The 143,727-nt window shown below is 46.0% G+C and overlaps 2 protein-coding genes across 2 annotated transcripts; one reads left to right on the forward strand and one right to left on the reverse strand.

The window, feature by feature from the left end:
* Positions 1-1,621: 1,621 nt before the first annotated feature.
* Positions 1,622-17,542, reverse strand: AP2S1 (adaptor related protein complex 2 subunit sigma 1). Its single transcript, XM_079985828.1, has 5 exons — positions 17,387-17,542; positions 8,686-8,835; positions 6,439-6,552; positions 4,418-4,477; positions 1,622-2,270 (listed from the first exon to the last, which is right to left on the reverse strand). Exons 1-5 carry the CDS (start codon positions 17,387-17,389, stop codon positions 2,169-2,171), a joined length of 429 nt encoding a protein of 142 aa, XP_079841954.1. The 5' UTR covers positions 17,390-17,542; the 3' UTR covers positions 1,622-2,168.
* Positions 17,543-28,880: 11,338 nt separating this feature from the next.
* Positions 28,881-115,107, forward strand: ARHGAP35 (Rho GTPase activating protein 35). Its single transcript, XM_079985280.1, has 7 exons — positions 28,881-29,261; positions 58,599-62,493; positions 77,671-77,815; positions 104,030-104,107; positions 104,555-104,686; positions 109,328-109,433; positions 110,586-115,107. Exons 2-7 carry the CDS (start codon positions 58,657-58,659, stop codon positions 110,947-110,949), a joined length of 4,662 nt encoding a protein of 1,553 aa, XP_079841406.1. The 5' UTR covers positions 28,881-29,261; positions 58,599-58,656; the 3' UTR covers positions 110,950-115,107.
* Positions 115,108-143,727: the final 28,620 nt, after the last annotated feature.

Consider the following 143,727-nt stretch of genomic DNA (forward strand, 5'->3'; position numbering starts at 1 on the left):
TCGATTCCTCATGCTCCTGTGACAGTCATATAAAGGCAAATAAGGATGCAATACACGAAATCACCCGCCTTTTGGAGAGGCAATCAAGGTCTATCTGCAGCCTCATGACCCTGCTGTTTAAATACTGCTTTCAAATAAAGATGTGCTGCCGCCGGGTTGCCCTGACCTTTAGAAGGCTCTAGGGTTGCATGCAAAACCACCAAAGGTGTAACCAAACCCTTCACATGAAGGGCGCATGTTGGGGAGGTGCTCTCTCAAGCATGCGGGAGTGTTCAGCCACTAGGATAAATGCTAAACCCGGATAACTCATCTGCCCACGTCTGAAAAAGTCTGCAGTTCCCCTCTGCTTCTGCCAAGGTGTAGACACCAGCAGAACCTCTACTGCTGTCCGTGCTGGGAAGGGGAGGCAGGGAAAGGGGGGAGGGAGTTAAGACTTTGCTTACAGGTAACAATCGTCAGTGTGGTATAGTGGTTGGAGGGTCAGAGGGACCTGCGAGACCCAAGTTCATCCCTCTCCCTCTCTCTTCGGTGATCCCTCGTAGCCAAGTAAGATTGTCTTCCATAAACAGTGTTTTAAAAGTGAGTCCATAGACGACTGTGGAGGCCAATTCTGGACCCACACGTCCTTCCACAGTGGGGACATTGGTTTCCGGGTGGGAGTTGATCACGGTGTGGATTTGCCAAGCGTGCCTCCTCCTAGCACATTTCTCCCTTGTGTCCTGGGTTCGAGCGTCTTCAAAGCCCATGACACCTTTGGTAAAGCCTGTTCTCCAACTGGAACGCTCGCAGGCCAGTGTTTCCCAGTTGTCGGTGTTTATACAGTGGTACCTCGGGTTAAGTACTTAATTTATTCTGGAGATCCGTTCTTAACCTGAAACCATTCTTAACTTGAAGCACTTTAGCTAATGGAGCCTCCTGCTGCTGCCACGCCGCTGGAGTACGATTTCTGTTCTCATCCTGAAGCAAAGCTCTTAACCTGAGGTAATATTTCTGGGTTAGCGGAGTCTGTAACCTGAAGCGTCTGTAACCTGAAGTGCCTGTAACCCGAGGTACCATTGTACCACATTTCTTTAGATTTGCCTTGACTCTCTTTGAACCTCTTTTGTTGACCACCAACATTACGCTTCCCATTTTAAAGTTTGGAATAGAATAGTTCATATCCCCACTTGGCCCGGAAGCTCACTGGGTGATCTTGGGCCAGAGGCACTACCTCTCAGCCTAGCCTACCTCACAGGGCTGTTGTAGAAATTAAATTAGAGGAGCCACACACACACCCTTGATCACCTGGAAGTCAAAGGTGGGAGGTGAACACAACAAATAAATAAGTATTCTGGATGCCCAAGTAGTTTGTAAGGCTGAGGTACCCCCCACCTCGCAACGCCTGTTCTCAGTGGCTGGCTGGATGCCCATGGAAAACCCCCCAAGCAGGATTTGAGCACAAGAGCGCACAAGAGCACTCTGTCCTCCTGTGGTTCCCAGCAACTGGAAACCTGCCATTACTGTACGCGGCTTCTTATTAACCTACGACGTGTATTTGGTGCCAAGGCTTCTAAGCGCCAGGTGATACCATCCTAAGGCTCCAGGAACTCCCTCCTATCAAACATACACGAGACTCTCTTGGTGGGGGTTTAAGTGTCCCGTAGATGCTTTATTTAATCAGTACATCACTTTACTGGCAGTACACACACTCATCACGCGCACTCACACACACTTATGGTCCCTCTTCTACGGCAGATGCGGCACAACACGTTTTTTTCTTATGGGAATGGACGGGGAGCGGGGGGGGGGCAGCAGGCTGGTGACATGGAAGGGAAAGACAGAAGGTTGTGTTGGGATGGTAGCACAGGGAGGGTGGGGTGACGGCAGCTATCTCCACTTCTCCCCTTTTAAGAAAAGCAACCCAGCCCCAACCAGCGGCCTCTCCGCCCCCTTCGCATATTCGGCCCGTGCAGGAGGAAGTGTGGCTAGGAATCCGAACTAGGAATGCCAATTCAAGGTGCCCCCCTTGCTTCCCGCAAACCTCCAGCTACAGGTTAAGTGGCAAAAATTTGCTCCGAGCAAGTCACTGATTCAGGGGACCGGGGTGAAGAGAGATGAGCCCTGGAGGGGGGGGGTAGCGGCAGGATCTTGCCGGGGGGGAGATCCGAGGCGATCTACTCCTCTGCTCCTCATTCCAAGGATTGCAACATGAGGAGCTGCTTCAGGACCTTCGTCTGGCTGGTCTCTCGGATCTCGCCGGCTAGGAACATCTCGTCTACCACGGTGTAAACCTGCAGAGAAAATGCAGACGTTCCTCCTCTGAGAAAGGGGGCGCTGTGGGGGAATCCTCTAGAAAGAATCTAAAGCAGCATGTGTCTGGACTTCTCTGCCACCTTTCCAAAAGGGAGCAAAGGAAGTTTTTAATGTTTGATACAGTGGTACCTCGGGTTAAGAACTTAATTCGTTCTGGAGGTCCGTTCTTAACCTGAAACTGTTCTTAACCTGAGGTACCACTTTAGCTAATGGGGCCTCCTGCTGCTGCTGCAATGCCGAAGCACAATTTCTGTTCTCATCCTGAAGCAAAGTTCTTAACCCAAGGTACTACTTCTGGGTTAGCGGAGTTTGTAACCTGAAGCGTCTGTAACCCGAGGTGCCACTGTATTTTTCTCTTTTTTACATACAGTGGTACCTTGGTACTCGAATAGCTTGGCTCCTGAACAAATCAGCTCCCAAGCACCGCAAACCCAGAAGTGAGTGTTCCAGTTTGCGAACGTTTTTCAGAAGCCGAACGTCCGGCGCAGCTTCCAGTTGAGTGCAGGAAGCTCCTGCAGCCAATCCTTGCTTTTCAAACCCTTTCAGGAGTCGAACAGACTCCCAGAACAGATTACATTTGAGATCCAAGGTACCACTGTATGTTGTAAGCTGCCCAGGGTGGCTGGGGAAACCCAGACAGATGTGTGGGGTATCAACAATAACATTATTATTATTATTATTATTATTAAGGGGTGTAAGGCAGAGCCACCCTCTGGTAGCAGATGGCCCAAGTGCAGGACCCAACACTGCTTCGACCCCACCCACCGGTGAGGTACCAGCAAGGTCCAGGTTTTGCTCAGCTGGCTGCAGCTTCCTCAAGGTCCAGACTGGGTCCTACTTCATGCCTCCTACTCCATAGCAAGGTCTTTCCTCCCCTTGGAGGAGGTTCTTCCTTGCTCCACACTCCTTGCGGTGCATGAATTCTGGGCCTCCAGCTGGCAGGGAAATTTGGCCTTTTGCACGCTGGGTGCCTCTCAAGTCCCACCACTGTTTGATGTCTCACTCCTAGGCCTCACCCTTCCTTGACCCCCTCTCTGCTCCTCCTCTCAAAGTGCCAGAAGGGAGGCCAGGAACACAGAAGCTTCTTTCAGCGGCCACTGAATCAGATGTAGCTTTAGGGAGTGCAGCCTTAGGCAGCTGTCTAACACCACCTTGTGGGCAGGGCTGGCACCAGCACGTCACCCTGCCCCGTTCTTTGCTGGCGCTGTGCCCTGACCGTGTCTCAGAAACAGCATTTCCCTCAATTATTTATTTTACTTTTATTATAATATAATAACATTTTATTTATATCCCGCCCTCCCCAGCCGAAGCCGGGCTCAGAGGGGCTAACAACAACAAAAGTAACACAACATTCTAAAATCAATTCAATTTAAAATCAGTTCAAAATCAAATTCATGGCAACCATTGGGCTAGAGTTCTATGAGGATTACTGAAGGACTGTGCCTTAGCCAAAGGCCTGGTGGAACAGCTGTCTTGCAGGCCCTGCGGAAAGATGTCAAGTCCCGCAGTGCCCTAGTCTCTTGTGACAGAGCGTTCCACCAGATCGGGGCCACAACCGAAAAAGCCCTGGCTCTGGTTGAGGCCAGCCTATCCTCCCTGTGGCCCGGGACCTCCGAGATGTTTTTGTTTGAAGACCGTAAAGTCCTCCGTGGGACGTACCAGGAGAGGCGGTCCCGTAGGTACGAGGGTCCTAGGCCATATAGGGCTTTAAAGGTTAAAACCAGCACCTTAAACCTGATCCTGTACTCCACCGGGAGCCAGTGCAGCTGGTATATCAGCTTTAATTTAATTTAATTTAATAGAATACGAACACATGACCCATGTAGGTGCACAGACTTAGCAAAGCACAACACCCCATTTCTTTAAGGATGGCAAGAGTGTGTACCAAACCGGCATTCTTCCCTTTTTATTTCAGTGGCCCTTTTCAGTCAATTCCAATTTCATGGTTAGTTTTTCATTGAATTTACCTCTTAAGCTCGTTGCGCAGCGCCTGTAATCATGCGGCATATGAATTGTCAGGCTAAATAAAATAAACGAACGCCCCAATGTTTTTTTAGCCACAAGTGCGGTTTTTTTCCTTCCTCGTTCTGCCTTATTGGAAAAGGGTCAGGGAACAAAAACCCACCTTGTAGAAGTTGAAGACGAGGTCGAGCTCGCAGACGTTGTGGAAATATTCATTCAGCACCTGGGAAGAGAGGAGGAGGAAGGTGGTCATGAATTTGAGGGGGCAAAGCCGTGCGCAAAGAGAGTGCCTAACATTTGCAAGGCCAGTCATAGCTCAGCGGTGGAGTGCTAATTTTGCACAGTTCCGGCATGTCCAGTGAAAAGGATCAGGAAAAGACCCTTATCTCTGACACTTTGAAATAGACAAGACAGTGGTACCTCGGGCTAAGAACTTAATTCGTTCCGGAGGTCCATTCTTAACCTGAAACTGTTCTTAACCTGAAGCACCACTTTAGCTAATGGGGCCTCCTGCTGCCGCCATGCCACCAGAGCACGATTTCTGTTCTCATCCTGAAGCAAAGTTCTTAACCCGAGGTACTATTTCTGGGTTAGCGGAGTCTGTAACCTGAAGCGTATGTAACCTGAAGTACCACTGTAAAGGTAAAGGGACCCCTGACAGTTAAGTCCAGTCCAGGTCTTGATGGCCTGGTACTATTTCTGGGTTAGCAGAGTCTGTAATGTGAAGCGTATGTAACCCGAGGTACCATGTATTCGGTTGGAAGCCACCCAGAGTGGCTGGGGAAACCAGTTCTGTCTGAATAAAATCTTCCATGATTGTAACTGGATCCCTCCCTTTATTGTTTCATGTTTCTCTTTTAAAATTTAAGGTAGCTCTTGTATTTTCAACTACAGTGGTACCTTGGTTCTCAAACGCCTTGGTACTCAAAGAATTTGGAACCCAAACACTGCAAACCTGGAAGTAAGTGTTCCGGTTCGCAAACATTTTTCGGAAGCCGAACGTGCTCCGTTTTGAGTGTTACGCTTCCGATTTGAGTGCCACACTTCCGTTTTGAGGGTTACGCTGAGGTCTGTCTGGTTTTGCTATTTATTTTGCATTTTTGTGGCTCTTCTTTTTGTTTTTGTGACTGTGTGGAACCTAGTTCAGCTACTGATTGATTGTGTGACTGCAGCACATTGTTTATTGCTTTCATTTTATGGATGAGTGGTCTCGTTAGATTGTAAAATCCATGTTAAATTGCTGTTTTTGGGGTTGTTTTTAAAAGTCTGGAACAGATTAATCCATTTTGCATTACTTTCTATGGGAAAACACACCGTGGTTTTGGAACGCTTTGGTTTTGGAACTGACTTCTGGAATGGATTAAGTTTGAGAACCAAGGTACCGCTGTACAGGTCCCATAATTCTTGGGGGGGGGGGAAGCTGTGGCTGTTTAGAGTGGATACATAGTGCTTTAACATTTGTGGTGCAAATGTAGCCAGAGAGACTGTCCTGAGCAGCAGCCACTGACAGATGACACCCAAGGGAATGTAGCCCCTGATGGAAGCAAAAATTCCCGTCTCCCATCGGTGTACAGAATGGGTGTCTCCTGCACAGAATCAAAAAAGTTTGAGAACCAAGGTATAGTGGTACCTCTGGTTGCGAACGAGATCCATTCCAGAGGCCCGTTCGCAACATGAAAGGAACACAACCCGCAGCGGCGTGTCTGCGCATTTGCGGGTTGCGATTCACCGCTTCTGCGCATGATGTCATTTTGCGCGTCTGCGCATGTGTGTGATGTCATTTTGCCCGTCTGTGCATGCATGAGCGGCAAAACCTGGAAGTAATCCTTTCTGGTACTTCTGGGTCGCTGCGGGACACAACCTGAAAAAACGTAACATGAAGCAAACGTAACATGCGGCATGACTGTATCACTGTAATCTGTTTCCGTATTCCTAATTGTGTGGGGTTTAAAAAGTAAAATAAAAAAGTTTCTTACACAAGAAGGTATGGAGGAAAAGGCACAGGAGCCCTTGATCCTCCACCCAGAGTCTGAAGTGGTACCATTCAGAAATAATTTACCACCTCATCTGCACAGGGGCGTCACTTATCAAACACATACGTATTCATACACATGCCTGAGTGTGGAAGCACACATGCGTGGGCATTCTTGGGGCGCAGAACTTAAACCTGCAGGCACTACTCACCTCCACAAAGTTGTGAATGGCTTCTAGGTAGGCGAGGTTGTTGTCATTCACGTCCACACAAATGCAGAAATAAAGCCCTGCGTAGCGCCTGTAGATAATTTTGAAGTTGCGGAACTGGAGGGGCAGGGAGAGAGAGAGAAAAGGTGGTGAAAATAGCAATCACTGGATAGAAGCTCAAGATGGTGTCTATTGCAGGTTAGGGTAAGACTGTGAAAGCTGGAAAGGGGAAAGGCTCCTATTGCTATCCACCTAGCATTGAAGGACTATACAAAAATAACCTCAGTATGCAGAGGTTGGAGGGACATCTGTCATGGATGCTTTAGTCGAGATTCCTGCATTTCAGGTGGCTGGACTAAAGCCTTTGGGGTTCCTTTCAACTCTTTGTTGTTGTTTAGTCGTTTAGTCGTGTCCGACTCTTCGTGACCCCATGGACCAGAGAACGCCAGGCACTCCTGTCCTCCACTGCCCCCCGCAGCTTGGTCAGACTCATGCTGGTAACCTCGAAAACACTATCCAACCATCTCGTCCTCTGTCGCCCCCTTCTCCTTGTGCCCTCCATCTTTCCCAACATCAGGGTCTTCTCCAGGGAGTCTTCTCTTCTCATGAGGTGGCCAAAGTACTGGAGCCTCAGCTTTACAATCTGTCCTTCCAGTGAGCACTCAGGGCTGATTTCCTTCAGAATGGAGAGGTTTGATCTTCTTGCAGTCCATGGGACTCTCAAGAGTCTCCTCCAGCACCAGAATTCAAAAGCATTCTTTCAACTCTACAGTTCTATGATTCTATGGTTCCATGAGCCATTAAAAAGGTCTTTATTCTCGCTCGCAGGGCAACTGCAGGTGCCAATACGAGTACAGTGGAACCTTGGTTTTCGAGCACTTTGGAAGCTGAGCAATTCGGAACCCGAACGCCAAAAACCCAGAAGTAATTGCTTCCGTTTTCGAACGTGCCTCGGAAGTCGAACGGCTTCCGAGGCACATTTCTAAATTTTTTCAATGGGTTTTGCCAACTGCCCATTGATCCTCGGTTTTTGGACGTTTCGGAAGTCGAACAGTTTTCCGGAATGGATTACGTTCAGAAACCGAGGTTCCACTGTAACAGAGTTTGGCATTCAGAGAATATGCACTTTTAAAATTACTTTAGTTTGTAATCCTGATCGTTTTTTAACTGCTCTGAGAGTCTTTTCAGCCAAAGGGCAGGATAAAAAATACTTTCAATAAGTAAATAGCAGTGTGTTCTTGTCCTTCAAATTCCTAACTGGCATAAATACAGAAAGATACAGTGGCACCTCTGGTTAAGAACTTAATTCGTTCTGGAGGTCTGTTCTTAACTTGAAGCACCACTTTAGCTAATGGGGCCTCCTGCTGCCGCTCTGCCACCGCTGAAGCACGATTTCTGTTCTCATCCTGAAGCAAAGTTCTTAACCCGAGGTACTATTTCTGGGTTAGGGGAGTCTGTAACCTGAAGCGTATGTAACCCGAGGTACCACTGTAGAGGCTTTTGTTTTATGCTGTAGTGGAAGCTGCCTCCAGGACTTTGTGACACCTGGAGAAACACACGGTACACTGGTACCTCTGGTTGCGAACGGGATCCGTTCCAGAGGCCTGTTTGCAGCCTGAAAAGAACGCAACCCGCGTCTGCGCACGCGCAGGTCGCAATTCGCCACTTCTGCGCATGCGCGTGATGTCATTTTGTGCGCCTGCGCATGCCGAGTGGCAAAACCCAGAAGTAACCCGTTCCGTTACTTCCGAGTCGCCACCTGAAAACGCGCAACCTGGAGCAAATGTAACATAAGGTATGACTGTACTTCGGGTTACATACGCTTCCGGTTACATACGCTTCAGGTTACAGACTCCGCTCACCCAGAAATAGTACCTCAGGTTAAGTACTTTGCTTCAGGATGAGAACAGAAATCGTACTCTGGCGGCGCGGCAGCAGCAGGAGGCCCCATTAGCTAAAGTGGTGCTTCTGGTTAAGAACCGTTTCAGGTTAAGAACGGGCCTCTGGATCCAATTAAGTACTTAATGTGAGGTACCACTGAACTCAGAAACACAGAGATCAGGCAAGAGGGTGCTCACACAGCAAATGATAGCAGGTAACCCAAGCCATCCAGCCAAGCCATGTTATAGCTAAAGGTCCTAAGAGACTCTGCCCTTCAATCCCCTCTGCCAAAGCCAGTTCAGCCTGCGGAAGGCAAAAGCACGACAGCTTCATACGCGAAGGAAAGCCGCGAGCGGACAGAGACGTTACCTCGACAAAGTTGGTGTGCTTTGCGTCCCGCACAGTCACAACGGCATGGACCTCCTCAATGAGCTTCTGCTTCTCGTCATCGTCAAACTGCATGTACCACTTGGCCAGGCGCGTTTTGCCAGCACGGTTCTGGATCAGAATAAAGCGAATCTGTAGAAGGGGGAAGAAAGCAGCGTCAAAGATACCTGGGGTTTAATAAGCACTCTCCAGACTACTGGGATGCGGGTGGCGCTGTGGGTTAAACCACAGAGCCCAGGGCTTGCCGAGCAGAAGGTCGGCGGTTCGAATCCCCGCGATGGGGTGAGCTCCCGTTGCTCAGTCCCTGCTCCTGCCAACCTAGCAGTTCGAAAGCACGTCAAAGTGCAAGTAGATAAATAGGTACCACTCCGGCGGGAAGGTAAACAGCGTTTCCGTGCGCTGCTCTGGTTTGCCAAAAGCGGCTTAGTCATGCTGGCCACATGACCCGGAAGCTGTACGCCGGCTCCCTCGGCCAATAAAGCGAGATGAGCACCGCAACCCCAGAGTCGGCCACGACTGGACCTAATGGTCAGGGGTCCCTTTACCTTTACCTCCAGAGTACTGATACCCAGGACATGCTTATTAAAAAACAAATTACAGCTTATAATACCCTTTGCTCTTGGGTATTTATTTGTAAAGTGTGCAGGGTAGAGAATTGCCTATGGTCACTGTTGGAGTATCCTTTCTTATCAGGACACAAGCAATGTTCGAAATTCCCCAGGCGCCAGGTACGTTTTGCAACTGGCATGGGTCCAATCGCGACCACGTGGAGATCTCTGAATGTTGGGTTGGCAAATAATCTCCGATCTCTCAGGCCCTACTCTGACATTCTAACCACTGCACCTGACTGTCTTCCTAGAGTACTTCTGCTACGGGGCAGCTATATAAATTAAATAGGTAAATAAATATGGGGAAAGCAAAATGTCACATATAGAAGGCTCTGAAATATTTTCCTGGAAGCTTGAATTTGTTTTATTCTGGATTCTTTTAATGTGTTGCAAACCGCTTTGAGGTTTTTTCTTTAAAATGTAAAGCGGTATAGAAATGAAATGAGTAATAACAACACAAAAATCACATAGAAGTGGAAAGAAATTGCAATTGAGTACATTGGAACTCTAACACCAAGGTGGGGTGAGGGCTGGTGGATGGTGATGGGAAAAGGAATTATCTGTGGGAGTGAGTGTAGGTATGTTTGAACATTAAAAAAAAAAAAAATACAGTGGTGCCTCGCAAGACGAAATTAATCCGTTCCGCGGGTCTCTTCGTCTTGCGGTTTTTTCGTCTTGCGAAGCAAGCCCATTGACAGCTTAGCGGATTAGCGCTATTAGCGGTTTAGCGGATCAGCTGATAAGCGGCTTAGGGCTTAGGAAAAGGGGGGGGGAGGAAAAAACCCCGCAGGAACTCGCAAGACATTTTCGTCTTGCGAAGCAAGCCCATAGGGAAATTCGTTTTGCGAAGCGCCTCCAAAACGGAAAACCCTTTCGTCTAGCGGGTTTTCCGTCTTGCGAGGTGTTCGTCTTGCGGGGCACCACTGTAATATTTATTAAGATTTCTTTTTTTATTATTAAAATAATTCAGCATTAATACACACATATTGCTAATATACAAGCATACAAGCATACATTTCATACAATCCTTAAAAATGTTCATTGTATGAAATGTATGCTTGTATATTAGCAATATGTGTGTATTAATGCTGAATTATTTTAATAAAAAATTTTAAAAAAAAAGAAATGAAATGAGTAACAACAACACAAAAATCACATTGCAAAAGAAAGGCGCCTAGACATTTCGTGGCGACCATAACCTAGCTTTAAGGTGCTATTTGGCAATTAGCTTATTTATCTGAGTTTCTAACACTGGACGGGACGCAGGTGGCGCTGTGGGTTAAAGCCTCAGCGCCTAGGACTTGCCGATCGAAAGGTCGGCGGTTCGAATCCCCGCGGCGGGGTGCGCTCCCGCTGCTCGGTCCCAGCGCCTGCCAACCTAGCAGTTCGAAAGCACCTCCGGGTGCAAGTAGATAAATAGGGACCGCTTACCAGCGGGAAGGTAAACGGCATTTCCGTGTGCGGCTCTGGCTCGAAGTGTCTCCGGACAGCGCTGGCCCCTGGCCTCTTAAGTGAGATGGGCGCACAACCCCAGAGTCTGTCAAGACTGGCCCATACGGGCAGGGGTACCTTTACCTTTACCTAACACTGGACATAAGCCAAGAGCTGCCGCTCACTCAAAAGGCCTGCCTACCTTGGGAACAAGCCTCTGCACCGTGAATGGCTGGGCCAAGCGTAACTAATGCACTTACACATCGTGGCTTCACCCCCCCCCCCAAAAAAAGGCTGAGTGGAAAGCAGCAAGGACAGAGCAGGCACTCGGACAGAGAAGCAACAGGCCTCCTCCTCAAGGCATGGATGGGGCCATTGTTATTCATTTCCCACAATGTATTACAGAGAATTACAGCTTATTGTTTAACGCTCACTTTAAGCTCAATGGGCTTTACACCCAAGCAAGCCTGTACAGCAGTGGTGTCCAAACTTTTTTCAAAGAGGGCCAGATTTGATGAAATGAAGGGCTGTGAGGGCCGACCAAAGTTTTTTTTTAGGATTGAGGTTGTTGAGCTTTATGATTTTACCCCAAAGTTGTTGAACTTTTTTAAGGTTGAAGTTGTTGGGGTTTTTTTAGGATTTCCTCGCAGGAAATAAACTGCCACAGGGGGTCCGGATTAAACCGACCCACGGGCCATATTAGGCCCCCAAAACACCTTCACATTCCCATTGAACACCTTCACATTCCCCTTCCTTATTGGGGAGTGGGCAAGTTACACTGAAGTTTTCTGGATAGGCATTGTGTTGTCCTATGACTCGGAGGCCTGCAAAGATGCAAGTCAGAGACTGTCTCCTGAGATCACCCATTTTCCAAATTCGCTTGAGGGCCAGTCTAAGGCAGAAGAATCCCACAGCCATGCAGATTTTAACTTTTTGTAAAATGCAAACGTTCACAGGGGTTCCGAGTCTTCCTCCCAACATGGGGGCGGTTTAATGCTGAAACTCAGCCTTTGCCAACTCGGTGCCCTACAGATGCACTAAAACACCCCTCACATTTTGGCTAGGGCTGGTGGGAGGGAAACTGGGCTGTTGAGGGCTCTCCTGGCCAGAACAGCTCCTGCCTCTCTCGCCAGATCTCCCAGCTGCTTCCTTCCCCTTTCCTCCCTCTGACTTCCTTTCGCTGTGGTGTGCATGGATTGTGCTTCAGGGGAAAGCTCAAGGGTGTCCCTAAAGAACAGAGCAGCTATTTCTGGTCAGCCTCCATCCATGCCTCTTCATGCTTAGTGTGCTCAAGAGATAGGAAAGGGACCCACCCTCTATCGAGAAAGCCAGCCCAGCAGAATGAGCAAAGACAAACAAGGGATGGCTGGCTATCTGTTCCAACATCACATGATGTTGCTTTTTCAAAAAAATAAAATAAAAAGAGGCTGAACAAGCATCCACACCAGGGGTAGGCAACCTAAGGCTCGGGGGCTGGATCCAGCCCAATCGCCTTCTCAATCTGGCCCACGGACGGTCCAGGAATCAGCGTGTTTTTACATGAGTAGAATGTGTCCTTTTATTTAAAATGCATCTATGGGTTATTTGCTCCTGCCAACCTAGCAGTTCGGAAGCACGTCAAAGTGTAAGTAGATAAATAGGTACCGCTCCGGCGGGAAGGTAAACAGTGTTTCTGTGCGCTGCTCTGGTTCGCCAGAAGCGGCTTAGTCACGCTGGCCACATGACCCGGAAGCTGTACGCCGGCTCCCTCAGCCAATAAAGTCAGTCACGACCGGACCTAATTGTCAGGGGTCCCTTTATTTCACCTATGGGTTATTTGTGCGGCCTGCCTGGTGTTTTTACATGAGTAGAATGTGCCCTTTTATTTAAAATGCACCTCTGGGTTATTTGTGGGGCCTGCCTGGTGTTTTTACATGAGTAGAATGTGCCCTTTTATTTAAAATGCACCTCTGGGTTATTTGTGGGGCCTGCCTGGTGTTTTTACATGAGTAGAATGTGCCCTTTTATTTAAAATGCATCTCTGGGTTATTCGTGGGGCATAGGAATTCCTTCATTATTATTTTTCAAAATACAGTCCAGCCCCCCACATGGTCGGAGGGACGGTGGACTGGCCCACGGCTGAAAAAGGCTGCTGACCCCTGATCCACAGCATCCGCTTTCCTCATCAGAGAGGCGGCACGACAGTGGTGGCACACCTCCCGAGAGATCTGGTCCTAAGTATGACAGCACTGTCCTAATACTGGAGATACGCAGCCCCTTCACCTCCCATAAGATACTGCCTGGGCATAAAAGCTTTCAGGGAATGAGCAAGCTACAGGGTAACACAGGGCACTGCAAGTCTGGCGCTACAATAATCTTTGCGCTCCAGCCCAAAGTGCAGGCACGCATGGTCACTCTCTCCTGAGGTTCTGTCTCCCCCTGCATGGGTCACTTCTGATACCAGGTGGCATCCTGCGTTCTCCACCAGGGGCCAAATGTGGTCCTTCAAGGTTTTTTCCCTGGCTGTAAAAGGTAAAGGACCCCTGGACGGCTAAGTCCAGTCAAAAGCGACTCTGGGGTTACGGTACTCATCTCGCATTCAAGACGAGGGAGCCGGCGTTTGTCCACAGACAGCTTTCTGGGTCATGTGGCCAGAATGACTAAACCGCTTCTGGCCCAACAGGACACCATGACGGAAACCAGAGCGCACGGAGACGCCGTTTACCTTCCCACCACAGTGGTACCTATTTATCTACTTGCACTGGTGTGCTTTCGAACTGCTAGATCGAAACTGCTAGCAGAAGCTGGGAGAGAGCAACAGGAGCTCACTCCGTCGTGGAGATTCGAACCACCGACCTTCTGACCGGCAAGCCCAAGAGGCTCAGTGGTTTAGATCACAGTGCCACCCTCGTCCTGGCTGTAACATCCCCTTGCACTGTGAAACACCATGCCTGAATCGAAGCTTCTGCTCCTATGACATGCAGACGTCAGCGAATATTCTGTAAGCAGAAACACCCATGGAAAAGACTCTGCTTGGCTGCTTGCATTTCTTTGCATTAAAAAAAAATGCAGACACCAAAATTAACAGATAGTGCCCCTTGTTATCCAACGAGCTTGTGTAACGGATACAGAAAGTCACAAGGGAAATGAGAGTTGCACAACTAACAGACAGATCCTTCCCTTTAGAATTTCTCCTCCCGCAAGAATTGACTAGAGAGGAAATGTCACAGATCTGCAAGCATATGAACATGTTATCTCTCTCCAGAATTCTCAAGGACAGATGCTTCCAAAGAATACTGTGTTCAGGCCCGAACATAGGTTTTTAAAAAATAAATTATAACATCAGATCTTAATGCACATTTTTAGGAGTGATATTTAAGATCTGAACCAGAAAAAAGCATGTTATGATTTGCATATTATCCTAGTATCAAGAGACCAAAAAGAAATCTACTTCGAAGCTACACCACAAGCTAGGAGCACAGCTCCATCCACACCACAGCTGAAGCGAAGCAAAGACCTCACATTAAGAAATGTAAAGGTTCCAGGTAACTCAAGCAAGCAAGTCAAGCCACAGAAAGAAGCCAGCCTGCTCCCCACTCTAATGAAGTGGACCACTTCCAAAAAGGATTTGCACAAAATCCAGCTAGAAGAGTTTGACAAGGAACTCTTTATGAGAATACAAGTTGTAACAAACTCTAATGAATTCAAGAATCGGTGTGTGTCTGTCTGCAATATTTAGTTAATAAACCACAACCACTCTTTTCACAAATCAAAAGGTTTGGGTGGCTTATATCAGGCAGCACAACTTACTTTTCTAAAAAGTTTGTTTTTAATTTAAGTGCAGATGGGAAGCAAAATAACAGAACACCTTTTCTAAAATGGTTTTCGCCAAGATAAAGCAAGTATATTTTTACCTGCAGAAATATTATCTTATTCACAGGCAAATGTAGAACAGTTTAATCCTCTTACAACTGACTAAGATTCCTTGATTTATGTGACCGACCAATGACAAAAGAACAGACTCCCTCTGGAGATTGTGAAGTCTCCTTCCGTGGAGGTTTTTAAGCAGAGGTTAGATGGCCATCTGTCATGGATACTTTAGCTGAGGTTCCTCAAAATGCAGGGGGTTGGACCCTTCCACATCTAAAACTCTATGATTCTAATATTGAACCCACTGTCTCTGCAATGTACCAAATGGGGTCAGCAAACTTTTTCAGCAGGGGGCCGGTCCACCGTCCCTCAGACCTTGTGAGGGGCCGGACTATATTTTGAAAAATCAATAAATGAACGAATTCCTATGCCCCACAAATAACCCAGAGGTGCATTTTAAATAAAAGGACACATTCTACTCATGTAAAAACACGCTGATTCCCGGACCGTCCGCGGGCCAGATTGAGAAGGCGATTGGGCCGGATCCAGCCCCCGGTCCTTAGTTTGCCTACCCATGCACTACACCCAAGTCATTGGATTACAAACCATGATATGTTGCAGTGGAAATACTGGCATTTCTGGATAATTCCACTTGCTGGGTTTCCTAGAGAGCACTTGGCGATCAGGGGAAAAGGGAATAGGAAGGAGAAAAGATGCAACTTCCATGAGCAAGGACTGCTCTCTGCCCTGAACAACAACAACCTCCTCTGCATGTGCCAGTCAAATGGGGCACTACCACCATCTCCTGTAGGCATCCTCTAGCTACTTTCCAACTATGGGTAGCACTTGCACATCCTTCCTCCCAATAGGAAAATCCCACTACAGTGGTGCCCCACAAGACGAACGCCTCGCAAGACGGAAAACCCGCTAGACGAAAGGGTTTTCCGTTTTGGAGGTGCTTTGCAAAACGAATTTCCTATGGGCTTGCTTCACAAGACGAAAATGTCTTGTGAGTTCCTGCGGGTTTTTTTTTCCTTTCCCCCCCCTTTTTCTAAGCCGCTAAGCCGCTTATCCGCTAAAAGCCGCTAAACCGCTAATAGCGCTAAGCCGTCAATGGGCTTGCTTCGCAAGACGAAGAAACCGCTAGACGAAGAGACTCGCGGAATGGATTCTTTTCGTCTTGCGAGGCGCCACTGTAAGTCCATGCTCACTCTCCAAGTTGCGCATCAAGAGGAGGATTTCAGTTTATTGTTATTTATTTTGCAAATTTATAAACTGCTTTGCAGCCCCAAAGGCAAAAGTAAAGCATTTTGAAACAATGAAAACAATATAAATGAGAGAGAATGATAAAGCCATAGATGTACAGTTAATATTTCATAAATGCCTGGATCAAGTGCAGGGGAAGACTACTTAAAGCTTTACTGTTATCCCACCAAATCCTTACTTCTGACAGTGGATGGCTAGCAACCATTCAAAGCCTTCTCCTCCACAAATACTCTCTCTCCCCAACCCACATACCCCTTGCACATTTTGGGCAAAAGATCATAGAAAGCTGCCTTATACCAAGTCAGAAGAACCTGTGCCCTGTCTTGCTCATGTACTGCCCACTCCAGCCTTTGTTCAACCTTTGGTTCCCAGATGTTGTTGGACCACAACTCCCATCATCCTTAACCATGGCACCCTGCTATCTGTGGACAATGGGAGTTGTAGTCCAGCAACGAGAACAATGGCCTGGCAAAATAAATAAAAAAATCCTTCCAGTAGCACCTTAGAGACCAACTAAGTTTGTTATTGGTATGAGCTTTCGTGTGCATCTGAAGAAGTGTGCATGCACACGAAAGCTCATACCAATAACAAACTTAGTTGGTCTCTAAAGTGCTACTGGAAGGAATTTTTTTTTAAATTTTGTTTCGACTACGGCAGACCAACACGGCTACCTACCTGTAACGGCCTGGCAGTAGTCCTCTGGGATTTCAGGCAAGGAGCCTCTCCCAGCCCTACCTGGTATTGAACCGGCGACCCTTTCTGCTTGCAAGGCAGGTGCTCTAAACCACTGAGCTACGGCAAGGTTGGCACAGCACGCCAGGTGATTTAAAGCTCTGGACGCGGGTGGCGCTGTGGGTTAAACCACAGAGCCCAGGGCTTGCCGATCAGAAGGTCGGCGGTTCGAATCCCCGCGACAGGGTGAGCTCCCGTTGCTCGGTCCCTGCTCCTGCCAACCTCGCAGTTCGAAAGCACTTCAAAGTTCAAGTAGATAAATAGGTACCGCTCTGGCGGGAAGGTAAACGGCGTTTCTGTGCGCTGCTCTGGTTTGCCAGAAGCGGCTTAGTCCTGCTGGCCACATGACCCGGAAGCTGTATGACGGCTCCCTCGGCCAGTAAAGCGAGATGAGCACCGCAACCCTAGAGTCGGCAACGACTGGACCTAATGATCAGGGGTCCCTTTACCTTTATGCCAATGGCCTTAGCAAGGTCGGCTTCAGGATGCTGCTCATTCTGCCTGCTGTGGGCCGTGGACTTCTGACCCTGAGAGAAGCATGGGCACAACACCAGAGGCCTACCTTGCAGGGAAGTCGTTAGGGATTTAACAGCGCTGACTTGAAGCATTGCAGCAAATGCTAACATTGAAAACTGGCATAATTGGAATTATCATTATTTCTCCCACCAGCAACCCCTTTCCCTCCCCACACCCGACACCCTGGACCCCTGGATTTGGGGGCCCCCATTGCTGACCCTGCCTTCCCTCCCCCTCCGGCTGAGCCCCATATTTCAAGTCCCTCCCCACCCCATTCTTACCATGGCGACCCCCTGCCCGAAATCCTCTTTCCACGCAGAGCTCGGGGCAGCTGCTCCGACACCCCTCCCCGGACCCTCCCTTCCCACCGGATATCCGGTGAGGCGCGCGCCCCGGCACAGCGGGCAGTCGGGAGTTGTAGTCTTCAGAATGGCTGCAGGAGGAGGAGGAGGAACGCCGTCGAGAGGGCTAAAACCCGCCCCCGCCAGGGCTATACGCCGACTCGGCGTTGCATGCCGGGAGTTGTAGTTCCTCCGACCTGAGCGGTTAATGGGAGTACGGAATGGTCCCCTGAATCAATCAGGGCAAGGCTGCCTCCAGCAGGGGGAGCCCGAGCTACGCGGCGCTCGCGCCAAGCCGGGGACTTGTCGGGAGGCGCGAAGCCCAGCGCTTCGTAGGGCAGGCCCCGCCAGGCCGTGACTTGAGCCCCCGGCTTTGGCAAGGCCTGGTAGGCCCTGAGCGGGGCTGAGGCAAAGGGGGTGCCGCAGAAGGGGGCGCCCTCGCCTCAGGGCAGGTTATTGGAAATGGAGGTTGTTGGAAATGGGTGCCCTTCAAGAGGCGCATAAAATAAATTGTTGTTTAGTCGTTTAGTCATGTCCGACTCTTTGTGACCCCCTGGACCAGAGAACGCCAGGCACTCCTGTCTTCCACTGCCTCCCGCAGTTTGGTCAGACTCATGCTGGTAGCTTTGAGAACACTGTCCAACCATCTCGTCCTCTGTCGTCCCCTTCTCCTTGTGCCCTCCATCTTTCCCAGCATCAGGGTCTTTTCCAGGGAGTCTTCTCTTCTCATGAGGTGGCCAAAGTCTTGGAGCCTCAGCTTCAGGATCTGTCCTTCCAGTGAGCACTCAGGGCTGATTTCCTTCAGAATGGAGAGGTTTGATCTTCTTGCAGTCCATGGGACTCTCAAGAGTCTCCTCCAGCACCAGAATTCAAAAGCATCAATTCTTTGGCGATCAGCCTTCTTTATGGTCCAGCTCTCACTTCCATACATCACTACTGGGAAAACCATAGCTTCAACTATACGGACCTTTGTTGGCAAGGTGATGTCTCTACTTCTCAAGATGCTGTCTAGGCCTGTCATTGCCCTTCTCCCAAGAAGCAGGCGTCTTTTAATTTCGTGGCTGCTGTCACCATCTGCAGTGATCATGGAGCCCAAGAAAGTAAAATCTCTCACTGCCTCCATTTCTTCCCCTTCTATTTGCCAGGAGGTGATGGAACCAGTGGCCATGATCTTTGTTTTTTTGAAGCTGAGCTTCAGACCATATTTTGCGCTCTCCTCTTTCACCCTCATTAAAAGGTTCTTTAATTCCTCCTCACTTTCTGCCATCAAGGTTGTGTCATCTGCATATCTGAGGTTGTTGATATTTATTCCGGCAGTCTTAATTCCAGCTTGGGATTCATCCAGCCCAGCCTTTTGCATGATGAATTATGCATATAAGTTAAATAAGCAGATAAAATAAATAAAACGCCCCAATTTACATGTGAAATGTACCTTCTCTCCTCCACCTCATTGTGAAGCAGGGGCAGGCATAAGGTGGACCAGAATCCCAGGTAGAGCTCTTGGTCGTTTGTAGGGGTTTCCGATTCCTAAATGTTGAACAATGGAGACAACAACCGGGTCTTCTCTCCATTCCTTCTGAGTTAGGCCGCAGAAACAAAGGAATTTTATTCATTTATTTTATTTATTTCAAGCATTTTTATCCAGGTCTTCAGCTACAAAGGATCCCAGATGTCAGGCTTGCAAAGGAATTGGGAGGACGGAGGGAAAAGATCATGCAGGAACTATTATTTCTCAGCTACATAGTTTTCAAAACAACCAGTTGGAATGGAAAGATTTCTCTTTTTAAAAACAGAATGGGGAAAGACTATTTGAAGACTATAAAAATATCAGGGGGACTGATATAAACACGTGCAGCAGAAGACAATTAAGGGGAAGATAAAGACGCAGGTGGCGCTGTGGGTTAAAGCCTCAGCGCCTAGGGCTTGCCGATCGAAAGGTCGGCGGTTCGAATCCCTGCGGCGGGGTGCGCTCCCGCTGCTCGGTCCCAGCGCCTGCCAACCTAGCAGTTCGAAAGCACCTCCAGGTGCAAGTAGATAAATAGGGACCGCTTACCAGCGGGAAGGTAAACGGCGTTTCCGTGTGCGGCTCTGGCTCTGGCTTTGGCTCTGGCCAGAGCAGCGATGTCACGCTGGCCACGTGACCCGGAAGTGTCTCCGGACAGCGCTGGCCCCTGGCCTCTTAAGTGAGATGGGCGCACAACCCCAGAGTCTGTCAAGACTGGCCCATACGGGCAAGGGTACCTTTACCTTAAGGATAAATTTGTGAATATATTTTAATTGGATACACAGCAATAAAAAGATATGAAATAAATAACCACAGAAAAGAGGGGAAGAAAGTCGAGAGGAAGGAAAATTAAGATGTGTAAAGATTTTGTTTTTCTTGTTTAAGGTAAAGGTAAAGGGACCCTTGACCATTAGGTTCAGTCATGGCCGACTCTGGGGTTGCTCGTACAGCTTCCGGGTCATGTGGCCAGCATGACTAAGATGCTTCTGACGAACCAGAGCAGCGCATTTACCTTCCCGCCGGAGCGGTACCTATTTATCTACTTGCACTTTTATGTGCTTTCGAACTGCTAGATTGGCAGGAGCAGGGACCGAGCAACGGGTGCTCCCCGTTGCGGGGATTTGAACCGCCGACCTTCTGATCAGCAAGTCCTAGGCTCTGTGGTTTAACCCACAGCGCCACCCGCGTCCCTGATAAATGAGAGAGAAGACTGCTAAAGCTGACCTTTGAGCAGGAAAGATGGAGGGGCCCTGCAGATCCATCTGTCTTTGCAGCCTGATGGAATGCTTAGGTGGAAAACCAGGAGTGGGTTTTTTGTGTCGCAGGACCGTGAGTGTAATTGTGATCCTGCAAGACAAATTCCTCACCTTAACAGGTGCACAGACAGAGGCACCCTGTTGCCCACATACTTTTAAGTATGTTTGGGCATCGGTTGGTGCATCTCAGAAGTTATATTAAAAGGGGGGGACACCCCAAGGTAGATCTCTTAAGCCTGATGCCTGAGCTCCCCTACCACAAAGTTTGAAACGAGCAAGAGAGGAGAAGGAAGTCCCCGGGGACTGTGTGATGCGAAGGCAGTGACTTTGATTCCCAGCCTGTCACCCTGAAGCTAGGAAGTCTGGGTGTTGGCTCCTGCAATGAGTCAAACGCTGCTAATTGCTAGCTCTATTTATGTATCGTGTCCTGGCATGGGGCTGGCATTCAGAGCAGAGGTGTCTAGGATAAACGTCTGCTCCCCAGCGTGGGCTGACAGCTGCCTCCCACCCTTGCTCTGGCGGAGGATTTCCAGAGGAGCAGAAAGCCAGAAGCGATTTGTAGGTCTGCCTCGCTTAGCAAGAAAATAAAATATATGTATGGCTTTTCAGAGTGCTATAACGCAGACATTATTTTTTCCTTTTCTTTCGTGGTGGTGGGGAGCAGCATCAAAATATTGCACCATTTCAAAACAACAGGTCCTGGGACTTTCCCACCGCTAGTTCTTGTCAGCTACGTTTTTCGGAGAGGCTGTCACTTTCTGGGCAAACACATCCTTTGCATGCACAATGTCCCAACCGCAGCCTCTAGCATCTCCAGTTGAAAGAATCTCAGGCAGCAGATGATGTAAGAGATCTGAGTACTGTACAGTGGTTCCTTGGGTTACACACACTTGGGTTACAGATGCTTCGGGTTACAAACTCCGCTAACCAGGAAGTGGTTGCTCCAGGTTAAGAACTTTGCCCCAGGATAAGAACCGAAATCGCGCGCCAGCAGCAGCAGGAGGGCCCATTAGCGAAAGCGCGCCCCACCTTAAGAACCGTTTCAGGTTTAGAACGGACCTCTGGAACGAATTAAGTTCTTAACCTGAGGTACCACTGTATACAGTAGTTTGAAACTGCCAATCAGCCTTCCTGGGTTAGATGGGGGGAGGAGCCTTTGACCTATGTTTAAAGCAAATCTAACACAAATTTAAAACACCGGGCTTTCCCCAGAGAATCCTGGGAATTGTAGTTTGTTGGGGTGCTGGGGACTGTAGCTTATGTGAAGAGTAAAGTACAGTTCCCAGGATTCTTTAGCGTAAGTCCTGTGCTTTCATTGCTCAGTATTCCCAAATGCTTTACAATCCCATCTCATGTTGGAAAAGTGACCCATTACTTTGGTGGTCCTGGAGAAGCAAAGGACTCCTCGCTCTACTCCCAAGGACCTCCATTGGAGCAAAACCTCCAAGGCCAGCAGAAAAAGTTGGGAAGGAGTCTGTTAAGTTGTGGGTGAACATATCAGACGACAGAGCGATTCTTCAGACAGCTCTTGTTTATTCACAGGCCAGAACAGAACCGAACTGAAGAGTTCAGCCAGCCTGCTTATATAGAACTCCACTACAACGCAACAGTAACAACTTTCTGTAACTATCCAATCACTGAACGTCACTTTCAATTCCTTATTTGCATATGTGGACCTGAGTGAAAACTATCTACAGTATCCCCCTGCTGGCCCAGGGCGAGAACTTCAGTACATAACAGAGTCCTAGATGCGCCTTAACTTGATGTTGTATGGAGTTTGCATGGAGCGTTTGGGGGCACCCCCTAGAACTAACCCAGACCTCCACCCCTTGTGCTATGCCTCTCTCTTGCTGTTCTGAGCCTGTGCAGACTTCCCTAGATCAATGGAGAAGCAGGATTTGTGCCCCCTCCCCTTTCCCAGTGGCAGCCTCTTCTCATTTTGGTAAGATGGCAGGGCTCCATCAGGCAAAATTCTTGGGGAGTCTGGTATAGGAAGGAGCAGAGTTCAAATCTCAGTGTCCACGATGAGCCTGGCTGAGAAATATTGACACAAGCCTTTGCAGCAGTAAAGGTCACCGCAAAATAAACTGCTTTAGTTGAAAAGTAACAAATATTATAAAGGCCGTTTACTTCCCCTGTGAGTCTCACGGGCTCCTCCCCTTCACCTTTGCAAAGATCTGATCTGAGATGCTCAGAAAGCTGGACCCACCTTTCTTTCTAATCTAATGCCAGATGTGGACTTATAGGGCATTTAAAGGTCATTTGACACACATTTGAAGCACCTGGCTCCCTGCCCGAAATTCCTGTGAACTACAGTTTAAGGGTGCTGGGACTTGTAGCTCTGTGCAAGGGAAACTGCAGTTCTCAGGACTCTTTGGGTGAAGTAAGTAAAGGTAAAGGGACCCCTGACCATTAGGTCCAGTAGTGGCTGACTCTGGAGTTGCGGCACTCATCTCGCTTTATTGGCCGAGGGAGCCGGCATACAGCTTCTGGGTCATGTGGCCAGCATGACTAAGCCGCTTCTGGCAAACTAGAGCAGCGCACGGAAACGCCGTTTACCTCCCTGCCGGAGTGGTACCCATTTATCTACTTGCACTTTGAGGTGCTTTCGAACTGCTAGGTTGGCAGGAGCAGGGACTGAGCAATGGGAGCTCACCCCGTCGCGGGGATTTGAACCGCCGACCTTCTGATCGGCAAGTCCCAGGCTCTGTGGTTTAACCTACAGTGCCACCCGCATCCCTTTTGGGTGAAGTAATGTGTTTTAAGAGGGACGCGGGTGGCGCTTTGGGTAAAAAGCCTCGGTGCCTAGGACTTGCCGATCGAAAGGTCGGCTGTTCGAATCCCCGCGGCGGGGTGTGCTCCCGTTGCTCAGTCCCAGCGCCTACAAACCTCGAAAGCACCCCCGGGTGCAAGTAGATAAATAGGGACCGCTTACTGGCGGGAAGGTAAACGGCGTTTCCGTGTGCTGCGCTGTCTCGCTAGATGCAGCTTGTCACGCTGGCCACATGACCTGGAAGTGTATTCGGACAGCCCTGGCCCCCGGCCTCTTAAGTGAGATGGGCGCACAACCCTAGAGTTGGACACGACTGGCCTGTACGGGCAGGGGTACCTTTACCTAATGTGTTTTAAATGCAGTGTGAATCTGAATTTAGGCACCCAGCGCCTTTTCTCCAAGGGATGAAGGAAGAAAATTCGCCTCCTTCCTGCCTCCCACCAGGTAAGAACATGGGCAAATATTTAGCCACCCAGGGCCAAAAACTCCTGTGAGATGCTGCTGCCATCTGGTGCCCCCTTCTCAAGGCCTTTCCTCATGCAGGAGGGGCTTCAATGTATGGGAGGGACTTGAGGCAGCATAAACAACAGCTGAGGAATTATAAGCAAAAGGTTTGTTTGCCCTTCTTGTTAATTATTATTACGGTTACATTCCATGCTGCTGCCATCTGTTTATAGAGCACTGGTGCTTGGCACTGTACAAAACGAGGCAGTTGATCTTTGTATGACAGAATAAGGAGGCCTGCCAAAGGTCCCATCTAGTTTATTACATTGCTCTCACCACAGCGGCCAGCGATGGATGTCTGCAGGAAGGATGGAGATCAAGGTGTGACACAAGCAACACCGCCCCCCCTGGCCTGGTTACCTGTCCCAAGGATCTGAATATAGGAATTGACCTTCTTTCAAGTCAAAGCATTGGTCCATGATTGGCAGCAGCTCTCCAGGAATATTGACCGCTCCTACTTGGACATACTGATTTTATTTTATACTGATTTTGTTACATTGCTCAGGACCGCAATACCTCAAGGACCGCCTCTTTCCATATGAACCCACCCAGACCCTGAGATCATCTTCTGAGGCCCTTCTTGGTGGCAACACAAGAACGGGGCCTTCTCTGCAGTGGCTCCCTGTTTGTTGAATGTTCTCCCCGGGAAAGTTCACCTGGTGCCTTCATTATACACCTTTAGGCACCAGGCAAAAACGTTCCTTTTTAACCAATGCCTTTGGTTGATTTGATTGACATCCTATGCCCTTTTAAAATGTGGGGGGGGGGGGGTTGCGGAGGGGGGTTGTTATTGGGTTGTTGCTTTTATGTTGATTATATATTTTGTGATCAACAAGTCTTCAACATCAACTTTGTTGGACTGGTCATGTTGTGTGGATGCCTGATTATCGTCTTCCAAAGCAACTACTCTATTCCGGATTTAAAAATGGAAAGCATAATGCTGGTGGTCAAAAAAAGAGGTTTAAAGACTGTCTCAAGGCAAATCTTAAAAAATGTAGTATAAACACCGACAACTGGGAAACACTGGCCTGTGAGTGCTCCAGTTGGAGAACAGCCTTTACCAAAGGTGTCATGGACTTTGAAGACACTCAAACTCAGAAGGCAAGGGAGAAACGTGCTAAGAGGAAGGCACGCTTGGCAAATCCACACCGTGATCAACTCCCGCCCGGAAACCCATGTCCCCACTGTGGAAGGATGTGTGGATCCAGAACTGGCCTCCACAGTCACTTAGGGACTCATTGTTAAAACCGTGTTTATGGAAGACAGTCTTACTTGGCTATGAGAGATCGCCAAAGAGGATATATTTTGTGGTTTTATATTTCGATTTTGTTCTGTGAACTGCCTTGAGACCTCTAGGTATAGGGCGGTATATAAATTCAATAAATAAATAATAATAAATAAATTTCCATACCACCATTATCTACCAACGAGCTCATGGTGTGGTGTACATGGTGCTCCTCCTCCCCATTTCATCATCGCGACAACCTGGTGAGGTAGGCTAAGAGATGGTGACTGGCCCAAGGTCAGTGAGCCTCATGGCGGAGCAGGGATTCTCCCAGGTCCTGGTCTAGCACTCTAACCATTGCACCACACTGTCTCTCCAGGGTTTGAACCTGGGACCACGTAGAGTATGCACTCTGCTACCGTGGGAGGGCTCCACATAGCCTCTGCTCCTCCGTTAATTTCTCCACTTATTTAATTTATCATATAATCTGCCTTGCTGGATCAGATCAGGGGTCCATCCAGTTCAGCAGCCGTCTTCTCACAGTAGCCAGACAGATGCCACCAGCAAGTAGGGTAGACTGCCTCTGAACTTGGAGGCTTGATCTATCCATCATGACAAACAGCCATTAATAGACCTCCGCATTAATTTGTTGTAAAGCCATTTACGCCAGTGGTCACCAGAAGGTCACGTTATACTCTGATCTGGAATTCCCTTATTTTTAAGGCGGCCATTGGAAAACCTTTGCTACCCATTAAGCCCCAGAAGGTCTTTAAGTGAGCTGACATTAGCTTCTGGTCTGTGTGATGTGATCATTTTCCAGGGGCAGACTCTGTACAGGGCAAAGCGACTCTGCATTATGCAATTAGCATGCGGGTTATCTATATTAAGAAGCCACATCAATAGTTATGATACATTTACTGCGCTCGTTGTGGCAGAAAGGATTTTAGCCCCAGCTGTCTCGCCAGAACACTAAAAGCTGTGGAAGCTGTGTCATGGATGGGTGAGGTTCTGCCAGATTTCTAACCAATGCCAGTTTTTAAGTGCAGACAAAGGGATTTTGGTACACTGCACAGCTGAGAGTATGTTTTTAAATAAGAGTTCTTTCGGAAATTTTGATACCTTGATCTTTTCATCAAGTCACAAAAATTGTGAATGATTAAAGGGGCAGATCAGTTTCTAGAAGCACATAATTTAAACCTCCAGGTAATTCAGTTTTGGAGCATGAGGCTTTTAATCTCAGGGTTGTGACTTTGAGCTTCACGCTGGGCAAAAGATTCCCGCAGATTCCTGCATGCCAAGGGGGCTGGATGAGATGACTCTTGTGGTCCCTTCCGAGTCTACAGTTCTGTGAAAATAAATACAGTGGTACCTCAGGTTACAGACACTTCAGGTTACAGACTCTGTTAACCCAGAAATCGTGCTTCAGGTTAAGAACTTTGCTTCAGGAGGAGAACAGAAATCGTGCTCCGGCGGCAGCAGGAGGCCCCATTAGCTAAAGTGGTACCTCAGGTTAAGAACAGTTTCAGGTTAAGTACAGACCTCCGGAACGAATTAAGTACTTAACCCGAGGTACCACTGTATTTAACACCCTGATCATATGCACGTTGGTTTGTCAGTCGCACAGTTCAGTGAAGGTTACTCTCAAGTAAATGTGCATAGGACTGTGCTAACAGTGCTTATGTGTGTCTTCTTAGACGTAAATCCAAACGAATTCTGTTGGGCTTACTTCTTAGTAGGAGGGCATAGGGATTGCAGCCTAAGTCTAAATGCACTTACTGGGGTGGGTGTGTCAAGCCCCAGTGAACACAGTGGGATTTGCTTCTGAGTAAACAGATGACGCGGGTGGTGCTGTGGTCTAAACCACAGAGCCTAGTGCTTGCCGATCAGAAGGTCGGCGGTTTGAATCCCCGCGACGGGGTGAGCTCTTGTTGGTCGGTCCCTGCTCCTGCCAACCTGAAAGCACGTCAAAGTGCAAGTAGATAAATAGGTACTGCTCTGGCGGGAAGGTAAACGGTGCTTCTGTGCGCTGCTGTGGTTCGCCAGAAGTGGCTTAGTCATGCTGGCCACATGACCCAGAAGCTGTACGCCGGCTCCCTCGGCCAGTAAAGCGAGATGAGCGCTGCAACCCAAGAGTTGTCCACAACTGGTCAGGGGTCCCTTTACCTTTTAAATAGGCATGGGATTGCATCATAAGACTCCAGTTGGGGAGGGGGAAACTGTTCTTCAAAACTGGAAAAGGAAGTAATAATGGCAATTCGCTCCCCAACTGATTATTACATTTATACCCCACTTTTTCCTCCTGAGATGCAGAACATATGCCTTGCATGCTGAAGGTGCCATCAGTGGGAGGGTGGGAATGTTGCCTGGGACCCTGGAGAGCTTTTGCCCATCACAATATTGGGTATGATGGCTTGATAGGAAGCTCACAGGCTTCCCCTACAGGCATCCAGTTGGCCTCTGCGAGAACAGGATGCTGGACCAGACGAGCTGCTGGTTAGATCCAGCAGTCAGGCTCTTCATGCGTATACCGGTATTTTAGGAAGTTAGGCCAAAAGATACCCGGGATACTATTCCAACCCTGCATAAATCATGTATGTAATCAATGTAATAAGCCAGGCTTGTCCAACAGGTAGGTCAGGGTGCTCCTGGTAGATCTCTGGCCCCTCAGCGATCTCCTTACAAAAAAAACCAAGAAGCCAACTTTGGCTTCCTACAAAAAACCTCCACAACTTTGGGTAGATCACTACCAATTTTTTTATACACAGGTAGTAGCCGTTCATAGTTCTAGTTACAGGTAAGAAGTGTGCATGCACACAAAAGCTCATTCCAATAACTAACTTAGTCGGTCTCTAAGGTGCTACTGGAAGGAATTTTTTTATTTAGTTTTTTTATATACTGTGAGTAGATCGCAGTCTATTGGGAGTTGGACGTCCCTTCAATGTAAATGTAATAAATGCAACAAAAAGTTTGCTCCCCACCCCTCCAAAAGAAGTTTTCTGGGATGCTTCTGTGTCACAGATAACTTCTGCCACTATAATTTTGCCCAGACTTGGTGCCCTCCAGCTCTTTTGGACTCCAACTCCCATCAGCCCAAGCCAGAACTGACCAGGGGAAGTTGCTTTGGCCTAGAGCAGGACCGGCTAACTGCCTCCCCTCGCTATGTCATCCGGCCCCCCCCCCAAAGCTTGTCCTCCAGCTGCTGACCCCCTAATCTAGAATACAGTGGATGCTTCTGTTTTATTGCTGGTGGTTGTTGTTGCTCATGTATCACATCCTTAAGGAAGGGGGGGGGGGAGACTTCCGTATCCTTTGCAAACCGTCCGCAGCAGCTGCAGCACTTTCGGTGGCCCTTGGCTATCCGAGGCGCACCCTGCGCCAGGATGCGCGCTGCTGCGAGGGATCGCCCGCATCTGCCTGGGCGACAACGTTTGGCAGGGAGGGCGCGGGTGCGCGCGCGCGCGCCGGCGGGGTTCAAAGGCGCGCAAAGGCAGAGACACCGCTATCCTAGGGACGCCTCCCCAAGAAGCATCGCCGCGCCTGGCAGTGCAGGGCAAACGCTGCAAGCGTCGCGCTGCTTCCCTTCGCCCCGTGCCAGAGGGATGCGCTGCATTTTCCGCCAGGGGCGTGCGCGGGTGGGGTGGGTTCCTTTGCAACCCCGCTTTCCCCCTCCCTCCCTCCCCCCCACGATCTTGGCTACAAGCTCGCGTGCCAGCCTCTTGCAGCAAGCGCTTCTCCCCGTTAGCCGCCCCGCCTCTCCTCCTTCTCCTCCCTTGCGCGAGCATGCATGCATGCATGCAAAAAAAAAAAAAAGGAAAAAGCCTTAGCCGGTGGAACGCCCCTGCGCGCGCAAAAGCGGGGAGGAGGAGGAGGAGGAGGTGACCCGCGCGCGCGCGCGCCTCTGCAAAATCCTGTGTATCGCTTCTGTGCATGCAAACCTGCCTCGCATGCCTACATATGCGCGCGCGCACTCTCCCTCTCTCTGAATAGAGGTTCCGGAGCCCCGCCCACTACTCCCCGCCCTCGCGCCGCAGCCCGCCCCGCCCACTTCTCTCCCCTCCGCCGGCGCGCGCACGCCGCCAGCCGCAACAGCCGCTTCTCCTCCTCCTCCTCCTCCTCCTGTTCCCCCCCCCGCGCCGTTTGCTCGCAGGGCTCGGCGCGCGCACGCGCAACACACACACACACAGGCGGTCTCGCGCCCTGTCTCTCTCTCTCTCTCTCTCGGTCGATGGTGCCACTGCCGCCGCCGCCTCAGCCGCCGCCGCTACTGCTCCTTGTGAGGGGGAAAAGAAGCCGCCTCAGCCGCCGCCATTACAAGGCCGCTTTTCTTCCCTCGCTTTACCCCACCCACCGATACCCTCCTCCTCCTCCTCCTCTCACCGCGCCGGGGGAAGGAAAGGAAGGGAGGAAGGAAGGAAAGGAGAGGGAGAGAGGAAGGAAGGAGGGGAACATGGCGCCGCCTCCTTCTCCTCCCGCTGCCGCCTCGGGTCCTTCTCCGCCCCGCCCCGAGAGCCCGGCCAGGACCCGCTGCTGCTGCTGCCGCCGCCGCCGAGCTGGTAGGTGCCTCCTCCGCCGGGAGCCCCCCCGCCCAGACCCCGCTCGCCTGCCTCGCCTTCCCCGCCGCACCCCGCCCCGGTCCCCGCGGAGGGGAACGAACAATGAGGCGGCGGCGGCGGCAGAGGCGCCCCTCCCCCGATCCTGCCTCCTCCCGAGGGGGGTAGGGGCGAAACCGTCCCCCCCCACGCCCCCCACCACCGCAGTTTACCTCAGGCGTGGAATGGGGGGAAAGGGGGAGGGGAGAAAGAGCCTCCCCTCCTTTCTCTCTCTCTTCCCCCCCCTTTCTTTCGGAAATGGAGGAATCCCCTCCCTCCCCACTGCACAAGCACACATTGCGCGGGGAGGGGTGCGGTGCGAAGAAAAGACCCTTGCCTGCGAGGATCGGGGGGGGGGGGGAGAGAGAGAATGAGAGACGCCCCTTCCCTCCTCCTGCTCCGTCCCCCACCAAGACATGTCTCCCACCCTCGTTGAGGTAGCGGAATTTGGGGGAGGGTCGGGGTGTGTGTGTGTGTGTGTGTGAGTGGGAAGCCAAAAGGCAAAAAAAAAAAAGATCTTTTTTTCCCTTAGGTATGTGGCGGAGGAATAATACAAGAGTCATCATCTATCTCCCCCCCCCCCCCTTTCTCAGCCATTTAGTTTGGGGTTGGCAAACTTGACATGGATAAAGAGGCTCTGCCCCTACCTGCGTATTTGCAGGGGGAAAGATGCTTCCCTGCATCCCTGGGCGGGGATGATGATGATGATGATGATGATGAGGGTCCCTTCCACAAACTGCTCCAGTGTTCAGAGGGGCGGGGATGGGAGTTAGAAGCACACATGCGGAGGGCCCTGGCGATGGAGGCGCAGGCTGGGCTGGAAAGGGGGGTATTGTGGCAAGGGGAGGGGGAAGGAGCTTGAGTTTGGGGAAGGGCACAAGGGGTGCCCCTAGAATAAAACCTGAGGTGGAGTCAAGCACACCAGCAAACAAGTATTATTCTGTCTTTGACCACCCCCAGTGGCTGATAGACATTTCTGCTGTTTTGCCTGGAGGGAAGCCCTAGTGTTGCCTTGTGGGGTGGGGTGGGGAAAACTAGGAGGCTCAGGGAAGAGAGACGCAAAGAGAAATTCTTGCCAGCATCTTCATCCCTGAGTTAATGTTGGACAGGGACCAGTGGTGGTCTTCCTGCTGATTTCGGTTGGGTGGTTGTGCCTCCTCGAAGCATGATCTGAGGTGGGTGGCTGGGGTGGCGAATGGCTGTTTCTGCACTGTACACTCTGATAAACTCCAGATTGAATTATTGCGATGCACACTGTGGGGCTGCCCTTGAAGACAGCCTGGAAACTTCAGTTGGTCCAAAGCACAGCAGCCAGGATACTTGCCGGTGTTCCATTTAGAACTCAAATCACCCCTGATTTGAAACCACTGCAGTGGTTGCCAGATATTTTCTGGGTCCAGTTCAAGATGCTCACGTTGGTGTTTGAAAGCCTTAAAATGTCTTAGGCCCCAAATAACTGAAAGACTGATGCCTTTCCTAATGATCCTCAGATATTAAGATTGGCAGAGGGTGCTCTCTTGGCAGTTCTGCTGCCCTCTGAAGTATTGGGGATGGTAGAGAACACTCTGTGGCACCCCCTATAGTCTGAAAAACCCCATTCCAAGCTTCTAGCATCCTCAACATACAGCTTCTTCTGTATGCTGAAGACATTCCTCTTTATGTTGGCCTCTGACAGTTTTGATTTTTGTGATGTTTGCAGGACCATACCTGTATATTTGATTTTGCTTTTTGTTACTGACCTGTTTTGTTTTAATATTGTCTAATCGTAATATTGTTGTAACCTGTCCTAGGCAGATAAGAAAACTTCTGAATAAATAAGTGTCACCAGCTTTCCTCAGCTCAGTTCTTTGGGATGTGGAGATTCTCCTGGTTTTAAAGGCATTTGGATAAGTTGAGAAGATGGCATAAGGGGAAAGTGACTTTTCCCTTAATGCACTACTGAGGCTGAGAAGTGGTGCCTGCTGTCCTGTTGTGCATGCCCCCAAACTCTGTAGGTAAAAATGGGGCATACTTTTGACTTCTCATTGTGTGCATTATCTCCTCCCCGGACTTCAAAAGTCCGTCTTTTGTCTTGTAGGGGAAAAATAGGCATCTATTCTTGGTTTCCACACACACCCTTCTCTTTTCCCTTTCTCTGTGCTTTCTGTGTAGAAAAAGTGCAACATTCAAAGCAGCCTCCAGCTTCTCTAGTTATTTTTGATAGGTAGGATTGTGGGATATGTCTTAGTGTTTCTTTTTCTTCTCCATGTTGCTCTCCTGGGACATCTCCCAGGTTTCTGAGGAATGGCATATTTCTGACATGTGTAGTCATCCTAATTACTTAATCCTATGAAGGGTAATGGAATTTCCAATTTGTTAATGTGTGTTCAAACTGTGTTTTTTTTTTAGCAAGACTTTATCAAGATGATGATAATTAAATTCAGCTCTTGAAGATGGTTGGTGATACTGGAGAAGAAGGTAGAACAAGGTGTATCTTGAGAAACAAGGACCCTTTTCCTTTCACTATGCCTAACATTGGTTGAGGGCATATAGCTCCATCAAAATACTTTTTTCTTAAAAGACATTCAAGATGGAAAGAAAAAGGAGAGAACATTTTCTTATAGAGATTGCAAACTCCTGGGAAACTCTTCCGTAACGTTCCTTTATTTTTTCAGACTCTTTTCCTTCCATGCCATTGAGACATCTCAAGGTCTTATTTTTTTAAAAAAAAATTTTTAAAGCAAAAGTAGGTACCACTTGACTGCAAGACAACCTCTAAGAGGTTTACAAAAATATAAAACAAAACATCAAAATTCTTGGTAAGAATACCGTTAATAGTCTGGAAGTGTTGAACCTCTTGGTAAAGTCACAGATACCCCCTTACCTTTGTGCTTTCTTGAAGGAAGGATGAGGTTGGCTAGTTGAGAGCAATGATTTTTTTTCTTGAGAATTCTTTTTAAATTATTTTATTGGGAGAAATTTATTCTGTGGCTTTGTGATGAGCTACATAACATTTTAGGACACCATCTTTCTCCCGTTTCAGGATAGGGAATGGTCATGGTGGAACTCCTTTACCTTACCCTGGTTTTGACCTTCGCTAATAATCAGACAGCAGAAGACTTCCAAACCATGAATATCTCAGATTATTTCAGTACAATATTTTCCATCTTACGTCTTGTCCCTGTTTGGAGGCATCACCAAGTAATATTCTTATGCAGGCAGTTCTGAAATAAGTTAGAATGTGCACAGCTGAAAGGCAAGTGATGGGTGCCCAGTTTACTAGACTTTATCTCTTTACTTTTAGTGACTGATTAAATTGTAGGGACTCAGCCCTAGACTCAAAGCTAGGTCAGCATTTTGTCCTTATGGATGACTCTGTTTTTGAGAACTGGATCATGTTCAGATAATTGGAAGTTAGTAAAGACTGCCTGCTATATCAAATATCTTAAACCATTAATTCTAATAACAGGACAGGAAACTGGGGCGTACAGTGTTGTTGGTCTAAAGCTAATTGAATAAAAGTTCTCTTGGATGTTTTGAGAAGTTTGAAGTATATTTTTGTAGCTGTAGTTCTGATTCCGGCCCTGTGTCAAATTATAGCTTTCTGTTTGGTGTTGTGCACAGAAAGAGAATCTGGGTCTACACCCTCAGTATTGACACCAATATATTCTGACCATTAGAATTATTTTGCAAAGGCAGTTCTCCAAATGATCATTCAGTTCAAAATTACTACTCAGTCCTTGTTTATATGAGTATCCACATATAAGTAATCATGTGAATCAGTCGGTGGTGATACAAGCAGAAATGTTCCCTTGTGATGCAAGTCAAAATAATTTTGATCAGTGGAACAGCCATGAGGTTTTAATTGTACATGGTGCTGGAGAAATCTTAGCAAGGACTCAGATTATGCATACCATTAGCTGAGGAGGGTTTTTTGTTTTTTTTGTAAGGCTGGTTAATTATATTCAGTAGGAAATTAATTTGATCCTGAAAGGGCTTTTAGATTCATCTGCATCTGAGTGTTCAGTTGCAGAGAGTTCTGGTCTCAAGAATTCAAGTTTGTTCTTTTAGTGAGGTCTGAAAATATTGCCAGTAGCAGATTTTCAGGATGTGGCAGTAAATAGCTAGTCGTCTCCCCCCCCCCCCCCCCAGTGTGGACTGAAGCCTTGTTCCTGGCTTCTTACCACCATTCACATTCTTAGAGAGAAATGTTAGTGTGTGTTCCTCTGTGAGAGCATTTTATATAATAGAATGAGTAGACAGCTTCACTGAGAGCTGATTTTCCCTATGCTCCCGAGCGATGTAACTGCTTTGCTAGGAGCTGTTGGAGATGCTCTTGTTCCATGCTGAGAGCTGACAATGAAGGAGGAAATTCAAAGCCAGTGATATATTTGCATCTGCTTTTGTTCTTATATTTATGGCTTCAAGAATCCTTGGAGGTAACATTTTCTGTGATAGTTCTGAGTGTATGCCTGTTGCTGAGGTTCTTTTGTCTCAAGGAAGGTACGTGTTCTGCAAAGGTTGAGCATTTTTTTCTTACTCTTACCACTTGAGTAGGTAAAACTGGGGTGCTAGGATGTGTTGAGCCAAGGGAATAAATAGTAATATTTCAACTATTCTTTGTATAAGAATAGCTTAGGATTCTGCGCTTGAAAGCCCAGGAGTATTGGTAAGTTGACATTTGTCTTGTAAAAGATCTGATATTCTCAAGCAATGCAAATGCATCTCCTTGAATCTAGTTCAGATAGAAGAATGTATGTTTAAAGGAGAGAGAATTGATCCATCCTGGCACCTAAACCTTTAAATGTTTACTTGGAAGCAAGTGTAGTTTTGCTTATGTTACCAGTAAGCATGTTTTAGAACTATATAGCTTAAGAATGTTTTAAAAATGCATTCAGTGCTCAGTGTTTCTTATAGTAATTTTTGACCTTGTCCTCAAATAACAGCTGAATGAATAGTTGAATTTCTGTGTCTCAGGAACAAAGTAGCACATTAGTCTGTTTCTAGCCCTGTTGATTTAGTATTTTTAGCTAAAGAACCAGCTACTTGCCAGTTTATAACAGCAGATATATTTTCGAAATCTCTGTAATTCCACTATTAGGTTCTTATTTTGAAGGATGACGAGGTATTTTCAGTATTAAGTATCCTCTTGAGTCATTTTAATGTGATTGCCTGAAATATCCTGCTTTTCCCAGACTTCCCACCTTTCCTTTTGTTCTGATTGAATTCCTTTCCTATACGCTTATCAAAAAAACCTCTTGATTGCAGCTCCCTTTCTAATTCTGACATAGCATAGTCACTGTGTGCAGACAGATAACTCTCAAACTTTTCCTCTTGTCTTTGTGGTTAAAAAACAAATTGAACTGCTTGCATAAGTATAGTTCCTTCGAGTGATTAAAAATTGCTGCCACTTAAAGCCACGTGTATATTTTTATACTGTAGAATTAGATTAGAGATATACAACTTGCTCAGTATGTGGGGACACATTTAGGAAGTATTAGGGATTGGGGCGTGTATTTTAAGTACACATAACATAAATGGAATTGGCACTAATACAGGTGCCACATAATACCCATTCTGCATTTGTAAGCACTCAATGGTTTAGTGTGGCAGCACCTACAGTTTGGATCTCCCTACCTATTGAGATAAAGCAGATGCCTTCACTGTACTCTTTTTGTTGCCTGCTAAAGACATTCTTATTTAGACAAGCCTACCCAGATGCTTAGGAAGTTGAGGTAATTTTAATCTGTTTTAGTATTTTAACATTTGTATGTTTTAAAGTAGGGTTGTAATTTTTTCTTGATTTACTTGTTTTTATCTTTTTGAGGCTTTTTACAATCAAGTGGTTGATTATTTATTTCATAAAAGGCACCTTGCCATGGTCACTAATTGGCTGGTCAGTAGTCTGACCAAAAGGTTTTGCATTGCTTCTTCTAAATATTTTGAATCATGGTGAATAGTGCTGCCTATACCCTTGTAGGGTTTTTTGTTTGGCACTGTGTGAGCAAGCTCTGTGCTCACACACATTCTTCTCTCATGCATTCTGATTTTTCTCCCTTCCGATTTAGTGGAAGCCATAGTTTACTGTTACCTCTAAGCCAGGCAAACTATGACTTGTGTTAAAATGTCAATGAGAAAGAAAATCAGATTGCATGAGAGGAGCACCAGAGTGCAGGCCTAGTTTTGTTGTTGTTTAGTCGTTTAGTCGTGTCCGTCTCTTCGTGACCCCATGAACCAGAATATGCCAAAGGCCTACTTTACATAGTACCAGACCCTGGTTTGGTGTTAGATCTGAACTGTTGCAGTTTTCTTAAGAGGTTTGCTGACTAAACCTTATATGTAAACACTTCTTTAACACATCGCACAAAACCATAGCTTAGCACAAGCCAGAAAAGCCAGACTGAGCTGCAAGAAATCTCAGGGTTATGCACTCAGCTTCCCTTTCACCCTGAAAGGAAGAGTTTGGAAGGTCTTGTTTCTGCTTGTTATTAATCACAATTTGCCATGTTATCCAGACCTGGAACGGAGGTTAATCTTGCGTGTGGCTAGTTTAAATAATCCTGCTTCAGTTACTGTGGCTTAGTTCGCTTCTTGCTTTAAAATTAACCATAGATAATGTTAACCACAATTTGTTGCTGTAGATGACACAGCAAATCATGGTTAAACAAAAGCTTACAAGTTCTTCCTAGCCACACAGCCAGGGAATAGTGCATGAGACATGCTGCAGCTCATTCTGGCTTGTGCACACTGTGGTTTGGTGCAGGGGTGCTGAATTTTTCAGCCCTTCTGTGAGCCAATTTTGACAGATGTGCAGGGCAATCCACCTGGCAATCACAAACTGTTATTGTGACAACACATGATTGGCAGGCAGGTTGTCCCACCCATCTGTCAAAATCCCTTCCATTCCCTATATTCCTGTCCAAGGATTGGGTGGGTGGGGGGGCGAATCTGAGAGTTCTTTGCAGCAGTTTCTCCCACACTGGTCTGGTGCAATCTTTGAAAGTGTGGGAGAAAATGCTGCAAAGGGCGACTACTTTAAGTGAGTCCCTGCTCTGTGTCTTAGCTATGGAGAGGAAGGACTGTGCGGGGAAACAAGCACCCATTTCTTCATTGCTGTGCAATGGAGTAGTCTTGTTAGTGCTGGTGTCAAAAGCAGACCTTGGCTCTGGCAAGGACGGCTCCATCGTGAATGATGAGTAAAAAAACTGGGCCCACTTGTTTTCATTGCCTGCTTACGGAAAACAAGCAGACCCCCCCCCCTTTAAAGTCCACCCATGCGAGGTTTGGGGGAAATGACCTCACGGACCAAATTGGGCCCATGGGCCAGAGGTTCCTGTCCCAGTTTAGTGTGATGTGCTGATGAAATTTTTGATAGGGTCTGAAAGCAAAGCTTTATTGATTGCTTAGAAAGACCACTTGCCAAGGTGAGGATTAATTTTTTTACAATTTATGTATTTTGACTTTTGAACATCTACTCTGTATCTTATCAGATGAAACAGAACGTTGGTTTTAAGCAACAAAAATAAGACAAACTGGGGCTGACGCTAGTTGGAACCCAGCAACAAGTGAGGGCCAGAATTTCCTCACACCTTAAGAAAGTTTTTTATTCTTTTTGGAGAGGTGTGTCATTCGTTTCATTTTAGAGGGACACATATGAGAGAGAAAATAATTATGGAAGTGATAGCAATTTTGGACTAACTTCAGTTATTGTAGAATAGAGTAAGACATGTCATGTAGGGCATTTCATGCTTCTATGAGTACAGTCATTGACATCTAGAAATAGGTAGAAGGGTCAATCAAGGTGATTTAAATAGTTGATTTAAATCAAGCTTCTAGCTTTCCAAGTCATTTATTTCCTGAGCAAATGTGTACAGTGATACCTCAGGTTAAGTACTTAATTCGTTCCGGAGGTCCGTACTTAACCTGAAACTGTTCTTAACCTGAAGCACCACTTTAGCTAATGGGGCCTCCTGCTGCTGCCACGACGTTGGAGCACGATTTCTGTTCTCATCCTGAAGCAAAGCTCTTAACCCAAGGTACTATTTCTGGGTTAGTGGAGACTGTAACCTGAAGCGTATGTAACCCGAGGTACCACTGTATACCAAATGGTTGCTGTATCATTTAAACCAGGGACCACCAATTCTTTAGCTTCTCCACATGCATAGAGGGAACTGAAGGGTAGATGGGAGAAATCAACCTGGAAAGGTAGCCCATCTAGGAGAAGGAAAACTCTGATGCTAAACATCCACTTCTTTAAGAGAATAGGCTAAGGAATAAACCCTACACAAATCCAGAGTGGAGTCCCTAAGATGATCAGATGGTGCCTTGTACGCCTCCTTCTAGCAACTCCTGCAGCCAGAAGTATTGCTCTGCTTTCTTTTGGACTATGTCAGCGAGGCCGAGGGGGGTGGGTCTTGTCATCTGGGCATCCCAGGAGCTCCATACACATTGCCTAGGCTTGAGCCCCAGGGAGGTTGCTTCGGTATGCTATCACAGCAGTTTGACTTCACCCCCAGAGGTGCACTCCATTGTCTCTTGAGAAGGACAGAGGCCAACAGTACAGGAAGAAGTCCATATGAGATTTTTGCTTGTGCATTCCCCTTTTGTCCTCTTCACTTAGAAAGATGAATTCAGAAGCTTTTTGGTTCTGCTTTTGTTGTGACCCTGTTAATCTTAGCTATGGTTAATTTAAACGAGTCAATTAGGATTTGAAGTTAGTTGGTTTTGAAACCATAGTTGGTATTAGCCACAGTTTGTTGGTCCGGACAACATGACAAAACATAGTGAGACAGAAGCTTCTGTTCTCTTACTAGCTTTGGCAGTGGAGGCATATAAGGGAGCACGTGGGCCTGAAGCGTGCTCTTATTTGTTCATGTTTTGTCATCCTAAGCCATAGCATAGCACTTGAATGCACTTATTGGTTTGATAAAGGGTAATAGTTGAGCGTTGTCCACAGTCGCACTGAAGTAAAGTTCTATTGGAGGTTATTAGACTCACATTAGCCATGACTCACTTCAGAAGGATTAGAGCCTATGAATATATAATTTAATAATTTTTTATTACATTCACATACAATTTTCAACCAGGTTAAGGGGCATTTTCATTACTGTGGTTTCTAGCCCTCATTGGTGTGTAGCGAGCAATCTGGAAATGTGGTGGCGAAAATGCTGAAGGATGTGAATTGAAGCAGTTCGAAGGGAGCCATTAAGATATTAGCTGTATAGCATGATTTCTTCATGGCCTGAGCCTGGGCAACAGTATAGTTTTAGATAGAAGGAAATTGTATATATTTTCAGTTGGAAGCAGCTAAAATACCTCCCCCCACAATGCTGAACATACTACCCAAGTGTAGATATTTCTAGATAATGACAGTTATAGTAGCCAGGTACGAGTTCTCTAAATGCCTTGGTGATAATTGTCACTATAAACTGATAAGGCATGATGCAAGCATATGCTTCTCATCAACAGTTATTTATTGGCAATGTGATGCTTTTGTTGTGATAGTTTTAATGGGTTGAAACCTATTGATTATTTTTTTGAATCCTCTGACCAACAGGCAATGCAAACAAAACAGCATAAATAAACAATTTGATAAATTTAATATAGAAGGCATTTGTGTTATCACCAAAAACATGGAAAAATGAGTATGCCCCATTGTTCTGTCTGCATGTGTTTTTCAAAGACCACCTGTTTGGTAAGAATAGCTTCTTTGCTGGATCAGATCAAAAGGTTCATCTAGTCCAGCATTTTGTTTCCAAGAGTGGCTAGCTAGATTCCTCTAGAAACTCAACAGCTGAGTTGTTTTGTTGCTTGTCCCCATCATGTGATACTCTTTCTGAATATAAAGGTTCTGTGTTGATCCCATAGTTATTAGCTGTGGATAGATCTCTCCTCTACTCCAGCTCATGTCCAGGTAAGATCTTAAAGATTACACTGTGCCAGCACCATGAGATTAGAGCGGTATGTAGCAACACCTGTGCCAGGCACAGAAAACATTACCCTGACATGACAGCAGTGTTATGCCTATGTCTATGTGAGCAAAAAGGTTTAGGATGAGAGATGCCGGTGTGCAAGGAATGCACCTGAAAGCTCCTGGCGATTGTTTCATTCCTTCTGTAGTTTGAGCTCTTGCACAGGAGGAGGGCAACACAAGAATGGATCTTTTCTGCAGTGGCTTTCTCTTTGTGGAATGCTGTCCCCAGGGAGGTTTGGCTGGTGCCTTCATTATACACCTTTAACAAGGCCTTTGGCTGGTTGATATCTAATGTAAGGTTACCAGATTTTTTTCAATGAATCCGGGGACACTTTTCAACTTCAATAGGAATGATAGGATTTTCTATGGGGACTGATTTGTAAATCCGGGGACTGTCCCCGGGAAACGGGGACATCTGGTAACCTTAATCTAATGCTCTTTTAAAATGTGTTGTGTGAAGGGGGATTAGTGGGTTGTTTTTATTATGTATTTTGTGTTTTTTATGTTGTGAACCACCTTGAGATCTACGGGTATAGGGTGGCATACAAGTTTCTTTATTTATTATATTGGGGACTCTATGTAAACAATACTACTAATGTTATTGTAGAACAGCTTGGATTTCTCCCCCTATTAATCCTCTGCTTCCCACCAAATCATTACACATTTTCTTTTATTCATCTCTGAAATGGGCGTGGTAGTGAATAGAGGTTTTGATGATGTGACATTCTAAAAAAAGGTAAACTTTAACAGGTGAAGTAACATTTACATTCCCTGCCTATAATATTCTAGTTTTGTATATCATATCTGACAAAGAAAACTTACTTTTGTCCATCATAGCTGTGATGTTTTATTTTTTCCCTATGCAATGCAGAATGTAGCAGGCACACTTACAGAACTGAGCTTTCATTCCTTGCCAGTTTCTTAAATGAAAGTAAAGGGGATTTTTTTGGCGTTTGTTTAGGACAGAGCAGTGAACGTCAGGCCCAGGGTCCAAATATTGCTCTCCAAGCCTCTTTACATGCTCTCTCTACCTTGGCTGCAGTCCTTGCTAGCTCTGCTGTGCACCCTCCTTGAGTACTTTCGCCTCACTGGAATGTGCCCTTGAACTATGATAATGTCTCTTGCTTGTCTAGATGGAGAGATAGGGGTGTGTAGAAACTTCTGGCTTGCACATGTAGCCTACTGTACAAAGGTAAGAGTCATGTTCATTGCTCCAGCCTCTGTTGCCTCTGGCTCAGCCCACCCTGGCATGCAGCCCCTGGAAGTTTGCCCATGAGGCATTGTAGCCCTGGGGCTGAAAAGGATTTTACTCCCCTAGTATAGGACATGGATGGAATCCTGTTCCCTGAATTGGATTTCATCATGTTCTTATGATACAAGGCTGCCATGAACCTCGGGCACATTCCAACTCGCTGAGAATCAGCGTGTCTGCTTTAGGAATTGTTTCATCGTTTCCAAGTTTAGGGACACAGATTCCCATAAAAGACTTTTTGCTAAAGTTGGGGTAAGCAGTAAGCAGTTCAATACAGTGGTACCTCAGGTTAAGTACTTAATTCGTTCTGGAGGTCTGTTCTTAACCTGAAACTGTTCTTAACCTGAAGCACCACTTTAGCTAATGGGGCCTCCTGCTGCCGCCGGAGCACGATTTCTGTTCTCATCCTGAAGCAAAGTTCTTAAACTGAAGCACTATTTCTGGGTTAGCGGAGTCTGTAACCTGAAGCGTATGTAACCTGAAGCGTATGTAACCTGAAGCATATGTAACCTGAGGTACCACTGTAACTTTATTCTTAGATATTACGCCTCTGTTAGAAACAGTTTTTTTTGCGCTTTGTACAATACTGAAAGAAAGTGGATTCTTTCCCAATTTTCTCCAGTATTTGACGTGGACACATCCATGCTGTGTGAAGGGTACTACCTGTTTTGGGTGCAGACTGGGTGGAGCTTCTCTGAGCAGGACTATGAACATTATGCATTTGATAGTATGGGATACTGGTTAGTGCTTTGGTATATTCTTGCTTTTTTCCTCTATCCCAGGGTCTGTGTTCGACTGTTTGAAATACACTCAGTAATGTAGTGTGTGTGGGCTCAGAGGTTGTCAGCAGGATACAGGAACTGGCCGTCATGCTTGTCTCCTGTGCAGTAATGGGTATCTTTCTTGCTGTACCAGAGCCAACCTAATTTATGCCCGTCCAATGATTTGGCTGTCTTGCACTGTGGGTAGATAGAGAGAAATGCCAGGTAATCTCATGTAGGTGCTCTTGTATCCTGGTCTCATTAAGGCCAACGGTTTGGAATGAACTTGTACAAAAAAATATTTGCATGTTTCCTTTTTGGGAGAGGGCTGTTTCTCATCGATAGAGCATCTGCTTTGCACACAGAAGGTGTGCAAAGCACACATCCTTGGAGAGGGCACTGCCAGTCAGTGTAGACAATACTAGATGGATCTGATTCTGTATAAGGCAGCTTGCCAAGTTGCAGTCTTCCTATTTCCTACCTCTGGTAGTTGTAATGTGCTTTTAGGTAAATAAGGGGGAAAGGATATGTGGGACTTGACAAATCTTGAGGAAAATAAAGTATCTGTAGATGATCTTAATATTGTTATGTTTCAATCTGTCTTTCTGAGTCTTTTTTTTTTTTTTGTATGCTGTAACAAACAATTCTGCCACTTTGTATTTTCTGTTGACTTATTTGAGTGCTGTATCTCATTTAAGTTTGGATTTCCCCCTCTTGTTATTTATTTTTAAAATCATAGTTGTTCAGTGGGCAGCCCTTTAAATTGGTTAAATTCTCACAAAAGAAAAGTGCTCATTACAGTGGTAAAAGGTAAAGGTAAAGGTACCCCTGCCCGTACGGGCCAGTCTTGCCAGACTCTGGGGTTGGTGCGCCCATCTCACTCAAGAGGCCGGGGGCCAGCGCTGTCCGGAGACACTTCCGGGTCACGTGGCCAGCGTGACATCGCTGCTCTGGCCAGAGCCAGAGCCAGAGCCGCACACGGAAACGCCGTTTACCTTCCCGCTAGTAAGCGGTCCCTATTTATCTACTTGCACCCAGGGGTGCTTTCGAACTGCTAGGTTGGCAGGCGCTGGGACCGAACGACGGGAGCGCACCCCGCCGCAGGGATTCGAACCGCCGACCTTTCGATCGGCAAGCCCTAGGCGCTGAGGCTTTTACCCACAGCGCCACCTGCGTCCCCCATTACAGTGGTACCTCGGGTTAAGTACTTAATTCGTTCCGGAGGTCCGTACTTAACCTGAAACTGTTCTTAACCTGTAGCACCACTTTAGCTAATGGGGCCTCCTGCTGCTGCTGCGCTGCCGGAACCCGATTTCTGTTCTTATCCTGAAGCAAAGTTTTTAACCTGAAGCACCATTTCTGGCTTAGTGGAGGGTGTAACCTGAAGCGTATGTAACCCGAGGTACCACTGTACTCATACTCTTCCATCTCCTAAAAGGGACTAATAAGTTTTTGAAGATTTTGCCTTTATTATCCCAAGAGGTTTTGGTTTAGAATGGCATTTACTCGTGCTGTTCTTAGCTGATCAGTTGCTAGTTCACACTAGCTGTATGTGTAATCCTTACAAATGGGTTGGTTCAGCCCAGTAGTGAGGAGTTTCACAGTGGAGAGCTAGAAGGAGGGAATGGAAGTTTGTTCTGAATAATATTTTTGGGCTCTTATGTTGTGTAAGCTGCAAATTATATATATATATATTTAAATAATATTTATTAAAGTTTCAACAATTACAGAAAGAAAAAATAAACATAAAGCCCATTAAACAAAAACAAAAACGCAAAAAAGAAAATGCATCCGATCTCCTCATTACGATTCTTTCATTAGCTTATTTCCTTGACCTCCTCACACCTCCCTTTTTTGTATTCTAGGTCTATTATCTATTTCAGCAAATCCTTTCCCTCTTTTAAATTTTTTGTCCTGTAAATTGTCTTAATATAATGTAACTTTACTTTTCCTCCTTTCACCAATTAACAGTCAGTTATTCCCAAATCCTTTATATCCTTCCTGCTAAAATCATATAATATTGTTCCAACATCCTTCTAACAGATATTAATTTTACAGTGTTTCTGTAAATAGTCTTTAAATTTCCTCTAATCTTCCTCCACCGACTCTTCTCCCTGGTCTCGGATTCTGCCAGTCATTTCCACCAGTTCCATATAGTCCATCACCTTCATCTGCCATTCTTCCCGGGTGGGTAGATCTTGTGTCTTCCAATACTTCGCGATGAGTATTCTTGCTGCTGTTGTATGTAAGCTGCAAATTATACATCTGCCATTTGCTGTGGTTGTCCCATCCCTTTGGGACTAAAGCTTTTTGCAGAGAAGCAGCTCTGAAGTGTCCAGCACCTTGATATTTCTTTGGACTTAGAGGGTCTATTGCCTCTTAAGTTTTACTCTGCTTAAGCCCATTAGGACCCACACAGGCAGAGGTTACATATACAGATGCTAGAGTGAACATACGTTGGAGGATCAGAATCAGGCTAGCTTGCCCCCTCATAAGTCATAGAATCATAGAATCATAGAGTTGGAAGAGACCATAAAGGCCATCGAGTCCAACCCCCTGCCAAGCAGGAAACACCATCAGAGTCGTCTTATTGGATCACATATCGGGTGTAAGGTTCGAAATAAGGCCTTACTAGCCCCAAAGGATTTAGGTCCCAGTCACTGTATGTTACACTCTGGTTTAGTGGTGTAGATATCTTGTGGTTTGGTCCTTCATAAGCATCAATGGGCAGCAAGGGAATGTGGGGTGAGCTGGTGTGAAACCCATCACCCACTATGGTTTTGCTTGAGTATTTGCATAGAAGGAGGTTTATATGAAATTCAGAGAGGATCACAGATCAGGTCCACTATAGGTATATTCATCTCTTACACTGAACCCTACAAAGCTTCTAATACTTTTACATGTGCTGATAACACAGCTCTGTATCCCCCCCCTCCTTTTTACATTTCAGAAGCATTTGATATACTCCTTAGGCCATGACATTGTCAGCTTATTCAAATTCAGCATGGTTGCATGGTAGGGAATGCATTACAATGTGCATGTAGAGAGGTTAACCAATAGGCTACTGGAATAGTAAGGTTTCAGATATAAATAAATATCTATTATATTTTAAACGTATTTGTGGAAGGAGGTTATTGGTTTGTTTTTGTTTTATTATGTATTTTGTGTTCTCATTTTGCATTTTTATGTTGTGAACTGCTCTGATCTTCAGCTGAACGGAGATATGCTAATTACTTAATTAATTAAACACACCAGTATAGGAAAATATGTCCAGCCAGTATTTTGACTACTTCAAGTAACTTGATAAGAGTAACCTATATGAACTTTGAAATTGGGATCACTGAATAACATTTTTTAAAAATAATAATTTTGCTATATTTTTTCACATCAACTGATAAATGTTAAATTAAATACAGGGAGTGACATTCAGTGGGGCTTGCCCACTTGCACCACAGAAATCTTGACTGCTGGAAAACATCAGACTTTTACTACTAACTCTGTTAGTAGTTTTAAACTTTGGTTCACTGTCTCCTGTAAATGGTTTGATTTTGAATTCCTCTGAAATGGAACAGAAGTGAGAGCTATACTCATGAAGCACCTATTAATTTCACTGGGGTTTGTGATGGTAATGTTCCTCAGTTGATGGCCCCTTTTTCTTTAGCTGTAGTTTTGGAGGCTAAATTCTGGCTTTTAGCTGCCTAGTTATAATTGCAGAAGCCTTAAACAATTATTTTTAACAATAGCTTTACATTTCTCTTTTGAGAATATCTTTGTCCACTGAACACATCCCTGGGAGTAGGGAAGGCAGGCTGTGATGACCTGAGATAGAGCCTGAATTCCTCCCCCCCCCCCTTTAGTTGGATTTAATGACCCAGCTAGGGAGGTGGTTTGGCTACTGTCCAAGTCTTCAACTATGTGAGCTGTTAGATGCTTCAGAGTGTTCTGATACCAGGGTGATAGGGCTTTGGCAGTGCTCAAACAAGCTATAGAGTGTCTCACATTATTTGTCTAATTCTTATATGTTTGAAGTCTGCTCCCTTAAAAATTATTTGATGTTAATAATAATCTATTTGAATAATAATGCCAGAATAAGGTCTTTACATTTTCTCTTGCAGCTTGAATATTGATGGGGAAACTAGGATTTCCCTTTGCTAGTGATGGATGTGTTTGAGTTGATAACCTCTGCTTGCTTAATTTTTCTTAATACAGAAAGCAGAAGAAAGACCTTGTTCTTATAGTCCATTGAACTGCAATGGGGCAAGGTAAATCTGTAGATGAGGAAAAAAATCTGTGTGCATTGCTTATAAATCACAGAGAGAAAGAGCATAGCTTTAGAGTTCTATATAGGGCATTATTTGAAATAAGCCTGGTTAAAATGAATAGATGTTATACAGTCTTGCACTCTTAAGTTGTTAAGCACAGTGAAAAGAGTTGAGGAGTACAGAGTGATAACGAACGAGCCTTAGAGCTTGGGGTGTGTGCAGTTGCATCTTAATTGGCATCTTTATATACCCAACCTGTACGGTACAAATTCTTAACGTGCTTATTCGGTGTTACAAACAGATGTGGGAAAACCATCTTAGTAAAAATAGCTTTTTATAGATTGCAAACCAATTCATCCCACTGTTACAATGAATAAGAAAACAGGTAGAAAATATTAAACTTTATACTCTGTCTCTTTCCCTGAACTTCATGCTGTTCCCAGGTTTCATACTTGTGTAACATCCCATAAAATATCCAACGCTTTATCTCAGGGCAGAAAGGGATAAGCAATAGTAATCTAAACATGGGCAGTGACATCATACCAGTTAGTAGCTCTTAAATTTCATGCAATTGGCTGCTAAACTAAAAAAGGGGTGTGTGCATTGGGGTGTGGAAAATAAGAGAACCTACTGAAACAGCAGACAGTGTGATGCATTTTAACTTTGTTATAGGAATGCTTGGACTTCTTGACACCTCATAATCCATCAAGGGTTGATGATATAGGCCAGGGGTAGGCAATCTAAGGCCCGGGGGCCAGATGCGGCCCAATCGCCTTCTAAATCCGGCCTGCAGACTGTCCGGGAATCAGCGTGTTTTTACATGCGTAGAATGTGTCCTTTTATTTAAAGTGCATCTCTGGGTTATTTGTGGGGCCTGCCTGGTGTTTTTACATGAGTAGAATGTGTGCTTTTATTAAAAATGTATCTCTGGGTTATTTGTGGGGCATAGATTTGTTCATTCCCCCCCCCCAAAAAAAAATATTGTCTGGCTCACCACAAGGTCTGAGGGACGGTGGACCGGCCCCCGGCTGAAAAAGGTTGCTGACCCCTGATCTAGGCAGTTTCAGTTGCACGTCTTTTCAACAGACCTAAGAACTGTGAAGGCTGTCTGGTTCTTCTTAAAAGAGGATACACGGAGTTCACAGAGGTTGACCCTCCCATGTGTGGAAACCCCCGATGAAGGTGGGGGGAAGTAGAAATGCTGCTAGCATAGATATTTCCCTTTTTTGTCTCATTTATCACTTTTAATTAACAGCTGGCAAAGACGGGGAGCTTTGTTGCTTGAGGAACAAAGCAGTCAGACTGCATCCCATCTGCTGCTCTAGGAAACTAAAGCAGAAAGGTGAGAGAAATCGCCCCTCATTCCCTTTTAAGAACCAATCCAAGAGAGCACAGTTCTCTGGCTGGATGGGAAAGGGAAGCACAGCTCTTTTTATGTGGTAGCACAAAAAGTGGTGGAGTAGTGATGCTGTCTTTTATGAAAGATTCTGAGCAGGCCTAGAGAGAGGTTATTGCGAGAACTGGACTACTTTAAATGTGGCAAAGTTTATTTACCCATACTCCCCCCCCTCCCTTTTTGTGGTGAGCAGACATTGTTTGCTCTCTATGCTGCATGGGAAATCACCTTTGAACCTGAAGGGAGTTTCCAGCACAGCCTGCGATACAGGAATATGAAGGCCTTTTGTTTCAATGCAAAATTTCAAGAACTTTACTAGCTCTTGCAGTTAGTAGCCTAGCTAGTTTTTGGATCTTTGGCCCTATAAATTACAAATGCTAATAGCCAGTTTTGCTATTGGTTTAAGACAGGGGTGGGCAACCTTCAGCCCAAAGCCCTCAACTCCCTTCTGGGCAACCTTCTGAGACCAGAGGCATAAGTGCATGGAGGAACAAATGTTAATTTTACATTTGTACAGTAGGTTTGTTCCTGCCATCCACACAAGCAAGAGGCACGGTCAGAGTTCAAGGCCACATTCTAGCCAGGCAAAACTACTTGGGCTATGAAGCAGGGCCAGCGAGGATGTGGCCTGGGGAGACGTTTGTGGCTTGGAGAGAGATCTGAAGGCCAGAAGAGAGGCCTAGAAAGGGTGCTCCCCAACCAAAAAATGCACATAGCAAATAGTAAACTCTTTATTGTCAAAGCTGACACTGAAGAGTAGTTTGTATGGCTCCAAATACCCATGCACACCAGTCTAATGTCTAGGCAGCTATTCCCAGGTCTGTACTTTGTGCCCTGTATCAGGAGGTTTTTAACACTCGATGTTTTTATTATGTTTTAAGATACGTTGTAAGCCACCCAGAGTGGCTGGCAAAACCCAGCTAGATGGGTGGGGTATCAATAATAAAATTATTATTATTATGGAGCTGTTGTACAGGGGGCCACTCCATTTCCACCAGTTATGTACCTCCCCCCTACAGGCTGTGCGCATGCAGCCAGAGACTGTGCCTGCAAGTCAACTTCCTTTGCTCGTCCCTCTTCAATTCCCTACTGGTTCTGGGAGACAGTGGTGCAGGAGGAGGCGGGGGGAACACCTGGCCTTTTGCTTGCCTGACCTTCCTCTTTTTCTGACCCATTCTGTGCTCCACCCTCCAACTGTGAAGCTTCGCCTTGCCCTGACTCTTGCCTCCTGACAAGCATAGTTCCCCACAAATCACTGCCCCCCCCCAGTCAAACTCCAGGCCCCCTTGTCCTGGTGCACACTCATCAGTGTCCTGCCAGTCCCTGACACTTGATTTAAAATCTAGTTATTGTACTCACTCATTCTGATTTAATAACCAATGGGACTATTGCTAACTAATTGCTGGGATGCTGAACAAGCTATTTTCCCTTTTAAACCTCAGTTTTTATGCTGAGGTGTGTATTGGCTTTCCAGCCTCAGAACAAGGTGGTGAAGGTGTTCAGCAGATGGACTTATTAGACAAATCCCATTTTAAGATTAAACTTGTGGGGAGATAGGATTCCTATGTATCAAATACTGGATATTTCTGGAAATTCTGAGTTGTGTTTTGCGTTTCCCCCTTTAATTTCATGTCTGCTTTCTAAATGATTTTAACAACAGACTTCCTCTTTATAACTAAATAGAGAAGCCCATTGTTCTTAAAAGCTGAAAGTAAGAGAGATGGTAAGACATATAACTAGTACTGTTTGTCGAGAGAAACTCCCCATGCTTCATTAAAAATATATATGTGACTTTCTGGTTACAGATTTGCTTAGATGCTGTGCAACATTTTTTGTAAATCTCAAGAGGCAAAGAAACCCTTTTTCTTTACCTGTGCAGTACCCCTGTACCAGTTCAGGCTTAAGGTTTTTTTTTAGGCACCATTGACTGCTGTCTTTCTCGATTTTCATACCCCTAGTTAGGCATATCAACAGAGATGCCTCCTGCCATGTAGGGCCCAGAATGTTTTTCCTGGCCAAGAAGCAAAATTAAGCTTTTCTTGCTCTTATACAGGTGGTGTTTTCTGCAATGTTTCAAGTGGAGATAAGAATACAGCATCTTATATATGTTTAATTATATGCGCACTAGGCATGCTAAAATGAGGGTTCATTTGTACAGCAGGCTGTACATGATGTATTTATAATCTGCGTGTGCGTATTAATCTTTCGCTTAACATAGATTTTGTGATAGCTAATAAAAGTTGCTCCTTGAACACTGGATTCTTTGAGTGCATTCTCTGTTAGCAGAAGGTTTTGGTATGCAAGTCTATTGAAGTAAACAGAAAAGAGAGAAGCTTTGCCTGTCCAGCTAGGAAGAAAAATGAGTTCTTTTAACAATAATAGTAAAAACAAAACAAAAAGCAAATGAAGCCTTTCTTTTAATTTCTTTCACATAAGTAGCAGACTTAGGTGAGATCTGAATTGTTGAATGACAGGTTTTGCTGCATACACCAGGATTTATGAAGGTCATCCCTTTACTTCTGCAGTTCCCCATCTTTAACTTGAAAAGTCACCCCCAAAATCAAGGGAACCTTGATGCAGCTCTAGGATTTCAGTACTTGATAGAGACAACTGTTGGTAGCATTTACAGAAATCTTTCTATCTCAGTCTCATTTTATTGAAAGAACTGCAAGAGAATTATGCACAATCTTTTACTGAAGTGGAAGGGGGATTGTCCATGTTAATGTCCTCCCTTAGGGACGGCAATGAGGTATGCTACTAATGTGTCATAATTGAAGTTTTACAATATGCCTACTTATCTGCTTTGCTTCCAGGGGATTGTGCTAATCTTAGATGCGTCGTGTTGAAGGAATAGTGTTTTGGAAAACCACCTCTCATAGTGGGCCTTTACCCATGCAACCGATAGTGGGTTTTCTGTGCTGAGGAGAATTCATGCTGCTAAGCAGGACTCGAGTGTATTCATCCCAGCTAGTAGCAGTGCCTGTGTGATTTGCGCACATACTTGGTTCCTCTCCTTGTATCAGTAAATTTCCGAAGGGACCCAGAGGGTGATGCTGGGGTTGGTGTGCATGGCCTGTAAGCTCATGTACACCCTTCATCTAAGAATAGCCCATCTGTTGCCTGAGATTAAATCTTTCAGATCCAGATGGTTAAAAGCTTAAATCAGCCTTTCCAAAGATACAAATGACCCATTTCAGAGATTTTCTACACTTGAGCCACTGTGGTGCAGTGAGAAAATTTACGACTCTGTGAGGAAATCCTTTCCCCATTGTTACACATACAGTATGGGCAGTGGACTGAAGCGGCACCCCTTGCGCTGCTGTGCTTCAGGCTCATTCACCATTTGCTTTATTAAAAGTGATTTTCAACAGTGTGTAATTCTGAACACTAAAACCACACCAAGCTGGAAGTTAGCATTAAATATAAATAATGCACGTGTTTGCAGCAACAAACACCCCTTAAATTAGGTTAATTTGAGGGTATGTTTTAAAGAGAGTGCTGAGTTGGGCTGTGCTTAATTTTGCATAAGAAACGGTATCCAGCAAACAGGGAAGATAATTTAGTTGAGCTACTTGCGGCAGGGAAGCATTACTATACCAATAAAACATCCTAATGTGGGGCTGTATTTCTTGTACCTAATGCAGGGTTAACCAGGGTTCACTCTAATATTGTGTGGCTTCTTTGTTAACTAGCTTTCTGTGCTGAGGAGTCCTGCTTTTCCCCTTTTGCTTTTCTTCCCCCTTTTTGTTGTTTATTACATTGCATTTTCTACAACTGTGATGGGCAGACAAAATCATCAAGATTTGGGTGGATGAGGGCAACATTGGTTAAATAGTAGAGATGTAGATCATGAAAATACATTTGTCTGTCTAAAACAGGGGTCAGCAAACTTTTTCAGCAGGGGGCCAGTCCACTGTCCCTCAGACCTTGGGGGGCGGGGCGGCGGACTATATTTTGGGAAAAAAGAAGAAGGAATTCCTATGCCCCACAAATAACCCAGAGATGCATTTTAAAATAAAGCACACATTCTACTCATGTAAAAACACCAGGCAGGCCCCACAAATAACCCAGAGATGCATTTTAAATAAAAGGACACATTCTACGCATGCAAAAACACGCTGATTCCCAGACCGTCCGCGGGCCGGATTTAGAAGGCAATTGGGCCGGATCTGGCCCCCGGGCCTTAGTTTGCCTACCCATGGTCTAAAATGTGCCCTTACTGATCAGGCAACCAATTTTATATTGGTGCTTCTAAAAACTGCAGGGTACCATCCCAGAAAAGACATATTCTCCTTTTTCTCATGAAGGAATGCCTTTTCTCCACTAACATGAAGAGAAGGGCTGATAGCTGGCGATGGAGCTGTATATACTTGGTTCTAAGTATATGCATGGATTTCACACTCTACTGAATTGGCATTTTTAAATTTAATATTTTTCTCATAACTTTATCTGGAGCTGCTTGCTTGTCTGGTAGGGAAATTATTTACTAGATAATTAATAGAAAATTGAAAAGTGTGTCTGTTTTGCTGATCGAGAGAACAGCAAGAATGGCAACACAGAGCAAAGCATTGAGATTGTGGAGCAGGAGGAGTGAGTATGGAGCTGGTTGTTTGGCTGTTATATGTTGCGACGCCTATCATTTGCAGGCACAGTCTTATATGTTTATAGTTTCACTCTTCGAAACATAGCAGTTCAAGTCCAGTTAAAAGAAGAGCCAGTATTGTGATACCTCAATCCACAGGGCTTCATTAAGTACAGTGGTACCTCGCGTTAAGTACTTAATTCGTTCCGGAGGTCCGTTCTTAACCTGAAACTGTTCTTAACCTGAAGCACCACTTTAGCTAATGGGGCCTCCCGCTGCTGCCGCGCCGCTGGAGCACGATTTCTGTTCTCATCCTGAAGCAAAGTTCTTAACCCGAGGTACTATTTCTGGGTTAGCGGAGTCTGAAGCATATGTAACCCGAGGTACCACTGTACAACATATTTTAGCAAATGCTCATCACCTATAGGTAAAGGTAAAGGGACCCCTGACCATTAGGTCCAGTTGTGACCGACTCTGGGGTTGCGGCGCTCATCTCGCTTTATTGACTGAGGAAGCCGGCGTACAGCTTCCTGGTCATGTGGCCAACATGACTGAGCCGCTTCTGGCGAACCAGAGCAGCGCATGGAAACACCGTTTACCTTCCCGCCGGATCGGTACCTATTTATCTACTTGTACCTTGACGTGTTTTCAAACTGCTAGGTTGGCAGGAGCAGGGACCGAGCAACGGGAGCTCACCCCCGTCGCGGGGATTCGAACCGCTGACCTTCTGATCGGCAAGTCCTAGGCTCTGTGGGTGACTAAAGTTTCAGTGGTGGTGAAGTTCAGTGTGTAACAATGTTTTTTGTTTTAAAAGTTGTACTTAACAAAGATTGTTTACCTGGCCAGTTTCCAAATCGGAGATACTGCTTGTTCATTTGTATCATCAATTTGTTGCTCGTGTCATTTTGCTGTTCTTTTGAATGAAAAGCCTCCCACAGGTTTTCTAGTGCTGAGACAGCCCCCTGCTGCCTTTCTCCTCAGGCACTTGGGCATGCCACTTTGCTGGTTTGTTTTGGTATCCTCCTGCTCTCTTTCCAACACCAGCAGTCTCAATCTTTTCCTACTCTGGCTCTTAATGTTTTCCATTATGGTTTTCTTGCTTTCAACGCATCACAGGAGTTGGAACTTACTAGTATTTGATGGAGAAGACGGTTTTTAGTTTATCTTTGGACTTTGCCATGCAATATTAGCTGGATTTGCTGCCATGTGTCTTCTCCATATTTTGCCTGGTGACATATCGGTTTCTGCTTTTATGTGAGCATTTTTCCCTACCTGTAGTGTTTTGCAGGACACATTATTTCTACTACATTCCAATCCATCTGTGTTGGCTATGAGGACCAGCTTCCATAAGTGGCATAGTTGTGCATCTCTGCAGCCAGCCCACTGAACTTGCTCTTTAGCTTGCTTGCCTGCTTTTCACTCTGACCCAGGCACCAGTGGTGGTGAGAATGATTACCGTATTTTTCGCTCTATAACACGCACCTGACCATAACACGCACATCGTTTTTAGAGGAGGAAAACAAGGGAAAAAACATTCTGAATGAAACAGTGGATGTATCATTTTTGTGCTTCATGCTGTGGCCACAGACATGTGCTCTGATGGTGAATTTGGGCTGACCCAATGCAAAGATCCTGAGGATCCATGTGGATCCATGTTTTGTAACCACGTTTTTGCACCATTGCAGCCCCAGGCAACAGTGGGTGCGTGATTTTGGGGGGGCAGGCTGTAGCCATGGACATGCTATGTGATCTGATGGTGAATTTGGGCTGACCCAATGCAAAGATCCTGTGGATCCATGTGGATCCATGTTTTGTAACCACGTTTTTGCACCATTGCAGCCCCAGGCAACAGCGTGATTTTGGGGGGGCAGGCTGTAACCATGGACATGCTATGTGATCTGATGGTGAATTTGGGGTGACTGAATGCAAAGATCCCGAGGATCCATGTAGATCCATGCTTTTTAACCACGTTTTTGCACCATTGCAGCCCCAGGCAACAGTGGGTGCGTGATTTTTGGGGGGCAGGCTGTAGCCATGGACATGCTATGTGATCTGATGGTGAATTTGGGCTGACCCAATGCAAAGATCCTGAGGATCCATGTGGATCCATGCTTTTTAACCACATTTTAAGTGGCGAGGGAAGGAAAAACACAGAAGGGACAAGGAGCAGGAGAGGGGTGTGCAGAGAAGCAGCTGGCTAAGAATGCAGGAGAGGGGTAGGGAGGAAAGGAAGGCAAAAGTTTTCCCTCACCTACCCACCCAAGCAGCCAGCTCGCGCGCTCTCTCTCTCTCTCTCTCTCTCACTCCTGCATGTTTTCAGCTTTCCCCTCTGCTTGCCGGGAGGGGAGGGGCTTTCCCTGCTCTTTGTTCCGTTTGAGCAAACACAGCAAGGAAACAGAGGTGGGTGGGCAGTAAGACCCTGAGGCAGAATGCCGGAAAGCAGCCGCTTCCTCTTTTCAAGTTTCCCTTCTAGGAGACACAGGATTTGATTTTTGCCTGCTTTTTTTGCCTCCCCTTGCACCAATTGGCTCCAGGGACCACACATTCGCTCAATAACACGCACAGACATTTCCCCTTCCTTTTTAGGAGAAAAAATCTGCGTGTTATAGAAGGAAAAATACGGTAGTCCTAAAAGCCATTGTCTGCTTGCTCATTGGCTTTCTGCGTAGCAAGCAAACAGGTGGTAGTAATTATGAGAAAGAGAAGCATCAGAAACAAGATTTGAGAATAAGAGTAGGGTTGCAAGATGCTGGGCTTGGTTTCATAGACTCTTAGAGTTCGAAGGCATCTCAGAGGTCATCCAGTCCAACCCCTAATCGGTGCAGGATCTGCATACAGAATGCAACTACAGCACCCCTAACTGCGCATCATTCTCTTCTCCAGTCTAAAAACGCCCAGTTTCTAGATCCCTTACCATCCTGATCATAATCCTTGGACACACTTCAGTTCAATGTTCTTCTTAATGTGTCAGTGTTCTTCTTAATGTGTGGCACACAGAACTGAGCAGCAGCAAGGAGGTGCCATTTTACACAGAAGTGCCAGGATTTATCTGTTCGTTTCATTCAAGAATCTCTTCCCATAAAATATCCTAGAGCAACTTGACAATAAGTATCAACAATAAAACAATAATAAATAGAATTTGAAATACAATCCAAACTGGAATAAAAATGTCCATGTAAAAGGCTTGTTGGTTAAGGAATATTTATATGTGTATATTTACATTGAGGAGAAAGCTGCTGATCAATCCTCTGCCATTATCTTTCTTGGACTGCAGCATGAAAGGGAAATAGATAATCAGTCTTATAGTCAGGGTACTACATTGTACACCAGTAGGATCTGATTCTAAGGCCCCAAACCCCTTATGCTGACACTGTGATAGATGTTGTCCTGTGTGAGGTAATGTGTATAATCAAGAATGTTGACTGTGAATCTTTTAAGTTCAAATTTGAGGTGCCAAGCCCTGAGAGTTGCATGCAAAAAACTATTCTTGGTCTGAGCGCCATTGGCTGTAAAGATGCCTTTGACTGCTAAAACTAATTTACTATGAAAATTCTAGTAGAATTAGGTTCTTTCAGGGTTGAGAATCTTGTTGCCCATTACTTTATATGTGAGAAAAGCCCAGCCCAAAACATTCCAGCTGCACCAGCTGCACTGAATGGACTTGGACTTAGTAGAAAATCTTTGATTTATAACTGTAAAATGAAGATAAAATATCCAGTTGGCTGTAGATTCAGAGCAGCCCTCAGTTTATAGTACGTGTCAACTTCCTCTATCCCACTTTTTTTGTAGTAGTCCAAATACTTAATCTGGTGACTCAGCTATTTTTTTTAACTACCTCTTAGAAAAGTTGAATGCACTTAAGATCAAATGTTCTAGGTTTCCTTTTCTAACTCAAGCGTACAATAGCATTTTCAAACGTACAGCAGCCTTTTGTCTTGTGTAATTCATTCCAACTGAAGAACTAGTTAAACTACATTATTCAGCCATCAAAGCAAAGGATAATTTATACTGGTTGCGGATTCAAAGTCCACATTCTCTAAAAACAGGCATGTTGTAACTATGAAAGCAAGCAATGCCATTTGAATGCCTCCCCTCAAATTTTAAATGATAGTGTCAGTTTTAACATGTCACTAAAGCAGTATGATTGAGACTGCTGATTGTTTCGTAATTTAATTTAATAATTTAAATTTTGTTTCATTTTTTTATAAGAGTATTTTTAGGGTGCCTTGTAGGGATTAAGCCTCCCAAGGTGGATTATGTAACAGTATTTTAAATATTTTTAAATCACTAAGCAAATATTAAAACAGTTCTGGGAAGAAAAGAGCCACTTAAAAGCAAGTAGTTATGATACCACAGTAATATTACTTAAGAATTTACTTGGGTCTTTTCACACTTTTAACTGGTTGTTATCCTATTAGACTGAGCCTGTGAGTTCAGGGAGTTCAGTTCACCCTCCTGATGAATGAAATCATCAGCTGTTAATCTGGTACCATTCTTTACATTAAAAAAAACACCAAAGAGGTCTTTGGCTTGGTGCATTTGGTGTTGACAACATTGTGTACATAAACATTAAATATGTTTGAGTAGAGGGAGAGTACGGAGTGTATGCTTGTAGTAGTAGTTTCATTATTTCTGTCTCTCTAAGACTGTGTTTTAAGTAAACAGCTTTTCTTGCTGTTCTCCAGGACAGAACTTTCTCACTCTCATTGTTAGTGATGGACTATTTCAATGGAGTTTTGTAGCGAGGTGGCAAAGAGAGTTTATAGTTTGCGGACATGCGGCTATTACCCACAGACCACATGGTGTGGCAGTTAATAGGTAGTTAGGATGTTTTCTCATTCATTGTGATTAGTGCTTGGTTAGTAACTGCTGCCAGATAAACTGCAGAAAGTAGAAACACAGTTGTCCATCTAAACCTTTATTGGCATAACCTTTTGCCTGATGGGTAAGAGTTGCTCTCCTTTTCTAAACTAGCTTATCTGCTCAGCTTTCCTTGCGAATTTCTTGTTTCAGGAAATCTGGAAGTGGTCTTGCCTCATGTTCCCATACGTGTCCTGTGTCTAGAGCATGCACCCCTAAACTTGGCCCCCCAGCTGTTTTGGGACTACAACTCCCATCATCCCTAGCTAACAGGGCCAGTGGTCAGGGATGATGGGAATTGTAGTCACAGAACAGCTGGAGGGCCAAGTTTGGAGATGCCTGGTCTAGAGTATTTGAAATCACCCCAAACAAGAGATACCTAGATACACTGATAAATCTGGGCTGAGTAATGCAAGAATTTTTCTCCCTCAAGGAAACTTTTGGAGCATTTTGGGGATATTGCCAGCTGGAATTTGCAGTAGGTAGCAATTGCCAAAATTCAAGTGTTTCTAAAACCCCCATATTGTCACAGTGGAAAATATTAAACTGTAAAACTAATCACATTACTGTTCATGACTGGGGACTTCCAACATTTTTAAAAGTAACCAAACCCCAATATTCTAACGCAGGTAATGAGCAGTTGTGGTCCATTGCAAAGAATGTTGGGTTTGGGAGGCTTCAGTTAAAAGTCTTCTTGTGTTTTAGTGGCCTTGGCCAATAAGTTCCTCATGGATGCAGTGGCCATTTAGTTATTCTGAAGATGAGCAAGAAAAACTATTAAGGCAACTTACACACTGAAAATACTAATTTTTTTTATTCCACGTGTCTCAAGGCAGCATACAAAGCCTATATATGTATATTGCTGAGGGCGGGGGAGCCCCTGAAATGTGACAGTGACAGAATATATTGTTCATTAGAATGCTCACTTTGTTCACAGCTACATCGATTTCTGTTTTGTCAATTGCCATGGTGCTTTGGATACTGCCTAGAACAAGTGTTCTGACTGTGCACCAGTCGAGCTTTGGTACATAGTTCACATTTTTAAGCTTCTCCTAATAACATGAACAAATTCAAACAACAAAGTGATAGTCCTCTTGCAAGGGCTTACTGACCTTGAGCAATATGAGTAGACAGACATTGTGCAAATGGAAATCAGAATACTTAAGGGTATGTTCTTTCCCTGCCAGGGATTCTGTGCCTCCAACAGCCTTCCAGCAGGTGAATGTTCAACAGGTCCACATTTGCCCTTTTGATGCCAAAGAAAGCTTCAATTGTCAATTTCTGCCTGTCAAAAAACCATTTAAAAACACAGGACTTTTGCCAAGAGAAGGTGACTTCAATATTATATGGGATAATTGTCCACACAGCTCCTATCTTGTGTCTCCATGGTCCCCCCCTTCTGTCCCTCATTCTGCTATCACTTCTTTGTGGCCCTCAATGCATTCCCCTCCCCCTACAGAACTGACGGAAGCAATGAGAGAGAAGCAATGGACTCATAGTACAAGGCTTATCTCAAATGCAGCCCTCCATGATGCTTCCCCTGCATTAAAACAGGGCTGCATTGTAGAGGCTGTGGGTGGGGTTTTCTTCTTGCTTCGTACCATGAAGAAGAAATTTTTTTGGAAGGGTCAATAGAGCTACTTCCTAAAAGGGTATGCAAGTCTTTTTCCATTCCATCCTTCCTAAAATCAAGAGAACTGCACAAGCAGCTTTTGCGGTATTGCATTGTTGGGTCTTCCAAGTGCTTCCTCTTTCTTCCTGGTGCGAAGCAAGAAGGGCAGCACTCCTGCCTATAGAGACAGTGTCTTGGAAGCTGTTTGTAATATAGAATACTTATTAGCATTACTGGCATTCAGGTTTGCACCCCATAACAGTGGACCCATTTCCTTTTCAGGAAAGAAAGGGGAAGAGGAAAAAATGCCTGTGGAACCGACTGCCCCCCCCCTTTATGCTGCTTTTAAAATGAGAAAGGATATTAGGGCTGTAAAGATGGTTGTAGAAAGGGTGTTCTTTACTTGTTTCCTGGTAGTGTGTGTGAGAGAGAATTCCAGGAGCAATTTTCAGAACCCAGCCTCAAAATCAGTTTCTACTTTAATATTTGTCTTCGTAATACATTTAAAGCATAACTTGTCCTTTTATCATTTTATCTCATGTTTGTGCTAAAGATCTTTCTTAGAACCATGCTAGTGCTATCCCTTTAATCATCCTAAGACTGTGTTTGTTTTCTTTTCTCTAGGGGGGAATGCTGTCTATCCAGTGCTGAGGATCAGTGACAACTGAGCTGCTGATGGCGCATGCAGCAGGGAAATAGCCACCTTCGCTGTCCTGGAGATGATTCACCTGGATCGCCAACAGCCATCCAGTCATTTTTGATATTGCATGGGAGTGCGGCAGACTCTAATACTCTAGGAAGAAGCCGAGTGTGGCAGGATGTTTGGATGATGATGATGGCAAGGAAGCAAGATGTTCGCATTCCCACCTACAACATCAGTGTGGTGGGGTTGTCTGGGACAGAAAAAGAGAAAGGGCAGTGTGGCATTGGGAAGTCTTGCCTGTGCAATCGGTTTGTACGGCCCAGGGCAGATGACTTCCATTTGGACCACACTTCGGTTCTCAGCACCAGTGACTTTGGAGGAAGGGTGGTTAACAATGACCACTTTTTGTACTGGGGGGAAGTTGTGCGTTCTTTGGAGGACTGTGTGGAATGTAAAATGCATATTGTGGAGCAGACTGAGTTTATTGATGACCAGACTTTTCAGCCCCACCGCAGCACAGCCCTGCAGCCCTACATCAAAAGGGCGGCTGCGACAAAACTCGCATCAGCTGAAAAGCTCATGTACTTTTGCACTGATCAGCTTGGGCTGGAGCAAGACTTTGAACAGAAGCAGATGCCAGATGGCAAGCTGCTGGTGGACGGCTTTCTCCTCTGCATCGACGTCAGCAGGGGTATGAACAGGAACTTTGACGATCAGCTCAAGTTTGTTTCAAACCTGTACAATCAACTCACGAAAACTAAAAAGCCCACTGTGGTGGTTCTGACAAAGTGTGACGAAGGAGTGGAGCGGTACATTAGAGATGCGCACACTTTTGCCTTAAGCAAAAAGAACCTCCAGGTGGTGGAGACGTCTGCCAGATCCAATGTGAACGTTGACTTGGCTTTCAGCACTTTAGTGCAGCTGATCGACAAAAGCAGGGGCAAAACTAAAATTATCCCTTACTTTGAGGCTTTGAAGCAGCAGAGCCAGCAGATTGCTGCTGCTAAAGATAAGTACGAGTGGCTGGTGAGCCGCATAGTCAAAAACCACAATGAGACTTGGTTGAATGTCTCACGGAAGATGCAGTCCTCCCCTGAGTATCAGGATTATGTGTATCTGGAAGGGACGCAGAAAGCCAAGAAGCTCTTCCTGCAGCACATTCATCGCCTCAAACAAGAACATATAGAGCGCAGGAGGAAGATGTACCTTGCCTCATTGCCCCTTGCTTTTGATGCCCTTGTTCCAGACCTGGATGAAATAAACCACTTGAGCTGCATAAAAATGGAGAAGCTGCTGGAGACAAAACCAGACTTCTTAAAGTGGTTTGTTGTTCTTGAAGAGACCCCCTGGGATGCCACCAGCCATATAGATAACATGGAGAATGAGCGCATTCCATTTGACCTGATGGAGACCCTGCCTGCTCAGCAGCTCTATGAGGCCCACTTAGAGAAGTTGAGGAACGAGAGGAAAAGGGCAGAAATGAGAAGGTCTTTCAAAGAGAATTTGGAGACTTCCCCTTTCATAACACCAGGAAAACCTTGGGAAGAAGCTCGCAGTTTCATCATGAACGAGGATTTTTATATGTGGCTTGAGGAGTCTGTCTACATGGATATTTACAGTCGACATCAAAAGCAAATTATAGAGAGGGCCAAGGAAGAATTTCAGGAACTGCTTTTAGAGTACTCAGAACTGTTCTATGAACTGGAGCTTGATGCCAAACCAAGCAAGGAGAAAATGGGTGTCATCCAGGATGTGTTGGGTGAAGAGCAGAGATTTAAAGCACTACAAAAGCTGCAAGCTGAACGAGATGCCCTGATCTTGAAACACATTCATTTTGTTTACCACCCAACAAAGGAAACCTGTCCCAGCTGTCCAGCTTGCATAGATGCTAAAATCGAGCACTTGATAAGTTCTAGGTTTATCAGGCCATCTGATCGCAATCAGAAAAACTTGCTTTCAGATTCCAATATAGATAGAATCAATCTAGTCATTCTTGGTAAAGATGGACTTGCACGTGAGCTAGCAAATGAGATTCGAGCTCTTTGCACAAATGATGACAAGTATGTGATAGATGGGAAGATGTATGAACTCTCCTTGAGACCTATAGAGGGTAATGTGAGACTTCCTGTTAATTCTTTCCAGACACCAACATTTCAGCCGCATGGTTGCCTCTGCCTTTATAACTCTAAGGAATCTCTGTCTTACGTTGTTGAAAGTATTGAAAAGAGCAGAGAGTCAACCCTTGGCCGAAGGGACAACCACTTAGTTCATCTTCCTCTGACTCTGATTCTGGTCAACAAGAGAGGAGATACCAGTGGAGAAACACTACACAGTTTAATACAGCAAGGACAGCAGATTGCCAGTAAGCTACAATGCGTCTTCCTCGACCCTGCTTCTACTGGCATTGGATATGGGCGTAATATTAATGAAAAGCAGATCAGTCAAGTTCTGAAAGGCTTGTTGGACTCAAAGCGAAACTTAAATCTTATGAGCTCAACAGCAAGCATTAAAGATCTGGCTGATATCGACCTTCGGATTGTCATGTGCTTGTTGTGCGGAGATCCTTTTAATGCAGATGATATTATTCTACCTATTCTTCAGTCCCAAACCTGTAGGCCTTCCCAGTGTGGAAGCAGCAATTCTGTCTTACTTGAATATCCCATAGGACCACACAAGAGGCGTATAGAACTCTCCTTGCTTTCATACCATTCCTCTTTTAGCATTAGGAAAAGCTGGTTGGTCCATGGCTACATTTTGTTTTATTCAGCTAAACGTAAAGCATCTTTGGCTATGTTACGTGCCTTTCTTTGTGAAGTGCAGGACATTATCCCTGTTCAGATAGTGGCACTCACTGATGGCTCAATAGATGTTCTAGACAATGATTTAAGCAGAGAACAGTTAACCGAGGGAGAAGAAATTGCCCAGGATATAGATGGGAAGTTTACAACGATACCTTGCAGTCAACCTCAACATAAACTAGAGATTTTTCATCTGTTTTTCAAAGATGTGGTGGAGAGGAAAAACATCATTGAAGCTACCCACATGTACGATAATGCCGCTGAAGCGTGCAGCACCACAGAAGAAGTGTTCAATTCACCCCGGGCTGGCTCGCCTCTCTGTAATTCAAACCTTCATGATTCAGAAGAAGATATTGAGCCTCCAACCTACAGCCCTTTCAGAGACGACACATCCATGCCCACTTTGTCCAAAGATCTTTCTAAACTTTCCATGGAGTTGGAGGGGAATGATGGTCTTTCTGTCTTTTCTGCTATGAGCACTTTTGAAAGCAAATTGAACAACAAAGTACCTCCGCCAGTGAAACCAAAGCCCCCTGTCCACTTTGATATTAAGGGGGACATCTCCTATTTGGATCAAGGGCATAGGGATGCACAGAGGAAGTCCATGTCTTCGACCACGTGGCCACCTACAGATGGCTTTGACCCTTCCGATTATGCGGAACCCATGGACGCAGTAGTGAAACCAAGGAACGAGGAGGAAAATATCTACTCTGTGCCTCACGACAGCACCCAAGGCAAAATCATCACCATTCGTAACATTAACAAAACCCAGTCCAATGGCAGCGGCAACGGGTCGGACAGTGAAATGGACACAAGCTCCTTAGAACGAGGCCGGAAGGTGTCCATCATTAGTAAACCAGTGTTGTATCGGACAAGATGCACGAGGCTTGGGAGATTTGCCAGTTACAGGACCAGTTTCAGTGTAGGGAGTGATGATGAATTGGGGCCAATTAGGAAGAAAGAAGAAGACCACACTTCCCAAGGATATAAGGGAGATAATGCTGTCATTCCATATGAGACGACTGATGAAGATCCAAGGAAAAGAAACATCTTACGTAGCTTGAGGAGGACAACAAAGGTAACTTAATACTTTCAACGTGTTTTTAATTTTAATTTTCAAGGTTTTTTACTAAGATAATCAGAGTTACAATACGAGTGCAAACATTCAAATTGTATGAAATATGAACAGCTCTCTTACCTATTCAGCAGTCTGTATATGAGAGAAAATTGTAAAGGATGCCATCAAATTCTTTCCAGAGTTTGTTTGGAAACTGAAAACAAATGTGCATTTTCCTTTTCCTTTTTCCTTTTTTTTTTTTTTTTGAAATATTTTCTGATGACCTTTCCTGATCAAGATGATAGATTAGATGCGTCTGCTTTATAAGGGTGGAAAATGTGTTGTAATGAAAGGTTATAAATTGTTTCCCCCTTTACATTCCATTTTTCATTTTCAAGTCCAGCTTCTAAAAGCAAATTGGGAACAAGTAGCAGCTGATTCCTTCTTATGGAGTAGAGAATTTTGAAGAACATTTGTCTGGCATGCAGTGTGAAGCTTGTGTTTAAACTTAATATTTGGGAGCTTCATTGTTGTTCTAAAATGGAATGACTTGAAATATCCCATCCAGAATGTGCAGAGCAGCCAGTCAAACAGCAGCTTTTAATCTTGTAAATAAGATATGTGGAAAGCTAGTTTTCATGTAAGATTTATCTCTTCGTTTCAAACTTTTCTTTCACTGAGTTATTTTCTTAATTTGGGTTTTTTTCCATTACAACACAAACAGCTACTGAACAGAAGTAGGTTCATTTCTTTTATGCAAAGACTTTTGTCTCTTTAAACAATGTCGTGACTGCTTTGCAAAACAGTGGTGATTTCATACTTGCAGCAGCTGCCCTCTTGCCAGCAGGGTATAGTTCTCTTCATTGGCATTAAGAGCCCTGTTCCTGGAAGAGAGAAAAAACACAAAGGCAGACTGAACTGGTAAAACCCCTTTTGAGGAAGCTTCAGTAATAGCTTGGAGCTTTCTTTTTCTTGCAGGTTTTTTAATATATATATATTTTGCTTCAGAATTCTGTAATGGCATAATACAGTGGGAGCTGGAAGTATTAAAAGTTAAAAGTCTAATTTCCTCTTCCTGAATCCCACGATAATAAGAAAGAATGTGAATGCCGTTAATTCTTCTGTTCTGGTGTAGACTGTGTGTGCATTACCACAGCACCTATTTGAACTCCCAGTAAAGAGAGAGTAGACTTGGACGTGCAAAGGAGAGTGGAGGTCAGCCCTCTAAGCATTTTCATGAAGTGTAGAAGCAATATCTAGAAGTGTTAGCTTACCCCTCAGAAAACAACCAAAAACTGTGACTGGAATGCATTCAAAGGCCACGGGGAAAGGCTTGGGAGGTGCCAACCTACTGCATAGCCAGCAGAGGGAGCACAGGTTAACTGCCAGACATAACTTCCAAAGCTTAAAAGCTGATGCAAGAACAGTAAATTGAAAGCTTTTGTGAATTTCAAGCCTTGTTGGCAGTACAGAGGGAGCATCTCAAATACTTGCTTAATAGAAAAAAGGACAAATGGGAGGAGAGCTGTACTTTTAGGGAATAAATAATGGAGTGGAGTGGGCTCTTAGTGGCATCTCACTTTTTAAATAGCATATTCATTCAAGTTAGGAGTGTTAATATTTGTGCTCCTAAGGAAGGTATCAACAGGCAACTTTCTCTATGGGTCTTAAAACATGAGGCTGTTCAGCGTTTGCATGCTCTGAAAAGCAGCCTTGTTTAAGCAGCAGCACCTACTCACCAGTCTGCTAGGAAAGCCTGGAAGTCAGCACAGACATGCTTTCTCATCACCCAGAGTGGTTTGTAGCTTCAGCGACACTAACAACTATGCCGATCTGCAAGTGGTAATCACAAGAAGTTTAATGCTAAGTTTGATAACCAAATAAGGTTGGTACAGACATACAGTACTTTATTTTTTTTTTTAAAAAAAAGAATAGCTATTCCTTCTCAATGTGTTGTGAATCGCCCTGAGATGTGTGGATGAATGGCGTTATACAAATTTTAATAATAATAATAATAATAATAATAATAATAATAATAATAAAAGCCAGCATGTCAAGCAGTGTTAGAAACTGAGATACGAAAGCTAGGAACTAAATGGCACCTAGGTTTTGGGCGCAGCAACAGAATGTCTAGATGCACTTTTTTTATAACAAGCAGTGCTGAAAATGAATGAACTGCAGCTAAAATATTATGTTCATTTTTCCCATGGTCTAGCCCTTCCCTTGCCCACCGCCCCAATATTCTTAAGAGGGTCTCTTCTCCAGTCTTCAGAGAGTAGCTGGCAGTGGGGAGGCAGAAAAAAGCCCTCCTTTCCTTCCACTCTGCAGTTTTAATCTGAAATCTTAGGCACAGTACTGTGCCCAGAGCTCAGAAACTGCTCGCATTAATGAAATTCCCTGTCACAAAATGCACTTAGAACAACGGGAGTTTTGAGCACTGGTGTTTTGCATTTCCCTCCCTCTAAATTCTCTACCTCAGTTGGTACTTAACTTAAAATTCTCCCCCATCTTGCTTTGCTGGGACCCTGGTCCAAAGCATGCACAGCAACAGTTGCTTTTTATAACAGAAAAAGATGTTGAAAGATCTATTCACAGAGCTCCCATCCTATATGTAGTTTGACTCTCCATCTTCTGCCTCAGTGTCGCATGTATTTTCACTGTCAGTCTAGAAAGTGACTTAAATTTAGCAGACATCTTCTGAGTACATTTTTGTCTTCGAAGAGCAATCTGCAGAGCTTAGGCTCCAAATTCTGCAGATTATTTTCTTAACATCTCATCAGATAGTACAGCTTGCTCCAGGGCAGATTATATTACTTGTACTTCTTAAAGTGTGTTGGAACAGCAGCTTTCTTTCCTGGAATCTTAGATTGTCCTAATGGGGCAAAATGTCTGTCAGGAGTGCAGAACCTTTTCTGGCTAATGGGCCAGATCCTTAGCTCCCTACCCTTAAAGGGGAACATTTTACAGATGATCAGGGCTGCTTACCTGTCAATCACCTGATGTTATTATAGTGATGTTGGGTGATGTTGCACTTGGAAGTCCCAAGTGTTGGGACTTCAAAGTGCAGCTCAGGACTGCTTGAGAGCTCTTTTGCAAACAGTCCTGGTTTGCAAACCAGAGGTTTAAAGATCAGTGCAGGTCTGTTTGCAAAACTGTTTCTGAACAACTTTTTGCTACGTTTCCCTGTTTCCAACAGGGGAACAAACACATGCCGCCAAAAAGCAGGATTGAACTCTTTGCTCACTAGTTGCTGAGCAGAGGGTTCAATCTTAATGGCAGCAAGGATCTGGTTTGCCCAATATGTTCCCAGCAAGGATTGAATACTACCCTCCTGCCCATCAGATAATGGCACCCAGTGACATTAGCTGATGAACAAGTGGGGATTGTTTAAGGAAAATTGCCTTGTAGGCCAACTTGGACCCCTTATGATCATGAGTCATTTGTGGGCTGGAGGTTCCTAATCACTGAAGTAAGTACATGTTCACAAACTCTTGGAAGGGATATGTTGGTAGAGATGACGGCAAAGTTTCAAATTGTAAGCTTGGTCTGTTCTCTGGCTTAATTTATTCCTTTGTACATTTATCAGTGATGCATTGCATCCTTAACAGCTCAGCTGTGTTCTGTTGATATCTTTACACTTTCCTCTTTTATGTATGTGCATTTCCCTCCCCAAAAAACATTGTCTATATTTGCACTAGGCAGTCTTACCATAACACTGCCCCTGCTACATGGGTAGATTCTTAAATGCTCTATTGCCTCCATCAGGTCCCTGTATCACAGATTTCTTCTTTTTTCAATCACATTGATTTTTTTAAAAGTTTTTTTTTAGTAATAAATCTCTTCCCCTTTCTATCTGCATTCTTAGGCTGCAAGTTTAGTAGCTGACTCAGCATATGGTCTTAAGCCAGTTGTGTACAGAGACAGTAACTTAATTTTATCTAGATTTCTCTGTTAATGGCAACAAAATGATACTGCATTTTTACAATGAACTATAAACTGCTTAGTCTAGTAGGTCAGTCGGACTCCACTGTTGATCACAGCAAGAATGTTACCAAATTTCACCGTTCCAAAATTAAGTAATTGGCTATGGCCCAGATCATTATTGAAGCAGGTTTGTAGCACACCCCTTCCCATTGGCACTAATTGATCGTCATGTTGGTAGTCTCATTAAGTTGACTATGAAAGCGTTATTTGGATGCTTAGCTCACTTAATCTATGTCAAGATAGTGAAAACCCAGAACTTCGACGTTCAGTTTCATCCCAAAAATATTTTAGCTAAGAACATTTATAACATAGAACAGGCGTTTATTTCCTTTTCTGTACTCTAACCCTGCTGAAGATAGTTCCTCCTACTAGAATGTATAAAACTAAGAATATAGTCCTTTTGAATAGAATGTCTCCTGGAATCATTCTGCATTTTTTAGAATTATGTCATCGTAATATGCTGATTGCACAGTGTAGAATGGTAGTTAAACTGGGTTTACAGCTCCCAGTTGTCTTTGACATGCAAGTCACATCTATGTATTGGTTATGAGCTTCACTGTGTGAATTGCTCTTCAGAGTACTTCTTGAAATTGTTACAAAGTGATCTAGTGTTCTCACTGCCCATGTTAATACATAATAAGTCAGACCTTCTGCCTTAACCATAGTTTACTGCGAACCACTACTGTGCAGTCAAATCCATACTTCTTTCCCAAGCTCCTCCTTGAAGAATTAAGACAAAGAAGGGTATGTGAAATGGTCAACCTCAGTGGTTCCCAATTAGCTAAGTACTGCAGATCCCTTGCTTTTTCAAAACCCAAGCCATGGACCCCCTACTTTTGAAAAGTTTGATATATCTGTGGTAATTTTTATTATGTGAATGGTGCCACAGACCCCCTGGGTGGGTTACCACCAATTGGGAACCACTGGTCTACCCAATTAAACATTTGGTAGATACTTGATTGTACGATGACTATGTTGTGTATTCTTTATGCACTGTTTTCCACACCCTTTTTCTTCTTGGCTGTGAGCCAGGAAGCAGGAGTCCCAAGGCAGGTTCCAAATGAGTCTCTAACATATTGATAAATAATAAACAGCATTCTCTGCAGTCCTTCTGCTGCAATCCTTTTAATGCTGGGTTGAGGTTCAGGCACCTGCTGCTTTATAGAAGTTATAAGCATGCAAGAGGAACTGGGAGGCCTGTCTGCCATTTAAAGACAATGCAGTGAGTATGAAGAATAGTTCCATTGTGTTGGATGGTCATAGATCTTCAAATGGTTCTGTTTAGTGCTTCAGTAGTGCTGGTGGCACTACTACTACTACTACTAGTACTACTGGTGGACACAGGTGGCGCTGTGGGTTAAAGCCTCAGCGCCTAGGGCTTGCCGATCGAAAGGTCGGCGGTTCGAATCCCTGCGGCGGGGTGCACTCCCGCTGCTCGGTCCCAGCGCCTGCCAACCTAGCAGTTTGAAAGCACCTCCGGGTGCAAGTAGATAAATAGGGACCGCTTACCAGCGGGAAGGTAAACGGCGTTTCCGTGTGCGACTCTGGCTCGCCAGAGCAGCGATGTCATGCTGGCCACGTGACCCGGAAGTGTCTCCGGACAGCGCTGGCCCCTGGCCTCTTAAGTGAGATGGGCGCACAACCCCAGAGTCTGTCAAGACTGGCCCGTACGGGCAGGGGTACCTTTACCTTTACCTTTAGTGCTGGTGGTGAAATCTATGATCTGGCATATGTGACCCCCCCCCCCCCACGAGCCAACATACATGTGTGTAAATGTGTAGCGCAGAGGACTCCTTAATGTTTTTTCATAGCTAAGAATTCACTAGGCTAAATGAAGGTAAACTCTGGAATGGTGTTGCTTTCTCTTCACTGGACTGCTTGCTGCTGCTGTGTAACATTTTAATGGCTCCCTAATGACAGACACATGCCTGGCTGAGGGTAGTGGGCTCAGACATCTGGCAAGCACTGATGCGATGGTATTTCCAGCAGGGACTTCTTGCTTTTAACCCTTTTGATGACTGAAACATTTGTTAGGTCCCTGGTTGCGATTATGAAAGTTTAGGAAGTTGCCTCATACAAGGTCAAATTCTTGGTCTCTGTAGGCGAGGGGTGACTAACCTGAGGCCCTCCAAATGCTAGTGGATTCCGCCTCCCAGCAGCCCCAGTCAGCATGGGAGCTGTACTCAACAACATTTTTTTTTGGGGGGGGGCACAGATTAGCTATTCCTGATCTAGGCTCAGTGTTGTCTACTCTTGACTGGCATCAGTTCTCCAGGGTTCCCAAGCAGGGGTCTTTCCCATCACCTGCTGCCTGTCCCATTTATTTATGTCAATACAATCAAAATAACTTTATTGTACTAGCCATTGGCCATGACAAATCGGAATAAAAATTAAATACAGGCAAAAGCACAATTTATAGTCTCTATTTAGATCTCTGCCTCTCTTTTACAGTTCACTGCTATATTGTCCAGGGTCTCCTTTCTGATCCTTCTGGTTGCCAAAACCAGTATTTTTGCCCTCCCTACTAACTGAAGCTCTTGAGGCGGCTTACTAGATATTTGAAACACAATAAAATAGATATTGACACAGTAGTCACTGCAGCAGGGCAAAAGTGTATGTACTGTATGTAAGCCCCCACCTATGTTCTCTGATGTTAAAACAAATTGCATTCTGCAACTGAGTCTCCTGGCCTGGAACTGACTGTTGAAGAAGCTACATGTTAGTCCCACACATGCCAGGATGTCCTTGCTGCTGCTACTGCTGCTGTCTTTCACAGCCCTGGGGGCTGATGGAGGAGCTGCTGGGGGAGCAAAGATGTTGCATGCCTTCCTCTCAGATGTTCTCATATGTTCTTTCAACTGAAGTTGCTGGTGATTGAATGTGGGACACTTTCTCTGCCAGGCATGTGCTCTGCCACTGAGCTTTCACCCCTTCCTTTATTGTGATGTAGTGTGCATTTTTATTAACATTTTAACCTGTTTGTCTGGGGCCGCAAAGCAGAAATCTGTGGGCAGGTCTTAAATGTCCAGGAGCAGGGGGAGCTTGGCATATATTCTGGTGGCTGCATGCCATTTTTGCCCATGCCTCCGTTCTGGTCAAGTGTGTGGCTAGAAAAGGTCATAGCTACATTGGGCCCTTGCACTAGTTCTGTGATTTGGTCTAGGTTTTCATTCCAAGTTAGATAGCTGTGTCTTGCTCCCTTGGGCAGCTTGGCCAGGGAAATGAGGCTGGAATCCCAAGCCCGTTTCACTTTATGGTCAGCCTTGAAGTAATAGCTGCAGAGCGCTAGGTATTCCATCACTTTTCCACTAATGCTGTTGGCGAACAGAGAGAAATGTTGCCAGTTGATTGAACCCCCATGCTTTTGTCACTTAATATTGCATCCCATTTACTACTTTAAGAAGCAGGGGGGAATTCATAGCTTTGAGATTTGTATTAGGCTTTCCTCCTGCTGTGCTGTACATCATTAAAATGATGTACAGTGTGAAAGCTTTTCACTGATTTGAGTCATCACAATTATACTCTCCTATCTCATCTCAGCGCTAGATCTTTTTTCTTTTCTTCTGCTGAGGTGTTGATTGCAAATCATCGGTGCTTTTAAAAAGGTATGTTTCTTTTTGCTCTTTCTTCCTTTTGTTGTTTCTTCAGGCCATGATCAAATATACAGTCCTGTTTGCATTGCCTGCTGGATTTGTTTGCGCTGGTGGGGGAACTTCTGTAGCTTTAGGCAGTACATCTTTGCATTAATGTGGGCAGCTTCCTAAAGAGCATGTGCTGAGCTCGTTTAATCTTGATACACTATCTGCCATGGGGGACTTAACTTCTGGCTCAACAAAGTTTTTTATATGTCCAGTGTGAAAGAATGAGCAAAAAAGTGTGTGGCAAACTGGAGGTGGGCCAACAAATTGAAACTGAATCCAAACAGGATGGAGGTGCTGTGTCTTCAAAGTTCCTGAGACCAGGAAGCAGGAATACCACCTGTTCTGGAATGGGTTGCACTCCCCTGGAAAGAGCAGGTGGAGATCCACCTTGATCCCCCATTGCTTGGGAGTGCCTATTTCAAGCTTCAGCATTTCCTGGACGAAGAGAAGTTTGCAACAGTGATCCATGCCCTGGTAACCTCCAGATTGGACTATTGTAATGTACTGTTTGTAGGGTACCCTTGAAGAGGGTTCTGAGCTTTTAACCCTTACTAGACTAAATAACAACTCGCTTCTGCTGTATTGCCATTTTTGGCTGATGTTTGTATGGATCTTAATGTTTCAACTGATATTTTACTCTAGCATGTATGATTTATAAATATCCCAATCTTGGAGCCTTACAAATTCATGCATCACATGCTTTATACTTTATATCCATTTGTGGAGATGCTTGACGCGAAATCAGAGTTGATGTGTCTGTGGTTGGATCCAGCACGGCTGCTCTTACGTTTTTTGGTACTTCAATGTGTGGCTTATCCTGTGAAGTCAAAAATATTAGTAAATATCCCCTAATGTTTAAGGTGTTACTAATTTATTTCTCACCCAATGCAAAAAGAGATAAAAGGCAGTTTATATTAAATGACAGATTTAATAGGTGGTCTTCTTCTTCCTTGGCAATCATTTGTAACTGAGTAGGATTGTCTTCCGAGGGACGTGGGTGGTGCTGTGGGTTAAATCACATAGCCTAGGACTTGCCGATCAGAAGGTCGTCGGTTCGAATCCCCAGGACGGGGTGAGCTCCCATTGCTTGATCCTTGCTCCTGCCAACCTAGCAGTTCAAAAGCACATCAAAGTGCAAGTAGATAAATAGGTATTGCTCCGGTGGAAAGGTAAACGGCATTTCCATGTGCTGCTCTGGTTCGCCAGAAGTGGTTTAGTCATGCTGGCCACATGACCCGGAAGCTGTATGCCGGCTCCCTCGGCCAATAAAGCGAGATGAGCGCTTCCATGAACACAGTCTTAACAGTGAGTCTGTAAGTGACTGTGAAGGCCAATTCTAGATTCACACATCTTTCCACAGTGGGGACATATGTTTCCAGGTGGGAGTTGATTGTGGTGAGGGTTTGCCAAATGTGCCTTCCTCTTAGCATGTAACTCCCTTTTGTCCTGAGTTCAAGTATCGTAAAAGTCCATGACACCTCTGGTAAAGGCTGTTCTCCAGTTGTAGCGCTCGCTGGCCAGTGTTTCCTAATTGTTGGTGTTTATACCACATTTTAAAAAGATTTGCCTTGAGTGAGTCTTTAAACGTCTTTTGTTGACCACCAGCATTACGCTTTCCAATTTTAAGTTTGGAATAGAGTAGCTGCTTTTCCAAAGCATGACGATATGTATGACGATAATCATACATCTGAACAACATGACCAGTCCAACAAAATTGATGTTGAAGAATCATTGCTTCGACACTGGTGGTCTTTGCTTCTTCCAGTACACTGACATTAGTTCTCCTGTCTTCCCAAGTGATATGTAAAAATTTTTTGGAGACATCGTTTGATGAAATCTTCCGAGGAGTTTCAGATGGCATTTATAAGTGGTCCATGTTTCACAAGCATACAGTAAGGTTGATAGCACAATAGCGTTTTAAACAAGCATTTTGGTTTCCCTCTGAATGTCCCAATCTTCTGCTTTTCAGTTGGGAGAAAGCTGCACTCACCAAGCTCAGGCAATGCTTTTTGGCATCAATGTCAGCCCTTTTGGAGGAGCCCAGGGAGGAGAAGTGATTGACACTTGTGGCACTGCTGAGTGGTTGTTTAGTGCTTGTTGGTGCAGCACTTTGGTTTTTTTTGGATGTTGAGTGATAGACCAAGCTATCTGTAGGCTTCTGCAAAGATATTTAGGATGGCTTGGAGGTCATCCTCTGAGTGTGCACACACTATGTTGTCATCAGCTTATTGTAGCTCTATAACGTACGTTATGGTAACCTTACTCTTTACTTTCAGCCTACTCAAAGAGCTTTCCATCTGTTCAATATATGATTTCTACGCCGGTGGGGAGTTTCCTACTGTGACAGTGGTTGTGCACCCTAGGATGGTCAGTATGAGTGGGGTGATGATCTCGTTGGAGGACATGTGCCACTGTTTCAGTGCTGCTGTCTCCACAAGGGCATAGGCGTTTCTCATGCGAGATCTTCTGGTATCGGCCCTAAAGTACAGCAGATGCTTTGGCGAGAGTGAAAGTACGTCAGTTTTTAGGGATAGCTAGTTGGCCCATTTATTGTGGCTTTAAAGAAACTCTTTGCATCATGAGTGTCTGCTAAGTGCTGGATCTCTTGAGCTTTTTTTAAAATCTACCAGGTGTTCTTTAGTTCTCTGGTTCTTCGTTGACCCTCAGCTTTAGGATTGGCATAGGTTTCTTTCTTAGTGGCGCAGTTCCTATATCTTTGCCAGATCTGAAAGGCCTTCCTTTTCTTGTCAATAATGTGTTTGCTCTCAGTGTCATTCTCATAAACCATTCCTGGTGTTTCTTGGTTTGGTATCCAATGGCTTGTTCACAGGCTGCAATACTGGATGTTTTTAACTTGGTCCAGTGTTCCTCAATGGTATCAGGGAACTCAGAAAGCAGATGGTTCTTAAGAGTCATTTGGAAGCAATCCTGCTTAATCTTGAAGGGTTGAGTGTTCATTTTGTGCCATGATTTCCTTCCTTGAAGCCTGTGTTGAGGTATAATCATGATAGCCATCATGGAGCATATTAATCGGTGATCTGTCCAGCATGAATGGTGATGAATGTTGTATCCATTAAGAAAGGATAGGACATAGGCTCTTACTGTTAAGTTTCAGTTACCTGGTTTATTTTCTTAATATGCTCTCTAATGTCTTTGGCAGAAAAGCTCTGTTCTGTCATTGGTGTCTGAAAATAAATTGCCACCCCTCCCCCTGTTGTTGTATTGTTCTACGTATCCTTCTGTCACCAGAGCTCTGGAAGGAGGAAGTTATATGGAAACAGACTAAACAGGAAGTGATCATTTTTTAGCTAGGAATGGGGTATAGACAATGGAGGAGGGGAGTTGGGTGGGTGGGAAGTTTCCTGGGGCCACATGGTTCAACAGATGTCTTCAAGGGAAGCTGTTGGCTAGGAGTGAGTTAATCTCCTCTCTCGAGCTCAAAATAATAGAACACCTGCCCTTGTATAGCCCTTTTTATCAAGCTGGAAACCTCCTTGCAGTTGAGTCATACATTGCATATTGTGACTTTTCAATTAGTGCAGCGCGTCCATCTTCCCCGGGTTTCCTGCCAACTTCCTCATCTGGAGAGAATATTATGAACGACTATTTTTAAGATAAAGTGAATTTTAAAGAAACCTCTTTTTTAAAAAAACATTATCTGATAACCTGACACTGATAGATAATGCAGTAAATTTTAAAATATTGATATCAGGGCTACCCAAATGACATTGCATGGCTTTCATGTGATGTCCCAGAACCTAAATAGCAATACAGTGGTACCTCGGGTTACATACGCTTCAGGTTACAGACTCCGCTAACCCAGAAATAGTGTTTCAGGTTAAGAACTTTGCTTCAGGATGAGGACAGAAATCGTGCTCTGGCGGCGCAGCAGCAGCAGCAGCAGGAGCCCCATTAGCTAAAGTGGTGCTTCAGGTTAAGAACAGTTTCAGGTTAAGAACGGCCCTCCGGAACGAATTAAGTACTTAACCCAAGGTACCACTGTACCATCATTAGGCACATTCCAGAGCTAATTCATGAGGGAGTACTCTGTCTGCTAACTCCTCCTTTTAGTTTAGTTTTTTTAATGCAAATACTGACGACCAAAGTACACATGGCAGCCATAGCAGGATCAACCAACATTGTTGTATGTTTTTTTCTTTACTAGAAGTGGGGGATTTGGATTGAGGCTTCAGCATGGGGAGTTTAACCCAACTGTGTTGACTACGGATTAGATTTCGGGCTCCTGGTTTTGATCTTTAAAGCTCGGGACTACAATAGCTCATGGACTGCCTCTCCCCATATGAACCAACCAGGACTCTGCAGTCTTCATGAGAGGCCCTTCTCTTGTGTTCCCCACCCAAAGGAGGGGTGGAGGATGGCCAAAAAGGACAGGCCTTTGTGGTGGTGTGCCTCCCCCAATCTATAAAATGCTTTTCTTAAGATGATATGCCTGGTCACTGGCAGAGGAAGAGGAGTGCAGGGGGAGTGCATTGCCCTTGGCAGCAGAATCCCGGTAGGGTTCCATTGCGGCTGCCCCCTTGCAGGCAGCATGCCCCCCTGCGCTGGGCGCCACACCCCTGCAGGCGGCGCGTCCCACCCCCAGGACGCGCGCCAGCCCACCCTCGCTTGCTCTCTACCCCCCTGGCACCGGAACATGTGTGCCACTGTGCCTGGTGCCCTCTTTGTCCATTGTTAGATTTTTTTTGTTCCTTTCTTAATGTTGCCTTCTATGGTGGCACACATCTTTTAGTGTGGGTAGGACCTGGTTTTTGGATGATCAGTTTCTGTTTATTGTGTTGTCACGGCTTCCAAGCTTTTCTTTTTAATTGTTTTTATGCATTGCAATTTTATTGTCATGTCATTTTGAATTTTTTAATTGTAAAAAGTGACAGATAAATGAAATATTGTATTTTTCTGTGTATAAGATGCCCCCTATTTTGGGGACTCCAAATTAAGAAAACACCCCTCAGCACTACCCATGTATAAGACAAGCCCCAATTTTAAACCTAATTTTTTGTTTTAAAAAACCCCCAGTTTTATACACTGAAAAATATGGTAAGTAACTCTCCTGCATGCACTCTCCCATGTCATGTGTGAATCTGCTCGCTCTTATTTCTACCTGCAATAGTTAAACAGCACAAAAAGGTGATTTTTTAAATCAGAAGTATTTCAACCTTGCTTTTTTGCTGAAAAATGCTCCTAGGGAGACTTACTAAGAAAAAGACACACCCTGTTTTTAGGCTTATGATAAAAAGACAATACATAAAAGGAAAATGGATTGTGTGGGACAAGGGAGGGGAAAGCAATTTCATATTTTAATTTGCAAAGGAAACAACTTTGGGAACTTCCCACACCTTGTGCTGGCACAGAGGTGCTTGATTCAAAACACACACATACACACTGAAGTGTAGGGTACATCTCACTTAACACTCCTTGCCATTCAGGGATGCTTGGCAGCTGGCAAGGCATCTTGGCTGAGTGGGGCGCGGTTCACAGAAAGAGCCAAAAGTTGCTGATCTAGCAAAGCCAGTAGAATGATTCTGCTTTCCTACTTTCCATCTCTGCTGCAGAGTGGTGTCATAGTAATATCTGTTGTGTCACCATAGGTCATAGCTACAGGAAAAGAGAGCTGCTGCAGTTTTCTGGAGCACAGGTCTTAAAGGAAAATTAGCCATGGAAATCCACCTAGGAAAACAAATGAAGAATCCAGCTGAGACTTTAGGTACCATGTACCTTAAGTGCAATACAGAAAAATGGGAATTGAAAATATAGGGAAACTTGCCTCCCGCCCACATCTAATACCTTAATGGAATTATGACTTTTTCCAGACTTTTGGTAGAATGGGAATGCATAAGTGAGAGTGTAAAAGCAAACTGTGGCGGGGAGAAATTCCGGTACTCCACTAACCAAGGATTCTAAAACGTTCTGAAGGCAGCTCTGTTTAGAGAAGCTTTTAATGTTTAATAGGTTATTGTATTTTAGTGTTTTGTTGGAAGCCGTCCGGAGTGGCTGGGGAAACCCAGCCAGATGGGCGGGGTATAAATAATAAATTATTATTAATACAGTGGTACCTCGGGTTACATATGCTTCAGGTTACAGACTCCGCTAACTGAGAAATAGTGCTTCAGGTTAAGAACTTTGCTTCAGGATGAGAACAGAAATTGTGCTTCGGTGGTGCAGCGGCAGCAGGAGGCCCCATTAGCTAAAGTGGTCTTCAGGTTAAGTACAGTTTCAGGTTAAGAATGGACCTCCGGAACGAATTAAGTGCTTAACCCAAGATACCACTGTATTATTATTATTATTATTATTATTATTATTATTCTGACATTTAACACTTTTGCAAGCCCTGCAGTATTAGTATCTAAAAATCAAATACTTTGACTGCTAGAGTTTTTGAAGTAACGTTTGTCTTTCTGCTGTTAATTGAATTTTATTTGATAAAATGAATTTGATGGAGGGTGGATAAATAGTCTCATGAAAAATGAAGCAAAATAATTTTGCAGCCTGGAAAGGACCACAGACCTGCGGGGTGGCTCTTGTTCTAGCGTCTGAGGTTCTAGCTAGCAGGGAATAGCCAATTAAATGTTGCTGGATTACAACTCCCATCGTTCCTGATCATTGGCCATGCTAGCTGGACCTGATGAGAGTCTAGAAGGCACCACGCTGGCTACTCCTTCCCTAGGAGAAGTTCATCCATATATTGAGAAGATACATTTGCCCTTCCATCTCTCCCTAAGCAGGCCATTCTGTTTTTCTGTTTGTGGTTTGTTTTTCCTGCTTTTGAAGTAGAAGCTTTTCCTTGGTGCTCCAAGTAAACTTCCATGGAGCCACACTCTCCACCCCCCCATCACACACTTTTACTCAAAGGCTCACCCGGATAGAGTTTGTGAATCACTGTCACTTGACCTGACGCTTTGTGCCTTCCTTGCCTGTTGCTCTTAGCTGTTCTTGGCACATTGTTGCTTGAGAATAAGACTGGTTTAGATGGAAACAATCCTTATTTGTTTGCTGTTCTTTATCCACTGTGGGAAGAAAATACCTGTTGGCTTCACAGCATTTTTTTTGTAAGTGAACAAAATGTAGCTTGCACCATAGCATTCTAGTTTGGAAGAGGAGGTGCAAAAAGTTTCCTTGCTGGATTTTGTATTTGCTGCGATTTCACTCCCTGCCAGTCAGGTGTAAAAGGTATCTGGTGTTCAAATTATTTTTATTACTGTGTAGCATTTGCTGTGGCAGGTGGTATCATTCCAAGTAGTTTTAAAATGTTTCCTTCTAAGCTTTATTTTTAAATGTTTCCCTTTTATTTTTAAAGCATTATATATAGTTGTATGAACTCACATTCTACTTACGTAGCAATAGCAACCATAGCTTTATAGCAAATTGAGCACATATGTATAATCAGAAGTACAGCTTGTTTTTGACTAACAAGTTAAATTGTGTCTTTTATCGTCCCAGTTTCTTATATTATTGACCTTTTGGCTACTTAAGTAAAGCCTCATTAAATCAATTGCTTCATTATTTATAATGATTTATGTTTCCAACAATATTAACTCTGGTAAATTCTTCTCTACAGAAACCAAAGCCTAAGCCTCGGCCATCTATCACAAAGGCTACATGGGAGAGCAACTATTTCGGGGTGCCTTTGTCCACTGTAGTGACACCAGAGAAGCCCATCCCCATTTTTATTGAGAGATGCATTGAATACATTGAAGCAACAGGTAAGATCTTTGTAGCAAGAGATGCTGTTGTTAGTTTATTTTAATGCCACATCTCATCTGCGAAGGCCCCTTGGTTGGTTCAGAAAGAGTATATGGCTCCATTTGCATTTTGTGGGTGGGTGGGCAAAGGTGGGAAACTTATAGTTTAGTAGCTATGAAAGCTCTTGCATGTACCTTAATTTAGCAGTGTAGTTTGTGTACCTTTGGTCAAACTTTATTGAAGATCCTTGGTAAAATGTCACTTCGGTTGTGCATTGAATTCTGGGTAAGATGAGCCCGCAATGGATTTCATAGAAAAATGTGGCGGCGGCGGCAAATGATTGCTTTTAAGAACCAAAATAAACTCCAAACATTATTTATACTAAGCACTTTCTAAACATCATTTTCTCATATCTGTATTGGTTTTAAAGAATTAAAAGGGAATGTTCTACAAACAGATTAGCATCTGCAGAGAAGTGAAACAGTTTATTGTTTCAACAGTATTTGAAGGATATGCCTGCTGTGCTTTGGAGGCTTTTAACTTAATGTCGTTTATGCTTGAGCAGTCTATAGATGAATTGCATGCTGTTTTATTTTATTTCCTGTTACACCGTCTATATTTAAATTCTCATGCCTTCATTGCTGCCAGATCAGAACATCCTCCTCCCTCCTGAGTAGGTACCAGAAAGTTTAGCAGTAGTAGTAATAATTATTTTATTTTATTTCTTATACCCCGCCCATCTGGCTGGGGTTCCACAGACAATCTGGGTGGCTTCCAGCAGAATATAAAAACATAATAAAATGTCAAATGTTAGAAGTAACTTGAAATTGCCCGTAGTGGTATTTATCAGGTGTAAAGTATTCCTATTTGATGCTTCTGCATGGCTCTGACAAGATGAATCCTTTCCCACAATGAAGGGCTGCTGTTACTCTGTTGTACTATCAGAACATTTTAGCTAAAGCAGAGAGCAGCTGCCTTTTGCAGTTCAGCAAGTGGAGAAAGCTTTAAGGGCCTTCAGTTTCTTGCTGTGTCTGTAAAATTCCTATATCATGGAAGTTGATGGTGCAGTTTTGGTAGCTCCATTTTGCTTCCCGCACTAATACAGTGGTACCTCGCAAGACGAATGCCTCGTAAGACGAAAAACTTGCAAGACGAAAGAGTTTTTCGTTTTTTGAGTTGCTTCGCAAGACGAAAACGTCTTGCAAGTTTGTTTCCTTTGTCTTGCAAATTTGTTTCCTTTTTCTTAAAACCGTGCATTCAGGGGGTGCAGTTGCGACTTGACTTCGAGGAGCATCTCATAGCACTCGGTGTGGTAGCCTTTTTTGAGGTTTTTGAAGACTTTGGTGATTTTTGAAGCTTTTTTCAAAATCCGTGCTTCGCAAGACGAAAAACTCGCAGAACGAATTAATTTCGTCTTGCGAGGTACCACTGTACTGTGAATGCAGTATTTCACTCCCAATATTTATTTTCATTCCCATCATTTGATTTTTTTTAGCCCCTTTCAATAATTTGAGAGAGTGCTTGGTTTTTGCTTTGAAATAGTGTGTACGTACAAAAGCATTCTGATTTGGTTTTAGGGTACTTGGAAATAAGTCACTGCAGAGTGAAATGGGTGCATTCTGCTCTTTACTATCCTAATGAGAGAATAGACTTTCCTTTTGCCTTTGCAAACAGCTCATGTTACTGCAGATAGGAGCAGCGCTTGGGCAGAGTCCAAGATGCACCTGCCCTGCTAGGTGCAACTTCAGAGCTATGATCGGAAAGCCTTGACTACAAGACACATTCATTCTTACTCAAGATTTTACTACACAAAGAATCTGCCATGTGATTTCTCTACCTGAAATGAACACTGCAGCTTTATTGAAAGTTCTCGTGCCTTAGGGTTGAGCTGCAGATGATTCATCTGAGTGGAAAACCTGTCCTGTGTATAAACATCTTTAGTGTTTTTTAACAGTGCCAACTTCCCAGAAGTCGATTCAGATGAAATTAGTAAAGTGCTGATTTGTGGTACTGTTCATACTAATATGAGTTATACCAAAGACCTGATATACCTATTAATGGAAATCTCATATACTCCTGGTGAACTTGGTTCTCAGAGTGTATGGATCATTGTGAGGAAATTTTGGGGGATCCCGAAGGTTTGCAGAAATACAAAAAATGTTGGGGCTGACTTGGAGAAAAAACATAAAATTAGGGTGGTGTGGGGAGGAAAGGTGGGGAATAGAATGGAGTATCCTGGGAAAAGGGCATGAATCATGGAACATGAGTTCTCCAAATGTTTTGTTTTGGGCCCTGGAGCTTGTTTGCACAATCAGAGATACCAGACATACTTTGGGATTTCTGTCCTGAATTAGCACCCTTGTTAACATAGGGTATATCTCTAGTTTTTTTTGCTTCCTCCATTTCTCAGGCTTTCAGAGTCACTGGGGTAATTGTGTGGTTGTTTGGAATTGTAGACTGTGTTCCCTTCTGCATAATTGTGATAATGAATATGTTTGCATACTGAAAACTAAGTCAGGAGTTCCTAATTGGCCAGAGGCATTTCTGCTTTGCTTGTGCCTGACTAAATCCTTTAATAGCCAAAGATAACAGAACAAAATAAGGGGGTTTATAATTCCTTGTCTTGGATTCTCAGAATAGATAACAGTGCATCATTAGAGTGAAACAAGTAAGCTTTATTATACCATATCCTAACCTCAACACCCAACCAGAGAGGTCCTAGCATTTCGTTTTCAAAAATCAGCTGAGGAAGGGCTGTAGCAAACAAATCTGCATCTGAAGGGAGTTTCCCTATGAATTTGGACAGGCTACCAAGCTTTCATGCTGTTGATCTTGGTTCTTAGGCGGTGTTAAGAGGATGTGCTCTTACTGGTCTTCAGCAGTCACAAAGAAAACTAGGAAACAAGTCCTAAGCTAAAATATCATTTCTTTAAAAACCCAGAAAGATTTATCCATATTGCTACTAAATTCATCATTGACTAAAAATGCTTTGCAGTTGCCATGTTTGTGGGTTTCTGTGCCGCTGGTGTAACTGACTGCTTTGATAATGGATTTAAAGGGCCATGGTTCATCTGCCTTGCATTCAGTCTCCAGCGGGATGAGAAGTAGGGATGAGAAAGTCCCTCATATGAAACCTTGGAGAGCCACTGCCACACAGTGTAGACAGTACTAAACTGGATGGACCAGTTGTCTGACTCTGTACCAGGCAGCTTCAGTCCTATCAATCATTACTAAATATATAAAAGGTCAGCTGTGAATATTTGTAGAAGTTAGGGGAGAGGAAGGGGCTGGGGAACTCATACTCTCTGCACATATGCAACTGGGCTGGCTGTCTCATTGCTTATATCAGCAGTTCTCAACCTGTGGGACCCCATATGTTGTTGGATTACAACTCCCATCATCCCTGAGCTCTGACCTTGAGACTTTAAAAGCCAGTAATGTTCTCATGCAGGAGTGCAGAGAGTGGAGTTAAGCTGCAAGCAGGTACCGTCCACAAGTTGCACAGATCAACGAACCAGCCCTGCTCTCTTGCTTTGCCCATTAGCCAAGTACAGTGGCACCTCAGGTTACATACGCTTCAGGTTACAGACTCCGCTAACTGAGAAATAGTGCTTCAGGTTAAGAACTTTGCTTCAGGTTGAGAATAGAAATTGTGCTCTGGCGGCGCGGCGGCAGCAGGAGGCCCCATTAGCTAAAGTGGTGCTTCAGGTTAAGAACAGTTTCAAGTTAAGAATGGACCTCCGGAACGAATTAAGTACTTAACCCGAGGTACCACTGTACAGACATCTCTCCCTCCCTGGAGGAGCTCTTATGTTCTTTATTTAAAAAGGCAGGGATTTCTGGGCCCTTCTTTTTTGTCCCATGTGCCAGCTGTCACACTGGTCCTTTGAATCTGAAGAAGTATGAACTACACCATACATAACATGATTTTCACCCAGGGAAGGTGAAAAGCCTGCCCATTCACAGGCAACTTGGACAGCATTAAAGTGTTCCTACCCAGCCTCCAAACAAACGTTGTATGGTGTGGGACAAGGCCTTTTATACTCCCAGTCTCTCAAGGCTGGTAACAGGCATTCTCATTTGGTCTTGCAATGGCCATGAAATGCTGGCCACCCCAAGACCATACCGGCCCAACATCAGACACTAGCCCTCAGACACTACAGCAGTCCACCTCTTCACTGCTTCCTGCATTTTGGGGAAGGGAGGGTGTCTTGTGAGACCAGAAAGATGATTCTGCATTGCATGTAAATCAGTTCCCTTCAGCTGCCTTTAACATATTTAGTGGTAATGTATTCAGACAGTACTGTATAAATAGCTATGAGAACATGATTTTTTTTTTTAGTGCTACCGTATCTTGTAGTCCCAGCGGGGTGAAATACCCTGTGGATAGCACCACCATTTTCTCTCTCCCAATGCAGACTTCCAAGTGCTGCAATATTCTCCTTTAATCCTGGCTGTGTAGAAATAGAGACCCACCTTTGAAAGTTTGCATTATCAGAACCTCATCCAAGGCTGAAAGACAACTGGATTAGAGTGGGGTATGGAGAAAATGACCTGAATTCTTCTTATTTGGGGAAGTGAGTTTCAGATTGCTTGGCACCACCCTTGTGCTTGGCTGAACAAATGTTTCAGATTCCTTCTTGTCAACATAAAATTTGAAGAAGCACAGGCTTCTGTGTGCCTGGGATTTTCCTGACAAGCCCAGGAGCAGGGAGGAAACAAGGCTCTTAGTCCAGGTCCATGGATCTGTACTAGTAATAATACTAAGCATTTCATATTGCATTTCATAGTGCTTCACTTTATTATCTCATTCTAACCCTGAGAAGTAGGCCAGGATAATCTTTCAGATGGGTGTATGTGTGAGACAAAGAACAGTGGCTTGCCTGAGGAAAGCATCATAGAACTTTGGCTTCAAGGCCCCCACCCTCTGGCCACAAACAAGCCAGCCTCCTACGCCAAGACAGGATCTGTGAAGAAAAGGAAGTTCTAAAATTAAACGCTTTAGGTTGATGCTGCAACAGGGCACCCACTTGCAGGTGGGTGGGTAAGTTTATGCAATGGTCCAATCAAGATAATCGTTGTCTTCTGGCTGACTCCAAAGCCATCTAGATTGGCCTCCACCACGAAAGCTTTCATGTGGCTTGCCAAGGTAGTGTTGTGTACATACCTGGGGTTTTGTGGCAGGAAAGATGACACACCTATATTCTAACCTTGCTGCTTGGTCACATAATTAGCTATTGCATGCTTTTAATCGTACATCTTCAGACACTTTCATTTTTGTTGCTAGGACAGTGTTTTTTTCATACCAGGGCAGAGGTTTTCAACCTTTTTGAGTCCATGGCTCCCTTGACCAACTACATCCTTTCTGTGGCACCCCTGTAGGGCTCAGAAGCCCAGTTATGTCACCCCTTCCCTGCAGAGCTGGCAATTTCTCACCCTTTTTTTGAACACCCTCAGCCTTTGTTCGCTCAGCCTCCTCTCCTCTCCCCTCTCATTGGGAGTCCTCTGGACAGCTGCTGCTCCTGCCCCTGGTCTCTGAGCTAAACCCCCGCCATGCCCCAAGAAGAGGTGCCTCCTCACCCTGCCCCACAGGGGCCTGGGACTTATCTGTCTATTCTCTACAGCAAGGGCAAGCCCTCTTCCTTGCTTACTCCGAGAACACTTACTCCTGGCAACCAGCCCCAGAGGCAGCATTTGCCTGGGGAGCTTATAGCCAGGGCTGTTACAACAAACAGCTGTGCAAACCTTCGGGAGACAAAGATGTGAGAGGGCAACGGAGGAGGGAGGCACCCCTGGCCATTATTCAAGGCATCCCAGGATGCCATGGCACACTGGTTGAAAACCATTGTACTAGGGGAATCCTTCAGATCAATTTGTTTGCTTTTGCAGGGGATTCTAGGCCATTATCTAGGCTTGCTTTCTGTTCCAATGGGGTTTTGCCATCACTCTGCATGAATGTGATCCAGAGCACACCTAATATTCTCCTACAGCTACATGTTGTAGAGAGAAGATCAGCAGTGATGCACAAGCTGCTTTTCAGGGAATCCTGTCTACCATTGCTGATTTTCCATCTGAAAAAACCCTAAAAGGACAGTATGAAGCCTTAGAGTTATCCAGAACACAGACTGAAAACCACTAAACTAAATGGCACAGCGGTTAAAATGTTGGGTTTGCATCAGGGAGCCTAGCTTCAGTTTCCTTTTCAGCCATGAAACTCACTGGGAGACCTTGGGCTAGTCATGAACGCTATGCTTAACCTACTGCAAAGGGTTATAGTGAAGAGATTGGTAGGTGGGTGGAGAGAAATGAATACGTTGCCTTAAGTTCCTTGGAGGAGCATAAATTATGATATCAATAATACGCAAGCTTATTGAACCTGTATCATGAGTCCAGTGGATAAAAGGTGGAATCCTAGTTTTCAGTGAGGGCTTAAACCTAATTCACTAGTTTAAAAACCTACCTCATCTAAGTGATAGTCTTCCAAACGTCGCTCCTCATCAGCTCACCTCTTTGCTGCATCAATAATTGACATAATGTGCCTGACTGTGGAAGTTCAAACAGAATATGGATTATTTTTGTACCTGGAAGCAATGGTAGGTGAAATTGGATAACATCTGTGGACTGTTTTAATATTTAATTATTTTCCAGGTTGATCTTGGAGTCTTAAAAGAAATCCTTGCGTATGTGTGTCCCCCTAGGATGAATGCTCTGTGAACCTTGGGGCTAAAACTGCAAAAGTATACTTTTTAAGTGAAAGATCTGCTCTCTCCGTCACAGCAGAAAACGAGAAGAGTCTTGTTAGCTACTGTGTGGACTAAACTGCTCCCTTAGCCTTCCAGCCTGGGTCCCCCACTTCCTCCTTATAAGGAGGGGTCTTGGCGGTGGTTTCACATTGTGGTATGAGTGGCATTTGCTTGTGGCTTCATGTGGTCACTTGTTGAAACAGTTCATTCCTCGGTGGTTGGAGTTCTGCTTTGTTAACCCACCAAGCTACAAGCATAGTTGCTGATAGTCTTGATCATGACTAATAACCTAGAAGCTTTTGTGGGGATGAAGCATCAGCAGGCATTCTTGTTAGGGCAGCATTACAGCACATAGAATCATTTCTTTTAATGTGCAGGCTTCAGTCCATCAAGATGTCACTGGCAAAAGATACAGAGCATTCCCCCCCCCCCGAAACAGGCATTTCACAGCGGAAGTTAAAACCTGAAGTTGCAGATAAATGGCTGCTTTATATCAGATTGTGTGTGTCATTTATAGTTCTCATTTTATCCTCTGTTATTTTCTGTTGTGGCTGAAAAGTTGTGCTTTTAAAATTTTATATATTGGTAGTTGAGATGCCTTTTTCTTGGCCACACTGATTTGGTAAAACAGCTGAAGGCTTTTGAGTGAGCGCATGAATTTATCACTTTTAATTTTCTATACCTGTGGAAGTTTCTCTTTTGAAAAACATTTCTCCCTGCAGATCGATAGACCTTTAGAAAGCAGATTGGCAGCGGAGCCTCTGAACCCAATTTATTCTCGGGGAAACTTGATTTATTCTCAGACATGGTTAGCTGCCTTGTGGCATGTAGCAGTGCTAAGAAAAAGTTCTGAATGGAGAGAGTAATCAAGAATGGCTACTGGTCCCCAGTGGTAAAGTATTGCTGGGCGTAAAATCTAAGGTCCCAAGGAAGCAACGGTTTTGAAATTGGATCACAGTCCTAACTTCCTGTTTTCTCACTAACAGGCTTTCCTTGAAATTTAATAACTGAATGACAGGTCGCAAATTTAGCCTGAGGCACTGCAAGATTTTCCTCCTTTCTTTACATTTGTAACCAACTTTTTCTGTAGACTGGAATTTATGTTTAGATAAGCCAGGGGTGCACAACTTGCACTTCCCCAGATGTTTCTGGACTACAATTCCCATCAGCCCAGCCAGCATAGCCAGTAATCAGGGATGATGGGAGTTGTAGTCCAGAAACATACAGAGGGCCGCAGGCTACACACCCCTGCAAATGCAATTCTACAAACCTTGTGTATTTAAGATGCTTCCATATGAACCAGAATTATCCTCATCTATTTTTTTTATTTTTTATTTTTTGTAAATAGCATGTCATATTTGAGCAGATTCTGGTCTGGAAGCACCACCACCCCTAAACTCCAAAATGAACTGACCTGGAACAGGTTTTTGTAATTCTCCTCCTGCCTCCAATGAATTTACAGTGGTACCTCGCAAGACGAATGCCTCGTAAGACAAAAAACTCGCAAGACGAAAGAGTTTTTCGTTTTTTGAGTTGCTTCGCAAGACGAATTTCCCTATGGGCTTGCTTCGCAAGACGAAAACGTCTTGCAAGTTTGTTTCCTTTTTCCTAAAACCGTTAATCCTATGGGAATCCGTGCTTCGCAAGACGAAAAAACTCGCAAGACGAAAGAACGAATTAATTTCATCTTGCGAGACACCACTGTATAAATGCCTGCTGTATGAGGGAAAAGTTATGTTGAAAGCTCTGTTCCTTCCTGCCCATTCATCTAAACCTGGATTCCTACAGAAGCGAAGTATGTCTCCTATCCTCACTTAGTCCAATGTTCCCTCTTGCTTTATACCCTTAATACTAGCTTTCCTTTGTTACTTGGGTTTAGATAGTCAGAAGTAACGAATATAAACTTGATGGTTGTGCATGTGCTCCTGTTCAGAATACATCTAAACTGTGGATGAGGAAACCTATGGCTCATTTGGATGCTTTTTCAGTTCTACCTCAGGCCGGGGTGTGGGGGTGTGGGTCATATGTGGACCTTCAGGCCTCTGTCTAGTCCTTGGGACTTTCCCCCAGTCACATCCATCACCAGCCTTGCTTCAAACTCTCCTTCAGCGTTTTTACCTAGCTATATTGTTATATGCTGGGACCGAGCAGCGGGAGCGCACCCCGCCGCAGGGATTCGAACCGCCGACCTTTCGATCGGCAAGTCCTAGGCGCTGAGGCTTTAACCCACAGCGCCACCTGTGCCAACCTAGCAGTTCGAAAGCACCTCCGGGTGCAAGTACATAAATAGGGACCGCTTACCAGCGGGAAGGTAAACGGCGTTTCTGTGTGCGACTCTGGCTCGCCAGAGCAGCGATGTCACGCTGGCCACGTGACCCGGAAGTGTCTCCGGACAGCGCTGGCCCCTGGCCTCTTAAGTGAGATGGGCGCACAACCCCAGAGTCTGTCAAGACTGGCCCGTACGGGCAGGGGTACCTTTACCTTTACCTTTTATTGTTATATGCAAATGCGAACCATTAATGCCTCTTGCTTTTCTGGATGGAGAATAGAGGTGTGGTTATAGAAAGTAGCCTGCTGTACCATGATAAATCTTGCACTCACTTCTCCACTAGTTTTGCCTTAGTGCCCCCACTCTGAGAATGTGGTCGCTGGAAGGGAATTCAGCCCGCTGCTGTAAAGGGTACCCTACCCATCTTAAGACAGAGAACCTTGCAAAACGTCTCTTGGTAACAAATGCTAAGCAGGTAATAACTTTGCTTGAAATACAGGAAAAAAAATTTAGAAATTTACTTTTAATATATTAGCACACATTCAGAATGTTGCATCAAAAGATTTGGACTGAGTTAGTGTGGGCCATTTGGTTCATACACACAGACTTGGTGCTAGTGGCTGATGTCGGTGCCTTTTCGCACACTGATGGCTTGTTTTAGGGGGTGGGATATGTCCGCAGCCTTCTTTTGTCCTGCCTCTTTTTCTGCTTTTATTTGTGGTAACCATTTGGTCATGCCCCCCCCCAAGCCATTTTGTGCCTAGCAGTCACAGAACTTTCTCGAAATTCCAAATGCTTCCACTGGCACAAAGTTTGGCAACCTGGCTGTAGACCAGCAAAGTATTGGCCCTGTGACTTCCATAATGAAAGTGCAGGTCTCAAAAGACAAACAGAAAAGCCCCGTCACAAAAATAGCACTATCAGACTTCTGCAAACATGGTTTTGGACAGTTGATAGGAAATGGAAGGAGGGAACTGAGCAGATGGTTTCTATTTCCACAGCCACCAGCTGAAAGAATGTGCACGAGTAGGCAGATAAGTAACTGGACAGCATAATTTAGGCCATAGATGAAGACTTTCAAGTGAAGACAAATAATTGGCTCACTGTCCAAGGGTTGTCAGAGCCCATTTTGAATTAGATTCTTTCATGGTCATAGCAATCCTATATATTCTTATTGAACTCAAGTGGATCCTTGTAGCAGTAACCAAAGTGATGGGGAGGGGTCTCGACAGGACAGAACCTGAGGTTTGCATAAAAACACCCAAGGGATTGAGGGTGCTAAATGGGTATGAAATGCTAACAGTTGGGGGAGATGGAAGTTCTGGGGGTGCTGAGAAGGGAATGCCACCAACTCTACTGGAAAATGGTATGGTTGACTGGCTTAAATCCTTAACAGGAGTGTTCTACACTGAAACATTTTGTTGAATGTCCCACTTGTTAGGCTAAATACCTGTGTAAGGCTTTCAGCTGGAAAATTAGTTCTGTATTTGAGTGTGTGTTTTGAGATTTCTGTCTGGGGCCTATTTGACCAGAATTTATTGCGAATTGCTCTGATTCCAAGAGTCTGTTCAAGCAGTAACTGGTTAGAGTAATTGAGCTATTTCTTTGGCCGTGTTCAAATAACTAACTCCAGCTGTCCAAGAAAGATTGTTTTTAAACTGGGATATTCCTAGAGGTTGCCCAGAGGTGCCCAGGCTGCTGTGTAACATTTGCTTTGGCCAGCAATCACACCACCCTAATGGATGGGCAAGGAAGAGGCTGAATTATAACATCATGATAACTTTGCAAGCTCATGTGTAGCCTGGATTATTTAAGAGATTTCTGCAGGAACTTTAGGAAAGGAAGGAAGTCAGTAGCTGATAGATCTCTTGCTTCTAGAGATAACTGGTGAAGTCCTTCAGATTCAGGCCCAAAAAGGGGCTTGGTGTAATGCTCACTTCAAAGGAGAGGTACCGTATTTTTCGCTCTATAGGACGCACCTTTTCCCCTCCAAAAATGAAGGGGAAATGTGTGTGCGTCCTATGGAGCGAATGCAGGCTCCTTGGCTTCAGCGATAGCAACGCGAAGCCTCCGGAGCGCGGGGAACTCTTGCTGCGCTCCGGGGGCTTCAGGCAGCTATCCACAAGCCTTTGGAGTGCAGCAGGAGTTCCCGCCACACTCCGAAGGCTTGCGGATAGCCGCCTGAAGCCTGGAGAGTGAGAGGGGTCGGTGCACACCGATCCCTCTTGCTCTCCAGGCTTCGCTTCGCTGGAGAGGCGCTGCATAGTTTTCCCTCTCTGCGCAGCGCCACTTCAGCGAAGCGGGAGGAGAAATGGAAGGGGCTCCGTTTCTCCTGCTGCTTCTCTGAAGGGGCACTGAGCAAAGAGGGGGAGAATTCCCCCCCCCCTTCTCCCCTTCCTATGGTCCGGTGCGTCCTATAGAGCGAAAAATACGGTAAGTACTAGAAACTCCCAGATTCTTCTCTGACCACCCACATTGTTAGACCCATAATAGCTCAGAGCAGGGGGACAGGGGCAAATAGCAACCTAGAATTGAAGACCTTGGAGCAGGAGGCTGAAAAGCAGTGGGTTCCAGTCTTTCTGGTTGCCTTTCTCCAATAAGCAATAAGATTATATTAAAATAAGCAATAAGATTATATTAAAAGGCTGCCTGCACACCCCCACACCCATGGTGGTGGAGGGAGATAAAGCCCACTCACTGCATGAGATCCTTAAGGATGGAAGAGGTAGTTTTTCCAAGATGTACTCTTGTACACAAATCAGTGAATGGCATCTCCATTCTTATGGGCTTGGAAAACTGTTAGTGAAAATGGACTTTGGGTGAAACAGATTCCCTTGTCTTTGATCCAACCCAAAGTGCTTCACTTTGGGGAAGGAGATGGGTGGGTGGAAGACGCTCACCTGTCTCTGCTCAAAGGTTAAGTAATAAGTTTCATGACACCTCAAAATCAGTCTTGATGAAACACTACAGATGTTGTACCTGATCTTTGTAATAGGTAGAAGTTCTGTTTTAGTCAAGTTGATTGCTTGCTTTAAGTGGATTTAAAAGCAGAAAATAGGAAACTTGGGCACTTATTGTGCATGTTATCTGGCAGCGCCCTCCTTGGTTTTCCCTGTATGAGACATTTTAATTGGAGATGTGGGGATCTTCTGCAAGCAGAGCATGTACTTCACTATTGATCTATGGCCTCTTCCCTGATGTACAGTCCAGATGTTCCACCAGTACTGTTGACAAATGATTTCCCCGTGCCAATTTAGCATCTCTAGTCTCACTCTAGTTTAATGTAGCCAGAATCTGTTTTAGTTCTTAAGCCAGGATTAATCTTCATCCACCCCATCTTGTAAATGGATGAAATGGTAAGTAATATTGCAGACTGTTAGTGTTTCCTTGGTGTGTGTTGGAAATGAATTAAGCTTGCTGTTGGCTCCATTTAGTGCTACTTAATGTAATAGCCATTACCCAACATGGTCAATTTTGGCTGGGTTAAACAAAGAAAACAGTAAGGTGTATTTCAAGGCAATCTCTACCTGTAGAGTGGGAATCTATTATAAACAGGTAAAAATAGGTCTTATTTGTAGTGCCAAGCCTAGGGATAAGAAAATGAATGGCTTGGGACTACTTAAAATGTGGCTTGCAATTCTGTAAGCTCATGCACCATCTCCCTTCTCCCCCTCACAGGCAAATTACAGTCTCTCTTCTGTCATTCAATTATTGTTATGTTGGTTTTGGCAGAAACACAATTGAAGCTAACCAGGATTGTCCTCAAAACAATGGTTTGAATTGGGCTTGCAAGCTATGGTTCTTAGAGCAGTCTTTGTTATCTGTAGCCATGTTTATCCTAAGCTGGTGTAGTGCTAAACCATGGTTAAAGCAAACCATGGGAGGGGGGAGTTCCTGGTGATACCTTTGTGAACTATGATTTGAAGATGACCCTGTTTTGTCTGTTCTGGGCCAGTACTCTTCCTTTCCTAAATTATTTTGGTCCTGTTCTTTCTTGGATAAAGCCCCCTAGCTCTTTTTTTGTTGTTTTAATTTATAACATTGTAGAACTTGAAAGTGGGTCCTTCTCATACTGAAACTGACAAGGTGGTCCAAACAACCATGATTCTAGTTGTTTGCTGATTATGTAAGTAATTTTATGTGAGAAAGCCCCCTCCTTCCATCCACTAACTGCCGTCACTGAGACCAACAAAGGGTTAGATCAGGCTTCTTCAACCTCGGCCCTCCAGATGCTTCGAGACTATAATTCCCATTATCCCTGACCACTGGTCCTGCTAGCTAGGGATCATGAGAGTTGTAGGCCAAAAACATCTGGAGGGCTGAGGTTGAGGAAGCCTGGCTTAGATCAAGAAGGTTTAGATGCTGCTCCATCACCTGCTAAATGTTGTAACTAAGAACTAGTGTCTGAACCTGTTTTTTCAGTCTCAGCCCAATGTGAAATTACAAATTAGTAAACATAAACTCAAAGCTAATCACACATGAGTCTGTCTGTTGAAGAAAACAAGATAATGGTTTAGAATCATAGAATCATAGAGTTGGAAGAGACCACAAGGGCCATCGAGTCCAACACCCTGCCAAGCAGGAAACACCATCAGAGCACTCCTGACATATGGTTGTCAAGCCTCTGCTTAAAGACCTCCAAAGAAGGAGACTCCACCACACTCCTTGGCAGCAAATTCCACTGTCGAACAGCTCTTACTGTCAGGAAGTTCTTCCTAATGTTTAGGTGGAATCTTCTTTCTTGTAGTTTGGAGCCATTGCTCCGTGTCCGCTTCTCTGGAGCAGCAGAAAACAACCTTTCTCCCTCCTTCCTCTATGTGACATCCTTTTATATATTTGAACATGGCTATCATATCACCCCTTAACCTCCTCTTCTCCAGGCTAAACATGCCTAAACATGGTTTATACCCAATCATTGTACAAGCAGAAGGCAGTTTGCACAACCAGGTTTTTGCCCCTCCCCAAAGCCCCCCCCCCCCAGAATGTCCCCCCCCCACGGGGTAGGGGTTCCTGAACAGCATGGGCTATGCTCCATGGAACTGCCTTGCAATGGGGAAATTGCCTGAAATCGGGCAGAAGAGCCCTGCACAAAACTCCATCACAGGGAAGAGATGATGGGAAAGATTGGCTACACAAACTGCCTTCTGCATATGCAAGCTCTGGGGAGAGGCCTCAGTCAAAAGGGCTGACTGCCATTTCACATCGAAATGACCTACGGTGTGAGCTTCAAATGTATGCTTTGAGAATCCATTGATTATCTGGAATGTTTGGAGCAACAGGAATGCTATTTCCATAGAGATGCCTTGGACCTTCATGAATACTTGGGATTGTAGTGGGCTTGGATCACTGTGTGAAGCAATTTGACAACTGATAGCTTGATGATTTAGGGAATATAGGAAGCCGAAATATGCCAAGTCAGCATGTTCATTTGTTTGATTCATAAAATTTTTACACTGCTTGGTTGTTAAAAACAAACAAAAACAAAGCTGAAAGCAGTTTACCAAAAAATGAAACAGTAAAAATCCAGAATTTATTTTAGCCAAATATGTTATGTAGCCAAATACTGTGTTGGTTGCCTTTAGCAATTAAGCAGACATTTGCTTGGCCTCTGTGTGAAGCAGGATACTGAACTAGAGAGATCCGTGGATTGATCCCTCAGGGTTGCTCTTTAATTTTTGGACATTGCATTTCAAAGGATTTACTTCAACAATGGTGGATGTTGCCTAACAGTGTTGGATGAAAACATGGTTAAGTTAAACACCAGTACCCCATAGTTATTTCATTAAAAACTGGCTATGTAAAATGTGAGCATAATGTTCCAAATTTCCGAGGTGTGCAAGCCACAGTAATAATTAACTTGGCTTCATCATTTCTGATTCTGACCACGGCTGAGGGGTGATCACCATTCAGCAATTAAATGTTCTACCTAACCATGTTTAATAAGAGTATGATTAATATGTTGCGGATAATGGCACCAAAATGGCGTTCTTCCATGTCACTGGTGGCCTCATTTGTAGTTGATTTTAATTTAAAAGTGTTGAAATTGAATAATTCCAAATTTATGTGTAGCTTGTAGCTTTCTGCACTGTCTACATTTCAGTAAGATTGAATAGCAAGTATGTCTTGAACTTGGTGCACTATCAGTCTTGCAGCTGATCCACTCAAACGTGATTTATACAATTTTCAGCTTTCACATTTCTAATATCTACAACCTGCTTTTTCTTTAGTGTACAAGTAATACTTGATCTGATTAGAACACATTTTAAATTTACACCTATTGGCTAGGATTTGTTAGTTGACCTGAAGTTCAATGAGCAGAATGTGTAAATAATGCATAATCTTGTGTGTGTTTTTCCTTCTGCATCTCTTCACTTGGGTTTTAATGTTAGCCTGAGAGGGGAAAGGGTCATTTAGGACTGTTCATGTTTGTTTGTGTCCCATTTCTTGAGAAGAAAATTAGCAGGAATATTTCCAAGTAAAGGATCAATTAGCTCTTTTACAGGATAGCTCAATGGTTGACGTAGAGAGAGAGAGAGAGAGAGAGAGAGAGTGTTTAACTACGTATTTGCTCTAACACTAGCATGAATTTAAACAGTAGGACTAGCTGTTTATAAACAAGATAGCAATAAACTGTTGGGCTATTTCTGTAAGTTGCCATCTTTGCTTTCCACCAGCCACTGAGTCCACCTGCATCTCCTCTGGAAGATGATCCTGGAACTGCTAGGGGGTTGAAGAAACTGCCATACACAGCCCCAAGAGACAGACATCCTTTTCCTCTTCTTCTTCTTCTTCTTCTTCTTCTTCTTCTTCTTCTTCTTCTTCTTCAATGAATTTATATACTGCCCTATATCCGGGGGTCTCAGTGTGGTTCACAGAATAAAATCAAAATATAAAACCACAAAATACCTAATAAAAATAAAAACAGCAACCCAATAGCCCCCCCAAAAAACCACGTTTTAAAAGGGCATAGGATAAACACGGTTTTAAGAATGAGTCCATAAGTGACTGTGGAGGCCAGTTCTGGATCCACACATCCTTCCACAGTGGGGACATGGGTTTCCGGGCGGGAGTTGATCACGGTGTGGATTTGCCAAGCGTGCCTTCCTCTTAGCATGTTTCTCCCTTGCGTTCTGAGTTCGAGTGTCTTCAAAGTCCATGACACCTTTGGTAAAGGCTGTTCTCCAACTGGAGCACTCACAGGCCAGTGTTTCCCAGTTGTCGGTATTTATACTACATTTTTTTAGATTTGCCTTGAGACAGTCTTTAAACCTCTTTTGTTGACCACCAGCATTACACTTTCCATTTTTAAATTCGGAATAGAGTAGTTGCTTTGGAAGACGATAATCAGGCATCCGCACAACATGACCATTCCAACAAAGTTGATGTTGAAGAATCATTGATCACAAAATATATAATCCACATAAAAACAACAACCCAATAACAACCCCCCTCCGCAACCCCCACACACATCTTAAAAGGGCATAGGATGTCAATCAAATCAACCAAAGACCTGGTTACAAAGGAATGTTTTTGCCAGGCACCTAAAGGTGTATAATGAAGGCGCCAGGCAAACTTCTCTGGGGAGAGCATTCCACAGACAGGGAGCCACTGCAGAGAAGGCCCCGTTCTTGTGTTGCCACCCTCTGGACCTCTCACGGAGGAGGCACGCGAAGGAGGGCCTCAGAAGGTGATCTCAGGGTTTGGGTAGGTTCATATGGAAAGAGGCGGTCCTTGAGGTATTGCGGTCCTGAGCCGTTTAAGGCTTTATAGGTCAAAACCTATATATATGAAGTGTGTGAGAGAGAATGTGAATGGTAGATAAAAGCTTTGTGTGGATATTCATTGTAAAGCTCTTGAGAGTTAGTGTGACAGGGCTTGTGGAATGTTGGGACTGCAGAAACCTACTTCCATATCCCTGCTTGCCCACTAAACTCACTGGGTGCCCTTGAGCCAGAAAGAAGATTCCACCTAAACATTAGGAAGAACTTCCTGACAGTAAGAGCTGTTCGACAGTGGAATTTGCTGCCAAGGAGTGTGGTGGAGTCTCCTTCTTTGGAGGTCTTTAAGCAGAGGCTTGACAACCATATGTCAGGAGTGCTCTGATGGTGTTTCCTGCTTGGCAGGGGGTTGGACTCGATGGCCCTTGTGGTCTCTTCCAACTCTATGATTCTATGATCTCTCAGCCTAACGAAGTGGCTGTGAGAAGAAATTTGAGCGATTACAGGGAAGAGCCATATACATTGACTTGTGCCCTGTCAAAGAATTGTGGGATATAAGCATAATGAGTTCCTTTGGGAGTCGATCTTGACTCAAAAAGCGGAATATACATATAAGACAATATAATTGCTAGTGTTATTGGCACCTAGTTAATTGCTTTGAATCCTGGATGGTGATGGTGAGGGGCTTGTGCTGTACATAATAGTTACGCATCTAGATGCCGAGTATTGCAGGGGGAAAGCATTTGTGAAATCATCAGAGCATCATCAAAATGTAAATTCAAAATGGGGTTTGGCTTGTAAAGCCTTTCCTGCTTGTTAGCTGGCTGGGGATAGGGAATTACTAAGTTGACGACGTCCCCCAGTGACTCTTATCGTTCCTGAAGTTACTTTTTTATGTGTTTGCAATTATGCTTTTTGCCAGCCAGTGACATTTGTCTTGCTTTATCCAAGTACTTTGATACGTTGAGACAAGAGAAACCATAGTTCTGATGGCTGATTTATACACATCAGCAGAACTATCAGGAGGAGTCTTTGTCACCAGGAAGTTGAAAAGGAGGTGGCAGCTTCATGAAGCCCCATCAAAATATCTGCATGCTGTTGTAATTTACTTGGAATGCATTTTTGCAGAAACAGATGCCGTGACATGGATCTTTTTATTAAGGGATATGTATGCTTTCACATACAGTATATATTTTTTAAAAGCCTTGCTGAAAAACCAAAATCTTGGGTTTTTGAACCAAATCCCCACCACCCCGCCGTTATGGGGATCCCCAAATCTGTGACTGAAATTATACAAATAAGACAACGGGATCACTGTTTTGGTTGGTTTTGGTGTAAAATATATCACTTCGTTTGGAGCTCTGTTTGGAGTAAGGAAGGATAACAAGTGTGGGGTATTGCAGACAGGAAGTTGGTCCATTGGGGAAGAGTGAAGACAAGAGACTTGGTGAGTTGCTGAGAGCCAAGGAAAGTGTTTTCCAAGGGTGTTTTCCCCCCATGGTATCACAAATGTCATATACCAGGAGAGCTCCATGTTTCAATATAATGGAGGGGGGAGTTGGGAGGTGATTGGGTTTTGACTTGGCTTTGACTTGATTTCTATTCCTTTATTGTAGGTTGCTTTGAGGGCCCTGGGGGCCAAAAAATGGCCTGCGCGTTACATAAAATGCTCAGCAGGTGCCCTCTGTCATTTACTGGCTGTGACTCCAATAAACACTTGTCAGGATTGCTTAAGAAGATTTGTGGGGATGAGTGATTATTGTTTATATTGGCTGCTGGGTACACAGGCTTATTCTGGGAGCCCTTCCTACTTTGTTACTCTTAGAAACTAATTAACTTTATTAGAACAACAAAAAAGTACCTTAATCATCAACAGGTGATTTACTCATTGATGCTTTATTATTATTATTTTTAAAAAATTAACCGTTACAATGGAACAATAAAATTCAACTTTTGAACAATGCTAGGTAAGGTTTCTAAAGAGGTGGGTGCTTCACTGAACAATTCTTATCCTTGTCATTTATCCTGAAGCACCAAAGTCAGCATACAGGTGAACAGTTTACTGCTGCTGTTTTTCTTTTCTTTGTTGGAGTTATTGAATCATTCTTATTATAATTGGTTTGTATTCTATTATATTTGTTTTATATTTTTATTGATGTAAGCCACTCTGGAGCTTATTGATCAAGGGTAGTATACAAAACTAATAAACAAAATCTAAAGCAGAAAATGTTGTCCCCTTTTGGAGAAGCCTATGCTCCCGTTGCTCGGTCCCTGCTCCTGCCAACCTAGCAGTTCAAAAGCACCTCAAAGTGCAAGTAGATAAATAGGTACCACTCTGGCGGGAAGGTAAACGGCGTTTCCGTGTGCTGCTCTGGTTCGCTAGAAGCAGCTTAGTCATGCTGGCCACATGACGCGGAAGCTGTACGCCAGCTCCTTCGGCCAATAAAGCGAGATGAGCACCACAATCCCAGAGTTGGTCACATTGGACCTAATGGTCAGGGGTCCCTTTACCTTTATAGTTACAGCAAGTGGCCAACAGAAGAAGCTTTCCGTGCTCATTGACTTTCCCTCAGCTGCTTCAGGGCTGAGGGGCAAGCTTCCTTCACTTGTGCCCTTGGACACCATGTCACAATGAAATAGTTGAGCTGCCACCTAAACAATGGCATGATTGATTTTATGGGATGCATATATGACCAGTCAATGGCCAGTGTGCCAGTCCTCCTTGTCCTCCTGCATATTAACATGCCATTTCCAAACTTAAATCACAATCTTCACGTGCTTCCCACTCCATTTTGCTGTTAAAAGAGGCACAAAAGAATCTACGAAATAATTACTTCAAGTGATGCTCCAGGCGTGGTGTGAGATTTCCACCTTCCTTTCCTCCTAAACCTAAGAATGTTATGGTGCAGCTGGCTGTGTCCATAATGACTCCATAAATTAGAAGAGCTGCAACATCTGGTCCTTGGGCCTGCGCCTATCAAGATTGTCACAACAGACCACATAGATAACGTGTCTGGTGGTGGTGAAAGCCAGTGGCTTACTGCCAGCAAGTCACACTTCCTTGTTACAGAGATTTCTATTGCCAGTTACCCAGTGAAGGATGCAAGGTGTAGGGCAATTGTCTCTTTGCCTGACACTTTTTCTCAGTATTGAATCTAATCTGAGAATGTGTGAAGCATAGACAACCCTTGGCTATGCTGTGGCAGAAGATGAATGGTTTGAAGTTCAGAGCATCAGAAACACTGAAGGTTGGGAGAGCTTATTCTGTGGTTGTCATTTGAGATAAAGCTGCAACTGTTGGTTATACCACAGAACCTTGGATCTTCGATTTAAACAGGTTGTTGTTGTTGCCATCCACCTAACTCAGGAGGCAATGAAAGAGTGCACCTTTGGCAGATAGGTCAAATCATTGGAGAGTTACAGCGCCTGCTGCAGCTGTAGAGACTGATATAGGAGAGACATGTTTTATTGCAGGTGGGGCAGATGACGGTGTCTGGTTTTGCTGATACGGTTACACCATGGCATTTCTTCTCTTTGTGCTCCTCCCAGCGGTCATTCATCCTCCGGTCACTGTTGTGGATATGCAACCTGACTGTCTCCAGGCACTGTGATTGACTGCATGGGATACCCATCTGGCAGAGTTAGTGTTGCCAGCCTTCATGTTATGTTTGCAGACTTCGTAACATAGAGTTGGTCTGCCAGCAGGTCTGGTACCTGAAGCCAGCTCTTCATAGAGCACATCTTCCACCTTAATCTTCAAGAGTCTGCATTCAGCATATCCAAAGCGTCGTAATCTTGGTTGCTCTTTGCAGTTATGAAATTTATTTTTTAAAATGTAATGAAGTCTTAAAGATCCCCATAGATGGGTCCAAGAGCTTATGCGCCTGCCCTGGGGCACTTGAGTGCTTCCATTCTAATTTCAGTAGCTTGTGCTGTAGGGGAAGTGCTCTGCATGGTCCCTCCAGCTTTATAAAGCACACTTTATGGTGGGAGTGGGGTGTAATCTGCTTGAATTGGAGGAGGGATAGGAGACCTAGAGCAGCTTAGTGACCTCCAGATGTTTGAGACTACAGTTCCCATCAACCCCAACTAGCATGGGCAAAAATCAGGGATGATAAGAGACATAGTCCAAAACATCCAGAGGGTACCAGGTTAGGGAAGGTTAACGTAGAGCAGCCTTCATTTATTTGTTTGTTTTAATGAAAATTTATTAAACAACAAACATAGGCCCAAATAGAAAGACAAATAAAGTAATATGAATTCAGCATAAGGAGCTTTTGATGACAAAGTCAAAAGAAAAAGAAAAAATCAGGAGTAAGTGTGATGCGTACAACTATAAAATTACACATGGGGTATAAGAATGCACTGATCCTTCTGATTTCATCTCTGCCTGAGGGTTATTTCTTAAATATATGACAATGCAGAGTCACCTGGGTGATGAATCCCTTCAAAATATGATTTTATTTGGTGACGTTTGTAAACAGGCAAGGCTTCTTTCTTTTTTTATACTTTGTTCATTCTACAAAGAATCATTGCAGTTGAAGGACAAGCTCCGGACAGAAAGAAGCACTCAGGGAGGGCATAGAACGCAACTGGTGAAGGTGTGGTCTGGGGAGAGTCCTGAGGGCCAGATAAAAAGGCCTGGCCAGACATCCCCCACCCCTACTCTAACATGATCTCACATGCTATATGTCTTGGCAGTTGGATTTGTTGGAATAGAACTTGAGCAAGACTGGGTATTATGGATTTTGAGGTATCATTCTCCATTCGATCAAGAATATTGGAAAGAAAGTGCCCACAGTTCCAAGAAACAAACTTTATGTGCCCCTTCCACAACAGAAGACTGTTGACTATTCCATTTCACCTTTACCTTGGAGATTCCTGATCTCCAAGGTTGTGTGGGTTTGCATAGGAAACATTGGGGAATCTACAAGAGCATTAGCTATAATTTATTATGCCAGGTGTTTCTATAGTTGCAAGGAAATGACTGTAGAGTCCACAGACACAGCATGGAGTTCGTATTTGGAAAAATCTGTTGCTGTTGTGGTTAAATAGTTTAAGAAGACTCATCTCCTTGAAAAAAGAGATCCATGGTGACAGTGTGTGTCTAGGTTTTCCCAAGCTAGTAAAGAAATCCCTAAAGCACAGATACTTTTCTCAGCCTCTGAAATTCTGTCTCCCTTGAGGGACTTTGGGCAAGCGCTCAGCCCTTACACCTTCTGGTTAGTCTGAAGTGCCTTCAGTATTTATATTTGTTATATCTGGAAGTGCAACTGTGACAGCAATGTGTTCCTGGGATTTTTGTGGGCCTGGAGACTTTGGTTTCTGCTGCCAGTTGAGTTCTAAAGTACTGAAAATACAAAAGTGAAGATCTAGTCATCTACTCCTTATCCAGCCTGGTGCATTTCCTCTCAGCTATGAACCTAGTGTCATTTTAACATAAGAATAAGAGTTTTCCAACCATCCCAAGTCTTCTTATCCTCTTCCTGTTCTGTGTATGACAAATTTGATCTTCCCCACATTTAGATTTATTCATAGCTGAACAAAAATTGCAAAACTGTTTTGCTATCCTGTGGGGGAGATGTTTATTTTCAGTTGAGTTTCTGAAAATCCTGGTGGGAAGGTAAGTGCTTTGGCTGCAACTGGAATATTGAATCTCAAATCGCTAGGAATGTTGGTTCAGTAGGCTACTGACAATGAATGATCAGAGGTCAGAAGCCATTAGTGAAGAAAGTTTACCTCTGAATCAGTATATAAGGCAGACATGTTAATCCTATTCAGACAAATTTGTACTTGTATATCTGTGCAATATATATAATTTGACTCCACCCAGACGGGGGTAGGCAGTTGATGAAAAATGAAGGCTGGTCTTAGTCATGCTTAGAATTAGGCCCATTGACATCAAGGGGACTAAATCTGGATCCAACGCAATATTAGCATCTATTTTTTCCCTGCATTTAGCAGTTAACTTAATATCCTTACTCCTCTTGTTTGGTAAATAGCAGTTCTGAGCATCTTCCATTTCATGCAGCCTAGCTTACTTGCACTGTTTTCAAAATAATTCAGTGGTACTAGCAGAAAGATGTGTGAGAGCCAAAGGGCACATTCTTAAAAGCAGCTGCATGATGGGGCTCCAAAGTGGAAATGAGCAGTGATGTTACGGGAAGGAGAAGATTAACAACCCCACGCCATTTCCCTTATCAAAATTTCACCCTTTCCCCAGGTGTTGTTGCCCCACTGGGTCCCCTTCAGATTTCCCTGCTTCTAAGTAAAAGTGAAAAGATTGAGAAACTGGGTCACAGATTGCCTGCAAAATGTGTCATTTTGGTCCCTAGAGAGTGGAACAAGGGCTGCAGTTGCCATTTCAGCTGCTTGCATGTGCTAGACCTACTTTTGAGTTGGGCTTGGTGTGGTTTGATGTTCTCAAATACACCTGGCAGCCAAGCATTCTTTGTTTCTTGTGTTCTGCAAAGTCACTGCTCGTTCTTCCTTTCTTTGTTTTGGCACATACACAAGCCTATTATATTAGCTCACATGTTAGTGTATGAATCCTGCATACTTTTTGCGTGTGACCAGGGTGGGTGTAAAACAGGATTTTGTAACGTAAACATGGAAGTGGATTGCAGGAAATATTGAGCCTGTTATTAAACACTGCTTCTTTCTGTGTGTTGAGCGCTTTCTACAAACGTCTTGCATTGATCTCGGTTTGCTGTATGGTTTGTAAGCCGTCTCTGGCTTATGCCTCTCCTCTCAACTCAGGGATGATTGATGTCTTGCTGTTGCTGCCTGTGTGTAACTGATCGTGGAGAGAAGAAATAGAGCGACTGCGTCTCCGTGAGAATCTCTCTTAACATTCCAGGAAGGGGGGGGGGGGCAGACGGACACAGCATTAATTGGGTGTTTATTGTAAAGCCATCTTGCAGACCTTTCTGCCCCAAGGTGTGTTTTGTTTGCTATGTACACCTTCGCATAGCCTGACTCTTGCGGACAAAAATTGCTCTCGTGTCTCATTTTGATCGCTTTGTGTAGCGCATCAGTCAGGCATGTACTGCGTAATTCCGCAGCACCCATGTCCCCTCCAAAGAAACGAGGCTAGCTTTATTCGGTGTGGCGCATCAGGGAGCATTTGGGGTCAAGCTTGCTAACTAGAGCGCAGAGCTTGCAGAGGCTTAATGACTGCGTTAGGGTGTTCAAGCAGCCCTTCATGTCTCTTTTCTTCTTCTCCTAGTTTACACACTTGCCTTTTGATTTTCTGCGGGGCAGGCGCCACGTAGGAAAATGGAACCAGCAACCAGCGTGGGCTGTTGCTTAACTAGCTTCCTTTTGTCGCAGAGAGGCGTTAATGGTGCGCTCTGAGATGTCCTAATGACAAGGAACCACAAAGCAGCTGCAAGTAATACAGCGATATGTGATGTATCTTGGGACGCACAACCGAACCTGTTGATGGCGCCTTTGCTGTGCGGTGTGGCCACGCTCAAGTCTAGGAGCTTAAGTGGGAAGGGGGGAAGTGATTTGAGAAACACTGTTGCATTTTGGTGTTGTGCAGCTGGCCCAAAAGATAGTCATTCCTGAGGCAGGAAATTTCTGAATGGCACAACCCACTAGAAGTTCACTTGTGCAAGCCTTTGCAGAATCTCCCACTCGGCTGTCCTTAATAGCACCCTCCTGTGGTGCAGTGGGTCAGTGCATCTGGGTGTTGGTGGTTCAAGCCCACTGAGGACAGCTGTGGGTGCAGAATTCCTGCATTTCAGTGGGTTGGTCTGGATGACCCTTGGGGTCCCTTCCAACTCCAGAATTCTATGATTCTACTCAGATGTCACTGCTGAGGCACCCACCTCACCTTGCCTGTCAGGGCTGCTTCTGAGCAGGCAGAACAGGTACTTTGCATGTTTAATCTATCCTGCATTGTCCATTGACAAGTTTGTTTGGATTCCAGGCAGTGGGAAGACAAATGGCAGCAGTGGCAGCTGCTCCTTTCCCTCTCCCCATCCATGGGCACAGTGGCTCTTTTGTTCCAGGCTTGGAATTATACAGCCCTCTGGGCTGGCCCATTAACCCAGTTTCCCTCCCTGATGAGGTGAATTGCTTTCTATGAAATGAGGTCCCTATACAGACAGCCTCTGTAGCAATTAAGAGCTTTTAAGCCATGCGATTGATGACCTGTGCGCTGAATAAATCCTCTTCACTCCAGATTCACCTACCATCAATCTATCCCTGGACTGGGTCTCAGCCTGGCCTTTTGCTTTTATCTCACCAAATACGAGCTTCTCAGAATGTGACAATTAAAACAATTACTAAATTGAGACATTCTGCTCCCCCCTCGCATCTTACGGTTTTCACTGAAGAAGGCCATCCTTCGAGCGAGACGGACCACCTTTCTTCTCTTGTGTCCTTGGCCTTTTTATATTTACTTTGTAGATGCAATTCTAGTTTGCTTTATTTTGCAGTTCAGAGATGCTGCGAGCAGCATTTAAAATAGCAAACAACTTACTTAAAAGAATATCTGTTCAGGTGTATAACTTATGTCTTAAAAATGACCCAACAACCTGCAGCCTGCATTGTAATAGCAAGACTTGGCATTTATATAGTTAAAGGGTTTAAAATTCTTAATGATTTTTATATTGATGTGATCCTCAACAGCCCTGTGAGATGGACACATATGGACGAGAGAGAGAGAGAGAGAGAGGTTTCCCCAAAGGCAAGCTTGGATTCTTAATCACTTGAATTCACTGTACCTTAGAACAAGAGGGCAACTTCTTTTTCCCTGTGGGGGTAATTGTCAGACACTGCATGCCAACGGTACAAGGGGCAGGAAATTGGTGAGGTCACCCCTCACCCCTCTTCCTACCCAGAAGGAGCAGATGGTTCGTGCCAGAGGTCTGAACTTTTCATTTGCAGAGGCTTTTAAAATTGGGCTGAGGGCCACAGGGCCTTTTCCCAATTCCTTTGAGATCAGGAGGCCCTAATAGATGGGAGAATTTTAGATTTTCTTGCACAGAGTTCTGTTCACTGTATTTGTCTTGTTTTTCTTGAAAGTGGTTGTCATAACATCACTTTAAAAGATGTTAGAGCTGCTTGGGGTGTGTGGAGGGAGGAGTAGAAAGGGAGATACTTGCAGACCACAATTCTAGCTCTTTTTTCTTCTAGCTTGCATTGTGTGTAGAGTTCTATTACTTCTGGAATTCTAGCTGTACCTTCCTTTTAACAAATTATTGTACTGAGAGAAAATAAAAGTCAGCTGTGTTGTGTGCCTCATCTGACTTGTTCCTTATGTTTATATCCCCCCCCCCTTTTCCATTATGGAACCCAAGGTGGTGTACATGTGGCACTAGACATATCCAGGACTCTTCAGCAAGAGGGAGGCCTCATGTGCCTGGGGAGCATTTGCACAATTTTATTTTCTTGAGGCAAAACATTTCTATTCCTCAACACATTTCTTCTCTGTTGAATGTTGCCTTTAGATTTGCACTTTTGATCCAGCGCAATTTCTTTCTCTTTCACCAGGGTTGGGTACTGAAGGTATCTATCGGGTGAGTGGAAACAAGTCTGAGATGGAAAGTTTACAGCGGCAGTTTGATCAAGGCAAGTCTCGTCCATTTTCTCTTATGTGGGATGGAGCAAAGCATCTTAGAACTATGCACATTTGTATTTCTGGATCTCTGCACAACAGTGGAAGAAATGCAAGTTGATTCTCCTAGTCATATAAGTGCTGGTTACAAATCTAAAATGTTAAGTGGTGTGCCCTCATTGACTATCACAGTGGTATCTGAGTTTGTGTGCACTCAATATGCAGTTGCTAGAAGTTCTAGATGTCTCACTAGTCCCAAGTCCCAACCAGCACCTTACGAACACAGATAAATGTACCTCTGCTGTACTACAGTAGTTGACATAATTCCCTTGGTAAATACCTAGGACCATCCTCTTTCACTAATTAATTAATTGATCTGATACTTGTAACAAATTTCAGAAATGTGTGCGCCTCCCTGGCAGCACTTTGCAAGGTGTAACCATTAAATTTGCACCTTGTAGATCACAATCTGGACCTTGCAGAGAAGGACTTCACTGTGAATGCCGTAGCTGGAGCCATGAAGAGCTTTTTCTCAGAACTGCCTGACCCTTTGGTACCTTACAACATGCAGAATGAACTGGTGGAGGCCCACAGTGAGTATGCAACAGTTGGTGATGAAAAGCATTGTTTCCCCCTTATTAGAGAGCCTTTTAATCTTCCCCCACATTTCTCACTTAGCATCAGATTTGGCATTCCTTCTGTTTGGGAACCCATGTTCATAACTGCTGACTCATGTGCGCAGGTTTTAATTCCATATTTCTCCATCTTATTTCACTCCTCTGATGTTGCCAACATCATGGGTGCTTATGGCAAGTATGTTAGGAAATGGTTCTGAAGACTCTTGCTGTCCTATTAATCCATCCCTTTTGCTCACCAGTCTTCCATTCTTTAGACTGCGATGTATTATGGGATGCTCTTGTTGATAAAATATTGGCAATACTTAGTAGGCTGCCACCTTAATGGGGGGGGGGGAATCACAGATGATGGGGGGGGGACTCAGGGTCTACATTTTTAAAAAATGGAATGATGGAGTTGCAGAATTTCCTTTTGAGTCCTGTACCTCCCAGTGCAGTGACTACAAAATCCTTGGAGGACCACTCTTGACTGCTGCACTCTGATGCCATCAGTGAGTGTGCTATTTAAAAACTAATTTCTCCTTCATGTTCCTATTTCAAAATCAGGTGTAATGCTGTGGTTCTTTCTGAGTTGCATGCACAAATTATGCAGGGAGGGGGATAGTGGATCAGCTTTAAACTTGACCAAATATTTTTTTCTCCCCAAGAACTGTAGTTCACTATTTCTGACAGGGCTATTTAAAACATTTCCTTTTAAAATAATGCTTTCTCCCTAAGGGGATTTAGTGAATGGATGTGAACCTTGCCATGGCGACATCTAGAGCGAGAAAATAAAATAGCATGGGAAAGAGTTCCATTGTGTGTGTGAATGCCTGAAGCGGCACCTTCTGGATTTCTTTCCCTTTTTTTACCAGTCTTAAGAAGAAATTTCTTGGTTTTTGTCATGTATCCATTTACACAAGGAGTGGCCCTCCAGATGTGTTGGGACGCCGACTCCCACCAGACCCTGCAGCCAGCATGGCCAGTGGTCAGGGACAATAGGAGTTGTAGTTCAACAACATCTGGAGGGACACAGGTTTCACATCCCTGGTTTGCACTGATTTAAAACCTAAAGTGTGGTTGCTGTATCTTAGACGCTGCATGAAGGGCTTCAGAGCAGAAAGGCAACAACTCTGAAATGAGGAGCTAATCCACTTAATAAATTCTCCTGTGTGTGCCCCTTTGAGATAAATGGGATATTTCAAAAATTGACCCCACCCCCAAAATAGCCTGCCTGATGAATGCCTTTTCAAGACCATTTGACAGATTTTGATAACATGGTAAAATGAGCTTGCTGGGGCATTTGGTAGCCTGCTTTGAACATGCTTGGGAATAGCAGGATGTACGTTATTATAACCTTTTAGCACATATATAAGCCTTTGCTAATATTGTTAAGGTCAGCAATTCTGAACTGCCCTGGCACAGTCCTGTTAACACAGTCTACAGCAGAGGAGATGCCATGGTCAAAATATTTTTGGAAAGTGAGTTGGGTTGGGGGGAAGGTTAAAGCAAGATGGCTTCTGATACTGCATGGGGCTGCCCCAAAGGAGAGAGTACAGCTGTTAAAAGAGAGGAGTGGGTCTGAATGACTGCTGGGTGACATTTTACTTCAGGCCTTTGGATGCAATTAATTTAGAGGGCAGTAACTATTAATTAGGGACGCGAGTGGTGCTGTGGGTTAAACCACAGAGCCTAGGACTTGCCGATCAGGTCAGCGGTTCGAAGCCCCTCAACGGGGTGAGCGCCCGTTGCTTGGTCCCAGCTCCTGCCAACCTAGCAGTTTGAAAGCACGAAGTACAAGTAGATAAATAGGTACCGCTCCGGAGGGAAGGTAAACGGCGTTTCCGTGCGCTGCTCTGGTTTGCCAGAAGCGGCTTAGTCATGCTGGCCACATGACCCGGCAGCTGTACGCCGGCTCCCTCGGCCAATAAAGCGAGATGAGCGCTGCAACCCCAGAGTCGGTCACGCCTGGACCTAATGGTCAGGGGTCCCTTTACTTTTAACTATTAATTTGTTGCACAGAGTCCCATGTGGTAGCACTTGTGGAGGAGAAATTGAGATACTTGTTCACTTAAAACAGAGCCTTTTACACCTAGTGAAAAATGCGAAACATCTCCCCAATAACACCATTCATAGAATCATAGAATCATAGAGTTGGAAGAGACCACAAGGGCTATCGAGTCCAACCCCCTGCCAAGCAGGAAACACCATCAGAGCACTCCTGACATATGGTTGTCAAGCCTCTGCTTAAAGACCTCCAAAGAAGGAGACTCCACCACACTCCTTGGCAGCAAATTCCACTGTCGAACAGCTCTTACTGTCAGGAAGTTCTTCCTAATGTTTAGGTGGAATCTTCTTTCTTGTAGTTTGGAGCCATTGCTCTGTGTCCGCTTCTCTGGAGCAGCAGAAAACCACCTTTCTCCCTCCTCTATGTGACATCCTTTTATATATTTGAACATGGCTATCATATCACCCCTTAACCTCCTCTTCTCCAGGCTAAACATGCCCAGCTCCCTTAGCCGTTCCTCATAAGGCATCGTTTCCAGGCCTTTGACCATTTTGGTTGCCCTCCTCTGGACACATTCCAGTTTGTCAGTGTCCTTCTTGAACTGTGGTGCCCAGAACTGGACACAATACTCCAGGTGAGGTCTGACCAGAGCCATTGTATGGATTGAGGTTGCAGGTGTGTCACAGGTCTCTACTGGATGTGTTGATTGGTATAAATAGTGGTCTATGGCTGTATTTCGCTATAAAAATATGAATAGGTTTCCATGACATGGATGCCTTCTGACTGGATGATTGTACGTGACAAAAACAGATATTTCTACCCTATTTGGTTCTGTTTCAGAACACGCTCGGTTAATTAACAACACACTTTGAAGCAAATTGGCTCAGCTATTAAGTGTCCAACCCAGAGTGGTTTTCACAGTAGAACCATCAAATACAGTAATTAAAAAATGCAGGAATAAACAAGCAGTTTAACAAATACAGTTAAAACCCACATGATACAAAATGAGCAAAAAGGTTGCAAAATTCAGCAATTGATCAAAGCACCAGATTAGTAAACCAATAATACGTATGTGCGTTCTAGAGATGTTTCCCTCATTTGAATTTAACACAAGCCAAGGCTGGGCAATTCCTCATGGCTTCCCACTCCAGAGATTTCTCTTGTGAAATCTGGTTTTACATAGAGCTGCTCTTCTGATTTTTTAAAAAAATGATGGGGCAGAAAAACCCCACAAGACCAAAGAGTCACATTTCAGTCACAGAAATACTTTGAAAAGCAACTTTGTGTTTCTGCAGGACTCAGTTTGGTGCAAATCTAAGAAACTGCCTTGGGTCTGAAATGTTTCTTCTGTCCATTTCAGACGCGTTCAGAGTTTGGGAAAGACTTTGTACTGAGCTTGTTTTAGTCTGTCGAAGTCGTGTGAGGTTTGGGGCCCTTTGCTGTAGAAGTACCGTATTTTTCGCTCTATAAGACGCACCAGACCACAAGACGCACCTAGTTTTTGGAGGAGGAAAACAAGAAAAAAAAAATATTCTGAATCTCAGAAGCCAGAACAGCAAGAGGGATCGCTGCGCAGTGAAAGCAGCAATCCCTCTTGCTGTTCTGGCTTCTGTGATAGCTGCGCAGCCTGCATTTGCTCCATAAGACGCACACACATTTCCCCTTACTTTTTAGAAAGGAAAAAGTGAGTCTTATAGAGCAAAAAATACGGTAATTCCCAGAGGATTTCTGAGAGATGCTGTTTGCCCCTTTCTTATTGTGGCATTGTGACATGTATAAAAGTAATAATCTTCTCTTTTCAAGTAAATTGCCCACCTGTTAGATTTACCCCTGTGATGCTTGCATACCATAAGCGAACTGAGGCCTTTGTAGGAAAGTTTGCTACCTGTGTAGGAAATTGACATAGTTATGATTCCACATTGGAAACCTGGAAACCAAACAGGAAGCAGAGATTTTCTTACCAGTATTTGGATCTTGAAGGAAAACACATAAAAAAAGATTGACCTGTCAAACTGTTTAATGTTAAAAAGAGTCTCTCTTTAGTATAGGAATGAGTAATAGCCCTGTGGGCCTTGGTTAATACCCTGATTATCTCATCTTTCATTTCTTTCTTAAAAAATGTAAGTTTCTAGCCTTCGTGGTTTAATAGAGCTGGTTATAAACTGAGGCAAGGAAAAGGAACCTCAGCTTCATTGTATTTTAACTCCCCAGCAGTTATAAGCCCCAAATATGAATAGCTTGGTTCAAACTTAATATGAAGATAACAATTGCAAATGGAGACCGTTGCAGAAGAAATGCAACTTGGCATAACTGAATGTGGTCTGGTACCTGTCACGGTAAAATAAAAAGAAATTATTTTAATGACCTGCAAATCAGCTGTGATCCTCTACCATGAAACCCTCTGTGCTCTTTGGGTTTGATGAATACAAAGGACTGTTGAGTGCCGTTGGTGGTGGCGGTGGTGGTTGGGCTTGTGGGATTTGTGTTCCTCCATTTACTCCTTAAACATCAGTTGCAGGCTTTTTGAGTTTGCACTTGGGTAGTTGGAGATCATGAATATCTGTTTGCACCTTGTAAAATGGTGAATTCCGGTCTGTTTCCCCTTTAAACAGAGATCAATGACAGAGAGCAGAAGTTGCATGCACTTAAAGAGGTGCTGAAGAAATTTCCCAAGGAGAACTATGAGGTCTTCAAATACGTTATCTCTCACTTGAGCAAGTATGTTCAACGCATGTTTTTTCTGTCCCTCTGAGATGCAAGGGGAAGGGGGGTACGGATCTCACCTTAGTTTTAGCTGTTGGTTTCTTAACAAGCACTGGAGCTGTGTAAAGCTAACGTTGGGTCATTTCACAGCCACAATGGGGCAGTGGAGCCTGCCTGAAGTGAATCTGTTCCCTGACGTTTCTCCCAATTAAGCAAGCCTCCATTTATCAGGGGTCTCATTAAGTTTGGTAAATCCTGCTCCTCCAGAAATTGGCAGCCGTGCTCTGGCAGAGGTTGTATTAGGCCTGCTGTCTCCCCAGTTTCATTAGCCATGGCCAGGGGGCATTTGCTGCTTTTCAGAGGTCATATTCACAAGGCTGCGCTCTTAAGAGTCCCAGTTAATGAGCCCAAATCACCACCAGCCCTTTGGTTCGGTTCTCACAGCCACTGATACAGATCGTCGTGGCCCTATAACACTTGAAGGTGCGTTCTTGGCAGTGCTCTTGACAGCTCGCTAGTTCGGGGGAAACAAGATGACTAAAGGATTTTGAGGTTTTCTGCTCTTCTTGTATAGCTTTGAGTGTATCTTTGGAGTCCTGTTTTAATCTGAGTGTGTTTCAGTTCTGGAGTGATTTTGTAGTCAGCCCTGTTCTACTTTTAAAAGAAAGGAGGCAAAATAATCTCATTGCCATTTTTTTAAACCGTTCTGACTGGCATGAGTAAAAAGCGATTAATGTTTAGGACCCTCTTTGTTTGCCAGCTGCAGCAAATCTAACTGTCACCTTCAACCAACGCTGTCTCATCTCTCCCCCTGCATTGCTCCAATAACTCTCCCTCCTGTTCCTGGTCCACTACCAGCACCACACTCCTTGTTGCTATGTTTCCTTACAATCCTACCTATGTGCAGTAATATAAGAGCATAACTGAGATACCAGGAGACACACATGCAGCCGGGCAAGCAGTTGTCCTGTAGCAGCAGGCTGGGTTGAGAGTTAGCCTGCCCCACAGCTTAGTCCCTGATGTGTGCAGCTGCTGCCTAGACCCTTCTGTCTCTGCTTCAGGAAGCGTAGAGTGTACCTTCCGCTTTGCCCAGTAGCCCACAGCTCCCCTGTGGTTTTGAGCAGGCCTTGCTAACCTTGTGCGTTGGTGTCTCCCGTGTCTTTGCAGAGTAAGCCACAACAACAAAACCAACCTGATGACGAGTGAAAACCTCTCCATCTGCTTCTGGCCCACCCTGATGAGGCCCGACTTCAGCACCATGGATGCTCTCACTGCTACTCGTATTTATCAGACAATCATAGAACTCTTCATCCATCAATGCCCTTTCTTTTTCTACAATCGGCCCATCATTGAGCCTCCCGGGGCCATGCCCAGCTCTCCCTCTGCCATTCCTGCCAGCACGCCTTTCCTGTCCTCCACACCTGTGATGGCCCAGCCGTCCCCTCCACAGACTCCTCCTCCCCCCTCGCCGCAGTCTCCCCTCCAGCCCCTTCTCGCCCCACAGCTTCAGGCTGAGCAGCACACACTGTGAACCCTGGGCACAAGAGGACATCGAGGTCTCCTCCTGTTCTTCCACGCGGAACAGAGACTGGAAACTCAACCCTGTCATCTGTCGCCCTCCCCCCGTCCCCCTCCCCTGCCACTTGGTTGCAAACTTCAGCTGGGCAAACTTCAGGGGCGAGCTGGAGTATTGGACACATGTGACGCCTTGGTTCTGCCTCAGTGCCTGGCACGGAAGGGCCTGCTGCGTCAGGGATGACGTCGGACATTCCTTTGAGCAGGAGGGGTCTGGACCTCTCTTTGAATGCTGGATCTGATCAGTTCCGACCGGAGCAAACCTGTAGAACTCACGCGAACACTGCCACGATCAGCTGGGGGGTGGTGGCTTTGGACGAGTGTTTGGGGATTTCTCCCGTACACAGACAGCGAAGACCTGCTACAGCCTGGTGAGATGTGGAGCCGCTACCCCCAAACACATTCCACAATCTGCAACCAAGGGCCTGTTCTGCACCACTGGGCACCTCCTCGCCTATTTTGGGGAGACCACCGTTTCACCTTAGACCAACTCTCACTGTCCCAGCATAGCTGCTCAGAAGGTCTGGACCAACACATCTGCAAAGAGAGGCTTTTTATGTTTTGGCAAAGGTGGAATGTAAATTTCTCCTGACTTTTAAGTGTCGGCCAATCGTAAAGGGGGAAGGAACTAACCTTGCAAACAAACAAATGGCGAGGAACATTAGAAGAAATGAAAACATCGCCACCATCCGCTGGTTGGGTTGTTTTTAATCTGGCAAAGTAGTAGTTTGGGACAATGGCTCCTTTTTACTTGAGCAGAGAATTTGTGTGTGGCAGAGGCTCCCTGGCAGGGCGGGGGGGGGGGGGTGAGGGCAGTCCAGGCTTAGTCTGGCTGGTTCTGCTATCTTTATTTGACAAATCATTAACATATCTCTCACACTACAAACACACCCACACTTTCCGCCTCACGCAAAATATTGGTGTTTGCACTTAATTGAAGGGAGAGTGTGAGGCAAGGGCATGTGTGTGTGTGTGTGTGTGTGTGTGTGTGTGTGTCTTTTGCAAACACAAATGATGATTTGCTGTCTGACTTGGGATTTAATTCCTCTAGAACACTATGTTGACAGAAACACTGTTGTTAATCTTTGTGCGCGAGTGTATGTGGGCCGTATGGGGTTGGGAGCAAGTGGTGCGGCTATAGAACAATGGCTTTTTTAAAAAACAAAGGTTGCTGGTGGAAACATTTTAAAGGATAAAAGCTGGTGTAGAAATGAAGTGGAGGGAAATGCAAGTGAATTTCACCCCGCCCCCCTCTCCAAACCCAGAGTCAGAGGAGGCAGGCTAACAGAAGAAAGCCCCACACTGCGGTTTCCTGGGGTGGCTGGTCCAGTCACTCCTTGTGGGTTCGGTTCACTAATTTCTGCAGTTTGCTGCCATTATAAAGGTGGCTTGAGGAGTGGCCATGCCATGGGATGGTAGGATAAATTTGACAGCAGGTTCTTGAGACCTTCAGGCGCAACCTTAAACCACTAGAATTAGCTGCCTTTCCAGCATCCCTGAAAGTGGCCACGAGTCCCTATCGCCATGCCTGGAGCCTGGACCTTCGTTGTAGACCTGTCACCGAGCTGCTTCTGCCCCTTTCCCTCCCTGCCTCTCTCTCTCCATGCGGTGTGTGTGTGTCTGCCCTGGCTCTGCTGTTTGGTGCATCCTGTCTCTGTGCACGGCCCCTTGTCCTTTTCCCACACCTGGAGCCACGGTATGCTCATATCAACCCTTAAACCTGTGGTCTTTTCCTAGCCGGGGTGCATGTTGGGCATGCAGTGCCCCCCGGCTTTGCTACTGTGTGACCTCGGCTTCTTTCCTTGCATCGTTGGGAGGGAGGAGCGTTGTGCAGGGAAGAGGCAAGAATTGAAACCACTAGGGATAACCAATCAATATTTCCTGTGCAGGCACCATTGAGAAGAATGGTGGCTGTACATCAGCAGTGCCTGGTAAACTGTCCTGTAGTGTGTGTGTGTGTGTGTGTGTGTGTGTGTGTGTGTGCGAATTTGTGGGGTGGGGGAAGATGGAGGAATCTACTTAGTAACAGGGCAGTTTTAACTGGAGTTTCCACGGTACCCCTGGGAGGTCACAAGGGAGCAAACCCCTACGCCACCCTTTCTGTCTCTTCGCACTTTAAAGCAGAACCTGTGGTTTATTGCTAGTTTTAGCATTTCAAGGATGTTTGTGTTAATTTCAGTAGGATGGGGAGAGAAACCCCAGTTCTCCCCCCAAAATTTTTAAAAACCACAACCCCTCCACCTTTGTCCCCCCCCTCTTTCCGGCATCCAGAGCCCAATCTTCAGCAAACTCTCTCCCTCCTATAAATAAGCTGAATTATGTACTCCTTATTTTAGAACCACATTTAAAATTTGTATCTATGTCAGGATCGTGTGCTTGAAAGCATCCCTTGCGAGCATTCCTTACAAGTTTTTTTTTAAAAAAATATTCTCATGCGTTAATGAAGCTTTTGTGTAAATAACAAACTCTTTTTGGTTTGTTTAGACTGTTAAAAGGAAAGCAGACTATTTTGCCATCCTTTATGCATGCATAACCCTAAAGGGCTGGGGAAGATCCCCTCCAACCTTCCACCTTGCTTCCGCCGTGTTTTGCTGTGGTCTCGGGCTGGGCGAGCGTTGACTCGTTGCAACTAATAATGTAGACTTTCTGCCTGGGACAGGTGGGTGATTCCTGCTGCATATGCAGTGTGTTTTCCTGTGCCTTCTCTTAGGGTCTAATGCCAAACACCTTTGTCTGAAGGACCTCTAATGAACAGCTGTTTAGATTCAGGGTGCTCTTCCTTGCTATCTCCATCAATGAAGGGTAGCTTAACCCGCCTCAAACCCCATCACCTTGAAACTTCCGATACAGCCTCATTATCGCTTGCTGCTGCAAGACGATAACCCACATGCTGTTGTTTTGTGAGGACAGCAGCACACACAGAACTGGACAGGGCAGGCACAAAGGGTTGCAGTGTGCTGGTTGGCGCCCTGCCGTTGTTGATCTGGCCTTGTGATTCCACCCTCAGTTGCTGCTCTCAAAAAGGGGAAAGGTGGACAGTAAAGAGTTGTGCTTTTCCCCCGATCCTGCCCCTTCCTCAGAATGCGTCGTGTAGAAGGGAGAAAATGCCCGTCGTTCTTTTCGGGCGATGGTGGCTTCCCCCGTTGGATTTACCATTCCACAATCCACGAGGCCATCTGAAAAGTCTGCTGGAGAAGCGAGGTTGGTGGCGCAGCTCGCTGGAAGGCATGTAGACTGCAGAACCAAGGGGCCGTTTTTTAAAACGTCAGACCAGGCGGCCCCTGCAGATCTACCCAGCAAAGTGCTTCACCTGTTGCCATTTCTCGTTTTGAGATAAGTGCTATCTAGGTCCTACTCAAACTACCTGTGTAAGTCTCTTTGGTTACAAGTGACGGGTTTGGGGTTTGTTTTTTTTGACTGGTAACTTGCTAAAAGGCTTGAGATCCTACCCCCGACACCCCTAATTTGCCTAAGCTGTGCCATTCCTTTGCACGCACTCGTGCCCCACTTTGGTGCCCAGCATCATGCCACGCGTACGCATATATTCCCAGCTTTTTCTGCATTTGAGACCACATGTGTGCTTGGGCTGTCATACAGGCAGAGAGGAGCAGTCGCGAAAGGATTAGGAGTCCGTAGGGGCGTTTTCAGCCGCAGTCTTGGTAGATCCAGCTTTCTCGTGACAGCATTCTGCGCAAGGCTGCAAAATATGGTCCCGTGCCTCCTGAAGCCCTCTTCGTTCTTCCCAAGCCTGTCGCTCTCCGGATTGCAACCTCTGTGCCAATTGGCCAAGCTGGCAGGGGGCTGATGGGAGCTGCTGCTCAAAACCCCCCTGAGGGTGCTGGGCCGGGGGAAGATTGCTCTGAACTGTTCACCTGCCCTAATGGGAGGGTTTTCATGGAAACTCGCCGGGATCTGCTTTGGAAGGCCACACTTTTGGTGCCAAAGGTTACTCCGCTGTACCCCTCCCCCCCCCCTTGGAGAGGATTGCTGGGCTTTGCTGTTCTGTGATTATTTTAAGCGGGAGACAAGCGGCAAAAATTTTGCACCACTCGCCCTTCATTTCAAAACACACACAAACACTAAATCCAGCTGCTGCTGTGGTTGAAATGACAAACATTTCAAGGCTGCTGTATGGGCCTATGGCCGTAAATAAAATTACTACTACTTTCAAGGCTGCCAAGGCTCTGCTATCGGCTAACTTAACGTGTGCATTTTTAATTTTTACATTCACTAAAGGAACCCCACCGGGGAATTCTTTTTTGTTCTTAATCGCTTGTCCAGATCTTTCCTCCTTAACTTTTGTGACTCAGCAGCCAACGTTCTAAGCATGACTTCGCGTTTTTGTACACCTGGTCTTGGTTTCTGCTCCTCGGTTTCTGATGCCTGGCCGGTGGGATATGCTTTGGTCTGCAGACAAAACAGTGACCCCCAGCAACCCACAACATCTGTCTCTGTCTAAAACTCTGAATAGTCTTTTGTAGAGGTCCAGGGGAGAAGAGGAGCACTGCCTCGCCTCTCACTGCCTCTATCATAGGTCCTAGTTTAACTGTTAGGTTTAACTCTCCCCACCCCTTGTTCTGTAAAATCAAAATACGATAGAAATATTGTATTTTTAAATGTAGTTTAAGGCAGGGCATAAGTTATTGTTTAAATAAATAAAAAACTTTTTTTCTCCCTGTGTACATTAAAAAAAAAAAAAGCCCGATCTGTTTCTCAAATTGTATGGGAATTAAACTTGTCCTGAAAAGTTGAGTTTAGTTTCTGCACTCAGCTTATATAATTTCCCCTCCCGGTACTTGTATTTTCACATGTAAAATTACCTCTATATATGTTGAATTAACAGTTTTTTGGAATCGGAAGAGGAAGGAAAAAATAATAATTAATGGTAATAAAATGTGTAGTAGTTCCAGCTAAGTATGTGCCCAAAACACTCTTCACAGAAACAAACAAGAAATATTGAAAGATCTGTATGTAAAGAAAAGTATAATGCTTATTTCTCTGTATTTTTAGGAGCCTAACAACATCCTTTAGTTATTGGTGATAGAATATTTCCTTTTTATGCTTCTTTTAAAAGACATTCTTAACAATTTGTGGTTCTTTTTCCCCAGGCCAATCCAATTAGTGCATGATAATGTTGAAAGCTCTGGGCAAAAAAAGAAAAAGTAAAAAAAATAAGGCCCTTTTTCTGCTGAGTTTAAAGAAAAAAAATCATGTATTTGCTACAGAGTATTGTATGTGTCTCAATGGGAATGGTGTAAAAACTTAAAGGCCTTATGTGATATGTATCATAGTTAATAAACCAATCTTGTAAAAAAAAAAAAAAAAGGAAAATACTCCCTCCAAACCGTGTCTCTCGACAAGCGCCCATATACACATGCAGGCACACAACATCACACACACGCATCCTTTGTTTTGCTCCTGCCTCTTTGTCTCTTGCGGAGAAAATCTTGCTGGCTGCAAGCTGTCTCTCGGCACAGTAGGGGAACCTCCGCGTTTGCAGAGAGGGGCTGGCAGCATTGAATACAGCAAATGGTTTAAGGCGTCCAAAGGAGGAAATAGCAACTCCTGGCGAAGGAACAGGTTTCAGCCACCTTCCTTTGTTTGGTCCCACCAACCCCTTCTGCTGAACTGGGTGGTCCTGGTTTAAATGTGGGTCTGCTAGGTGCATGTCTGACATGTGGCAGTGTGTTGTTTTGAGGGCCAAAAGTAAGCCTCTGCTCTCGTATCTTTCCCAGAAGAGTGCTGAAATTTGCACTCTGATTCATCCTGCAGAGAACGGCAGCTTCCGTTCGTCAAACTATTAAGACATGGGTCTCTAGCCCTTATGGTTGTACACTAAAGAAAGGTGCTGTTTGCAATTCTGCCCCAAAGGAGATTCATGCAGAGCTTAAATTGCTTAGCTACAATTACTTTTCTGGAACTGTGGAGATGGGGGAAGGAATTGAACTCCCCCCCTCCACTCTGATCTCTTGGCTAATATAAAGGTCAAGGGACCCCTGATCGTTAGGTCCAGTCATGGCTGACTCTGGGGTTGAGGCGCTCATCTCGCTTTATTGGCCGAGGGAGCCGGTGTACAGCTTCCGGGTCATGTGACCAGCATGACTAAGCCGCTTCTGGCGAACCAGAGCAGCGCACGGAAACACCGTTTATCTTCCCGCTGCAGCGGTACCTATTTATCTACTTGCACTTTGACGTGCTTTCGAACTGCTAGGTTGGCAGAAGCAGGGACCGAGCAACGGGAGCTCACCATGTCGCGGGGATTCGAACCGCCAACCTCCTGATTGACAAGTCCTAGGCTCTGTGGTTTAACCCACAGCGCCACCCGCGTCCCTTTTCTTGGCTGATATAAGCGCCATCTATTAACAAGTTCCTGTATGTTGTGGGAAGTCAACCAGGACTGACAAAAGTTAGCACCAAATACCCGCACAGAAAATTACTGAGCCAAGCTGTAGGTTCCAAACACAGTTTCTGATTGTTTGAGGCTGCTGTCTGCTGAGCTGGAAAGAAGATGGTGCTCGCTGTCTAGACCAGCCTTTCTCAATCTTGGGCCCCCAAGTGTTGTTGGACTACAACTCCCATCATCCCTAGCTAGCAGGGGTGATGGGAGTTGTAGTCCAGCAACACCTGGGAACTCAAGGTTGAGAAAGTCTGGTCTAGAGTCTCAAATTTGGGTTTTAAGAGCAAATGTCAGACCTAAGAGCAAATGCTACAGACCAAGCGCCTTTGTTAAACTGCTTCGAGGTTTTACTTACAATTTAAAAGGTAAAGGGACCCCTGACCATTAGGTCTAGTCACGGACGACTCTGGGGTTGCGGCACTCATCTCGCTCTATTGGCCGAGGGAACCGGCATACAGCTTCCGGGTCATGTGGCCAGCATGAACAAGCCGCGTCTGGCAAACTAGAGCAGTGCATAGAAACACCGTTTACCTTCCCGCTGGAGTGGTACCTATTTATCTACTTGCACTTGACGTGCTTTTGAACTGCTAGGTTGGCAGGAGCAGGGACTGAGCAACGGGAGGTCGGCCCGCCACAGGGATTCAAACCGCCGACCTTCTGATCGGCAAGCCCTAGGCTCTGTGGTTTAACCCACAGCGCCACCCGCATCCCTTACTTACAATTTAGCGCTATACAAAGTCTGTTGAACAAGTGACAGATAATTTGCAGCCTGTTTGATGATCCCGGATGCGTAAGCACCGAAAAGTGCCTGAACCAAAGCCTGTTTGTTTTCTTCTACCCAAAAGGTAGCAGGTGTGGGTGCGAATCCTACATTTGAGGGCTAAACCAGCCTGTGATGCCCTAGCAGAGAACTATGTCAGGAGCGGAGGCTGGATATGCACTGTCAAAGAGGAGTGATATAAGCAATGCCCTCTAGCCTTAAACATCCAGAGCAAGATCTTGCCCAGGAATAATAATAATAATAATAATAATAATAATAATAATAATAATTGTCATTGCCCCCTCTCAGGGACAACGAAATTTACTTGGCTGCTCCATCCACCCAGGTAGGGCACTCCACACAAAATCAGAACAACTATAAAAACACTAATTAAAACAATACAGTATAATACAGCAAGGAAGATTAGATAACTTTCAAAGTCCAGGTTTCCCATTCAGGGCCGAGATTGCTCTGGAGAAGAAGCTGTTCTTAAGACGGCTCGTTCTTGTCTTCATCGTCCTGTATCTCCATCCCAACGGCAGGAGCTCGAAGAGACAGTGACCAGGATGCGATGGATCTTTTACTATGTCCAGTGCCTTCCTATGGCACCTTGTGGCATAAATCTGCTCTAAGGTGGAGAGTGGGCAGCCAACAATGCTCTCTGCTGCCTTAACAACTCTGCACAACCCCATCCTGTCCTGGGTAGTACAGCTTCTGTACCACACACATAAGCCATAGGTGAGCACGATCTTAATGGCACAGTCATAGAAGGCAAGCAGCAGTTTCTGCGGAAGATGGTTTTTCCTTAGGATTCTCAAAAAGTACAGTCTCTGCTGCGCCTTCTTCACAAGCCCTCTTGTGTTGACACTCCAGGACAGATCCTCTTGTAATTCAATACCGAATAATCTGAACGTTGTTACCCTCTCCACACAGACCCCATCAATCAAAAGTGGCTGGACATTGCTCTTCTGTCTCCTGAAGTCCACCACAAGCTCCTTTGTCTTCCTTGTATTTATGAGCAAGTTGTTAGCTCTGCACCACTCTGTCAGCCGCTCCACCTCATCTCTATAGTCCGTTTCGCATACAGGGATATTTCGCATACAGAGCACCTCTTGCACTAAGTTTATCTCCACTAGGAAGGCAGATAGCATCCCAGGCATGGTTGCTGTGAGGCTCAGCTGTTTCTCCCAACACACAACTAAGCTTTACTCAAGAGTAGGCCCAGAGACATTAATGAGCACGACTAAAAGGTAAAGGTAAAGGTACCCCTGCCCGTACGGGCCAGCCTTGACAGACTCTGGGGTTGTGTGCCCATCTCACTTAAGAGGCCAGGGGCCAGCGCTGTCCGGAGACACTTCCGGGTCACGTGGCCAGCGTGACATCGCTGCTCTGGCCAGAGCCAGAGCCAGAGCCAGAGCCGCACACGGAAACGCCGTTTACCTTCCCGCTGGTAAGCGGTCCCTATTTATCTACTTGCACCCGGAGGTGCTTTCGAACTGCTAGGTTGGCAGGCGCTGGGACCGAGCAGCGGGAGCGCACCCCGCCGCAGGGATTCGAACCGCCGACCTTTCGATCGGCAAGCCCTAGGCGCTGAGGCTTTAACCCACAGCGCCACCTGCGTCCCTAATGAGCACGACTAAGACCCATTAATTCCAGTAGGTCTGCTTGAGTAAAACTTAGCTGAATAACCTGTTCCCAAAGCTCTGATTCTGCTGCTACTAGCCCTGAAGTGCTTATTTTTAAAATGTATGTAGAATATCCTGAAGTGTATGGTTCTTTTGAAAAGGACCTGTGTTTTGACAACCATAACTGGGGAAGCTGTTTTGGGGTCCTGGGGGTTTGCTGTAGATTGTTCCTACGAGGCTAAGTTGGGGCTGGCTCCCTTTTAAAAAGAATTTAAAAGTTACTTATTAGAAGCATTTTTTACTTCCCTCTAAAGCCAAAGAGATGCGTACAGATTAATACAAAAACAAAGGCGGACCCTGTCTTCAATCTAAAAGGCACAACACAAAAGGAAAAAGGGATGGGGAGGGAGGAGGAAAAGAAGCAAACTCAGCCACCAGTTCTTAAAGTGACAGAGCTCTTACGCTGGGATGGAAACGGGTTCAAGGAGAAGAGGAGCCAAACAGCTGAGGGTGTGGCCTGATTCCCTTGAATTGCAGGTGTTCTGTTTTAAGTTTCCTACGCAGCGTTCTGTGTGTGCAGCAATTTCTGCTTAGCAAGATGTCTCTTAGGAGGTTGAGCTCTTCCTGTGAACACTGGAAGAGCTTCTGATGGCTTCTTCACTCCTTGCCTGGTGAGTATTCTGTAACGCAAATGCTGCCCCCTAGTGTTCAACATACAGCATCTGTCGCATACAGGAATCGAACCTGCAACCTTGGCATCATTCACACCACCCTTTAACCAACTGAGCTATCCAGGATGGACTAGGGTAGTGCAACTAGTAATTCCTCTGTCTTGGGCCAGCTGCCTCTTCGATATCTCATCTTCCCCACTCTACCCTATGTATTTATCGTGATTTAAGTTTCTTAATGTTTTCCCAGGGCAGGTTGCAACAACTTAAAAGAGTCTGCGTTAAAAATGGTTAAAGCAAATGACGGTCACACAGGAAAATGTCAGGCAATTCAACTGTCAAGAAAACTTGCGTTTAGGGGCTGAAGCCTGTTATTATGGTTCTTCATCGCTGATTAAATATTTTTTCGCTAATCGGTTTGTTTAAGGACAGGTGACTAATCACTTAATTGATTGCACATTTAGCAAGCAGCCCATGAAAGTGCATTTTAAAGAAAGATACTAAAAGAGCACGATAAAAATTAGCCATTTGATAAACCAAAACTCCCCTATTGCATCTGTATGAGACCCTTAATCTCGGAGTCATGGATTCGAGTCTCACGTTGGGTAAAAGCTTCCAGAGTTGCAGGAGGTTGGACAAGATAACGCTTGCGACCTCTTCTATCTCTACAATTCTATGAAAGCAAGAAACTATCCCTAATTCCAGAGAGCTAGAGGCTGATGTAAGCCCAGGGAGGTACATTAAGGCTAAATGATTGCGGATGGAGGGTGAACTCACTCTATGTGGGGCTGCCCTTGAGACTGACCCAGAAACCCCAGCGGGTGCAGAAAGCCGCAGCGAGACTCCTTACGGGGTCCTTGCCGCAGGATCACATTCACCCTGTGCTATACCAGCTGCACTGGCTCCTGGTGGAATACAGGATCAGGTTTAAGGTGCTGGTTTTAACCTTTAAAGCCCTATACGGCCTAGGACCCACGTACCTACGGGACCGCCTCTCCTGGTATGTGCCACAGAAGACCTTACGGTCTTCAAACAAAAACATCTTGGAGATCCCAGGCCACAGGGAGGTTAGGCTGGCCTCAACCAGAGCCAGGGCTTTTTCGGCTGTGGCCCCGATCTGGTGAAACGCGCTGTCACAAGAGACTAGGGCCCTGCGGGACTTGACATCTTTCCGCAAGGCTTGCAAGACAGAGCTGTTCCACCAGGCCTTTGGCCTAGGCAAAGTCTGACCCCCTTCCTCCTTTGGTAATCCTCACAGAACTCTAGCTCAATGGTTGCCATTAATTTGATTTTGAATTGATTTTAGAATGCTGTGTTATTTTTATTGTTGTTAGCCGCTCTGAGCCCGGCTTCAGCTGGGGAGGGCAGGATATAAATAAATTATTATTATTATTATTATTATTATTATTAATAATAATAATAATAATATCATTTAACATTGGTCTTCCCAGCCTAACCATGCATTCTGTGCCACACTGCCTGGAAGAAGAGACTAAGATGCCGTAAGTGAAGACCAGAAAAAGAGAGGGGGTGGAAAGAGATGATCAGCGGTTTATTTTTTTGGCAACTGGCTAAATTGAATCATAGAATTGTAGAATCATAGAATCATAGAGTTGGAAGAGACCACAAGGGCTATCGAGTCCAACCCCCTGCCAAGCAGGAAACACCATCAGAGCACTCCTGACATATGGTTGTCAAGCCTCTGCTTAATGACCTCCAAAGAAGGAGACTCCACCACACTCCTTGGCAGCAAATTCCACTGTCAAACAGCTCTTACTTTCAGGAAGTTCTTCCTAATGTTTAGGTGGAATCTTTTTTCTTGTAGTTTGGAACCATTGCTCCGTGTCCGCTTCTCTGGAGCAGCAGAAAACAACCTTTCTCCCTCCTCTATGTGACATCCTTTTATATATTTGAACATGGCTATCATATCACCCCTTAACCTCCTCTTCTCCAGGCTAAACATGCCCAGCTCCCTTAGCCGTTCCTCATAAGGCATCGTTTCCAGGCCTTTGACCATTTTGGTTGCCCTCCTCTGGACACGTTCCAGTTTGTCAGTGTCCTTCTTAAACTGTGGTGCCCAGAACTGGACACAGTACTCCAGGTGAGGTCTGACCAGAGCAGAATACAGTGGCACTATTACTTCCCTTGATCTAGATGCAATACTCCTATTGATGCAGCCTAGAATTGCATTGGCTTTTTTAGCTGCCGCGTCACACTGTTGGCTCATGTCAAGTTTGTGTTCAACCAAGACTCCTAGATCCTTTTCACATGTACTGCTCTCAAGCCAGGTGTCACCCATCTTGTATTTGTGCCTCTCATTTTTTTTGCCCAATTGTGTAGATCTTGCTTCTGCAGCACCATCAATTCACATTATGCTTTTTAGAGCATAAGCAAAAAATAAAAATGAAAGCAATATTCATTGCCCCTGGGAGCTTACAAACGAAAATACCCTTCCCTAAGCTTGCCCCCGCCAGAGGTGGACTACAGTTCACATATGGCATTGCTGGTGGGAATTGTCAGAACATCTGTCTGGCACCAGGCTGGGAAAGGCTGATCTAAAGTTTGATGGTGGCAGGAGGGCAGAGAGAAGAGATGTGAAGGCACGTTGGTCTTTGGGGCATCAATGGCAGGTCTTGACACCCTCTACCTATTTCCCTTCTCTTCCTTTTAGGGCTTTTGGCTCTTCCACAACCTCCTGGGCACCTGGCAACCTGTGCCTGCCTTTTACCTTCTCAGATCCTCAGGGAAGAATTGCAGGACTAAACCCTCCCAGTTTCCCAAAGTTTGCCCTATATCAGGCACGTCCAACTCCCAAGGGACAGTGATCTACTCACAGTATGAAAAGACCGGCTGTGATCTACCCATTGTCATTGCCAGGAGTTGCTGAGCTTCTTTTAGGAGAGACTTGACCAGTTGGACATGCCTGCTCTGTATAAACACTTGGCTGCAGATGTTTTAGAGTCCGGCAGGTGGCAGACAATCCCCACATTCTCCCCACCTGTCTTGATCATTTTCATTTTTCCATCTGTCTACCCTTTCTCATTTCCTCCTCCGCCAAGGAGATCAATTTCTGGGAAGGAGGGCTGGGTAATCTTTGTGCACACGGTCTGAGCTCTCTTGGCAGAGTTGGCCATGTCATCTGAAAATCAGCCACCGGAGCATGGGCATAGCCAAGATTTTTGTTTGGGGAGGCAGCCAAAGTTGTTGATTTCTTGGGAAATCACAGGTAAAAATACCTTGTGAATAGGACATTGCAGGGGGCAGGTTTCTGCTGGGGGGGGCAGATAATTGTGTACAGTCATACCTCTTGTTACAGATGCTTCAGGTTGTTGTTTTTTCGGGTTACAGACCGCCAAAACCTGGAAGTACAGTGGTGCCTCGCAAGACGAAATTAATCCATTCCACGAGTCTCTTCGTCTAGCGGTTTTTTCGTCTTGTGAAGCAAGCCCATTGACGGCTTAGCGGATTAGCGCTATTAGCGGCTTTTAGCGGCTTTTAGCGGCTTTTAGCGGCTTATCAGCTAAGCAGATAAGCGGCTTAGCGGCTTAGAAAAAGGGGGGGAGGGGGGAAAACCCGCAGGAACTCGCAAGACATTTTCGTCTTGCGAAGCAAGCCCATAGGAAATTCGTTTTGCGAAGCGCCTCCAAAACGGAAAACCCTTTCGTCTAGCGGGTTTTCCGTCTTGCGAGGCATTCGTCTTGCGGGGCACCACTGTACCACAAGGGGTTACTTCCGGATTTTGGCGGTCGCACATGCACAGAAGCACCAAATTGCAACCCGTGCATGCGAATCATAACCTGAACGTCCACTGTGCTTTCAATGCTTTTCCATATTCGTGGATCTGGGGGGGGGCTACTCCCCCTCTCCCCAGCTAAGCCCATGCACCGGAGCATCCAGAGCTGCACCTGACATTAGGCAAAGTGAAACGACTGCCTCGGGTGACGGGGCTCAGCAGCAGCATGCACCTCTCTCTCTCTCTCATCCTCAGCCCTCAACTACAGTGGTACCTCAGGTTACATACACTTCAGGTTACATACGCTTCAGGTTACAGATTCCGCTAACCCAGAAATAGTGCCTCGGGGTTAAGAACTTTGCTTCAGTATGAGAACAGAAATCGTGCTCCGGCGGTGCAGCAGCAGCAGGAGGCCCCATTAGCTAAAGTGGTGCTTCAGGTTAAGAACAGTTTCAGGTTAAGAACGGACCTCCGGAACGAATTAAGTACTTAACCCGAGGTACCAGTGTATTCCCTTCCATTGCTGTGTGGTCACTCCTAGACCCTCAATCTGGTCTGCAGCCTCAGGTGTAGTGGCACATGTTCTCATGCCACCAGCTGCTGCTGCTGGCATTCTTCGGGGATGAAGTGAAGCCATTGGAGAATCACAGCGCCTGCTGTGGCTGTAGAGACCGATGCAGGAGAGACATGTTTCACTGCAGCCAGGGCAGAGGAAGGCATCCAGTTGTGCTGCTGCAGATGCACCTTGCCGTTCCTACTCTTTGCGCTCTCTCCCAGCGGGCATTCCTCCTCTGGTCACCTGCTATGGAAACACAACCCGACTGTCCGTCTGTCTCCAGGCCCTGTAACTGACTGCAAGGGGTGTTCATCTGGCAGAGCTAATGTTGCCAGCCTTCATGTCATGTTTGCAGACATCTTCGTAACGTAAGAGTTGGTCTAATGCCTGAAGCCACTATCCTTCCATCTTAAGATTCAGCTGGCAGTCCAGTTGAATTTTGGGCACTCAATGGAGAGCCAGTGCCATCTTGACTTTTGCCTCTGGCAGCAAAGTACGTTAGGCCAACCCGGAAGCAGCTGCTTAATGGCAAGGCCTGAGATAATAAAATAAACAGATTACAGGGGCTACAAAGAAGGGGTTAGGTTGCCCCCTTAACTCACCGCCACCACCAACTGATCACCAATGAAACCTTACAGCAGCCCCATATTTTAAAACAGGTTTGCCTCCATTGGTGGCTTAATTTATCGAACCTTGCTAATGCCTGGAGAAACAGCTCGCCACCAATCATCTCTGCAAACGAGATCCTTGTGGGGCCGGCCGCCTTTTCTCCCAGAGCAGGCATAGGCAAACTCCGGCCCTCCAGATGTTTGGGACTACAATTCCCATCATCCCTGACCACTGGTCCTGTTAGCTAGGGATGATGGGAATTGCAGTCCCAAACATCTGGAGGGCAGAGTTTGCCTATGCCTGTCCTAGAGTCATTGACAACGTGAGTTAACCCAGGAATGGGGCACCTTGGGCTCAAGGGACAAGTGTGGCCCTCCATGCCTGCCTACCTGGCCCTTGGAACACCCCCTGAGCCACACCCCTCACTGCCTCTGCTTCACATCATGAATGCTTTTCCTCAAACGCCGCTCATGCCTCTTGCTTACCTGAGTAGAGGCTAAAGAAAGGTGTGTGTGTGTGTTTAGAAACCAGCCTATGACAAACAGGTCAAATATATGTTCCTTTCTCCACCCACTTTGGCCTCTGGCGCCACCCACCCCTGGCAAGAACATGTAGCGCTCAGGCTAAAAAATGTTTCTCATCTCGCTGAAGCACATTGTGCAGTAACTACATGGCCAGCAGGTGGCAGTGCTGCTTTATTTTGCTTTGGAGCCCGTGATTGAAAAGGAGACGCATCTACATCAGATTTACTGATCAGTTTGCATTTCTAGACTTCTTGTGGTTGGCATCCATCTGCCTTGAGAGACAATGGAGTGTGCCTCTGGGGGTGAAGGCAAACCGCGGGAGAATCACAGCACCTGCCGGGGCTGCAGAAACTGGTAACTGCTGCCTCCTGTGTTTTTGCTGCGTTACCAAACCTGGGTAGTGTGTAGGGCTGCCCAGATGAAAAAAGAAAAATCCTCTTGTCTTCACTGCTGCAGTCCAAAGGAAAGAGCAAGACATTTGGCACCAGCTGGGCTGCCGGCAGGAGGCGTGCAAGGCACCATCCAACCGTTTTAGGGACGCCACTCTGGATTTGTGTAGAGTCTAGTTCGCCCAAAGATATCCCAGAAGGTAGCAGAGGTTTAGGATCAGAGTATTCTTTCCCAAGTTGATGAGCCCCACCTGCCCCACACTTCCCTCTGTTGTTGTTGTTGTTGTTTAGTCGTGTCCGACTCTTCGTGACCCCCTGGACCAGAGCACGCCAGGCACTCCTGTCTTCCACTGCCTCCCGCAGTTTGGTCAAACTCATGCTGGTAGCTTCGAGAACACTGTCCCACCATCTCGTCCTCTGTCGTCCCCTTCTCCTTGTGCCCTCCATCTTTCCCAACATCAGGGTCTTTTCCAGGGAGTCTTCTCTTCTCATGAGGTGCCAAAGTCTTGGAGCCTCAGCTTCAGGATCTGTCCTTCCAGTGAGCACTCAGGGCTGATTTCCCTAAGAATGGAGAGGTTTGATCTTCTTGCAGTCCATGGGACTCTCAGGGGTCTCCTCCAGCACCAGAATTCAAAAGCATCCATTCTTCGGCGATCAGCCTTCTTTATGGTCCAGCTCTCACTTCCATACATCACTACTGGGAAAACCATAGCTTGAACTATACGGACCTTTGCTGGCAAGGTGATGTCTCTGCTTTTTAAGATGCTGTCTAGGTTTGTCAATGCACTTCCCTCTTCTTGATTCATTGAACCCATTTTTGGCCAATCTGCCAGAGCCTGTCTTCACGTGCAGGGGACGTCCCTTGCGCACGGAGGGTTTGAGACCCATTGGCTTCTCTCCCCAGGTTTAGCCAGAGAGTCAAAGACGTTGCCCAGGATATGCCTGCTGTTACACACTGACAGCTTCTAGGAGCCTCAGGTGAGAGCTGAGTGCAGGGTGGGGACCCAAGATGAACAGACTATCCCAGAATGAGCACGACGTGTCTCCCACCAGAGGTACTACCCCTCCCCTAACACCCCATCACTAGGACCAGAGACTTGAAAGCACAGCAATCACATAAAATCAGACAGAAAAGAGTGTGTGCGCTTTTTCATCCAATAGCACAGCAGTTTTTAACTTAAACCTCAGTCACCAGGGTGGTGTCCCCCTTAGACCTGTCCCAAAGTTAGGACTCTCAGGGGTCAAAAGTAGTAGTAGAAGTAGTAGTAGTAATCATAATCATAATAATAATAATTTATTATTTATACCCCGCCCATCTGGCTGGGTTTCCCCAGCCACTCAGGGCAGCTTCCAACAGAATATTAAAATACAATAACCTATTAAACATTAAAAGCTTCCCTGAACAGGGCTGCCTTCAGATGTCTTCTAAAAGTCTGGTAGTTGTTCTCTTTGACATCTGGTGGGAGGGTGTTCCACAGGGAGGGCGCCACCACCGAGAAGGCCCTCTGCCTGGTTCCCTGTAACTTGGCTTCTCGCAATGAGGGAACCGCCAAAAGGCCCTCGGAGCTGGACCTCAGCATCCAGGTAGAATGATGGAGGTGGAGACGCTCCTTCAGATATACTGGGCCAAGGCCATTTAGGGCTTTAAAGGTCAGCACCAACACTTTGAATTGTGCTTGGAAAAGTAAAGCGTGTTTCTGTGCTGAATTATTTTTTTTGTTCAGTTACTGATGAGTAGTGGACCTGAAGATAAGAGGCTGAGGTGACAGCGGTGGAGGAAGCTGCTTGGGGCGGCACGTCCAAGAGTGGGGCGAGCCGCCCATAGGGGCGGGGCGCATCATGGGGCCTCCAGAGTCTGCCTGCCTCCTTCCACTCAGCTGCCCCACAGCTGGGGGGGAGGCAGCGGGCAGACCGTTTGGGCAGCGCAGAGCCAGCATGCGCCCAAGCCACCGTGTCATTCCCAGGAGAGACGCGTGGCTCGGGCGAGCTGCAGGCCCCCGGTGGGTGCCACCCGGCATTTTGTCACCCCCTCTCGGGGACAGCCGGGGTGGGCCACCCCCCCCGCACCCCCTTCCTCTGCCCCTGGGGGGTGGTTGTGGCGAGACATAGGGGGGGGGGAATTCTGGGCAGATCTAAGCTTGCTCCTTCTATTTTTTTAAAACTGAATTCCACCAGCCCTAAAACTCAGGTATGAATCTGGGATATGCCCTGAACAAAGGTCCGTATAGTTAAAGCTATGGTTTTCCCAGTAGTGATGTATGGAAGTGAGAGCTGGACCATAAAGAAGGCTGATCGCCAAAGAATGGATGCTTTTGAATTCTGGTGCTGGAGGAGACTCTTGAGAGTCCCATGGACTGCAAGAAGATCAAACCTCTCCATTCTGAAGGAAATCAGCCCTGAGTGCTCACTGGAAGGACAGATCCTGAAGCTGAGGCTCCAAGACTTTGGCCACCTGACGAGAAGAGAAGACTCCCTGGAAAAGACCCTGATGTTGGGAAAGATGGAGGGCACAAGGAGAAGGGGATGACAGAGGACGAGATGGTTGGACAGTGTTCTCGAAGCTACAAACATGAGTCTGACCAAACTGCGGGAGGCAGTGGAAGACAGGAGTGCCTGGCGTGCTCTGGTCCAGGGGGTCACGAAGAGTCGGACACGACTAAACGACTAAACAACAACATTAGCAGGGGACTGGACTGGATGATCCTTGGTGGTCCCTTCCAAGTCTACAATTCCACGACAATTTTACCAGTGTACTAGATAAGAACATCAGAAGCTGGATCAGGGCCAAGGCCTGCCTAGCCCAGATCCTCTGTCGGGAAGCCCAGAAGCTGGACCTGAATCGATGCACACTCTCCCCCACTCGTGAGGAACGGGTATTTCACCAGTGGAGGGGAAACGGAGATGCTGCGGGCTGCGCCGCTGTGCTCAAAGGGTTAACTCCCGAGCCAGTCTTCTTCGGGTCTCCTCTCTGCTCCCCCCCTCCCCCCTCTATCCTAGCCGCGAAAGAGTTAACGGAGGTCAGGCATGTGTCAGCGGCTGGCAGTGTCTGGAAACCGGTGCATGGTTATGAGGCAGCGCAGGGGCCCCCCAGGGATCATCTGACATGGATTGAAAACTGCCTGATTGACAGCCGTGGCTCCGCCGGAGTCAAAGGGCTTCCCAGCGGAGCCACACGGGTCAAGCTTGGGCCTAGTCCCTCCAGGCAGCTCTGGCGATGGGTCTTTCCACAGCCCACCCCTCCTCCTGCCGTGCGCACCCTTCATCACCAAGCACCTCCCTTCCCCATTCATCTTCCCGATCACGCTTGCATTCCTCCGCTGGCCGAGAGCCTCTTCAAGTATGCAGGGAAGGGAGCCTGTGCGCACACGGACGGGCGCACCCGCTGTAGATGAGGCCCTGCTGGAAGGAAAACCCTTGGCCACATCCGGTGGGCTGGAGGGGCATGGCAGAACCCCAAAGGAAGCAGACCTCATGCAACAAAAGATGCTCTCTGCATTGCACTTCTTCCAGAACTGTGCTGGTCCCGTGGGTTATCCAAGAGGCGAGGTCCAAGTCTGGTCCATGGTCAAAGGTGCAACGAGGAGGCAGTCCGTAGTAGCTGAATCTGGGTGCAGGGCAGGGAGTCGGGTGAAGTCAGGATCAGGCTTGCAAGCAGGGAGCCAGGGCGGGTCAGGCAGAAAAGCAGGACAGGGTTCAGGCAGGAACCAGCAACCAACAATGTTGCTCCCGCAATTTGGGACTGGGGCTGGCCGGCTTTCATCTGCCCCAAGGCATAGGGCGGCCCCGATCCTCTGGTGACTTGCCTCTCCTGGCCTGGAGGCGAGCATTCCTCCTGCATGAATTTAGTTCCCTCCGCCTCTGCAGCTCAGGAGAGGCTGTAGGGTTACCGGACCCAGAGGCAACCTCCGCTTCCTCTGACGGGGCTGAGAGTGGAGCACCTGCAGGCAATGGGTCCTCCATCACCTCAGGAGCCAGAGCAGACTCAGCTGACGCCTGCACCTGAGGATCCAGCACAGTTGAGGATCCTTCAGGCTCACGCCCCAGCCCCGGCTCAGCTGGTTCTGAAGGCGGGGAATTCTGTGCAGGCTGGGATCCCTCAGGTTCAGCACCCGAGTCTGAATCCCAAGCCATCACAATAACCCTCCAAGTATCCCAATTTTCCAGGGACAGTCCCAGATTTAAAGAAGCCATCCCAGTTTCTGATTTGATCCCGGAACGTCACGCTTTTCCTTAGGACGTCCCTGTTTTCATTGCAGAAATGTTGGAGGGTATGGAACAGGATGTCACTAGGGCAGGGGTCAGGGACGCTGTGGGTTAAACCACAGAGCCTAGGACTTGCCGATCAGGTCAACGGTTCAAATCCCCGCGACGGGGGGGGGGGGGAGACCTCCCGTTGCTCGGTCCCTGCTCCTGCCAACCTAGCAGTTCAAAAGCACATCAAAGTTCAAGTAGATAAATAGGTACCGCTCCGGCGGGAAGGTAAACAGCGTTTCTGTGCACTGCTCTGGTTTGCCAGAAGCGGCTTAGTCATGCTGGCCACATGACCCGGAAGCTGTACGCTGGCTCCCTCGGCCAGTAAAGCGAGATGAGCGCCGCAATCCCAGAGTCAGCCACGACTGGACCTAATGGTCAGGGGTCCTGGGCAGGGTTCAGCAAACTTTTTCAGCAGGGGGTCAGTCCACTGTACCTCAGACCTTGGGGGGGGGGGCTGGACTATATTTTTTTTGGGGGAATATGAACAAATTCCTATGCCCCACAAATAACCCAGAGATGCATTTTAAATAAAAGGACACATTCTACTCATGTAAAAACATGCTGATTCCTGGACCATCCGCTGGCCGGATTTAGAAGGCGATTGGGCCGGATCTGGCCCCCGGGCCTTAGTTTGCCTACCCATTGTCTAAGGCTTCTTTTCAGCCAGGACTATCCAGAATTCACTTCTCAGGTGGGCCGCCATTGCCATTCAAAGAGAACAAAGGAGGTGGGTTCTGGGATATCATCTTCTAGAAAAATGGCGCTGGACACCCCTATTTTCATTGGAGACATGTTGGAGGGTATGATCCGTTGTTTGAGAGTTGCAGAATCGGGTGGCAGCTTTCTGCGCGATGAGTGTGAATGGGCTTTTTCAGATCCACAGCATCGTGGAGCTTCCATACTGCTCCGAACACGGCGGGTCATCTCTGGCCAAGTTTTCCTCAAGTAGTCCCACTGAAACGGCTGGACGCAGCTTAGTCATGTTCGTGGCTTTTCATGGGCCTCCTCTGAGTAATAAAAATAATAATAAATGTTATTTATACCCAGCCCTCCCCGGTCAGAGCCGGGCTCAGGGTGGCTAACACCAGTAAAATTACAGTAAAAACATAATAGGAAAAGAAAGAAAAAAACAATTTAAAATACAGGTTAAAATGCAATTTAAAATGCAGCCTCATTTTAAAAGCAGCCTCAATGGTCGCAAAAGGAGTCAATTCACAGAGTACTCAGAAGTTATTCAGACATCACACAATGTCCACCGTGGACCAGGGAGCAGGTTGGTTCAGTCTGCATTTACAGGCAAACGCACGTGTCAGAGCTGCCTCCAGGTCCCAGCTCACAGAGGACCAACGCTAGGCTGTAGTTATGTACAAAAGTCTTTATTGAGATTCAGTCTCCATTTCAAAGCCGCAGCGTGCAGCTCTACGTCCCGAGCTTAGACCGGCGAAGTCCTGTCTGAGTCTCCTCCCCCTCCACACCAGTTTAAGACTCTCGCTTTGCTCCACCTCTTCCTAAATTCCTTTCTCCTCTGGGCCCTCCTGCCCGCTAGGGTCTCATCCTTCCTCGACTCCTCTGACGCTGACCCTGACGATTCTTGCCCCTCCTTCCGGCGGGCTTTAGGACCTGGTTCCCTATCCGGGCTACCTTCTGTGCCGCTCGCCTGTACCTTTGAACTTGGCGCGCGCGCCCAGCCTGCAACTTTCCTCTTAACCGTTAACTCGCTCTCCGATGGAGGCGTGGTCCACCCTGACTCATCTTCTCTCGCTGGTGGTGCATATGTGGGCTCTGACACCTGGGACTCCTCCCCCCCACTACGCTCTGGTGGGGAAGCTGGTCCTGATTTGCAACTGGTGCTCTGGGAGTCCCCGCTGGCCCCTTGCTTCTGGGGTGTCCCCCTTGGGTCGCCCCTTGCCCTGCCCATCGGCGCCCCCTTCTGTGAATCTTCCGATTCGCTGGAGAGGCTCATGGAATCTATCGGGCTGCTGTCATATTCTCCTACGCTGCCCTCGGATTGCTCCCCCTCGCTTTCCATCTCCTCTCCTCCCTGCGCTCCCGCTGAGTCCCTGACATCCATCCCCCCCTCGAAGCCCCCCCTTCCCCCCTCCCCCTCCTCTGGCGTGGGTTCCGGGTGCTCCAATGCTGTGGGGGTGCATGCCGGATACCGGTCTTCCCCCCTGGCATGCTGCCAGTCCGTGACGGGTACATCGACGTCGCTCTCCTCCGCTTCCATCTCGTTGCCGGCGTGCTCGAAACCAGGATCCTCCCCCAACCCGTCCATGCCCCCTTGTTCCCCCATTTCCTCTGGGTAGTCTGCGTGCCAGGGCCCTCTGAGCAGTCTCCTGCGCCACTCCTCCTCGGGTTGAGTGTCCCACCAATAAGAGCGCTCCGCACCCAAGTCTGAGACCGACCCCTCCGGCGAGGTAGTCTCTGGAACCGTCTCCTCAACCGAGGAGAACCCCTGAAACGTACTGGCTGAGAGTGTGGGGGTGAAAAGATATTCGTCAAAATAATCCTCCGGCATGGGCCTGTGTGGGAAGAGTGCGTGGAACTCGTCTTTGAGGTAGTGCTCCTCCACCGCATAGTACGGCACCCAGCTGTTGGCGCTGGCCGGGGCACCTCCCCTTGCGATGAGATATTCGACTCCCTCTTCCCCCCATCTCGAGTCCAAAATCTCCGTCACCTCGTTGAGTGGCCCCGCCCTCGGCGACCCCCCTGTCATGGGTGCATCTCTAAGCGGACTGGGAGCTGTTCCTGGCTCCTGAAACCTGTGAGGTGCCTTGTAGGGCGTTAGCACCGATCTATGAAAGACCGGGTGCATTCTGGAACCCTCCGGTAGTGTCAAACGGAAAGCCACTGGGTTGATCTGTGCCTCGACTAGGTAAGGGCCCAACTGCTTGTGTCCTAGCTTCTTCTTAGCTAAGGACCTGGCCGGCACTGCCTGGGCCGCTAACCAGACCCAGTCCCCTACCCGTATGTCCTCCCCCACTCTTCTGTGTTTGTCTGCTTGCATCTTGTATACGTGTTTTGCTAGGTCTAACTGTCTACGGAGCTGTTCATGGACCTCCTGTAACTCCTCTGCCAATGCCTCTGCTCCCTGTGGCTCCCCCTCCCCCTCTTTCTCTAAGCCCGGGAAGGTCCTGGGATGTCGCCCGTGGTTGGCAAAAAACGGTGTCACCCCCGTGGACACGTGTTGTGTGTTGTTGTAGGCAAACTCGGCCAGGGGCAGATAGTCCACCCAGGTCGAGGGCTGCTGGTTGGCGTAACATCTCAGGTACTGCTGCATGACGGCGTTGACCCTCTCCGCTTGTCCGTTGGTCTGCGGGTGTCTTGCCGACGCTAGGTTGACCTTGACGTTCAGGATCCCCATCAGCTTCCGCCAGAAACTCAAGATGAACTGGCGCCCCCTGTCAGACAGGATAGACCGTGGCAGGCCGTGTACCTTGAACACGTGGTCTATGAACAGCTTGGCCGTCTGTTCCGCTGTGGCCACCTTCGCGCAAGGAATGAAGTGCGCCATCTTGGTGAACATGTCGACTACCACAAGTACTGCTGTTTTGCCCCTCGAGCTGGGCAGGTCAGTGACAAAGTCCAAGGCTACCCTCTCCCACGGTTCGGACGGGGTCTGTAGCGGTTCTAACAGTCCCGCCGGCGGTCTGTGTACTGGCTTGGCCCTTTGGCAGGTGTCGCACCTCGTGACGTATTCCGCGACTTCTCCCCGCATCTTGGGCCACCAAAAGTCTCTGGCTACTAATTCCACCGTCTTTTCCCTGCCGAAATGTCCGGCGCTGGGTGCGTCGTGTAGCTGTTGCAGTACTGTCGCGCGGAGTTCATCTCCCGGTACGTAGATGGCCCCCTTGCGGAGGAGCAGTCCGTCGCGTATCTGGAACTCGTCGTCCTTTGCCGTGCCGCTGCGCACCTCCTCCATCTTGGAGCGCGCGAAGGAATCTGTTCGCAGCTCGCGCCGTATCGCTTCCAGGTCTATTGTGGCAGAAGCGCATGCCCACGCCTTGGGTGCGAAAATGTGTTTGGCCGCTACCGGTGCTGCTTCCTCCAGATACTGCGGCTTCCTGGATAGCGCATCAGCCATGACGTTGTTGTCTCCGGGGATATATTCTATCCTGAAGTCGAAATCCGCAAAGAACTCCGCCCAGCGGATGTGTCTCTGGTTCAGGAACCGCGCCGTGCGCCAGTACTCCAGGTTCTTATGGTCCGTGCGAACTTGCACCGTGTGTTTGGCTCCGATGAGGAAGTGCCGCCACGCCTTGAATGCTGCATGAATGGCCAGCAACTCTCTGTCCCAGATGGTGTAGTTCTGCTCCGACTTGCTGAGCTTCCTGGAGTAGAAAGCACACGGCCTCCAATCCCCTTGCGGGTCTCGCTGCAACAGGACTGCCCCCACGGCTCTGTCGGAGGCATCCGTCTCCACCCTCATGGGCTTGCTGGGGTTCACATGCAGCAGTTGTTCCTCGGAAGCGAAAAGACGCTTGAGTTTCTGAAAGGACTGCTCCGCCTGGTCCGTCCAGATGAACTTCTTCTTCTTGGAGCTGAGGGTGTCCGTGATGGCCGCCGTCTGCATAGCGAAACCCTTGATGAACTTGCGATAAAAGTTAGCAAAGCCGACAAACCTCTGGACCTCCTTCCGATTGCGCGGGCTCTTCCAGTCCAGTACTGATCGTACCTTGGCGCTGTCCATGGCGATTCCCTTGTCGGACAGCTTGTAGCCCAGGAAATCCACCTCCGTCATGTCGAACTGGCATTTCTCCAGCTTGGCGTAAAGCCTGTGCTCCCGTAGTCTTTGCAGGACTTCCTTGACATCTCTCTCGTGAGCCTCCTGCGATTCCGAGAAGATCAGAATGTCGTCCAGGAAGCAGACGCACTTCTTGTATAGGAGCCCCGCTAACACGTGATGCATGAAGGCTTGGAAGCAGTGGGAGCCATTTTGTAAACCGAAAGGCATAACCCTATACTCATAGGTGCCCAAGGGCGTGAACATGGCCGTCTTCCACTCGTCGCCCTCCCGCATGCGTATAAGATTGTACGCCCCTCGTAGATCCAGCTTGGTGAAGATGCGTCCCTTTCTCACCGTCGCGAGCAAGTCGTCGATCTTGGGCATCGGGAAAGCCGTGGGCTTGGTTTTCGAATTTAAAATTCTGAAGTCAACTACAAGCCTCTTCTGGGGCGTGTCTTTTTTCTTCACAAAGAAAACAGGACTGCCCCCCACTGCTTTGGATTCTCGGATGAATCCCCGCTTCAAATTGTGATCTATGAACTCCCTGAGCTCTTGCAGTTCGTCTTCAGACATGGAGTACAGTTTTCCGGTCGGCAGCGTTGCCCCCGGCAGGAGGTCAATCTTGCAGTCGTAGGGTCTGTGGGGAGGCAGCTTGTCCGCTTCCTTCTCGCAGAAGACCTCCAAAAACGCCTTGTACTTGTCGGGTACAGCTTGCAGCATGCCCAGTTGTAGCTGTGGGTCATCCTCTTGCCCCTCGTCCTCCTGGTTAGTCATGATGCAATGTTCTGCGCAGTAGGAGGAGCAGAAGGTCAATTTACGCTGGTACCATGCCAATGCCGGGCTGTGCCTGTCCAACCAGCTCATGCCCAACACTATGGGCGTGTCTGACAGTTGGGTGACGTTGAAGCTGATGACTTCGCGGTGATTTCCAATGCGCATCACCATTGGCGGCGTTTGCTGTACCACCTGTCCCCCCAGCAATTCTCTTCCATCGACTGTCACTACTTTCAGGGGCATCGTTGCAGGCAGGAGCGCTATGCTATGTTGCTTGATGAAATCCACCCCCATAAAGTCTGCATTGCTACCAGAGTCAATGGTAATAGGCACTTCCATGGTGAGCCCATTGGGAAGCTGGAGTGTTGCGGTGAGCTGCACCACTGGTTTGGGCGGGAGGGGGTCTGTGGGCTGTAAGATTCCTGGGGACTGCTTCACTGATTCGTCTGGCTGGGCCCCAGCGGCTCTGCTTCCAGCCAGACTTCGTCGTTTCCCTGCTGCGGTTCCCTCTGCTGAGCTGCTTCTGTTACTTTTGCTGAGGCTGCATTGTGCTTGTGGAGCCTCTGGGGGCACTCTTTTGCCATATGCTGAGCACTTTCGCAGATGTAACACTTCCTGTTCCCTCTAGGAGGCTTCACCTTGGCTGCTCCTGGTGTGAGGGCTCTGGTCGCTGACTGAGCCTTGGCACCACCTATCTCCATCGGCTCCTCTCCCCCTCCCAGTGGAGGCGTGGATTGAGCGCGCGCTGAGTCTCTGGGGAAGAAAGGAGGTGCCCTTGCTGGCGTGCGTCCCCAACGCCCTTCATCTTTGCTCCAGGGACGTTCTTCCAGCCGCACACCAATCGTCAACGCCTTCTGGACCACTTCTTGAGTGCTCCGTGGCCTCTCCCCCCTTGCGATTTCGTCTTTCACAGCCCCGTTCAGCCCCTCCCAGAACAGGTCCCTGACGGACGCTGAGTCTTTTTCCCATCCCAGCGCGTTGACCAATGCAAAAAAGCGGGAATGATATTGCCTTACAGTGGCTCTGCCTTGTTTCAGACCGTGAATCTCTTTTCTAGCGACATCGACATCTATCTCCGATAAAAAACAATCGTCCATCGCCTTAATGAAGGCTTTTGCGTTTTGGAGGGCTGGATCATTATCTCTCCACAGATTGCGCAACCACGCTTTAGCTTCTCCATGGAGATGCGTTAGTATGAAGCCTACTTTCTCCTGCTCATCTCTAAAGTCCTTCTCCAGCAACTTTAGCGCAAAAACTACGTCTGCTCTGAAGTTAGGATATTGCTGCAGACTCCCATCGAAATGCGACACCAGGCTCCCCCCTCTCTTCCCGAGCCCGATCCCTTCTGATTTGGCTGCCGGTGGCCCCTGTTTAGTCAACATTTCCAACCTGTTTTGCAGATCCTTGCAGACAGCATCTGATTCCTCTTCTCTCCTCCTTGCCGCTCGTATTTCTGCGTTAAGTTGTACCACGGCTTCTTGCAAAGCTGCCAGTCGTTCTTCTGTAGTCATCTTGTGCTGCTTTTGTGAGCTCGCGAAGCACCAATCTTCGCCCCTCGCTGCGTCCTCTCACGTTGCGAGGTTCTTTGAAATCTGAGACAGGACTTACTGTCAGAGCTGCCTCCAGGTCCCAGCTCACAGAGGACCAACGCTAGGCTGTAGTTATGTACAAAAGTCTTTATTGAGATTCAGTCTCCATTTCAAAGCCGCAGCGTGCAGCTCTACGTCCCGAGCTTAGACCGGCGAAGTCCTGTCTGAGTCTCCTCCCCCTCCACACCAGTTTAAGACTCTCGCTTTGCTCCACCTCTTCCTAAATTCCTTTCTCCTCTGGGCCCTCCTGCCCGCTAGGGTCTCATCCTTCCTCGACTCCTCTGACGCTGACCCTGACGATTCTTGCCCCTCCTTCCGGCGGGCTTTAGGACCTGGTTCCCTATCCGGGCTACCTTCTGTGCCGCTCGCCTGTACCTTTGAACTTGGCGCGCGCGCCCAGCCTGCAACTTTCCTCTTAACCGTTAACTCGCTCTCCGATGGAGGCGTGGTCCACCCTGACTCATCTTCTCTCGCTGGTGGTGCATATGTGGGCTCTGACACCTGGGACTCCTCCCCCCCACTACGCTCTGGTGGGGAAGCTGGTCCTGATTTGCAACTGCTGCTCTGGGAGTCCCCGCTGGCCCCTTGCTTCTGGGGTGTCCCCCTTGGGTCGCCCCTTGCCCTGCCCATCGGCGCCCCCTTCTGTGAATCTTCCGATTCGCTGGAGAGGCTCATGGAATCTATCGGGCTGCTGTCATATTCTCCTACGCTGCCCTCGGATTGCTCCCCCTCGCTTTCCATCTCCTCTCCTCCCTGCGCTCCCGCTGAGTCCCTGACAGCACGTGATTTGTGCTTTCCGAAACAATACCGGAACTGAAAGACAACCTGCCTTAGAAATCTGTACTTCTCTGGATTTCGCGAACGTAGAATGGTCAAGTTGGAATGGACCCCAAAGGCCATCTAGTCCAGCCCCCTGCAGTGCAGGAATCGCCGCTAACAATGTGCTTCTCCAGCCAAGTAATGTGTATATAAACTGGCATATGCTAGAGTACAGAGTGCATTCAAATGGATGTTCAGTAGTCAACATAATATGCAAAAATAGGGAAACTAGCTAAAAACATGCAAAAGACTATCGTTAAAAGGTAATTAGACTCTTACAGAATTGAAACTATATATAAAGAAGCAAATCTATTACAATACAGATAATAAAAACAGCGCAGCATTATTAAAAGTCCTTTAAAAAAACATAACAACTCCAAAACAGTTCCCAAAGGCCTGTCAGAATAAAAGCCTTCACCTGCTGCTAAAGGGAGGAGGGAGCCAATCTCTGGGCAGGGAGTTCCAAAGTTGCCTGGGAGCTACCACCAAGAAGGCCCTGCAGTAGCATTTGTAAGTTTCCGTCCGGCCACCAAGTGGACTAGAAATGGGGAGTCCAGGAGTTGCAGGAACACTGGACACCCACAAGCTAACTTTCTGCCTCCCAGTCTTCAAAGAAGAGAAGAGGAGGAGTTTGGATTTGATATCCTGCTTTATCACTCCCCTTCAGGAGTCTCAAAGCGGCTCACATTCTCCTTTCCCTTCCTCCCCCACAACAAACACTCTGTGAGGTGAGTGAGGCTGAGAGACTTCAGAGAAGTGTGACTGGCCCAAGGTCACCCAGCAGCTGCATGTGGAGGAGCGGGGAAGCGAACCCGGTTCACCAGATTACGAGTCCACCGCTCTTAACCACTACACCACACTGGCTCTTAACCAAAAGCCCAGGGGCCCCATGGTGTCGTAAGGAGGGTGCTTCTGTCTGAGTCCCTGATGTGAAGTTCTTGACTGTCAGTCCCAGAAGATTTGCACCCTGCTCTTCCGATACATTTGCATTGCTCAGAGCAGCTTCCGACACATAGGATGCAAGACTCTCTTAACAAAACAAGGTGGAACAGGGCTTGTTACTTTCCACATCACTCTTGGCAAAGGAATGTGAAAACCCAGTGGTCCCCAAACTTTTTCCAGGCCCATTTGGTTCCATAAACTCATCTCTAGTGCTCCCCTATCCTGTAAAAAGCATTACTCAGAATAATGCTTTTCACGATCCAGTACAGAAGAGAACACAGTAACATTCAAAACATTAGCATTCAAAACAGTAACGATTAATTGCATAGCTATTCAAATCCAATTTGTAGCCCTGGATTCCCAGAAAAACTGAGTGTGTGACGTTGATGTTCACAAAAATTTATAAATACCCGTATATGCTCTGATCTAATATTATAGCATACACACACACACACACACACACACACACCATAACATATATGCAGCAAAGAGTGCTGCATGGAAAATATTTTCACACATTATTACAGAACATAAGGGTGAAGGAAAGTCATAGCATAAAATATTGATGGAAGGGACCCCGAGGGTCATCTAGTCCAACCCCTTGCAATGCAGCAATCTCAATTAAAGCATCCATGACAGATGGCCATTCAACCTTTGCTTAGAAACCTCCAGTGAAGGAGCGTCCACCAGCTCCCAAGGGAGTCAAACAGCTCTTGCTGCCAAAAAGTTCTTCCTGATGTTTAGTCAGATTTTCCTTTCTTGTCGCTTGAAGCCATGGGTTCGGATCCTACCCTCCAGAGCAAGAGAAAAGAAGCTTGCTCCCTATTCCGTGTGACAGCCCTTGAGATATCTGAAGATGGCTCTCGTATCTCCTCTCGGTCTCCTCTTTTCCAGACTAAACTTCCCCAACTGCCTCAACCATTCCTCATCAGGCTTCGTTTTGACACCCTCCTCCTCTACAAGAGCCCTCTCCCTTTCTATGGTTTCCAGAAACTGGTATTCAGCTAGAAGTGGTTTAGTCATGCTGGCCACATGACCCGGAAAAGCTGTGGACAAACGCAGGCTCCCTCGGCCTGAAAAGCAAGATGGGTGCAACACCCTATAGTCACCTTTGACTGGACTTAAGCATCTAGGGGGTCCTTTGCCATTTTTACATTTATTCAGAAACATTGCTGCTTTCAGCTGTGGAGGCAAACAGAGCCTCCACCATAGTTAATAGCTAGATCGGAGGTCAGCAACCTTTTTCAGTCATGGGCCGGTCCACCATCCCTCAGACCATGTGGTGGGTTGGACTATATTTTGGAAAAATAATAATGAACGAATTCCTATGCCCCACAAACAACCCAGAGATGAATTTTAAGTAAAAGCACACATTCTACTCATGTAAAAACACCAGGCAGGCCCCACAAATAACCCAGAGATGCATTTTAAATAAAAGGACACATTCTACTCATGTAAAAACATGCTGATTCCTGGACTGTCTGCGGGCCGCATTTAGGTGATTGGGCTGGATCCGGCCCCCAGGCCTTAGGTTGCCTACCCCTGAGCTAGATTACCCTCATGGTTGCTTCCAACTCTAATAAGAATAATAATTTATTTGTACCTTGCCCATCTGACTGGGCTGCCTCAGCCATCTATGATTCTCTGAGTCTTCGTAAATTTGTCCAATCCTCTTTTACAGCCGCCATCACTGTCTCCTGTGGGAGAGAGTTCCGCAGTTTAAATTACGTGCGTGCGCTCTCTCTCTCTCTCTGTGTGTGTGTGTGTGTTCCGCCATGAACTTCCCACATCCAAAATTCCTCCAGCCCTTTGACTGACCTGCCTGTCGCCGACGTCTTTCGGACTGTCAAATTCTATCCGCTGATGGGAAAAAAGGAGCAGAGTTTTTTTAACAAATGCCTGCGTTGTTCATTCCAGGACACGTAAAGGTGGACATGGACTCCCCGCCCACTCCGTACAACTAGAAAATGACAACAGCGTATCTGACAAGTTGATTTCGGAGGGATGAGTTGTCAGAAAAACTGGGCGGGGGGGGGGGATAATTCTCCAGATAGCGTTGGAAGCGCTGTACTTGGGTACCAAACAGCATCGCGAGGTCTAGCACCATGTTCTGCCCTCATTGAACCACCGCAAGCAAGTGGGGCGGGCCCCCCTTGCCCACGTGGCTCCTGCCTCTGTCTTCTCCCCACCCCCACCCCACACGCAACGGCCTGTCAATCAAGCACAGGGTGACATGGCAAGCCGTCCTTGGTCATTACGGCTGACAGATGTCCATTATCTCCTAATCTCTCTGCATTAATCAGGTGTTTGCTGCCAATCACATTGGCTGGGGGAGATGTGTTTTTATTTGCATCTGTCAGGGCCAATTACTGCTGTGCAGACAAAAGCTTGCCGTGTTTCCCCCCCCCCTTCTGTCATGGATTTAATCTTTCCTCCTGCAAGGGGGAAAGAAGGCCAGAGGGACCTTTGGAAGTTGCAGGAATTCCACAGCCTCCAGAAAGGGCCGATCAGGAGGGTGGGCGGGCTTCTTAGAGGGCGAAAAATTCTGCAGCGCCTCAAACGCCTGGTCAGCAACTAGGGACTCTGCTAGATTGGTAAAGAAAAGGCGTTTTATATGCGTTGTAAATGCAATATAACACTCCGACACCAGAGGGCGCTGTGGAGTTCCGTTTTTTGCCAACGCGATTTTTCATACAAAGTTTACAACGCGTTTTCCTGGAACGCTTCCTTGATGTGTCTGGATCCAGCCAAGGTTTATTGGTGAGCTGGTTGTGGAGGAAGAAGGGGCCTGAGACCACCCCAAAATGGGTGCCATGCCCTGTGCCTATGTCTTACTGTTGTTGTTTGGTCATGTCTGACTCTTCATGACCCCATGGACCAGAGCACGCCAGGCACTCCTGTCTTCCACTGCCTCCCGCAGTTTGGTCAAACTCATGCTGGTAGCTTTGAGAACACTGTCCAACCATCTCGTCCTCTGTCGTCCCCTTCTCCTTGTGCCCTCCATCTTTCCCAACATCAGGGTCTTCTCCAGGGAGTCTTCTCTTCTCATGAGGTGGCCAAAGTACTGGAGCCTCAGCTTCACGATCTGTCCTTCCAGTGAGCACTCAGGGCTGATTTCCTTCAGAATGGAGAGGTTTGATCTTCTTGCAGTCCATGGGACTCTCAAGAGTCTCCTCCAGCACCATCATTCAAAAGTATCGATTCTTCTGCGATTAGCCTTCTTTATGGTCCAATTCTCACTTGCATACGCCACTACTGGGAAAACCATAGCTTTAACTATACGGACCTTTGTTGGCAAGGTGATGTCTCTGCTTTTTAAGATGCTGTCTGCCTTGCCGTGGCGAAGGGGCTTGAATAACTCAGAGAAGCTATGAGCTATGCCGTACAGGGCCACCCAAGATGGACAGGTCATAGTGGAGAGTTTTGACCAAACGTGATCCACCTGGAGCAAGAACCGGCAAGCCACTCCAGTATCCCTGCCAAGAAAACTCCATGTCTTACTATATTTATTTATTTATATCCCACCTTTTTCTTCGAGGAGCCCAAGGTAGCACACATGGTTCGTCCACACAACAGCCCTGTGAGGTAGGTTGGGCTGAGAGGCAGCGACCGGCCCAAGGTCATCCAGTGAGCTTTGTGGACGAGTGGGGATTCGAACTCTGATCTCCCTGGGTCCTAGCCCAACACATTAACCCAGGGTTTCCTCAAACTTGAGTTTCCCGCAGCCCCCTCCCAAACTAGCAGGGATGATGGGATTTGTAGTCCAAAAAACAGCTGGAGACCCAAGTGTGGGGAACACTGCTCTAACCACTACACCACACTGGCCCTGGCAGTATTGGTGGATGGGGGCAGGGGAGAGGCAATTCATTTTAGGCCAGCCTTTGTCAACCTGGTGCCCCCTAGCTTTTCCCCTTTGTTGGACTACAACTCCCATCAGCCCCAGCCAGCACAGTTGATGGGAGTTGTAGTCCAGCAGCTGAAAGCCCACCAGCCTTAGGTAGCTGATGTTGGTCCCCAGTCTCACCATTCAAATTAGTGGTTCCCATAGTGTGCAGCAGCGCCTCCTGGGGGTTGGTAGGATTACCCAGGGTGGGAGCTAAGAGGCGAGGGCGATGTAAAAGACTATCAGACTTTGCAGAACTTGTATCCCTGCGTCAAGCTCGTCGGTTTTGTTGAATTAATAATAATAATAATAATAATAATAATAATAATAATAATATCTTTATTGTCATTGCCCCCTCTCAGGGACAACGAAATTTACTTGGCTGCTCCATCCACCCAGGTAGGGCACTCCACACAAAATCAGAACAACTATAAAAACACTAATTAAAACAATACAGTATAATACAGCAAGGAAGATTAGATAACT

This window comes from Podarcis cretensis, assembly GCF_951804945.1.
Source record: "Podarcis cretensis genome assembly, chromosome: 8".
Lineage (NCBI taxonomy): Eukaryota > Metazoa > Chordata > Lepidosauria > Squamata > Lacertidae > Podarcis > Podarcis cretensis.

Excerpts from the sequence above, each read along its gene's own strand:
- AP2S1 (XM_079985828.1), bottom strand. Across the intron at positions 4,478-6,438 it reads CCATTCACAACTTTGTGGAG|GTGCTGAATGAATATTTCCA; the intron begins GTGAGTAGTGCC and ends CTCTCTTCCCAG. Across the intron at positions 2,271-4,417 it reads TCGTCTTCAACTTCTACAAG|GTTTACACCGTGGTAGACGA; the intron begins GTGGGTTTTTGT and ends TTTTCTCTGCAG.
- ARHGAP35 (XM_079985280.1), top strand. The coding sequence starts at position 58,657 with ATGCAGCAGGGAAATAGCCACCTTCGCTGTCCTGGAGATGATTCACCT. Across the intron at positions 62,494-77,670 it reads GCTTGAGGAGGACAACAAAG|AAACCAAAGCCTAAGCCTCG; the intron begins GTAACTTAATAC and ends TCTTCTCTACAG. Across the intron at positions 104,687-109,327 it reads TGAACTGGTGGAGGCCCACA|AGATCAATGACAGAGAGCAG; the intron begins GTGAGTATGCAA and ends CCCTTTAAACAG.